Below are 136,030 nucleotides of genomic sequence, written 5' to 3'. Positions count from 1 at the left end.
CCAAAGAAGATCATCTAGAGATTCTAGAAAAGGGGTGGTCCAACCCAGCATATGCCAAAGCCATTCCCAATAATATTGTGTATATGGAAAATTATATAAGAGATTATCAATATCTTCATTGTCATGCTTACATAGCACACAACTTGAAGGGCTCTCAATGCCCATCTTTCTAAGTCTATCAGTAGTTAGAATCCTATTCTGGGAGGTAGTCCATAGAAAGAAGCTTGTCTTTGGCAAGCAGGAAGAGTCCCAACAAAGTTTAAGGGGGCTATTAACTTTTTCCCACCTTTGGGAATGAGTGATTACTCTATATCCATTTTTAATGTTATACATACCATCTTTTGATGTTGCCCATATGAGTTTGTCATTTCTCACTAATTTCTTTATTTTCCTATTATGAACAATATTTTCATAAACATTTTTTTACTATTGGTTCCAAGTCGATATTATCCAAAGTTTTCCATTTCAAACTTATACTATCATTAATATCTTTTTTAGTTTTATAATTGTTGACCTTACACCCCCAGAGTTTGACTAATTGATCTTTAAGAATAGATGGGATACCCATCTTATCTACTAGGGGGATGGCCATCCCAAGAGTCCTCCCAGAAGAGAGCTTCATCACCATTACCAGCATCCCAAGTAAGCTATTTTATGATCAGGAGTCTTCTTTTTACTATAAAATTGCAGCTTTTGGATCATTTAGGAAGGATCCTCATTCTAAACAAGGAGTAGGGATTGGCTACATTTAGGTATTATTTATACAAATTTTTTGCCCAATTATTATTTATTTCTATGAATAGTCACCAAGCTAGTTTGGCCCCTAATGCTTCATTTTGACAACTTAAGTTTTTGATACCTAGAGCTCCTAATTCCTTTGGTTTACATAAATTCTCCCATTTTATAAGAGCTAGTTTTTTTTTCTATTCTTTAGTGTCATTTTAAAGGAGGCTTCTGAGTTTTGCCTCAAGCTTCTTATTAATTCTTTTAGATAGAGGTAAGCAAGAAAGGGGGTAGGTTGGTGTTGGTAAATAGATTTTTATTTCCCAATTTAACTCTCAAATGCCCAAATCTGAAAGAATGACTAGATACCAACAATTGGAAAATCTATCATCAAGTTGATAGATATCCTCTAAATTGAAAGGTATAGCTCCCTTATCAAATGATATTCAATGAATTTACTTCCTCTTAAACTAGTTGGGTACATTCTTAACCTAAGAAAGGAAGAGGGAAAACCAAGCTAGCCCTAGACAGAATTAACTCAGGTAGATTTTATCTCATAAACCCAGCCAACTCTAAGAACCCACACTTCATATGACTTCCTAGCATTGGTAATGTATAAATTAATACTATAAATGTAAGTGCAATGAAACTGAAATGAAATGAAGAGTAAACATCCTAATCTTTGCAATAGGAATAGTTGAAAATACTCTAATCTACAACCCATTCGCCATTTGACTCAAGATGCGAGAAATTGCTCAAAACTAAATACAACCATGCTTCGATTGATTATAATTAGAAAAGTAATAGCCAAATTCTTTGATTTAAAATAAAACCTCTTTTTTATTGAACACAACAAATAAGAATACTCAAACTTTATTTTCACACAATCCCTTTGTCAAATCAATTATAAAAATTAGAATACAAATCCCCTAAGTACATGAAATGAAATTCATGAAAGAAGCTACTATCTTCCCTCTACTCCAACAATACCTACTCTCGTAGAAAAGAAGAAGCACCCTTCTGTACTTCCATCAAATTCCTATTTAACATCTTATTTTCTGACTATGACCCTTCAGTCACCAAAATAACTGATCCTTTCTAATCAAAGTCTTTAATCATTTCTTAATGATGATCTATTTTCAATCTTTCTAAATCCTATTCCTTTATCTTTAATACCTTGACCATTTTAATGGTATCACTCTTTATGGGTTTAATGCAAAAGATTCTTCAAAATTTGTAACAGTCTTCAAAACATTGGCACTATCCAAAATACAACTGACCTAGAACACTCTACCATTTGTTCTTAGTAATATTTGTGTATAAACCTCTTCAAATTCTTATCTACATTGATGAATCAAAAATAATGGCACACCAAAATACATTTGGACCATATTTGATTCCTTTGCATTCAATGGTGAGCTACATTTCAACACTTAGCAACTATGACATGAACACTCTGTGTGTGTTTCTTTCATTACGTGGACATCTTGTCATATGGTTTGTTCTTATTATCTACCATATGTATCTGAATATATAATTCCATTGGTATAATGGTCTAGCAATACAACTTTGAGCTCGAGTTCTCCATTGGTGCTTGTATTGCTCTATAGAAACCTACAGGCATTATCATAGAATTCATCCACTAGCGACTTCCATGCATCTTTGTAATAGACATGTTCATTCTTATCACATTGCAGATAGGCCATGGTATATGGGCCATGGGTCTTTTCTATTTCATTATCGGCATTTGGTCAAACATTTCAATCATATCCAATTTTTCGTAGTCTTCATGATTTGTCTTCATTCTCCAAATAGAACCTGGTGTCGATTTGTATGTGAAATGGCTTTTGAGACTTCTTACCTCTTTCTTCATGGCATCCAAGTCTTCACTAACCATGGGTATATTTTCTTAGACATTAGCATAACAAAAAATAAACTCCATATAGGAATGCTCCCCTCATCTCATCATCGAGATCCTCCTTTATATCAGTTTGCTAAGACATATGTCCCTAAAAGATCCTCGAGCACTCTTTTTCCCCCACATTGAATAACTAAGTCATTGTTCCTATGTTCACAGTAGTTGAAAATGTTAAATGAATCATCATTACAACATGATACAATGGGTTATTTAGCAATGCCCCAAGATAAGATGCTCCTTTAACTACAAATATTCCAATCACTAAAAGTAGTACATATCCCACACAAACAATCAATACACTGATTATAGTTCTTATACTCGAAGACTTTAAACCTTTAACTAGATTTCCTCTAAGTATAAGGATAATGGTTGGAATGGCCCCCATCCCAACAAAGAGTCACCAATCACTTGAAGAGGATATTTTTTCACCAATAAATAATTTTTTTACTTACAGGTTTGCTCCAACAATAAATCTTGCTCTTGATTCAAATCTCTAGGAAGTGATGAAACCCTTATCATACTGCATGCACTCTAAGAATGAGAAAGGGGATTTCCATAAGGATTTTGCACCTTTGGTTCTATTTGGACCATCTTCACAAGACCAAATATTTCCCTTACATTTAAATAATCAATGTTTTGAACCTTCTCCTCACATCCAGGTTCTATTTCATATTCTTCATGAATTTGACTTGATGATTAGACAAGAATGTATGCATAAGTCCATATGAAGATACTCCCAAGTGCCATTGAGAATGATGCATATGTTATTCCATATGTTCTACAAATGTTGGGTTCTCTTAAAGGGGCCCTTACAATTTTTAAAGATACGATCATTGCCATTACATGCATAGAGAAATCTTATCTATGAGATGCTACCCTCAAGTCATTGCCCTTTGAAAGTGGTTCATGAATAAGGAAATACTCATCCCACAAAGCACACTTGCCCATGACATTCTTGTTCTTCCACTCAGCCCAACAAACATAGCAAAATTCAAAGTCACACCTGCAACTCACATGATTATAACCTTCAGCTAATTCAATCATGTGTTTATATTGTATACACCGCTTCCACCTATTGTCTGTTCACAAGAAAATGTAGCTTAGCATCTACACCATGTAATTATGGAATACATTTTTTATAGTCCTAACATGACATATTCTGATACCAAAAAACTTGAGCTCCTATGTTTGGTGCTGATTTCCCACATGTGCCATAGCTATTGGCGGGTTTTCACAGAATTGCTTTGACAAAGCACCACAGTATACATTTTCTACCTTGACTTCATTAGAGAGTTTTTACTCTATTATGGAGGATTCATGGGATCACTTTTAGTGAGATGAAGCATATAAATTGATCTCTTTTGATAGCCATGCTCCTTGCTATTAATTTGATGTTTGGTAGAAAATCAGACTTCTACTTCTCCACTAGCGAGATTTCAAGAATGGACTACAAAAGGTGCATTAAGACATGAATTTCCTGTGTTTTTCATTTCTCATGTAGTGGCTTCAAAATCTAAGCTTATGTATGATAGTAAATGCATATTGAATACATATTTCTAGTTTAGAATCTATGGAATTATCTAATTCTATATTTCTTCACTTGGCAAAAAATGGCCATTTGGCTTCTTTTGCAAAAATTATCAAAATGGCTTCTCCTGCGGTGAGAAAATTGGAAATCTAGTTCTACATACCAATTCTCATTCTGCATTTCAATTCTATTTTCTTTGAAAAATTCTAATTCCAATTCTACATCTTTTTGTATATTCAATCAAACAATTTGAAGACTAACTCAATTGTTTCTTTCTCTAAGTCAGAGTATGAACATGGAAGTTGAAGAAGCATAATAAATCATATCAAACTAAATCTATAATTTTGAAACAAGGCAATGAACTCTAAATTGTGGCATAGGAGGATTCACATATGCATTAGAACTTTGATCTTTATCCTTCATAGAAACATTGTTAAGCAAACTAGAAACAATTTTTAAGAATTCTTCACGGGAGGTGACTTTAACTTTTTTTTTTTTTTTAAATGGTGTACTGAAAGTGCCCCTATAGCTAGCTCTGAATGGGTATTGTATGCTGAAAAGTACATAAAGAATCTAGTATCTCTTGGCAAAAGGCGAGTGCCTTATACATTGGGCTATAGGGTCTAGGAAAAAAGAGGGTAATATAGAACTGCTTGCCAAGAGGGTGGAGTAGAGCAAGGAAAAACCAGACTGAGAAAGTGGGAAAGGCTAAGCTAACGCCAAAACTAAGAAAGAAAACAACAACACAACAACACAAGGAAAAGCTATACTAGACAAGAAAAAATTTGGAAAGAAAAACATATTTACAAATAGGTGAGGAAACCTCAAAAAAAGGAGGGAGGGCATAATGAAACTCATACATGACCATTGATCAGTTGTAAAAAGAAAGAGCCATTCCGAAATAATGCATGGTATCCTAATGAAATAATTCATCTCAACTCTAGTTCAAGGACCCCCTCAATACTGAAAATCAATTCAATAAACTAAAGAAATATTGTAAGAAAAATATTATACCCAAAGAGCCATATTTCATCATAGAATTTTTGCTTCTCTTTATCCTTCTACATGGAAGATTTGAGACCATTCTCAAATTCAAATTGAAATGAACATTCTTCAAATATCTCCAAAGAAAACACCTCATTATCTTTATCGTTTAAACACTTGGGACTATCATAATTTGGAGGACTTTCAACACACATGACAGCCTCACATTTTGGATATGCATCTATAATTTTAGGATAAACCTTGACTGAGATAACTTCCTTATCCTTATCCCAAATTAAATCTAAAAATCTCCTATCCAAAATAGAGACATAGGATGATGAATCAATACCTAAAGCTATTGGAGGAGCATCCCTTTCTTCAATAATCAGTAAGGGCTGAGAGAAAACATTTTCCTTAAAAGATAATGTGTTTTTTGAAATCATGGATGGTATCGACTATTGTAACTTTTTAACTTCTTCAATATCAGCCATACTTTAATCTTGAAACTCAAACAAAGAATTAGAAAACAATGATCCTTCATCTTTTTAACATGATGGAATTTTATCATAGCATACTACTAAAACAGATACATCTTGAACATTGCTTTCTATTAACATAGGATCAAACTTCAAACTAAAACTTTCTTTATTTTCAAAACAATTGAAATTTTCCTCATTCAAACAATCAAGCTGAAAATATAAATTATGAGAATATTCATCATCACTTACTTGAAGTTCATCTTGTATATGTTGTTTTTCTTCCTGTTCATGTGACACATGTGATGAGGTGATGTTAGGCTCTTTGTTCTCAACTTCCTAAAGATCTTCACATGCATACTCTTGTTCCTTGGGTTCTTTCACCAGAGGTTTCTTCTTGATGAGGAAAGAGCCATAGGCAACCTTCAACCAATTCACATTTGTTGCCATTGTTAGAATAAATAATTATTATTTACCCTTTTACTTAAGTTTACTTAGTTAAATGCATTTATTTATTAGTTGTAGTCTAGGATTTGTTGACAACACGGGAGTTTGTTCCTATCTAAGTCATACTTATCTTCTCACCTTGATCAAGGATATCTCACATTTTGTGGATGTATGCTTAGTTATCATACTTATCTCCTCGAACTTTCTAGCTTGTTCTACAAGCTTCCTAGATGACTTTATAAATAGGCTCTCCTATTGTATTTTCATATCATCTCATAGTGTACAACAATTTGCATTTTATCTTAGAGTACAATTTTCTTATTTTTAGACCAAACCCTTGCCTCTTCTTGTCTTTTTCTTCTTTGTGACAGGTTTTCTATGTGCATGTGATTCAAGGTCTTGTGGATTTGATTTGTGTATTTGCTCAAATCCAACATGGTATCAGAGCCAGATCTATTGTACCTTGTTCAGTATTTGGAGAAAAAGGAGAAAGAGGGTTTGACATAATAGATCTGACATTTTTTGGGAATTTTTTCTATATTTTTTGGAGGTGCAATGGTGGTGATTCAAAAAAAAAACTACAGAGGTGATTTTCAAACAGCGACATCTCCCTCATAGACACTTGTTTTTTCAAGCAATTTTTTTGTTTTAGGGTAGAATTTTGTGATCTACACATTGCTATAGGAAGTTTGACATCTCTATTCTTGAATTTTTCTACAAATCAAAAATCTCATTTTTTGCACCTTCAAAGGCTTCATTCAGGCTCATATGGACACATATTTCAATGCTATTTTTTTTAAAGGACATGATTTATTGTCTACTTTCTAGATTTGGGATCAGTTTAGCGTAATATCGAGCTCCTATTTTTGGTGTTGAAGTAGAGGCTTCAGTTTCCTTCCTCTCTACATCTAGAATCTAGGTTCTTTTCCAAGTTTTTGTATTTTATATAGTTGCTTCTTTGGTATTTGAGTGATATCTTTATACGTTTTGGGGGGAGAATTTTCTTTTTTGTAATTTACTTCAGAATAGACCCTTTTTCTTCTGTCTTCTTCTCTCAATGTCGGATCCTTCTGTGACCCAACTCATGCCACACAACTATCAAACTTGGAAAGCACAAATGACTAGGCTTCTCATGTCACAAGGCCTATGCTCATGTCTGGATGAGAACCAACCTATTCTATAGCACCCCTTTGAGGTTCTTTAGCATAGAAACAAAAAGGATGCGGCCATGGGATTGATTGCACTGAACATTTTAGATAGTCTACTATTTCAGTTGGATGGTTTGACCACTCCATTGGCTAGTTGGACTAAATTCCATACTTTGTTTGGCATAGTGAATGAATTTTGGGCATTGTAGCTTGATGTAGAGTTGACTTCTTTGACACCTAACAGCTTTCCCAACATTGAAGACTTCCTGATGAAGTTTAAATCTCTGTGCACAATTTTGCAAGGATGTGGAAAAAACAAAATAGATGATGAGTGTATCTTTTTGATACTCTCAAAGTTATAAGGACAATATCAGATCTTTTCTTCCACTTTCTACTCCACTATGGATGCCTTGGGTACCAAACATCAGATTCCTTCTTTTGAGACATTTTGTGATCGGTTGACATGGGAATAGTCCAAGATCACTTAGATGGATTCACTCATAGGTTCACCATCATGGGCATTGCTTGCCAAGGATACACAGGAGCATAAGCCAAAGAAAATATTTGATTCCTCATCTCAACACTCTACTAGTTCATCCTCTTCTTCTAAGAAGAAGGAGAAAAAGAAGACTGAGACTCCTACCTATTCCTATTGTTAGAAATGATCTAATGATGAGTCACATTTTTTTAGAAGAGATTTGATGGCTATGAAAAATAGATTGTTGATTTGCAAGCTCTCCTTTAGAAGAGCATGATTTCCTCTCCATCCTCTTCTACCTCACAAGGGTCTTCTTTTCAGGCTTCTTCCACCTCTTCAACATTTACACTAGATCTTGGAAAGGATCATGCATTATGGGCTTCTAGTGCATCCCCTTCACAGGTCCCTTGGATACTGGATTTAGGTGCTTCTCACCATATGATGTCTTCTCAAGGTGTCTTCTCCACTATTGAGGCTTCTACCATTCCTCATATTCTCATGGGGAATAACAATACCCTACCAATCTATGGGAAAGGTTTAGTTTTCATCTAGGATGTTATATTCAATGATGTATTGTATGTTCCATCTCTATCTACAAACCTTCTCTCAATTTCTTAGATTACATGCAGTGAATCAGGGAAGACAATTGAGTTCGCTAGAGATTCAATCTTCATTTAGGATCATGCAATAGGAGGTCTTATTTCTATAGGGGCAATTGATCCTTCCACTCATCTCTACACCTTCTCACACTTTGGTCCACCATATCCATTGTTAGAGCGCACTTCTTCTCTTTCGTAGGAGCATCATGTGGTGCAATCAAGATACTTGAACCTTTGTATTATTCCTAAGATCCCTATTTTGACTTCTACACCACATCTACTTGAGGTCTTTTCTCTTTAGTAGGATTCTTATTCTACTTTGCCTGATCCTCCAACTCTATTCATTGAGCTTCTAGGTGTACCTATTTTAGATTCTACACTGGACATTCATGACAGTGTCATCACACCTGCCTTAGGGATTCCTTTTCAAGATCCTCATATTTTCTCCTTTGAGCATTAGCTAGGCCTTCCAGTTTTCCCTCTTATTTAAGGGTTCCCTTATTTTTTTCCCTTGTTTCCTCCACATTGGAGTTTCATTGGTTCAATTCTTTCTCCAAGGGCTCTATTATTCCGAGGGGGCTTTGCTATCTTTTCTATCTCTCATGGGGGGCGGGATGCTGTACTTATGGTTTTGAGAGAGTCTCTTGAAACACTTTTAGTGGAAGTTGTCCTTGGGGGATCTTGTTGAGGCCTTCCTTCCTTCATTCATTCTTTTTTTAGCATGTTTTTATTTATGTCTTTTTAGGGGAGGGTTTTTCCCATGAGGTTTTCCCTCTTTCCCCATTTTTAGAGGTTGCATTTCTTTGCATTTGTACATGGGTACCTAACATGGCCTAGTTGTTGGGACCCATTTTGCATTTCATCTTATCTTTTGTAAGCTTAAGTGCATTCCCCTAAGTTTCACTTAAGGGGGGGCTGCTAAAGTAAATAATTATTGTTTACCCTTTTACTTAAGTTTACTTAGTTAAATGCATTTATTTATTAGTTATAATCTAAGATTTGTTGACAACATGAGAGTTTGTTCCTATCTAAGTCATACTTATCTGCTCACCTTGATTGAGGATATCCCACCTTTTTTGGATGTATGCTTGGTTGTCATACTTATCTCCTAGCACTTTCTAACTTGTTCTACAAGCTTCCTAGAATCCTTTTTAAATAGGCTCTCCTATTGTATTTTTATATCATCTCATATTGTACAACGATTTACATTTTATCTGAGAATACAATTTTCTTATTTATAGACCAATCCCTTGCCTCTTCTTGTTTTTTTCTTCTTTATGATAGGTTTTGTACATGTAGGTGATTCAAGGGCTTGTGGATTTCATTTGCGTATTTTCTCAAATCTAATAGCCATGTCTTCTATAACTTCTTCAATTGGATCTTTGAATCGTGGGATAAAGATAAAGATGTCTAAAACATCTTCATTCTTGCAGGCATCCAATCTTTTAAAATTTATGAATATCACAAGAAAAATTCTTCAACAGAGCCACCAACCTCCATCTTAGGGAAGGCACCTCAAATTCAAAAAAAGAAAGCACTAAACTACTTGGCCACAAATTCTGAGAATTTAAAAAAGAAAGAAAAATAGAGTCACCAATATCTAGATAGTAGAGATAATAATAAACCAAAGAAGTAAAACTTAACACTAATCTTCTCTTTCACTTTCCTAGTAGAGTCACCAAAAATCTATTAGTAAATCGATTTTTATTTCCCAATTTAACTCTTAAATGCCCAAATATGAAAGAATGAATAGATACCAAGAGTTGAATAATCTATCATCAAGTTGATAGATTTCTTCTAAATTTAAAGGTATAGCTCCCTTATCAAATGATATTCAATGAATTTACTTGCTCCTAAACTAATTGGGTATGTTCTTAACCTGAGAACAAAAGAGGGAAAACCAAGCAAGCCCTAGACATAACTAACTCAGGTAGATTTTAGCTCCCAAACCTAGCCAACTCCAAGAACCCACACTTCATATGACTTCCCAGCATTGGTAATGCAAAAATGAATACTGTAAATATAACTGCAATGAAACTAAAATGAAAAAAGATTAAACATCCTAATCTTTACAACAAGAACAATTGAAAATACTCTAATCTAAAACCCATTTTCCATTTGACTCAAGATGCAAGAAAGTGTTCAAAACTGAATTCAATCATGCTTTGATTGATTATAATTAGAAAAGTAATAACCAAATGCTTTGATTCAAAATAAAACCTCTTTTTTATTGAACACAACAAATAAGAATGCTTAGAATTTATTTGCTCACAATCCCTTTGTCAAATCAATTACAAAAATCAAAATACAAATCCCTTAAGTACATGAAATGAAATGCATGAAAGAAACTAATATCTTCCCTCTACTGCAGCAATACCTACTCTCACAAAAAAGAATAAGCACCCCTCTATACTTCCATCAAATTCCTATTTAACATCTTCTTTTTTTATTGTGACCCTTCAGTCACCTAATTAATCGATCCTTTCTAATTGAATTCTTTAATCATTTCTTAATGATAATATATTTTTAATCTTTTCAAATCCCATTCTTTTAACTTTAATACCTTGAGCATTTTAATGGTATCGCTCTTTATGGGTTTAATGCAAAAGATTCTTCAAAGTTTGTAATAGTCTTCTGAATAATGGCACTGATCAAAATATGATTGACCTGGAATACTCTACCATTTGGTCTTAGTAACATTTGTGTTCAAACCTCTTCACATTTTATTTGCATTGATGAACCAAAAATAATGGCACACCAGAAGACATTTGGCCTATATTTGACTCCTTTGCATTCGATGGTGAGCTACATTTTAACACTTAGCAACTATAACATAACCCTCTATGTCTATTCATTTCATTGCATGGACATTTTATCATATGGTTTTCTCTCATTATTTTCTATATGTATTTGAATATATAATTCCATTGGTATAATGCTCTAGCAATACAACTTCAGGCTTGGGTTCTCCATTCACACACATACTGCTCTTTAGCAACCTGGAGGCATTATTATAGAATTCATTCATTGGTAGCTTCCATGTTAGAAATACTTTTAGAAAAACTAAGAGGGGGGTGAATGAGTTATTCAATGTCAAAATGTCTTAATAAAACTTTTTCACTAAGTATAGTGAACAAATTTAAAGTAATCATGCATCTAAGCTAAACTTTCTTCTTAACGAGTTACTGATAAATCAACATGCAAGAATAAGACATGAAAAATCAACACATAACATAGTGATTTATGTGGAAACCCAATTTGGGAAAAACCACTAGTAACATGCCACTCAATTCTCACTCTTCTGAAGTGAGCCCTATGAAAGGCTTGCCCTGCTAAAGGCTACAACACACTGTTAAATGTAACCTGGTTAAAGGATTTCAACCACCCTATTAGAAGTGGGCCTAGTTAAAGGACTTTAGAACATTCACTTGGAATGTCACCCTGTTAAAGGATTTACAAATGGTTGTTAAACCAACCTAAGTCCATAGGATTTTTTCCTAACTGATACAATTGCTAGAGAATAAAAATAAGGGCTTTGATCTGATACAACTCACAACATAACTTGAAGATTTCAAATCTCAATTTAGTTCACAAATTCACTTGGTTTTTAGTCTCTATAGCTCTGATAGCTTGTCTTCCTTTCAATCTTTGACTTTCTAAGTCTCCATGCTTTTTATGCCAATGCAATCACCTCTGTAGTCAAATATTGAAGCAAAGTCTCTATACTCTGTTCCTCCCTCTCGATGTCTTCTCCTTAACACCACATACTTTCTCCAATCAACCACTCAAAAAATCTTGCTACTTGACCTATAACTTCTTAAATAGATGTCTAAAATACTTTTCTCGCTCTAATCTTCCCACTCTTATTTTTGTTTCAAATGGATTAAGTACTTTAGATCCAATGAATCTACCCCTTAACTTTTTTTTTCTAGAAACATCATGTAAAATCCTCATGTATTCACCCAAAAATGATTTATCTAGAAATTTGTGCCACCAGCTCATCATCCTTATGTTCCATCTGGTTCACAAACTTCAAGATAACAAACTTTGTCATCTCGGATCTGGAAAATCTTTGACTTTTCAAATAATGTAGCAACTTGGCACTATTGAATTTTTGATGCTTGACACATACTAGGTTACTAAACACCAGCTATTTTTTATTGATGTTTGGAACTTACTGTGGATTCACTCTACATAAACTAAACTTTACTGATGCTTGACACCTATTCCTTGCCCAGCTCCTTCTATTTCACTTGGTACACACTAGATTTTTCATTTGCTTGACACTTACTGAAAATTTGCTCGGCATGAACTAGCTTGCTCAGCACCCACTGATGAATTTAGTCAAATTTTGCAGACAGCTTTGTTACAACTTATTCTTCTAGAGTTTCTAAGTGTGGCCCACCTTTGTATCTTCAAGTGTATTGTCAATACATCATTTTACCATTGTCTTAATTGATCCTTTTACTTCATTACAAAACCATAACTCGACCTTTCCCTTAGGTTCTTTTGTTACATCTTATTGATCAAATCCTCTTCATTAATCAACTAAGTGATAGTACTTAGATCTTATAAGCATTTTTCATTCTAGGAAATAGTATGTTTGACATCAGTGACAAAACAATGATTGAAAACATTCTTTATCAACAATCTCCCTTCTTCTCAACAATCTCCCTCTTTGATAATGATCTTTTCAATCAGATTTCAACAATCTCCCTCTTTGACATTAATGGGAAACCAAACTGATCAACCAAGTTATCAAAATACTAACTAGGTTAAAATAGTAAGTCAAATGCCAAAAGGAAAAATTTGTATCCAAAACTATTCATTTTATTAGCAACTTTGAATTTCTTATGACTCCCTCTGAATTCTATAAGTAACTCCCTCTTTCAAAGTATTAGGGATATCTCTTTTGCTGATACAATATCTTCTCTTTTTTGTTCTGCTCCCTCTTAACTTTTGTTTCCACCCTCTTTCCTTTCTATTTTTTTCTACTATTTCTCCCTTTACACGTCTGATCAGTTTTTGCTATTTCTCCCTCTTTACTACAACATACCACTTTGATTAGCTTTTCTATTTCTCCCTCTTTGACAAAAATGCCAAAGACATATTACTTTAGCATCTTATTTGTCAAGTGTATCATTTGTAGGAACTCTAGTTTCTCCCTATGTCACCTTGCTTGTGACTTGTTTGAAATTTTAGTACTTTAATTACTTCAGGAAAAAACCTAAAGTAAGTATCCTCTACATCAATTTATAACATTTCAACAATCAACTCATTTGATGCAGGGCAATCTTGTTGTTACTCAAGTAGCCTTGGATAGGGGTATCACCCCTAACTTACCTCTAATATATTCAAATGCATCTTTAGGTAATGGTTTTGTGAAGATGTAAATAATTTGTTTCATTGAGTTGACATATTCCATCTTCACTTGTTTGTCTTCCACCAATTCTCTTACATAGTGATACTTAATTGCAATGTGCTTTATTTTGGCATGCATCACATGATTCTTTGATATGTTGATGGCACTTGTGTTATCACAATAGAGTATCATAGGTTCAGTCATCTCTTCCTTCATACCTTGCAACAGATGTTTGATCCATACAATATTGGTGCAGTTGATAGTAGCAGCAACATACTCAGCTTTAGCTATGGACTGTGAGGTACAACTTTTCTTTTTGCTAGTCCAAGTGACTAATATTTTACCTAATAAGAGTGCTCCATTGGTACTTTTTGTTTCATCAATATTACGTCACCAATCTATATCAATATAGGCATTCAACTCAAACTTTTCACTCCTCTTGTACTATAAGCCAAAGTCATATGTTCCTTTTAGGTACCTTATTATTCTTTTTACTACCATGAGATGATTTTCTCTTGGATTTGCAAAAAATCTTGCCACTATTCCAATGGATAATGCAATGTCTGGTCTACTATGCACAACATATTGCAACTTTCCAATCATTGATCTGTACATTGTCTAATTTACTTCAGCTAACTCATCATTCTTGGACAACTTATGTCCTGTTACCATTGGTGTACTAACTAGTTTTGAATTCTCTAAACCAAATGTTTTGAGTATCTCTTTGATATATTTTGATTGAGTCACAAATATGCCATGTTTTAGTTTATGTACTTGCAATCCAAAAAAGAATTTGATTTCTCCAAACATTGACATTTCAAACTCATGTTTCATCTGATCAGCAAAATCTTTGCATAGTGCATCTTTGATGCAGGCAAGGGATGAATAACTAGGGCCAAAGGTACACCTAGCTATCTAAACCACCCTACAAGAGTTAACACAACAGAAGTAAACATGAGCAACAACACCAAGGAAAGACAGAACAAGGATATATTTATTGATTCATCAAATATTCAGCATACATGCCATATTGTAAGGCCTTCTGGGTTACGGCCAATTACAAATGTACAACTTCCAGATCTCCAAATTAGCTTTTTAAATCCACATATCTCTTTTCTTTTGAACTCTCCCCCAAAAATCTGCCCTAACCCTAAACCTAAACACCCTACTTATTATTGCCAAAATAGCTTACGAATAATTCTAGAACATAGAGAAACCACAAGTCGGCCCCCATCAAATATAATTAACTATACCAAAATTAAATGTGAGCAAAATCAGCCCAATTGGAACTAGGTAGAATGAACTAATGTGTAGGATTACAAAGAAACTCAGGATGCTCCTACATCAGACAACCAAGGTTGGGAAAAAAAAATGATTCTCCTGAATCATGCAAGTGTCACACCCTGAGCTAAATCCAAATCAGACTGAGAAATCCATGTAGCATCTTCAACTGGTCTACTCTTCCACTTCACCAAATATTCATAGTAATCTTTTCCTCCTATGCTCTTACCAACTCTTTGACCCAATATCTGTTCAACCTCTTCAATTTTCTTCTTAGGATAATCATCAGGTACATGAATTTCATCCTTTGACTCATGATACTTATACAAATCAGAAATATTGAATATAGGAGATATATCCATGTCATCAGGTAACTCAACTTCATAAGCATTACCACTATCAAACTTCTTCAAGATCTTACAAGGTCCAAATTTCTTCATCTTTAGCTTACTGTATGTTCTAGTTGGGAATTTTCCCATCTTTAGATGAACCATCACCTCATCACCAACCTAAAAATCATGGTGTCTTCTAGACTGATCAGCATTCTCTTTATACTTCTGATTACTTTGTTCCAATCTCAACTTCACTTCCTTATGCAAAGACTCCATAAAATCAGCAAATTCTTCTCCTGCAGCATTTTTATTTTCTTCACCAACAACATCTCTCAAATTTGATATGCCTCTAGGATGCATTCCAATAACAATCTCAAAAGGTTTCTTCCCTGTACTCCTATTCACAGAATTGTTATATGCAAATTTAGCTTGTGCCAATACCATCTCCCAATTACTTGGCTTATTCCCAACCAAACATCTTAGCAAATTACCCAAGCTTCTATTCACAACCTCTTTCTGTCCATCTATTTGTGGATGGAATGTAGAACTAAACTTCAACTCAGTACCTATCTTCTTCCACAAAGTCTTCCAAAAATATCCAACAAACTTACTATCTTTGTTAGAAATAATACTTCTTGGTAATCCATGCAATCTCACAATCTCTTTAAAAAAAAGTTCAGCAACATTCTCAGCATCTGATGTCTTCTTACATGGTATAAAATGAGCCATCTTAGAAAATCTATCCACTACCACAAATATGGAATCATACCCTTTCATTGTCTTAGACAATCCAAGAACAAAATCCATACTAATGTCAGTCCAAGGTTTCTCAAGAACAATAATAGGTGTATACAGACTAGTATTTTGACTCACTCCTTTTGCAACTTGACAAGCTCCACAACTCTTTACAAATTTTTGAAGATCCTTATACATTTGTGGCCAATAATATTTTTCTTTCAACAAACCCAATATCTTATCAATTCCAAAATGTCCAGCTAATCCACCACTATGCTTTTCCTTAATTAGATTCAACCTCATAGAACTTCTAGGAATACAGAACTAAATGCCTTTGAACAACATACCTTCTTGAATGAAATACTCATCATACTTACTTATGTGATCTATTAGATTTGGTGCTCTGCACTCTCTCCATGCCTCATAAAAATCAAGATCAGCATCGTATAACTCTTTCATCTTATCAAAACCAAGAACTTCAACCTTCATTTCAGTCAACAAAGAACGTCTTCCACTCAATGCATCAACAACTTTTTTAGTAACTCCACTCTTATGCTTAATCACAAATGTAAAACTATGCAAATATTCAACCCACTTCATATGTCTTTGATTCAATTTATGTTGAGTTCCCAAGTATTGTAAAGCCTTATGATTAGTATACAACACAAACTCCTTAGGCATCAAATAATGTCTCCACTTCTTCAATGCTTGAACAATAACATAAATCTCTTGATCATACATAGAATATTTCCTTATAGCATCATTCAACTTTTCACTAAAGAAAGCAACAGGCTTACCTTCTTGACTTAATACAGCTCCTATTGCATTACCACTTGCATCACATTCAACTTGAAATACTTTGTTGAAATCAGGCAAAGCCAATACTGGTAATTCTGCAACTTTTTGTTTCACAATCTCAAAACTCTTATCAGCTCCATGTGTCCACTTGAATTCCTTTTTATCTCCCCTCATTGTCTCAGTCATAACATTGCAAATAGCACTAAAATTCTTTATAAACTTTCTATAAAAACTAGCTAAACCATGAAATGATCTTACCTCACTCACATTCTCAGGTGTAGGCCATTTCAAAATTGCTTTAACCTCTCAGGATCCATCTTCAAACCATCAGCTAAAATCACAAATCCCAAATACAAAATCTCCTCTTCCATAAAAGAACACTTTTTTAGATTAATCAACAACTTTTCCTCTTTCAACCTCTGCAATACTTGTCTAATATGCTCAAGATGTTCTTCCTTAGGCTTAGTGAATATTAGAATATCATCCAAATAAACAATCATAAATTTACCCAAAAATCTTTTCAAAACTTCATTCATTAACCTCATGAAAGTACTAGGTGCATTATTCAAACCAAAAGGCATAACCAACCATTCATACAAACCATCTTTTGTCTTGAAAGCAGTCTTCCATTCATCATCTTCTCTAATTCTAATCTGATGATAGCCACTCTTCAAATCAATCTTGATAAAATACTTTGCTCCACTTAAAAAATCCATTATGTCATCCATCCTTGGCATAGGAAACCTATATTTCACTATTATCTTGTTAATGGCTCTGGAATCAGTACACATTCTCCATTCTCCATTCTTTTTAGGTGCTAATACAGTAGGTACATCACATGGACTCAAGCTTTCTCTGATCAAACCTTTCTACAACAACTCATGCACTTGTCTATTAAGTTCTTCATTCTTTGTAGGTGTCAATCTATATGGTGCTTTGTTTGGCAAACTTGCTCCAAGAATCAAATCCATACAATGACTTATACTTCTTACTAGAGGCAATCCATCATGAAGATCATCAACAATAATATCTTTATATTCATTGACCAATTCTACAATTTCTTCTGGCACTTGGTCAATACTACCATCTATCACTCGGTCGCCACTATCTGGCACTCGGTTGCCACTATCTGGCACTCGGTTAGCATTATTCTCTTGCACTTGGCCTTCATTGACAAAACTTGGTTTTCTTGAAATTATGACAAAACAAACCTGATTCTTCTTTACTTCATTTTCAAATTGTTTCCCATTAACCATACAAATCTTTACAGTAGTACAATTAACCTCATCTGGAACTTCAATCAAAGGAAACAATGTTTGTTTCTTCCCATTCACCCAAAGAGTATATTGATTCAATCTTCCATCATGTACAACATGTCTATCATATTGCCAAGGTCTACCCAACAAAATATGACAACAATCCATGGGCATAATATCACACAAAACTTCATCAACATAATGTCCAATTTTAAATTTCACAAGGCATTGCTCACTTACCAATATCTTATGCTCATCTTTGATCCATGAAACATGATAAGGTTTGGGATGTTTTGGCCTCTCTAACTACAACTTGGTAACCAACTCTTATGATGCCAGATTTGTAGAACTCCCACTTTCAATGATCACTTTGCAGCATTTTCTAGCCATCTTACATCTTGTCTTGAATAGACTTCTCCTTAAAACAGGTTCTTCATCACTTCTTTTATTACATAAGGTTCTTCTCACCATCAAATTTTCTCCAACCTCAAGTCCACTTGGTGAACTTTCAATGTCTTCTTGAATCACAACATTTCTATTATTCTGTCCACTTTCAGAGGATCTTCATTCAAAAGATCTATGCCCTTCTTTGCCACATCTAAAACAATTACCATGAAATCCACTTCTAGAATAGGAATTACCTCTTCCTCAGTAAGAATTAGTGCCTCCTTGGTAAGAATTAGCACCTTTCCATTCAATCTTGCCTTTATCATCACTCTTCCATTCAGATTTTCCTTTATCTTGCATAGAATTGTCAGATCTACTACTTTCTCCATAAGATCTACCTCTACCTCTTTGGAATCTACCACCTCTACCTCTTTGTCTGTGTTCATGCTTCTTTGTCAAGATCTCCTTAGCCTTCAAGGTATACTAGTATGCTTCTTCCACACTTTCCAACTTCACAAAACTTATCTCATCTTGAATTCCAGATCTCAATCCATTAATGTACCTTGCAATTTTCTCAACATCATCATCCACATGTCCAGATCTGATGTCCAATCTATAGAATTCCTCGGTAAATTCTTTCATAGTCATGTGCCTTTGTTTCAAATTTTGCATTTTTTTCTCAATAAGCTAACTTGGCAATCAGTAGGAAGGAATTTGTTCTTTACCTTGTTCACCATCTTTGGCCAAGTTCTTATCTTCTCCTTTCCTCTCCTTTGTCTATCAGTTTGCAAGTGCTCCAACCATAATGATGCATGACTTTTCAGCCTAGTGATTACAATCTTCACCTTTATGTTATCAGGAGTGTTTTCATACTCAAAGAACTTCTCCACATTAGAGATCCAATCCAGCACAGTTTTTGTATCCAATTTCCCATCACAAGGAACAACTTCTACAGTAGGCTTTGAATTTTCCCTAGACAATAATCACAACAATCTTTCCTCATCTTGATCTTCTTCAAGTTTTGGATTATGGTTTGGTGCTGCTACTTCATCATCACTTACATCTTCAAGATGTGCTCCTCTCCTCTGGGCTATCTCCGCAGCATCTAATTTGGCTGCAATTTTTCTTAACTGATCCAATATAGCATTATCAACATTATTTCCTCTCCCACAAACCATCTTTACAAATCAGGTTCCTACAAGATCATAACCCTCTGCAAGTTATAGGTCAAATCCATAGATCTACCACCCTACAACCAAATCCAAATTAGGGTTCTACATGATCCAATCTCCACAAAGATGAACTAGGCTCTGATACCAACTGATGCAAGCAAGAGATGAATAACTAGGGCCAAAGGCACACTCAGCTATCCAAACCACCCTGCAAGAGTTAACACAATGGAAGAAAACACGAGGAACAACACCAAGGAAAGAGTGAACAAGGATATATTTATTGATTCATCAAATATTCAGCATACATGCCCAACTGTAAGGCCTTTTGGGTTACGGCCAATTACAAATGTACAACTTCCAAATCTCCAAATCAGCTTTTTAAATCCACATATCTCTTTTCTTTTGAACTCTCCCCCAAAAATCTGTCCTAACCCTAAACCTAAACACCCTACTTATACTTGCCAAAATGGCTTATGGATAATTCTAGAACATAGAGAAACCACAATTCGGCCCTCATCAAATATAACTAACTATACCAAAATTAAATGTGAGCAAAGTCGATCCAATTGGAACTAGGCAGAATGAACTAATGTGTAGGATTACAAAGAAACCTAGGATGCTCCTGCATCAATCCTTTCCTCCAAATATTATATCATCAACAAATAATTCATATATTAAAATATCTTTACCTTTTTTTGCCTTGATATATAGGTTGTTGTTGTCATACGTCCTTTCAAATCCTATCTTCACAAGATATTTGTGAAGTCTCTCATACCATGTTTTAAGCGCTTCTTTCAAACCATAGAGTGCTTTATGCAGTTTGCAAACCATATCCTTGTTGTTGTCATCAACAAATCCCTCTAGTTTTTCTATGTAGACTTCCTCTTCCAATATACCATTTAGAAAAGAAGACTTTACATCCATTTGGTAGACTTTAAAACCTTTGTAAGTAGCATATGCAAGTGGAGTTCTTACTTCTTCCATCCTTGCAATAGGGGCAAATGTTTCCCCATAATCTAGTCCTTCTTCTTGTGCACAACCTTTATAGACTAGTCTAGCCTTATTTCTTTTGATCTCACCATTCCCATATAGCTTATTCCTAAATACACACTTGGTACCAATCACATTCTTATCAGCTAGTCTTGGAACTAAGATCCAAGTTTTGTTTTTCTCTATATGTTCAATCTCCTCTTCCATAGTTGTACACCAATTATCATCTTGTAATGTGTCCTTCACTATTTTTCATTCAATCTTGCTTAGCAGACATGATTCATTCCTAATCTATTTCTTGTCATTGGTCTAGCTTCCTTGTCACCAATAATTTGTTCAGCAGGGTAATGTCTTATCACATACTTGGATAATCTTGGTTATGTCCTTTCCATTTTTGGTCTATCAAGTTCAGTGTCAGTGTGCACATCTCTTTCTGGTAATTCAGCATCTCTTCCATGTGTACTGATTTCAAAATCAGAATGTGCATTTTCTTCATTCTAAAATTCAGCTTCTGAATGCAATTCAGCATTCATTGGTTGACTTGGTTGATATTGAAACTTTTTGTTGATTCCCAACTTTATTAATAGCTTCTTCTTCAGCAGGCATTCTTTCATAAAAGTACACAAAGGATCTGGACTCTTCTGGTTTATTGGTTTTATCAGCTTGAACTTTTTTATACTCATCAAACTTTACATTTGCACTCTCCACAATTTTGTTAGTGTTAGTATTCAAACACTTATATGCTTTACTTCTAGTAGAGTATCCAAAGAATATATGTCTCCATCACTCTTTCCATCAAACTTTCCATTTCTAGAATCTTTAAGAATATAGCATCTACAACCAAACACTTTGAAATGTTTTACATTAGGTGAGTGACCATATCATAATTCAAAAGGTGTTGCATTTGTACCTTTCTTAACTTGTACTCGCTTCATGGTGTAGAAAGCTATCCTAACAGCTTCATTCCAATACTTTAGAGTAACATTCTTCTACATCATTAATGTTCTACCATAGTCCATCACTAATCTATTCCTCCTTTGTGTAATACCATTCTATGGGGGAGTTCTAGGTGCTGATGTTTATCTTTTAATTCCTCTTTCATTGCAAAATGTCTCAAATTCTTTTGATGTGTACTCTCCTCCTCTGTTTGATCTTAGACACTTCAAATTATTTCCTGTTTCTTTCTCAACTCCAGCCAAATACCATGTAAACATGAAATGCATCAAATTTTTTCTTTAAGAACATGACAGTCATCATCCTAGAGTAGTCATACACAAACAACATTATATATATGTCTCCTTTGTAGCTTTGCACTTCTATTGGGCCACATAAATCTATATGGACTAAATCTAATACTTCTTTGGAAGTGTAGGTTTTTCATTTGAAACTTGACTTGGTCATCTTTCCTAGCTAACACTATTTGTACATTGTATTGTCAGGCTTCTTTAGTTTAGACAAACCTCTAACTTTCTTCATTTTGTTGATGCTAATCAAATTATCAAAATTTACATGACATAGCCTTTTATGCCATAGCCACACATCATCAAATCTTACAATAAAGAGGTTGCATCTTCCATATCTAGGTAAAATAGATTACTTCTAGTTTGGTCTCCTTTTCCTATCACATTTCCATCAATGTCATAGATTTTGGCAATTTTGTTTCCAAATTTGCAACCTACATCACTTAACTATGACTGACTCAGTAGATTGTAGTTCAATCCTTCAACATAATATGCATTATCACGTGAAATTTTATCTATAAGCTTAATGGAATCTTTTCCTTTGATTAAACATGCAGCATCATTTCCAAATCTAACATTATTTCCATCATACTGAGTTAAAGTAGCAAACTTACTTTTGTCTCATGTCATGTGATGTGAGCATTCATTGTCTATGATCCACCTATCATTTTTATTTCCATAGGTTTCTAGTATTTTTGCCACATCTTCATTTAACTCATCCTTCATGGCTACATAGACTACCTCATCATCATTTTCATTAGAATCCTCTTCTTCAACAATATAGCATTTTTTTCCTTTTTCTCTGTAATCTCTACTATCATCTTCTCTTATGTTCTTGTTCTTGTTGCCTTCTCTGTAATTCCTTTTCTATGTGCATCTTGTAGCAATATGTCCTACTACATTGCAATTAAAATAAATGATAGGCAGCTTACCTTTGAATTTACCTTTGCTTCTATAAAATCTTCTAGCCAACAATGCTTCCAATTGTTTCACATCTTCTTCATCTCTGCTACTGTCACTGGATGCACATTTTGTGTTTCTTTTATTCTTCTTTGGTTTCACCTCCTTAGTATCTTTCAACAACAACTTGGCCTTGAAAGTAGATTCAAGATTCTCAGGTCTGTAGTTATCAAAGCTGGATAACTCAAATGCAATAAGTTTTCCCACTATATCTTTAAGAGTTAGCTTGTTTCCTAGTACACATCTTAACTCCTGGATGGCTGAAACTCTAATAGCATAGATGGGGAGCAAGGTTCTTAAAAAATTTCTATTAATAGTTTCATCATCTAGATGACCACCCAAATTGCACTTACTACTTCATTTATTCTAGAGGCATATTGAGCAATTTTCTCACCTTCCTCCATTCTCATGTCATTAAACTTTCCTCTAAGACTTTTTACTCTTTGGACATTCTAACCTCCTCCTTAAATATATGCCAATACTTTCCACATATTGAATGTAGAGTCACATCCCTTAATGTCATCAAATTCAACATAGTTGAGGGTAGAGGTAATCTCCAACATTGCCTAATTATGCTCCTTCTTTTTCTTTATATCTTCTATAGAGGGGATAGCTAGATCAGCATGTTCCACTTCAACTGAGGTTTGTGCATGATGACTTATTGATCCAAGGTGCAACTTCATTAAACTTTTCCATGCAGTGAATTTATCTCTGTTGAACGTGGGAACTTCTCTCTTGGACATCTTGATCTTATAACTAAGAGGGGGCGTGAATCAATTATTCAAGGTCCAAATGTCCTAATAAAACTTTTTCACTAAGTATAGTGAACCCATTTAAACTAATCATGCATCCAAGCTAAACTTTTTTCTTAGCAAGTTATTGATAAATCAACATGCAAGAATAAAACGTGAAAAATCAACACATAACACAGTGACTTATGTGGAAACCCAATTTGGGGAAAAATTTCAATAACATGCTACTCAATTCTCACTCTTCTAAAGTGATGCCCTATAAAAGGCATTCCCTGTTAAAGGCAACACACTGTTAAATGTGACCTGGTTAAAGGATTTCAACTAGCCTATTAGAAGTGGGCCTGGTTAAAGGACTTTACAACATTCACTTGGAATTTCACCTTGTTAAAGGATTTACAAATGGCTATTAAACCAACCTAAATCCATTGGATTTTTCCCTAATTGATACAGTTGCTAGAGAGTAACAATAAGGGCTTTGATCTAATAAAACTCACAACATAACTTATAGATTTCAGATCTCAATTTAGTTCACAAATTTGCCTAGCTTTCAGTCTCTATAGCTCTGATAGCTTGTCTTCCTTTCAAGCTTTGTCTTCCTAAGTCTCCATGCTCATTGTGCCAATACAATCACCTATGTGGTCAGTTATCAAAGCAGAGTCTATGTACTCTATTCCTCTCTCTCAATGTCTTCTCCTTAACACCACATACTTTCTCCAACCAACCACTCAATAACTCTTTCTTCTTGATCTGTAACTCCTTAAATAGAAGTTTGGAATAATTTTCCTGCTCTAATCTTCTCTCTCTTATTTTTGGTTCGAATGGATTAGGTAAGATTCAATGAATCTACCCCTTATCTTGTTTCTTCTAGAAACATCATGTAGAATCCTCTTGTATTTGCCCAAAAATGGTTTATCTAGAATTTTGTGCCACTAGCTCATCATCCTTATCTTCCATCTGGTTCACAAACTTCAAGGTAACAAACTTTGTTGGCTCAAATCTAGCGAATCATTGACTTTACAAATAATGTAGCAGCTTGGCCCTATTGAATTTATGATGCTCAACACATATTGTGTTACTCAGCACCAACTTATTTTACTGATGCTCGGCACATAATGTGGATTCTTGGCATCAACTAAGTTTTATTGATGCTTGGCACCTATTACTTGCTTAGCACTTGAACTTGCTCGACTCCTTCTATTTCACTCGAAACACACTAGATTTTTCATTTGCTCGGCACTTACTGAAAATCTACTCAGCATGAACTAGCTTGCTTAGCACCAACTAATGAATTTAGTCAAACTTTGTAGACATCTTTGTTACAACTTATTCATCTAGAGTTTCTAGGTGTGGCCAACCTCTATATCTTCAAGTGTATTGTCAATATATCATTTTACCATTGTCTTAACTAATCCTTGTACTTCATTACAAAACCATAACTCAACCTTTCCCTTAGGTGCTTTTGTTACATCTTATTGATCAAATCCTCTTCATTAATCAACTAAGTGATAGTACTTGGATCTTATAAGCATTTGTCATTACAACAAAATTAGGTTTGACATCAGTGATAAAACAATGATTGAAAACATTCTTTATCAACAATCTCCCTTCTTCTCAAGAATCTCCCTCTTTGATAATGATCTTTTCAATCAGATTTCAACATTCCATGCATCTTCACAATAGACATGTCTATTCTTATCGCATTGCAGATTGGTCGTGGCATATTGGCCATGGGTCTTCTCCATTTTGTTATCAGCATTTGCTCAAACATTTCAACCATATGCACTTTTTCGCAGTCTTCATGATTTTTCTTCATTCTCCAAATAGAACTTGGTGTTGATTCATATGTGAAATGGCTTTTGAGACTTCTTACCTCTTTCTTCATGGTATCCAAGACTTCACTAACCATGGGTATATTTCTATAGACATTAGCATAACAAAACATAAGCTCCATATAGGAATGCTCCCCTTATCTCATCAGTGAGATCCTCCTTTATATCGAGTTGCTAAGACATATGTCCATAAAAGATCCTTGAGCACTCTTCTTCCCCCATATTGAAAAATTGAGTCATTGTTCCTATATTCATAGTAGGCAAAACTATAAAATGAATCATCATTACAATGTGATACGATGGGTTATTTGGCAATGCCCCAAGATAAGATGCTCCTTTAACTACAAATATTCCAATCACTAGAAGTAGTACATATCTCACACAGACAATTAATACACTGATTATAGTTCATAGACTTGAAGACTTTAAACCTTTGACTAGATTTCCTCCGAGTATAAGGATAATGGCTAGAATGGCTCCCTATCCCAACAAAGATATGGAGTCATTGATCACTCAAAGAGGAGAGTTTTTCACCAATAAATAAATTCTTTAATTGCAGGATTGCTCCAACAATAAATCCTACTCTTGATTGAAATCTCTAGGAAGTGATGAAACCCTTATCATACTACATGCACTCTGAGAACAAGAAAAGGGATTTCCACAAGGATTCTGCACCTCTAGTGCTATTTGAACCATCTTCAAAAGATCAAATTTTCCCTTACACTCAAATAATCAATATTTAGAACCTTCTCCTCATGTCTAGGTTCTATTTCTTGTTCTTCATGAATGTGACTTGATGATCAGACAAGAATGTATGCATAAGCCCATATGAAGATACTCCCAAGCACCATTGAGAATGATGGATATGTTATTCCATATTTTTTGCAAATGTTGGGTTCTCTTAAAAGGGCCCTCACAAGTTTTAAGGATCTGATCATTGTCATTACATGCATAGAGAAATCTTATCCATGAGATGTTGCACTCAAGTCATCACCCTCTAAAAGTGGTTGAAGAATAAGGAAATGCTCATCCTAAAAAGAACGCTTTCCCATGAAATTCTTGTTCTTCCACCTAGCCCCACAAACATAACAAAATTCAAAGCCACACCTACAAGTTACACGATTGCAACATTCAGCTAGTTCAATCATATGTTTATATTTTATATACCATTTCCACCTATTGTCTATTTACAAGAAAATGCAGCTTAGCATCTATACCATATAATTGTGGAATACATTTTTGATAGTCCTAACATGACATATTCTAGTGCCAGAGAACCTAGGCTCCTATGTTTGGCATTGATTTCCCACATGCACCATAGCTACTAGCCAATTTTCACAGAATTGCTTTGACGGAGTAACATAGTATACATTTTTTTGCCTTGGCTTCATTAGAGAGTTTTCACTCTATTATGGAGGATTCATGGGATCACTTTTAGTGAGATGAAGCATATAAATAGATCTCTTTTGATAGCCACACTCATTGCTATGAATTTGATGTTTGGTGGAAAATCAAACTTCTACTTCTCCACTAGCAGGATTTCATGAATGGACTACGAAAGGTGCATTAAGACATGAATTTCCTATGTCTTTCATTTCTCATATAGTGGCTTCAAAATTTAAGCTTTTGTATGATAGTAAATGCATATTAAATACATATTTCAAGTTTAGAATCTATGGAATTATCAAATTCTAATTTTCTTCACTTGGTGGATAATGGCCATTTGGCTTCTTCTGCGAAAAATATCAAAATGGCTTCTCCCGCTGTGGGAAAATTGGAAATTGAGTTCTACATCACAATTCTCATTTTGCATTCCAATTCAAATTCTACATTCAAATTCCATTTTCTTTGGAAAATGCCAATTCCAATTCTACTTCTTTTTGTATATTCAATCAACCAATTTGAAGACTGACTAAATTATTTCATTCTCTAAGTTAGATTATGAACATGAAGCTAAAGAAGCATAATAAACCATATCAAACTAAATCTATAATTCTGAACCAAGGCAATGAACTCTAAATTGTGGCATAGGAACTTTCACATCTGCATTAGAACTTTCATCTTTATTCTTCATAGAAACATTTTTAAGCAAACTGGAAACAATTTTGGGGAATTCTTCACGGGAGGCGACTTTAAAAGTTTTTAAAAATAAATAAAAATGGTGTACTAAAAGTGTGCCTACAGTTGGGAGGGTAGATAAGACTACTTCAATCTTTGTAACTTTACCATCTTTTGTGAGCCACTTATCTTTCCAACCTCCTATCTTTTTATCCATTCTATCAAGGATACTATGTCATCCCTTGTTAGTTTTACTACCTTTCTCTAGCTCTATTCCTAAGTATTTACATGAGAATGTACCTCTTTTATATCCCATAATATTACAGATCTATTTTCAATTTCAGGTTTGGTGTAAATGGAAAAAAATTCTGATTTTTTAGCATTCACTCTTTGACTTGAAGCTTCCATATACCATTGAATGATTGACTTGAGGTTTAGGGATTCTTTTATTGTACTTTCTCCTGGAAGAATGGTATCATCTGCATATTGTTGGTGGGTTATATTAGGAACATTCTCAGTTACAGTAATTCCACTTAATTTTTTGTCAGTGTGAGTTTTGGAAATTGCCCTATCAAAGGATTCTGCCATGATAATGTGTAGGAAAGGAGATAGGGGATCTCCTTATCTTTTACCTCTTGATGTGTCAAAGAAGCCTTCAGGAGTTCCATTAATAAAAACTGAAATTTTAGTTGTGTAGATGCATTGATAGATAAGATTAATGGACATTGGTGTGAGAATTTGAAGGCTTCTAAGTTTTTGCATTGAAACCTCCAATCAACCATGTCATATACTTTTTGAATATCTTGTTTCATGAACATGCTTTCCATTATTCTTATTAGTTGAGTGTAATATTTCTTGTATAATGAGTATCCCATATAGAATCAATCTTCCTAGTACAAAACCTATTTTTTCTTCTGATATAAGCTTAGGGAGAATTGGTTTCATTCGATTCACTAAAATTTTGGATACAATTTTATAAGTGATGTTGCAGAGAGCTATAGGTATAAAATCCCCTAGCTTTTTAGGATCATCTTTTAGTGTATCAAGGTGAGAAAGGTATTATTAATTTCTAATAGTAATGGTCCACTATTTCTTGATGCTTCAATCACTTCCAAAGATCAATTTCGATAATATCCCGACATTTTTTGTAGAAGAAATCTTGGAATTCATCTAGACCTAGAGAACTATCAGGATTCATGTTGAATAACATAGATCAGACTTTTTTCCAGAGATATGGGTGTATTTAATGCTTTATTATCTTCTATAGACACCACTTTTGGTATGGCTTCAAGCATTTTTTCTTGAGGTATCATATTTGAAGTATCAAAATTATTTAATAGATTATTGAAATGATCTACAAAAATCTTTGCTCTACTGTCAAGATTTTCAGTGATATAGCCTGATGAGTCTTTATAATTTTTCTTTTAGTTCTATTGTATAGAGTGCTATTATGGAAAAAAATTGTATTACGATCTCCCTCTTCTAGCCATTTTTCTCTTGATTTTTGCCTCCAAAAGACTTCTTCCTTTGCTAGAATATTTTCCTTCTTGGCAAGTAGTTCTTTTTCTAGAAAAAAATTCTCATTATTCATACCTTTTTTAATTGCTTTTGTGTTTAATTTTTTAAAGCTTTCTTTGTTATTCATTTTTTCTTTAAATATATTGTTGAATTTTTCTTTATTCCATTTAATTATATTTTCTTTAATCATTTTCATCTTAGACACTAATATGTACATTTTGGAGCCTTTGAAATTGCCTTGATTCCACCATTCTCTTATGAGTTCCATAAAAAAATTGTCTAAAACCCACATTTTTTCACATTTAAAAGGATTTCTAAAAGGTTTAGTAGGTTCAATAAATTCAACTCTAACAGGATAGTGATCCGATCTTGCTATAGGTAGAATTGAGGCTTGAATATCTAAATCTAATTCACTTAGTTCACCTTTGAGAAAGAATCTGTCCAATTTTTCAGTGATAAAAGAAAAGTCTTTCCTTCTATTATTCCATGTGTACTTACCATTATTAATAGGAATATCAAATGGGTTATTAAGGTCTATCCATTTTTTAAAATTCCATAGATGCTTGGGAAATTTGCTAGATGCCTCCAACTTTTTTACTTATATTCATGATAGTATTAAAATCTCCACCTATAAGAATGTGTCCATTGTTGTGATTGTTATAAATAGACATATTTCTTCCCATAGAAGTTTTTATCTGTGTTATGGATCGGTTCATATATGTTTATTAAAATTAGTTGTAAGTTAGTCTTTATGCTTTTAATTTTTCTACTCATCCATGAATTATTTGAATTTAGTATAGTTAGAGTTACTTTCATGGGATTCCAAATCATTCCTAATCCACCTAAGGCTCCTCTCGATTCATGTAAGTTAATACTCCAACTACCTAATATATTTTCTAGCTTAATTCCTTCTTCCTTATTCAGTTTTGTTTCTTGTAACATAATAATTTCATAATCAAATTGTTTTAAATTCTGTTTTAGTAAGAGTTTCTTGCTAGGTGTATTTGTGTGAGGCCTCACCTGATCTGTCATTATGATACTTCTAATTTGATTTTTTGATATACTTTCAAGACCATAGGGTTATGTTATTTTAATATCTGCATTTTGATGATCCACACTTATATCTGCACATTAAGACCTAAATGGTATAATTAATGATTTCATTCATGTACTAACCTTTTTCAATTGCTTTGATAGAAGTTGAATCTTAGAAATGCTTGTAATGTATAAGTGGGGGTATATTACTTTATTTTTTATATTCAAGATTTGGATATTTTGACATTACTCAAGACTTAGTAGGACAATGGCTTATTTTAACTATTGATTTTGATAGTTACAATAGTGTTTTGCATCTATGATATGAACTATGAACCTGATATTTGTAATAGGATGATCGAACACATATGGATGCAAATTATGACATGATAGAATTAGATTATGATATGATGTGATATGCAGATAAATGTTAATATGATCATGGTGGTTTATGATTTAATGAGATATGTAGATAAATGTTAATTTGATAATGATGATTATGATTTAATGTGATATGCAGATAAATGTTAATTTGATTATGATGGTTTATGATATGCAGATCTTGATATCTTAACATTTTGAATGACTTATTTGAAATGATTAAGAAAGGAAAATTAATTGAATTATGTTAATAAGATTTTGTAACATTTGAAATTATATGCATTTATGATATATATTATCTGACCTTCTTGGACTACTAATGCTCGAGCTTAATGTGCAGGAAGTGGAACCATGGAAATTTTGGGGGGAACCAAGATCTAAAATATATGTAAATACAATTTAACCAAGGCGAATCTTTGGAAGATTCAAAAGCCTTGTTGTGCAAGTATTTTGCTTCATAAATGTAAGTTTTCTTGTATGTGGAAATGTTTAATCATAAAGATGCATTAGGAAAATGTTGTGGTGATGTGAAGAGTACTTTTATGTGTCACTTAATGCTTGTGGGTTTTGTGTATAATGACATGTCATTTAGGGTTTTGGTCATGGTGGAATTTTACCCTAAACCTAATTACCTTGTTAATGAGTAAGTAAACCCACTTACCAAGGGATGGGATGGGTCAAAATCAAAGAAAATTCGAATTTGGACTTGACTAGGATTTTGAGGAGCCATTAGGTGGTCCCAAATTGTCTTTTATGTGAAAATGAGCTTCCCATGTGATAGTATAATATGTTAGGGACCTATTTTTGACCATGATAGTGACTAGACAGCCTAGGTGGCCCCTTTACCCATGCATTCTACCACCAATTCGAAAATGGACTTGTCACATGTGTTCTCTTTCATGTTTCCACTCAGTCAAATATAGAAAATTTAGAGGGAGGCAAGTTGTAAGAGGGGGTGGCTTAGTGTCTTTGCTAAAAAAAGATAGTGGGGAGAACTTATTAGAGAGTCTTGGACAAATCATTGGGGTGTTCACCCACTCTTTATGTTTAGAGATAGTTAGGGTTTGGAGAAGGACTAAGGGAGCTCTACAACAAATAGCATTGCCTTAGCTTGGACAAGGGTTGGTGTTTCAATCCATGTACATTTTCTTCCTTTTAGAATTGTGTAGTGAATCTGCAAGCATGGAGCTTTTTTTATGGGATCTTGCATTATATTGTGAATCTTTGGGTGGTAGATTTTGGTATTGTGTTGAGCCATTTTGAATCCTTGTATTGTGTTGTGGTGGTATGAATGTGCATTGTGTTTCATGAAATTTCTTGGTTTTTTCTTTCTTGATCATTTTTTTGTTGATTTGAATGTCTAGTGTTTTTATGGGTATGAGGGCTTCACTCACCCTTTGGGAAGGGAAGAGAAGTCCAGGGTGAAGGGCCTAGTTGGGCTTGAAATATAGTTGAGAACCTTGGAGTACATGCTTCATTGTATGCAATATTCATTCATATCTTGCTTTAGGAATGATAAGGGAAATGATGATGTAGAAAGGAAGATTAGGGAGTATGGGTATTCAAGGATGCTACGGTTAATGGTAGTATGTTGGAGGATTTTGTGAAAGCCCTGAAAGGGCATGAAATTGTTGAATTATGAAAGCTCTAAAATGGCATGAAAATTTTTTATTGCAGATATGTGATGGTATGGCAAGTCTCCTTTTTGAAAGCACACCTTCAGCCTATGTTCAATGGTTCCAATGTTGAATCATAGTGTAAACCTTGGAAGGGAGTATTTTGTGTTATCTTGTAAGTTTTTCATGCATTATCATATATTTTATGTGTGTATCTCATTTGGGTCTTGTTTCCCCTGCTCGGTGGGTGGCTTCATAGAAGCCTAGGATGGGAGGTGAGCCTCCATGGTTCCTAGTTTATGTGTGTGTCTAGGTATGTTAACTTGAATTCCTTGAAGATATTAGGGTTTTGCACTTGATAAAGTTGAAACATCAATTGCATAAAGAGAGACCAATGTCCCATGTCATTTCAAAAGTGTTGTGATATCAAGCCTCTAATGTTCTTTCATTGTGATGTAAAAGAGATTTGTTTATCATTGTATGTTGTTGAAAATTATTATAGAAAGGTTGAAAAGTTGTATATAGTTATTTGCAAAGAATTATTTATTGTATGTTTTCCACATTATGTGACTGGATGTAATATGGAGAAAATTATGAAATAAAATCATCTTTCTTTGTTGATCTATAAATGATTTGATAGGTACATTGCATAGTTGTTGTGGACAATATTTCTTCTGATATAGTTGATTTAATATGGATGATTGCAATGTAAAATTATTGGTTATGCTTTTAATATAATGGAAGAAAATTATTAGTTCATGGTACATACAAGAATATTAGTTCATTGGATTGCAAGTCTAATAAACCCTTAGACTAGATAACATCATCACATCATCAACATAATCACTAAAGTTCCATGGTAGGTGTTGGCTTCTGATTTAACAGTTTTACGAATAACCAAGAAACCAGACAAATGCATCTAAGGCTAGCAACTTCCTATGACTGATACACTTGACTGCAGTCTTGGGCCAACTATAAGGCTTATCCCTTCTTTTACTTCAGGCTCTGCTAAACCTAGGCGGGTAGACCTCATATTCAAATGATACTGTACTAGTGTAAAAACATATCCTTGAATCTATTAAGTAGATTCTACCCTTATTTCTCCTAATGACTCATGAAATGACACAGATCTACAGTAGCTAAATGCAAATCTATGAATCACAAGCTGAGTGAGGGTTAATCCTTTTGGTCTAAATTTTTGCATAATAAATTTTTGTTGTCCAAGTAAAAAAAAATTCAGATTGAGATCCATTAATGGTGAATAGGATTTCTAGCTAATTCATATTTTTGTTAGCCTTTGAAAATTTTGTTAAAACCCTGTATCTCATTCCATTTAAATTTTCCCTAGCATGAAATTTTTTTAAAATAGGAGGATAAGCATTTTTTCTTTTCCTTCCTGTGTTGAGTTTGTTGTCCAATCTTTGTGAAAGAAGTTTCACCCCATCGTCAGATCCTTTTGAATCTATGGTCATTGTTAACTCACTATGAAAAAATGCTCGATTGTTACATATAGCAAGTTAGCAAGATTGATGACACGTGTTTGTGATACTGAAAAGAGAAATCTGATGCCAAGAATTGTGTTAACATGAGGTAAATTTTGGCACGTGTTGTATCTCAGGCTTGTCAGTTTTAAGAATAAATGCACGTGAAGAAAATTGTGAATGGTGTCACCAGCATCCAAGTTTTCTGACAATTCGCTAAGTCGCTATCGAAAAAATCCACGCGACTTGTCGGTGGCAACATAGCGAATGCCTAGATTTTGCAAAAAGGCACTATTCTTTCAATAAGTTGATATGACCGCGGAAGTTCCCACGCAGTATTATAAATGAGCATGTCCACCTTCTCTGACACTAGCATTAACTAGTAGGGTTTTCAATCAATGTGTGTTTTGTTTTCTATCATCGAAATTGAGAATCTGTCAAAGGTCGCTATATCGCTAGCCGGAATAACACCACTTTTTCGGTAGCGACATAGTGAGGGCCCAATCATTGCAAAACATGGCATTCTTTTATAACTAGAAGTGATTTTGAGGATCCCAAAGAAAATCTTGTGCAGACTTTGCATTTATTTCTACGCAAGTGGAGCTTTATTTCTCGGTGTCTGTTTACCGGGAGGTCGCTAGCTAGATATTTAATGTTTTGCCGGAAAGGATATTGAATGATGAATTCTAATAAGAACTACTGATAAAAAAAATTTGTAAGGCAACAAATTAGATCTAAGAATTTTTTGTAGACTCTAAACCCCAATGGATTAGGCACTGATCAAATTTTATCCATCTGAAAGAGAAATATGTCACAAATGGTTGTCAAAAATGCAGAATTAAATCAATTTTACTTTTATTTCCTGTAGATCTTAAAAGTTGGCAAGTAATGTTTGCATGGAATGTTTTAGCTTTAGTTAGCCACCATTGCTGAGAACACCTGCAGATCTATAGAAGAATTTTTGGTCATATCTGCTATATGGGATGTGTTTATCAAGTTATCAAGAATTGTGTATGTATTTGAAGATTTGAGACGAGAATCAAAATGAAACTAAAATAATTCTCATACAATTTTCCTAGTCTTGTATCATCCCTGGGTATACCCACCCTGGTTTTGCAGAGCCAGAAGAGTAGAAAACCACCCGTGGTTTTGTTGAAGTTGGGTCCAAATGCTTTGCACATACAATTGTTAATAAGAATTGGTTGGTCTTTAGATTATGTGAGTAATGTCATCTTGGTATTAAGCATTTTGTTGCTTAGTAATTTTTAAAACACCAACAAATCCATTAAGTCCTTCAACATGAAAGGGAAAGAACATTTGATTATTGATGTTGATTTTCAACAAATCCTCAAATATGTAGCAATAAGAACGAATTGATCCTACAAATGATCAGTGCCTAATCCATTGGGCAATTTTATGAATTGAATACATACATCTATGATATTCCAGACATATTTCATACACCAAGATCCTCGATCTATCTTTCACCTTGTGAATAGACATCTGCATCAAAATGAATCCCATACTTTGACTATCCTATCATGAAATCTGTAAACCCTGTGATAAACATCAAACAATTACATGGTTCTTTGTTCCATCAGCAAGACATTTTAACCACATACATTCCAAAATGAAATGCAACCTAATTTATGCTCTTGGTTCACAAATTAAAAAAGATTACATATCCATGAGTAGGAGACAAGATTCAGACTAAATTTAAAACCTTTGCTGCACTTTATTTGTTTTCCTTGAAACCAAATACATGAAAGACGTACAAAAATATTTCACAAAACACCTAACAAATCTGAACTATCTACATAAAACATAAATGTTGCTCATACAAGAAGAAGTGTTGAAGAATGGTGTCTTAGTACTGAGTGATTTTCTTCTCAAAACTAGAACCCTAAATGGTCTAATAGTGAAACTAGAACCCTACTGGTTTTACCCAGAGAAAATTGCCAACCCCCTCAAATGAAAGAGAGAAAGAATGATATAGCAAAGAAAGAATTCTCGAATTTGATCTCAGAGTGACTTGTGTCCACTTAGAATTCCATCTCCTGCAACTAAATAACCTCTCTCTACCTTCACCCCATTTATATATGGTTTGGTTTCATCATCATCCTATAACTGATTTGCCAAATATCTCTGCTCAATGATGAACATCATTCTACTTGCCAAAATATCTAAAAACCTCGTGAAAATGTTGGTGAAATCCCCATCTAACTGACTTAGATGTGATCAAGATCGACCCCAACTGCATTTTCACCATATTTTACCCACATTCAAGTCATTATCTCACTAGAAATCACAACTGAATTTCAATACTTGAATTTGGTTGGAATTTGGAATTCTGGGAGAAAACCTCCTATATCTTGAACAGGGTGCTTCCTGTGCAAAAACTAATTGCATAATTAGAAAATTCATTCTCTCCCAATTTTGGCGATATATAACATCGCTATATTTGCATCTCAGGAACCTCCAAAATATCAGTTTGAAAAATAGTCCCTCTACTAGAAATGTTTGACTTGCAACTCATTGTTTTTTAAATTTTTGAAAAAATTAAAATTTTCTAAAGTTAAAACTTTAGAAAAATCCCCTTTTGAAATTAAAAAACCTAATGTGAACCTTCAAAAAATATTCTTATTATTTTTTCAAATTTCTTCCTACCCCTCAAATTCGAGGTCAAACCCCCATTGACTGAGCGCCACATGGCAGCTCCTGATTCGTTGGCCTCTGCACACTGCCACATCATCACCGAAGTGAGGCCTGCTAACATCCCGCTTATCCGCTTTCCTTAACCGGTGAGCATCTTTGGAATGCGAGCGTGCGCTGGCCATTGGATCATGACACGTGTCAAATTCTGATCAATTCACGCCTGAACTTGCTTTGATTTCCACGTCAATGTTGACTGGGACCCATCGCCACTTGTCCAAATTCCACATTCCCGCATTGCTTAAACAGCTCACACCTTCATTTTGTGGGCTTGTGCCATTCGTTGGATCTGCCACATGGTAGCATCCTATGCCTCACATTTGAACTGCACATCTTACCACCTCATCGCACGCGAGACTCGCTGCCATGTGGCAGCTTCTCACATTCCCACAATATTTAAACTTTGAGAAATTTGTTTATGTGGGTGTGCGCCATTCACCCGATGTGGACACGTGGCATGATCCGGTGCTTTGAGAAATTTGTTTATGTGGGTGTGCACCATTCACCCGATGTGGACACGTGGCATGATCCGGTGCCACCACCGCCATGTGATCATTCTTGCATGTTTGTTTAAAATTTCTCTCAAATGACCTACCATCTATCCTCCTTTTCCAAGCTGGCCACAAGGCCCCACGTGCAAGTAGCCGTTCAAAAGACTTTTGTCTTCAAGACACAATGCATGCGGAGTGCAACCATATTTAAAGACTTAAAAATTCTTGCCCACAATGAATGTGAGATAATAGCTTTTGCCTCTACTCTATTTTAATGCATGGGGTCTTCTCTTTGCAAAGACGTGGGCAACTCTTCTCACTGCGAGTGGCTTCACTTTGTGCGCAAGGTGCCCTTTATCTTTTAATGTCGTGCTCTATGCGTAGGTGGCTTGTTTTTTTTAATTCTGAATCCATGATTCTTGTGTTGGAATCACCTGACTTCAAAATGACGTGCCACAAGGAATTCATCTGATGGAAATGGCATGAAAAACCTTCTTGCTTGGTCTACTCTTACCTTCCTTTGAGCAACTTTCCCTTTGATATGTTGCATTGGATTCTTCATACATGTGAGCTCCTTTTGATTTAGTTTTGCTCACACATGGCATTTTTTAAAATGGCATAGCATGGGGACTGGTATCCACCTCCTTGACTGTGTGGACATCCTGTAACAAGGCGTGGAGTCTTCCTCTTACTTGGTGTAGACCTCCTTTATAGTCAGCCTTTGCTATTTTACGTGGACTACCTCTACCTTTTCCTACAAATTTCCTTTTTCATTGCTTGTGGAGAGCTACCTTTGATTTGGCATGTTCTTATATGGTGTCCTCAGTCCAACAAACCGCATGCTCTGTTCTTTTATTACGTGGGGCTTCTTTGTTTGCTCCAGCGTGATGCTTGTCTTGCATGTTCAGCTTGTTAATGTGTGGGCTGCCTTTGAATAGGTTGCTTGTGTTGTCTCCTAAGCTGACTCGTTGTCCTTTACTTTGACTGGCAACATTCTCATGCTATGTTTCTTGTTCACAAGTTCTTGCTCCCTGCTCTACCGTGGGCTCTCATACTCCCCTGTTCAATGGCGTCTCACCATGTAGCAGATGTAATGAATGGTGAAGGAACAGTTTCTCATCTAGTTGAACAATTCAAGAACCCTGACAATCTTCTTTATGTAGCAGTTTCAGCATAAGAATTCGTATGGACAGAGTAATAGAAAGAATACAATGCCGCTTTCAATCTAAGCCTCTTGGGACTCCTTTAGTTTACAAAAGGATACTTCCAACATAGCAATATGATGTTACTTTCTAGATGAGGCAATTGAAGAATGCAAGAAAGGGCAAGTGTGGAGAGGAAATGAAATAGTGACGTACAACAAGTAGCCAGCTATTCTTATTTAGAACTTAGAACTGATTTAGGCCTCCAATATGTCTTTCCACAGCAGCATTAGGAGGATAGGACACAACAGAGGATTGACTTATCCTCTTGGAGATCTCTTTATAGACTTCTTTAATCAAGAGAAGAAAATGATAGTGTACAATTTAAACTTAGTTAGGATTCCCTATCTTTATGTCGTGATGCCTTGTCACACATCTCTTTACTAAACAAACTCGTACCATTGTTGACATCAATTGAAACTAATGCCTCCATTTGTTCAATGACCCAGTAGCCTTCATTAGAAATATTCACTCTTTTGTATAGAAGATTGTCAATTGTCAATTTCAATTTCTACACCAAATTCATCAAGTATCAAATTCTTTCCTGAGTGTAGCTCAATTCTGCTAACAAAATTAGGAGCAAACTCTTGCAAGTAACTAGTTACCTTATGGTAGGTATTTGAAGAATCAACCACCATTCTTCAGACTTCTTTATCAAAAGATGCATTTCACCAAAATACAGATATGCAAATGAATTTGGATTGAGCTTTATCCAATTGGTGAATATCTCAAAGCATCTTTTCCTATCGGGCAGAAAAGAGAAGGATCAATCAGAGAAAAATTATCCCTTTGTTGACCACTGGACATTACTTCAATAGGCTATTCTTCTGCAATGGTTTGGAAAATATTCTCCTCAAAATGCAATTATTTTATCCTAGCATCAAATCAGATATTTCTTATAACCCTACAAAATGCCACTTTAAATTTATCCTTTTTTGCAACCTGTCATTTTGATGCCAAGAGGTCTTTTGACTAGCCTTAAAAACTAATCCAAATACCTGACCAAGCTCAGAAAACTGGGGCACTAATTCTCTATTCTGCACACTTCTACCCCATCAAATCTTGTCTCATGATGAATTCGAGGTCAAAAGATATTCGCTGTCAAAGTTACCTTTTCAGAATCACCTGCACAAAAACATGTCAGAAAACACTAAATTGGGTTCAAAATCGGCTTCAAAAACTAGGTAGACGGGCACTTGGGAAGACAAAAATTGGGACATTGATTCTTTGTCATGAGGTGAGTATAAATCTAGGATTTGGGCTCATGGAAAATAACAAGACGCATTTGGCAGGCGGTCAAAGTGAGCTACTTGGATTTGCTGACTGGAAAATATGACAAGAAATCAATTTTTGCAAATGGAATTGACCTGAAAAAGTGTGCAAATGGATTTGTCATGACTTGAAAACTGACACACTTAAATTATTTTCAGAGAACAGTACAATGGTACAATCCATTCGATCTCACCAATCATGGATCTCAACTTATAACGTCACGAATAGGGGTTCCATTCAATCTGTATTTTATGACACCAATGAAAAGATAGAAATTGCATTTGGAATCACATTTGAAAACTGATCAAACGGATTCATCATGAGCTAAAACTTGAAACATAACAAGTCTCTGACGTCTACAATGCAACACAAAAGAATTTTAACATTTCGATCAATTGGGTCAAATTTATGACTCATCTAACAGGGCCTCCCAAAATTATGTGCAATTTGCAAAAGCATGAAAATAGTAAACTACCAACTTTGAGGGATTCAAAACCTAGTCAAACGATTTCAAAATGACTCAAAATCTGAAACATAGGATCTCAGGTATGGACACTAGACACTTCCAAAGCGGTGAATCACAAAACATTTCTAGGTGCGAGATATTCAATGACAAACATAACCTCCTGTCTCTGTTTGACACTTAGGGTAAAATTATAGATTTGACAATTGCTTAAAACAAGACTTCACGAGATGGCTCAGAATGATAATTTAACTTCATGGAACATGCAAACGCACTGAGTGAAAGGTGCTAGATGCATTAAACACCTCTTAGGCCTTAGACTGATGGCCAGTTACAAACTCATTAGAAAGCATTTATAGGGCTCAATTTCTTCAACGATGCTCAAAATTTGGGCTACAATTTTGAGCGCCATAAATAGGATAAAAGAAAATTTGCTTGAGAAAAGAAAATGCATAGTTCAATTCTAGAAGAAGACTTGCTATAGGTATACATTTCTTCTCTAGAAAATGTACGAGAAAAGAAAATAAATCCTTCCCCATAACACAGAGCAATAAAATAATATATAGAATATACCCTAGAATCTTGTACATCAAATATTAATAGAATAACATATATCCTAATGGAAATACTTTAACATAACAAATACCTACTCTATAAGCATTGCAAATGGAGACTCAAGTGAGTCACATTAGTTTTATGTCACCAGCATGCCAATCAAAAGGAAAAAAGAAAAAATATATATATAATTAAAACATAATGGGATATGTCAAATCCTTGAAAGCATCCCCTTACATATGCAAAATTTAAATACCAAAGGAAACAATATAAAACAAAGAAAATAAACAAAACCAAAATTTTCATTAAAAAGAGGGTCATGTGTTAAGATGGTGTCAAGTCCTAAAGTGAAAGTCTTATCACTAAATACCTAGGCGTCACCTTTTAAGAAGGAATGACACAATGTTTTAAGAACACAAAAAAAAACTTGCTATGGAGGAAGACCATTGTTGACCCCACTAGGTGGCCATGGTCTATCACCCCTTGGCTTAAGAAAAGATAATAATGTTGACTTCCCATGTCTGACATAGGACATCCACTCTCACTAGGCACCTACCCTTAAGAGATGTGAATTGGTGTAAGAATTGAGCTACACCCATTAAACCACACCTAGGAAGAAGTAGGAAAACTTGGGAAATGGTCCTAGTTGTTTTAAATTACCTTAAGTCAATTTGCATTGGGGAACATGCTGCAAACTTGTTTTCATTATTCCCTAGGTGTTTTTAGAAGGATGTGACTTTTGACATCCCACTTTGAAAAATGTGGAAAGGGGAGTACGTAGGTTCAGGTCCTAGGGAATTTTTGCTTGGGAAGGAAGTAGAGGTTTTAAATAAATAAGTTAGGATGGGTTAATATAGAACATAGGAATTTGTTGATATCATGGATTTTTAGCAATTTAGAGTTATGACTAGGGGATTCCTAACTAATAATGTATGTTATTAAAAACAAAATATTTAGGAATATATGTTAATTTTTATTTAATAATTAATTATATTTAAATTAGTAAATTTAAAAGAATAATTAATTAATTAATTAATTAAATTAATTAAAATAAAATTGATAAATTAATTAATTAATAATAAAGACCATTAAGATAACAATTCCTTCTTTTAAGATTTAAATATTGATATTGTTTAGGACAACACAATTATATTGATCCTAAGACAAGTTATAACAATCCATTTAAATAATTGGTATAGAATAACCTTATTCCATTTTGTATAGTGGAGGTTGGTTGGGAAATTCTTTTAAGGAGTTAGGCTTCTTATATTTTGATTTACACAGTTAAACAATTTCTTAGTATATTACTTAAGTGAACAATTAGTAATGAAGAAATCAAGTATATGAATGTACATATACATTCAAATTAGTTAGGAATAGTGGATTAATGGTTTAATAATTATAGGTGATATGTTGTAGTGATCGTTAACATTCTAGCTTATAAATTTAACCACTTATTCTATTTATCATCATAATTGTAAATTTTGATTGACAAGTAAAATTTGATTTATTATTATACTATAGAACATGTACAACCATTAAGAAGTTTTATAAGGAAAATGGTATACCTATATGTAGTACATCATATGAAGTGATGAAGGCAATGATGTAGGAGTTACTCACCTAGATGCCTTGTAATAAGGTTGTTAGCAGTAGGTACCTAGGGGTATGGCTTGTGTGATGTAGATATAATATATAGTATAATGTTAGAAAAAAAAATTTGGAACTAGGCATTTAGTTAAAAATAGGTGACAGTTAAATTAATAAGGTATGTTAGTAAATGGAATTAGTATGATGATTAGGGAATGCATGATATTAATCTGGGGTTATTAAGATAATTAGGAAAGCTCTTAGTATATAGGATTAATAGAATGTTAGGGTGGTAAGACCTATTGATAGTAGGTAATAGGATAAAGGCAATTGGTAGCCATTGAGTGTTTTAGACCAAACATAGCTTATTTGGTTTGTAGTGAATAGACTTCAAACTATAGGATATATTTAGTAATTATAAAGTAACTATCTTATATATAGGTATTAGTGGAGTGATAGGCATATGCATTAGTAATGGTTAAGTAATTGGTAATTAAGTAATGTTTTTTAGTTAGAACACATCAATTTATTAATTGGAGGAATAAGCTATGAGTCAAATTTCTTAATCAAATCTTCATATTACCTTATTTATTTTTATTAAATGGCATGTTTCTTGATAATAAGAAAGAATAGGTAAATCATAACACATCATCAAATTTGGAAAAATAATTAAGGATAAATAGTTTAAATACCTAATTATAAAACATCTTCACAGAAACAACTATGGAATCATCATAACCACACCGACACAGAAGTTGTGTTTCATAATCACATAAGTAATGACTCACTTCGAAGATAGGATGTGAATTTTGATACAATAACATTACCTAGCCAGTTTGATAGAACATTCAAACAAGTAAAAATCAATACACATTACTTTAGTTCACCTTAAAAAAAAAAAAATTAAAAAAATTGTGGTTGTGTTTTGCCTTGTAATTTAGGGCATGACAATTTGAGACCCTAGCATTCTCAATAGTGATCTTCATGTTGCCTTTGGAAGCTTCTTTCCCTTTTGACTAATATTCTTTTGTTCCTTTCCCTACCCATCTACTTCTTTGAGTTCTTTAAGAGACTTCCTTCCTCTTTTAGCGTTCAATCTGCCATACTTAGGGGTATTTATCCCTTCTTGATTCATTAGAATACCCAATTTCTTTATGTTCTCCTATGCATTTAAAGAACTTTCAGATTGTTTTCCTTCTTTCTCTACTTTTTATTTGTTTTCTAATTCTTTCATTATATATTTTGTGAGGCTTATTTGATTATCTATATGTATCTTATCTGCTAAATCTGTTATACTCCATGTTCTGCCCAAATCAGTACCATCTCCTTGACCTGTTATTGTTCTAGATTTGATTGTCTATAAAGCTTTACTTCTCTTATCTTCATCCTCAATGATTAAAATATCTCTTCTAAAATATTCAAAGGTGTAATTATCTCAGCGTATTTTTAGAACTCATTGTATTAATTCCTCTTTATGTGAGTCATTGCTTTTATCAATATTGTTGAAGTCAAAAACTTGGATCAATTCATCAGTTAATAGTTCCAAATTCTCTTTCTTTGCCTCATCTAAAATTACCATTTCTAGAAATTCATTCTTTGATGAATCATTATTCAAAAAATCGTGAAAATCTTGTGTTATAATTCCTTTTATCTTACTTTGATCCTTCTCCCTTACATTGTGCTCATTGATGTTATAAATAGGTGATTCTTGTGTTGTGGTTGGTGTTTGCCAAAATTTGGTGAATAGATTTGTTACCTCTTTTTTGGAGTCTATGATCTCCTTCACAGGGTCTTCCATCTTTTGCAATGGAGTTTCCATTATTTCTTTTATGCATTTAGCATTTCTTCACTCTGGAGATTCATTAGAGAAAAGACATTTGTTTTCTATTTCTTCAAGAGTGCTATTGATGTTAACCAAGAGCTTTTTGTCTTGAGAGTTGAATCCCTTTTTTGATAGTTTTTCCTTCCCACTTGTTGCTTTTATATTCTTGGCTTTCTGTGTTTTCTTTTGTTTCTTGTTTAGTTTTCTGCTACTCTTGATTGTCCTTAGCATCCTTATATTAGACATATTATATTCTGTCATTCCTTCTTCTCTTCTATTGATTTCTTTGTAGCTTTGATCTTCACAAGTAAGACCTAAATTCATTTGTAGGCTAGTGCCTTTACACTCTTTCAAATTTAATAATTGAATAATTTCTTTTACTAGTGTCTCTATTTCTCTCTTCTGGTATTCCTTGGAGATATGTATGAAAATGTTTCTAATCCCTGTAGTTGTAGTTGGAGATGTTGTTTTTCTATTCTAATTTCACCATCCTCCAATTTTGAAACTACTTTTCTAGTTGTAACCTGAATAGGCTCCAAAAGAGCTATCTCATTTATGATCTTCCCCTCATTTTCATTTTTGTTTCTTATGTTCATCATAGGGAAGGTATCTTTAAGATCTGAAGTAGGTTGAAAAGTTTTAAATGTGATCTTTCTCTCATTATTTAATCTAATTATTTAAGAGATTTTTCCTTCAAATCTATAATAGTTCAATTTATAGATAGAGTTGTTTGATATTAACTTAATAGATTTGAGTTTTGGATTTTGATTTTCAAAGTTGATCAAAAATTTAACAGTATTGCAATATTTACAAGAAGCATCTATTCCTATCAAATTACCAATTGAAAAGCCAATTTTCCTAAGAATCTCTACATGCATAAGTTTAGGAGGGAGGGATTGAATGGAAATCCAGGTTGGCATAGGGAAGTTTAATTGTTCTTCCTTACAATATGGAATCCATTCAAAGAATTTAATAGCATAACCTTTAAAATAACAATTAGAGACAAAGAGGAAATCTTTTTTAACATACTCATCACTGCAATGTATATATATCAATCTATCAGAATGGTGAGATACACTTACCTGGTTTTTACATAATTCCTTTAACTGGTTAATGAGATTGATCATCTCTTGTTTTGGTCCATTCCAAAATGAAAATACACTGACATTCTAACATTCTTACCAGAAATCTTCATGGTCTTGATTGCTGATAATCAGCATTTGTTCTTTATTTTTATTATTAAAGTGGCGAGGAGCTGTGTGGGGTTGACTAGAGGAATGTATAGGAAACTTGAGGATACCATTCCTATGATGGGGGGGTGGGGGGGTGGGTGGGGTATATGTATTAGAAGGGTTATGTGGTGATTTGGGATTTGAATTTTCTATCTTTTGAAGATTTGCTTCATGAATATTGAGGGAAATCTAATCGAGTTCAGATAGAAATCCTATCTGTTGGGCTGCATATTTAGTATGATTAAAGAAAAGAATTTGTTTGTTTAAGCTTGCAGTAGAGCAAATGATATTAGGGAAAAAGCCTTTCTAGGTAGAGGTGTTGCCTGATTTGGGGAAATCATCTCTTTTAATCATTTGAGGAATTAACAGAACCTTACTTGCCTTATTATGATCCGATGAGACCTAGAGTATAGTGGCCTAATTCATTTTCAATTTGGCTCTAACTCTATTGTTCTCATTGAATTTTGCCACTGGCCAAAACCCTAACCTCTTAAAGTAGATTTCGCTTATATCTCTTGAATGGTAGCACCTGACTTTTTATTACTAATTTGATGATTGTAATTTTCCTATGGTGTAATAGGATGCTTGAATTCACTATGCCCAATTAGGGCTGAAAAGGGATTCGATGTCTTCACCACAAACTGTAAATCTATAGAATGAGTAAGATTGAAGGAAGGAGCATCGATGCAGTGACTCCCAAACTTATCTACTTCTTTGTTATGGCCTTGTGGTGATGATCATGGTTGAGGCACTAGATGTTTACAAAGCGTGTGAGAACTAGGGTTTGGACTAGTCACCAAAAATGCCAGTTTCTTGGAAGGTCGGGAGTGTCTACTTTGTTGCTTGTTTTTATTCAAAAAAATTGCATGCTTCATATTTTTAAAATCTATTCTAATTTCCATTTTTATAGAGGATTCAAAAAATAATAATTTATTACTCTATTAATGAAAATAAATATTATTTTACAAATACATTGCTATTAAATAATAATCTAGCAAACTAACAAGAAAAACATATAAAGAAAGTTTGGAAAAGATATTGTAAATGATTAATATAAGTTTTAATTTTCTATTTAAACTCCGAGTTTGAAAAAGATATACTCTTCCACACACACACACACATATGTATATGTTTTAATTGGGGATGAGTAATTTGTTAGTAATTATTGACCTAACTATGTAGTACTTACATACCTTACATAAAGGCACTCATATTGTTCATGCCCATGTGAATGGTAAAGGTTATCGGTGCAAATATGTTGCACTATAACGAATGTTAATTAATAGGCCCTAGATAATCTATTTACTCTGGCACAGAGGATATGTTCATTTGTATAGCTATGGGATGAATATAAAGGATGTGGCTATCCTCCCTACAAATTGCACCATTGACTAAATTTCAAAAAAAAATAAAAATACAATGATTTTTTTTGAAATTTTGAGCATTTGATCTTCATGATCTTTATATTTTGTGATCGAAAACAACAAAAATTTTGAGAAAATTTAGCTCTATTTTTGTGAATCTAAAAAAGAGTCATGTTTAACTTTTTTTTTTTGTCTTTGGTGCATTCTATCTAGAGATTATCCATTGTCAAATATATATATGAAATGTACATAATGTTAGAAGTAGGAACATTTTGTTACAAACAAAGAGCTAATAGAAGTAATGATGTTGGCTAATATGTCAGTGCAAATATTTAGCTATTTAGCCAATGCCCTATAAATCTATCGAGTTGCCCTTTAAAAGCTCACATAGCCTCCACATTTTCTTCAAGTATGATGGAATTGGTCAAATAAATTAAGGTTTGTCACTAATGCTTTCAAATTTTTATATTGACTTTGTAGCACACATAAGCTTAAAATATGAATTATATTATTTTTAAAATATATTGTAAATGATAACAAAAAAAAATATCAAAATTTAAAAATTGGTATTTAATATCGGTAATTGTATGTTTTACAATTCATAAAGTAATAAAATATATTTTGAATCCAAAATGTTTCTTTATTTACAATATTTTTATTAAAAGAATTATGTTTGTAATATATGAAAACAAAAAATTTATAATAAAAATATTAAATTAAAAATAATCTTAATATATCCCTTTTAATAAAGAATGATTATTAAATCTAAAGAATTACTTCATATATACACACACATACATATACATAATTTAACAATATTAAAATTAATTCTTTATATAATAATGTATTATTTTGAATATATTTAAATATAAGATTTTATTTTTTTAAAATAAAATGTAAGAGTCAAATTTACATGTCATAATTACTAAGGTACCTAACATTATATACCATTTATTCCATTTGTCATAAACATAGAATTAAAAAACCCTCCATACCTACTAGCCACAATCCTTATCAAGACATCCTCTACCCATATCCAGTCAAGTTCTATTACTTTTCACAAGACCATACCAGAAATAATATATTTGTTATTAGAATGCTATTATTGAAATATAAAGTCTAATATAGAGACAAGTAGGTTATTGAGATAAAAACCCTATTTTCATTAAATTGTAAAAATGTACTTAAACTTTACATACAATTACTTTGTTATTAAATTTATAAATTAAAGTTTTAAATTTTAAATTCTTAACTAGAGAACAAATTTATATTTCAAGATATCAAATTTCCACAATCCATCATAATTATAATGGAGATTTCTAGATTGGAGTGAGTGTTTTATAACATTAATGTTTTGAAACACACTCCATCAGAATGAAACAAAACAAAAGATGTATAATAGAAACAACTGCCACAAAGTGGCTAAGTACTTGCCTTTAGCAGTATATAGTAAAAATAATAATTTTAATTTTTTTCTTCAATATAGTTTTAGCACTAACATGGTGCCTAGCTACTTACATTAGTTTACATTAGTTATAAGTAGAAATAATAATATTAAAAAAATTATAGTTATTTAAAATAACCAAAATTCATATTTTTATAGTAATAATAATTTAAATAAGTTTAATAGATTATTGATAATTAAATTAAATAGTGATCATTTGGATTAAATTTATTTATTAATATCTAAATAAATCATATAGTTTTATTTAAATATTATGTTGATTTTTTTATAAAATATTATATTTTAGTTCATTAAAATTATAACTTTAAAATAGTTTAAAATATCTATAACTATTATGCTAAGAGAGGATTTAAAAAAATAAAAATTATATACCAACATTCATAAGAGTTTGATTGAACCAACCAATTAAAACAAAGAAAAAAAATTTAGAAAAATTATAAAGTTAAAAATTTGTCATCTATTTTTTTTAAAAATATAATACTTACATAAAAAGAAAAGAGGAAAAAGAAATTATAATTATTATATTAAAGATTTATTCTTTATTCGATTTGTTTTACATTAAACTTCATTCTAAATTTAATATTTTTTATTATAAAATTAAATTAGAAATACATCTATTTCATTGAATTTTATCAGGTTTCCATAAACCATTTTTGACTAATTATCTTTCTGGATTTGATTGTGTGTGTAATTTTTAACATCAACATTTCAGATGTGATCCATCATTAAATTATTATAGAAAATACTAATAATAGAATTTTTTATGTAAATTAATTATTGTAACATAAATTGAAAAGTTTAAAAATATAATTTCACTGTTTAAAAAACAAAACATCATATGTTTTATATTTTCAATTTTTTTAAAAAGTCCTCTTCTTATAAATATTTATTGTGCAATCTCTTTATTCTGACACATGCATTCACTTGTAATCAGGATGAACATAAATTTAAAATAGATAATGTTTGAGGTCAAATGTTTGTAATGTTTTATTACAGAAGTAACAGAACTGGCTAATACGTTAGTTCTAATATTTGGTTGTTTAGCCAGTCTCGGTAGTGTGGCCCCTGCCAACATGTTTGTTCATCATTTCCCTTCTGTTACTGTAAGGACTAGAATCCTACTAGACACTCCACATCATCCATTTCAGTAAAGCTTGGAAAGGTCAAAGAAATTCAAGGTCAAATAGGCATTTGACTAGTCAACAAAAAATTAATTTCACAAAAGAATGAATATTTATGAATTTCACCCATATTTATCAAGTAATTTTAAACCATCATGTGTCATAAAACTTTAATACTTATTCATGTACAATGATATCAACATCCTTGTCGAACACTTCCAACATCATAATAAATTATAATTACATAAAATTGAAATGCATCATGGAGAATTTACATTAAGATAAAAATAATACACAATAGTGCCCTCGAATGAGTCCATCAAGAAGTCGCAGTCTCATAGCCCTTGATGATGAGTCCATTTGCGTCTCAAGATGAGAGTGTGGCCTAATCACTTTTACCACCCAACCACGGAGTGGTTAGATCCCCTGGGGCTCATCATGACACGAAGAGCTTCCCAACCCTGCTTGAGAAGCCTAGCAACCCAAAACAATAGGATCGGATGGATCTAGTGCAGCCGTGAAACTACTTACAATAGCACACATGCCTAACATGTAAAACATAATCATGGATGTGGTAGGAAGATGAAACAATAACCAAACATAATCACAGATGCACAATGTGGCTTTGGCCAAAGCACTTAAACCCAGAATTTAAAACTGGTAGATAGAATGAAATGTTCATCACTTCCAATTCTACCCTTCCCTATTACTCCACATTCAACACCCCTCCCATATTACTACCTTACAGGAAAATCATTAGATATATGCTAACATAGTAACTCATGGACATGAAGTCAAGGTCATAGGAACACACATGACACTTTGCCTTAAATAGAAATATTGGAAGTCAATTCTAATTCAATTTAAATTAAAATTACTTCACACTATTCATGGTCAACATTACTTTATAATTTATTTTCCAATAAAACAATAATCAAAGAAAAATATGAAACTCTCACTACCCACAACAATTAAATTATAGTTATGAGATTTATATTTGTAATTCTAATTAACTTCACCATTAGATTTCACCAAAATAAATAATTTAATAAAATAAAGAAAATAATTTACATTTAACTTTATTTTTACATAAAGAAATGATTTAAATTTATCACCATTAACAAAATAATAAAATGAAGGTAACTCTCTCTTTACTATCTAATATCTCAAAATAGTACAAATTTTACTCTAAAAATGACGCTTTCCAACAATATCATGGTAAATTGGAAAGGAGCCATTCTTAGCCAAGCTAGAAAATGTCAACTAGTTAAATCCATCCTCCAAAACTTCCCAATATATGCCCTGAGCCTTTTCACCATACCGGTGAAATACGCCAAGAGGATGGAGAAAATCCAAAGGGATTTTTTATGGACAGGAACTGAAAGGAATAAAAGGTACCCCCTTGTTGCTTAGGACAAAGTTTGCCTCCCTAAGAAGAATGGAGGTCTGGGAATCAAGAAGCTCACTCACATCAATAAGGCCCTCCTGGCAAAGAAAATCTGGCGCATCTTTAGTAGCACAGGGGAATGGAGAGACACTATGGTAAATAAGTATATAAAAAGGCCCTCTATTTAGTTCACTCTATTCAGTGAGGATATCCCAAGAGGCTCAGTTGTTTGGAATGGTTTCTTAAAAGACATGGACTTTGCTAATTCTAAAGTCTCTTGAAAGCTGGATAATGGGGAGAATATTTTGTTCTAGTCTGACTGCTAGCTTTCTTAAGGCCCCCTCATAAATAACCCCAGCTATGGAGTATGGGCTAATGATTGCATCAACCTTTTTGGGCACAAAGTCAGCAATTACAAGACTGAACAGGGATGGAAGGACCTTTCCATTATCTCAGAGGACCTCAAACCAATCATGATCATGCTTAATTCCTTATCCCTCAGCAACAATAAGGATGAACTGGTTTGGAGGGATAATGCCAATGGGCTCTATTTGGTTGCCTCTGGGTACTCTGCTTTATGGAGCTTAAAAGAGTCTCCCCCTTGGTCGAGGGCCTAGCTCCCAGGCCTAATGCCAAAAATCAACATGTTTTTTTGGTTGGCTCTTCAAGACAAAACTCTCACCCAGGAAAATCTCATTAAAAGAGGTTATATCATGCCTAGCAGATGTGTTTTGTGCAAAGAAGAGTTAGAGACAGGTAACGATTTGTTCATTCTATGCTCTTACTCTAGGACAGTTTGGGGCTTCCTCACCCAGGACCTTGGCCACAGCTGGTGCTTTCCTTCCAACCTTCTAGACTTTTTCTGTCAATGGCACAACATATTCAATGAGTCTGCCTTGCAGGAAATTAGCTCCTGGCTCCTGCCCCATTTTTGTTGGAGCATATGGAAGGAGAGAAATAATCAAATTTTCAAACATAGGGAGGAGCCAACTTTAGTTGTTGGAAGGAATATCTTCAGTAACATAAAGGATAATTTTTCCATGAGGAAGGGGGGAGTTTTTGAGATAGGAGGTAGGAAAAAGGAGAAGGTAAAAGACAAAGTGAGGAAAAGACAGGAAGCCAAGTGGCTCCTCCCCCCTAAAGGTTGGCATAAAGCCAACTTCGACGGAGCCTCCAAGGGCAACCCTGGATCCTCGGGTAGTGGAGGTGTGGTAAGGAATGAAAATGGAGACAGTATTGTGGCTTTTGCTCTCCTGTTGGGTTTCCAAACAAATCATTTTGCGAAAGCCAACGCAGCGTGCAATGTTGTAAAACTGGGTTTTGAAATAGGAGTCACCAATTTATGGCTTGAAGGGGACTCGAATAACATTATAAAGTGCATCAATGGCAATTCATATCCATCTTGGACGATTGCAAATCTTATTGATGAGACTAGAGAGACCCTTGCTAAATTTCCACGTCAGTGATACTTTTTGGGAAGCAAACTCGGTTTCCAACAAGTTTGCGAATATAGGGGTCGGCACAGACCAAAAAATGACTTGGCTTCCCACAACTTGTTTGCTGGTGAATGTTAAAAGTCTAACCGACTTGGATAAAATCCAAGGAAGTATGGAGGAAATCAAGTTTTAATTATGAATATGAAAGGGTTAAGAAATAAGGGTACTTTTCATAATAGAAGCATGGGAAATAGTAAATGCAATAATCCTTTATTGATTAATCGCCATGATTTGTGGGTTGTTTATCGCAATCATTTTAGGGGCAACAACAGGATTATTTTTCTCTATTCTTTGCTTACTCTCGGTGGTCCATTTTAGTCACAGAATGAAGAGCACATGAGTAAAGTGGGTGTGCAGTGTGCAAAAATGGTGGGCGAGAGATGTAGAAAGGAGCCGGTGGGGTACTTTGAGAAATGGAGAAGTAGGCCGAAAGTGTGGGAAAAGCTTGAAGAGGGTGGGGTTACCAAGTATATCATGAAGCTACATGGTTTCGATCAGGAGGTGACCAAAAGTATGGTGGGGTCCTAATGGGATTGCAAGGTTAAGGAGAATGGTATCTACTTTCAAATTATGGAGGAATTGATTGCGACTGTCACTAAAATCCCTATCGAGGGTTTTAAATTCTTTAGGGATAAGAAGCTCTCTACCAATGTGGTTAGGGACTTTGTGGAGAGTGAAAAGGAATTGAAGGCGTTGAAAAAGATTGACACCTATTATGTCCCTGACTCCATGAAGAAGCGGTGGAGGTATGTTCTGAAAGCTATTATTGAGTACATTACATTGGACCCTAGGTTTGATAGAGCCCGAACCCACCACTTTGTCATTTTGAATCATTTCCAGAAGAAAGCCAAAATTTCCTTCCCTTTTTATCTGTTAACCTCAATGAGCAAGGCGGTGGACAGCTTCAAAAAGAAGCCCATTGCAAACTCGGCTCTGCACGAGGGATTACTGCTGCTTATCCACGAGCACTTCAAAGCTCAGACTATAAGCATCGTCCCCCCTGAGAAAGAGAATGTGGAGTCTGGAAGTTCCAGCTACTCCTCTGACTCAGATGAAATTCAGAGCCTTAGCTTTGAGAAAGGTGGGATCTCTTCTTCAAGGAAAGTAGCGACTTACCATGCTAAAAAATCCCCCTCCCCCATAACCCCAAGCAGAAAAAACCCTAGGGATCTCAGGCAGAAGCCTACTAAGAAGGCTAAGGAGGGAGATAGCGATGATGAGGAGGAACCAGAGTTTGAGGAGGTGGTTAAGGAGACGTAGGAGGAAATAAAGGAGGAACTTGTGGAAGGAAAAAATGCAAGAGGGAGAGTTTGGAGGAAGTGCACTCTTAATTTGAGGAGGTGTTTGTGCTGCCCCTTTCTCCTATCCATCTCCATCCTGAGGAGCAAAGAGAGGAGAAAGTTAGGTATGTGGAAGGGGAAGTGCAGACCAATCATAGGAGGAAAGCGTGGATCAAATTCAATGTCAAGACTTCCAAGATGGGCATCTTTAGGGAGGCCATGAATCCCCAAATCCTCGTGGACAATCAAGAAGAGCAGCGGCTGGAAGAACTAATTGATCCGACGATTGTGGCTATTTCGGATAGAGCCAGGGAGATAGGGATGAACCTCTTAAATAATGCTCGCAACAGTATGATTGACAATTTTAGATCAATCAAATGGCTTTTCCATGAGCTTGAGGAGGTTACAGATCAAGTGAAACATATTGACGCAACAAGGAAATAGATGGATGCCAACAGGAGGATGGATTCAGCTGACAGGCTCAGTCTAGCAGAAAAAAAGGATACACAACCTAGAAAACTACAATCACAACCTTGCGAATCAGATGTTCTCCTTTTTAAGCTCCATTAACAACAACATCATCTCTCTCATGGGCTGGATCAAAGACAGAGAAATTCACGAAGATGAGGATGGAAAAGACAGCTATGAGGCTAGAACAGAGGATGACTCTACAAAGGACAACTTCATTCCTGATTAGGACTAGGGGAATCAAAGGGTGCAACAGATGGAAATGGAGGAGAATCAACTAGCCTTTGAGGAAGCTTAGGTTATGCATGATCTGGAGCGAAAGAATGAGGAATAACTCTTGCCTGTTCTTTTGTTTATCATTGTCTTTTGGCTTTTTGTTCTGGCTTTAGGCCATGGCTTTGCTTGTTTTTTTTCCTAGTCTTTTCTTAGAACTCTTTCCTTTGGCTAGGCTTAATGCTTATTATCAACCTATGAACTTAAAATTTTTTGGTTGGGCTTTCACGCTTATTATAAGCCTTTTTTTGTTTTAACTGTTGGGTTTTAGGTTCCCTGTAAAACTTGTTTATCTAATCAAAAACAATATCATGGTAAATAAATCTATCATTTTTATTTATCAACATTTTATATAATATTTTCTTTTTCTAATTCACATATCAAGAATCTATTCATTTCCACTAACCATTTAAATGAAGGAATGAGCTTCATCTATTAAAACCATTCTATATATATAAATTTTTAAATAATGAGTTTACCAATTTATTTATTTTTATCTTTTATTTTTGGAAGAGTTGTTGATCATACCACAAATTCCATTACAGTAAACAAATAAAAAGAGAATTTGATTGTTTCACATAACAGACATTCATAATTTGGAAAGAAACATCTATTAGTTTACTGCAGAATGATAGAACTTCCACAACTATGCTACTTTAGTGTTGAAAACAGCTACTAATATGATATTAAAAAAATGTGTTTGCATGGTAGAAGAGTTGCACAAATAGAAAGCAATCAGCTTAAAGAAATAATAGAAATCATACTCTCTAGTAGGCATTGAGCTAATTATGGAGTGCACAGGGAAGGGCTTTGAGGGCAAGCGTAAGGGTTTCAATGGCAAGGGCAAGGGCCACGAGCAGAAATTCCATGGGAATGAGGGGGATTTCCATGGCATTATGGTTCATCATCAAAAGCCTCTGGGTTTGGATCAATTTAAATATAGTGAATTGCCTATTCAACATAGCGCCTTCGGCATGAGGGAAAATTGGGTAGCCTGGATCAGCTTCAACATAGGTGTGAGGGAAAATCTAATGGCAACATGCAACAAGAACAGATAATCATTCTGCCTCTGATCATATCTTTCATGATTTTTCTTCCATATTCTCATCTACCCCTATTGTCCACCCAGCTGGGGATCATGACCACAATTTTAGATAGATTTTTTCTTCTACACCAGTGGTACAACCAATTGGTTCCATGTCAAACTCCTTTCCATTTGAGAAATATCCTTTCAGAGATATAAATTCTAATACCACTGATAAGTCTATTTTCAAAGGGACAGCAATTGTTCAACCTGCCAAACCATTTTTCCTTAACCCTCATTTTCATGATTGAAGGTTGCAATAGGGATCTAAAGGTTCCGAACAAGTAAACCATGACATCTCACCTTATTTTGAAAAGGGTGAATCTTCTCACCGTATACAATAGCCTCAACCACCAAAATGTTTTGGGTGGGAAAATATCTCTCATTCTAATCCTTCAATGAATGGTTCATCCTGGAGATTCATTTTAGATAAAAATAGGAAACATAAATTTGATTAGAGAAGTCAAAAGTGACGGATCTTCCAAAAATAACTGCATTTGATAAATTTGAAGGTGCTCGTCATGGTTTACCTATGCAGCACAATCTGAATCAAGAGAAGCTAGACTTGAATACTGTTAGAGCCACCTTCATGCCAAAAAAGATCTGGAGGAAAAAAGTTCATGGTAAGATAGATCAAGGTCTTCCACACCTTGCATCCGATCTAAAGCTGCAAGACAATATCAAGTGAAATCCCAAAATCATGTGGATCAAGGTCCTTTGAATCCATCTCAACAACAGCTGAATGTTACTTTTTCTAATCACATGTTGCAAAGCTCGGTCTCTACCCTTCAACAGTTAGCTCTCATAGGTAAGTTTTCTATGGCTTCTTTATCTTTTATGGATATCAAGAATTGGGCTTTCAAGATTTGGTCTAGACTTAAAGATATTTTTTATCATGATTCAGACTCCAATTTCTTTAATGTTGTTTTTAATTCCAAAGATGAAAGAGATGTTGTTAATAAGTAGAAAGGGTGGTTTTGTCAAGGAGTGGGTTTATATACCATGTTGTGGATCACAAATTTTAATCCACAAAATATTAATATCAAATTCTTTCCTCATTGGATTTCTTTTCCTTCTCTGCCATTGGAGTATCATGATCCTAAGATTGTGGAAATTATAGCCAACAAGTTGGGTATTTTTTTGAAACATGATTTGATTCCATATGAGTGTCCCCAATTCGAAGTTAGGGTTTGTTTATTGAGTAACATGCACAAACCATTTCCTAAAACTGTTGCTCGCATATCCAAATGGGGAAAATGGATGCAATCAGTTATGGTGCATGATTCCTCTGTGATTCATAAATTTCAAGATAAACTTGGTCAATTCAATTTTATGTGTCATTCTGGTCAAAAGGATGGTTTACAAGTTTGTCCCGATTATTGTTCAGATCCCAACATTTTCTCTCAAAAAATTTCCTTCATGGACTGTGACATTTCTGAGGACAATACAACTCTTTCCAAGTCAGGGGACCAAGATGATACAACAAATAGTTCCTACAATTTGCATGCAGTGAATAGGCATATGCCAAATTCATTCTTGGTTTTTCTTCAACAATTTCTTTGGATTATGGCTTTTTTCTAGCATGCGTATTTCACTAGTAATTTTTTTTGGCTAAAGTTTGACCCTTCATCTCCAAGGGATTCCTTTATAGATCTGAGCTCCAAGTTACTCCCTCAGATAGACTATCAACATTGTGTATCTCCGAAGTCACTCCATTTGATCACTTTTCATAATAGAAGATTCTTAGTTTCATTGCTAGGGCGGCCTATCTAGAGCCTCTCTTTCCATCCTTCTCCTATAATATTGAATTTTATTTGTGATAAAATTTTATCTAAAATTACCACCTCTATTATTTTTGATATTGCAAAAGAAGAAGGTTTGCAAGCTAGAGATTATATTTCACCTATAATTGACACCCTTCTTCGAGAATTTCAATTTTGGAATAAATTGATCCCTAATCAGGCATTCGACTCTAAGATAGTTTTTAACCAATTTCCTCAGGACCCTAGCACAGTTAGTGTACATCTAATGGAAAAAGATTCCTTGGGATTAGAGGCTAACCTCTATCAGCTTGTGCAAAAGTCTATGGTTTCGTTACCACAAGAATCTCAATTTCCAGATCTACACAATTAGGATAATTTGAAAGTTCAGCCTCTATCAATATTGCAAACTCTATCTATTAAAACTCCAATTTGTTAAAACACCCAAGGTGCGAGCTAGACCAAAGGGTTCCAAGATTAGAACAAAAATTGTTGTCGGCATCCAAACAACATTAGACAATAGCTTCACTGTTATTACAAGATTGAAAAGGAGAACTAGGTGTTCTCCTTGTCTCCAATGAAGATCATCTCTTGGAATGTCAAAGGTTTAAATGCCTCTGACAAGAGGCAAAGAATCAAACAAGTCATTGATTCTTTACAATCAGATATTATTTTATTGCAGGAAACTAAAATGTCCCAACATAACTTTGATAAAATAGTTGCTACATGGAAAAAATGGAAGTCTCATCATATGCAAGGATTGGGTGCTTCTGGAGGTATAGCAGTACTTTGGAATCCTCTTTCAGTTAATTCAAAGATCATCCAATAAGAGAACAATTGGTAGATGCTAAACATATCAGCATTTGACATATCTTTTATTCTGATTAATGTATATGGTCCTGCTTCGTCTTTGGATAAGGCATGTTTATGGAATTCTATCACATGCTCTCTTCGAATGCAAGAGCAATAGCAAATGGTTATTGGTGGTGATTTTAATGCACTATTATCTCAATCTGAGAAAACTAGAGGCATCATCCCTCCCCATAAAACAATACTAGATTTTAATGTCTTTGTGGATAATAACAATCTAATGGATGTTCATCCAATTAATGGATCTTTTACCTGGACTAATAATAGATCTAGATTTCCTAATATTGCTGCCCACCTAGACAGATTTTTCTTATCTAATGACTGGAAATTGAGCTGTTCAGATATCTCTTTAGAAATTCTAACTTTACTAGGTTCTGATCATTTTCCTATATCTTTAAGCCTCATTTGCAATAAAAAATCTTTAGAACAACATTTTCATTCCCCATTCAAATTTGAAAGTATGTGGGTTACACATCCCACATTTCTCCTTAGCATCCAACAGTGGTGGAATGAAGTTCCAAGGGAAGATCTTAAAATGCACCAGTTTACCATGAAGCTTAAATATGTCAAATCTCAAATTAAAATTTGGAATCAACAGGTGTTCAAAAATGTGTTTCTTCAAAAGGCAGAAGTCAAGGCATAGTTAGAAGAAGTATATAATCAAATCATCCAACAAGGAATGAATGAAGAAATGTTCTCTTCTCAAAATAATCTACAATCCTAATGGGAGGATCTGTGTGCTAGAGAAGAGATGTACTGGAGACAAAAATCTTGAGAATTATGGCTCCAGGATGGGGATAGAAATACAAAGTTTTTCCACAATTCAGCTAAGCAAAAGAGAATTAATAGCACAATCTTTTATATCAAAGATGCTTCATCTGGTGATCTTCTGACCAATGAAGAGCTTATTAGAAATGAAGGTGCTAAATTTTTTTAAAGCCTACTTGCACCTGATGTTTTGCTTAATCCTTATGTGTCACAAGTTGAAGAACTTCTTGAATCTATTCCAAAACTGATTTCAAATCAAGATAATGATATTTTAATGGCTCCTATCACCATTCAAGAAATTTGAAAGGTTGTGTTTTCCTTTCTGCCTGAAAAAGCCCTAGGTCCAAATGGCTTTTCTGCATTATTCTGCCAAAGTTGCTGGAATATTATTGGGTGGGATTTATTGGCAACTGTTGAAGAATCTCGACGATCTAAACATATGTTGAAATATTTTAATACTAAAAATATTTCCATTATTCCAAAGAATAAGGATCCCCAAACCTTTGCAGATTTTCAACCAATCTCTTTATGTAATTTATCTTATAAGATTATCACTAAAGCCATATATCTGAGGATTCAGCATCTTATTCCATGTATCATCTCTCTAGAACAAGGTGGATTTGTCCCGGGAAGGGAAACCATGGAAGGGGCTCTTGTGGCTCATGAAGTTCTCCACTCTATTAATTCAAGTAATTCTCCAAATTTTATTATTAAATTAGATATGATGAAAGCTTATGATAGAGTTTGCTAGAAAGTTTTACTTCAAGTACTTGATAAAATGGGTTTTTCCAAAAATTGGTGTAAATGGATTAAGGCATGCATTTAGGGAGCTTGGTTTTCATTGATTATTAATGGTAAGCTCGTGGATTTTTTTCTCTCTACACGAGGGATTAGACAGGGGGATCCTTTATCCCCAATCTTTTTTATTATTATGGCTGAAGCATTTAGTAGGGCAATCTCACACCAGCATGTGTTACAGAAATGGAAAGGAGCTCTTATTTCAAGAACAAACATATCTATCACACATTCTCTTTTTGTGGATGATACTTTATTGTTTGGATTGTCAAGTGTCCAGGAAGCTTGCCAAATTCTTTATACCCTTGATCTCTACTAAGTTGTGTCTGGCCAAGTTATTAATGGTCAGAAATCCAAGATTTACTTTTTCAATACTAAGAAGTTGGTTTCAGATAAAGTTAAACAGATCTTGGGTTTCTCAGAAGATTTTCTTCCCTCAGTATACTTGGGTATTCCTTTCTTCATGGGTTCAAATAGATCTTCATATTGGTCTTCGGTTATTTAGCATATTCAGAGTAGAATTGCTTCTTGGAAAGTTTGATGGTTGTCATTAGTGGGAAAAATATTGCTGATCAAATCAATTCTAGCTGCAATTCCTAATTACTTCATTGCTGTTCTTAAGATCCCTTCCAAAGTGTTACTAACAAAATTCAAAAATTGATTAAGGGTTTTCTTTGGTCGAGTAATTTGAATGAATCTGATAAGATCCCACTCATTTCGTTGCAAGATATGTCACAGATTCCTAGTGCTGGAGGGGCAGGTATTCATGATCTATCCTTTAGAAATGAAGCTTTTGGTGGGAAATTTATTTGGCACATGTATTGTAAATCTCAGTCCAAGCGGTGCAAAATTATGTAGCAAAAATATATTGATAATAATGATCCCTCTAGAATCCTCACTATCTCAAATCCTCCAAAATACTCGGTTATTTGGGACTTTATGATAGCTTTGCGCAAAATCATAGTTGACTTCATCTCTTGGAAAGTAAATAATGGTTTTAGTATTAATTTTTGGAATGATTCTTGGAATGGTCAAATTCCACTCTCTAAGAGTGGAATCTCAGTGAATGTTATCCAAGTTGTTGAGCTTCACTGGGGGTCTCAATTTTTTCATTATGTGGATCATGTCTGTGAATTTTCTAAGAAAATAGTTTGGAAGGATCCCATGAAGTTACCTCTATCACCTCAGGAAATCAGTCAATTTCAATATATTTTGTCTTCTAGACAAGTTTTTTTCTCTGAAGCCCAAGATTGGATTTTTTGGGCTCCAGCTAAGGATGGAAATTATTCAGTGAAAGAGGGGTATAAAATTCTGCAACAGAATGGTCTACAAAATCCTATTTCAAGAGCTTTTTTATTTTGTTGGAATCTAGTTGTTCTTCCTAATGCAGGTTGTTTCTCATGGTTAGCTTTTAAAAAAAGGATTTTAACTAGTGATAGATTGACCAGATTAAATATTACTCCTCCTTTTAAATGTGTTCTTTGTGAGGAGCATGAAGAATCCATGGATCGCCTATTTGTTACATGTTCCTTTTCTTTTCAATGTTGGTGCTTTATTTTGAGTAAACTCAATTATTATACTCCTTTGCCAAACAATCTTTGGGATCTCTTTCAAGCTTGGCCAGTTCTTTATCAAAAATCTTTGTTTGTAAATCTCTGGAAATGCATACCAGCATTGGTTATCTGGGCTATTTGGTGGGAATGTAACAAGCGTATTTTCAAAAAGGAATCACTCCCTCTAGACATTGTTTTGAATGGTATTGAAAAATCAATCTCGGAAGTGACTAATTCTAGTCTAAAAATGGTCAAAATCAACCTGATTGTGACCCAATGGGATTCTCAAATTGTCCAAAAATGGAAACATTTGTTCATACCATATGGTTGGAAAATTAACTATTCCCCATCTTCTCTCATACCTAGAAAGAATTTTTGGAGACCTCTAGCATATGATTTTTGGAAGCTGAACTTTAATGGAGCTTCAAAAGGAAATCCTCGCCCATCAGGTTTTGGAGCATGTATTAGAAATCCCTTTGTCCAGGTTGTGGCTATCACAGTTTCTCCTTTGCCTATTAACACTAATAATATTGTAGAGGCTCATGCACTATTGGCTGGACTTATTCTAGCTAAACAGGGTTGTTTCCATAGGCTACATATAGAAGGGGATTTGTCAATTATTATTGATGCATGTATCTATAGGCACATCATTTCTTGGAAACTAAAATTTGTTCTTAATCAGATTTGGAGACTTCTCGATGAATGTTTGGATATTAGCATTTCACATATTTATCGAGAAGGGAATCAAGTTGCAGATTTTTTATCAAATTTGGGTTGTGTGGGGATTACCACTTCTACTCTTCACCCTTTTCCTTTTATTGAGAAATACAAGGTCCTTCAAAATCTTATTCAAGAAGACTTGGATGCATCTACATCTACCCACTCGGCATCTGAAGTTCATATTTCAGGTGTTGAGTAGATGCCATGGCTGTCGAGTTTTGTGAACTAAATTCAGATGCCCCTTTGTGCCAAGCAGAACAAGCTTTATCAGGTGCCGAGTATGTTGTTTAGGTGCCAAGTAATCTAGATTTGCATTAAGTGCCGAGTTGTTCGGAGTTGTATCAAGTGCCGACCTATCCAGAATTGTATCAGGATGCCGAGTAATCTAGATTTGCATTATGTGTCGAGTTGTCTAGAGTAGTATCAAGTGTCAATTTGTCTAGAATTGTATTAGGAGCTGAGTTGTTGAGATTTGTTTTAGGTGCCGAACTAGTCAGTTAGATGGTGTAGTGCTAGTTTGAGTTGTTCAAAATTGTATTAGGTGTCGAGATGGTTAGTTAGAGGTGTCGAGTGATGCAGAGTTGTATGTCAGTTAGTTGGTGAAGTGCTTGTTTGACAATATTTGTATTAGGTGCCGAGTTGTCCAGATTGGTATCAGGTGCCGAGTTGCTCAGAATTGTATCAGGTGCCAATTAGTTTCAGATGATGAGTTCAATAAGATGGTATTTGATGCTGAGTAATGTTGTTTGATATCATAGACCTATGTTCAGGTGCCGAGTTGATGCAGGAGCATCCAGAGTGTTCTAGGATAGAGTATTTGAACACCTTGGGATACGTGTAAATGTCAAAAAAATAGAAGTATGTAATTGAGCCATCATTTTGGTAAACTAGGAGGTGTGGCTAGATAAATGTAATTACAATTTAGAGTATTCCAGAAAAAGAATCAGGTCAAAAGGCCCCACGGTTTGAAAGTTGTCGCAGTTTTTCAATTTTTGGAGACCTCCTAAGAATGCTTCAAAGTCAGGTTAGGGGCATTAAATGACCTTGAAAAGGGTCAAAAAGTGGGGGATGAGCGAAGCTGGTCCATAAGGCTATAGAGTGCTTTGAGAGCTTTTCGAAAATGTAAATGGTTCATCAATCGGAGCTACGGTTCAAAAGTTATGCCTCCCGAAAGTTCAGTTACCATTTTTGGATTCTTCTAGATTTGCACCAACTTCTAACGTGGCTTTTGGAGCCTTCTACTTGGTCAGTGGATGCCTACTAGCACTTTCTAGAATGTACTTCTAGTCCTTAACCCTCCGGGGTCTATTTAAGGACATTTTTGGCATTGTAAAAGGCAGTTCGGAGTGAAAATTAAAAGGAGGTACCAAAAGGAGAAATTATCTCCAGTTTTGTGCTATTGTAAGCCCTTAGGGAATGTTTTGAAGTCTATTTTCTCTATACTGAATGTACTAGCTTATTTTCACAATTAATACAATTTCCTTTTTCTTGTTGTGGCCATTCTGTGCTTGGGTTGTGTCCCCATCAAGTGGTACTAGAGCTAGTTTTCCTAAGTGTGTAGACAGAGCGCCGACTGTGAGGCAGTTTGCACCAGGACTGTGTGGTTGTGGGTTTGAGTTAAGATGATGCCTCCACGAAGAGAGCGTGGTGGAAGGGCCAGAGATGTTAATCCTGAGGAGGTTAGAGCCCTCCAAAGGCAGGTACAAGCATTGCAAAAGGAGCTTCATAGAGGAACAAATGTTGCCACAGGTGACAATAGTGAGGATGACAATGAAGAAGAAGAAATTGGACCAAAAGGGGAATTTGATGGGGAAGTTCTGAATCAGGCAGAGGAAAGGCTTTTTAGGGCCATTACTAAATTTGGGAAAAGACCTACAATTGATGTGGGTGTATTTTCAAGAAATTTGAAACTAGATGAGTTGATCGACTGGATCAATGAACTGGAAGAATACTTTGAGTATGAGGATATCAAGGACCCAGATAGGGTTAATTTTGCAAAGGCCAAACTGAAAGGGCATGCCAAAATTTGGTGGCAAGAGGTTCAATTGGAAAGAAACAGAAGAGGAAAGGAGAAGATCACAAGGTGGGATTGCATGGTGGACAAATTAAAGAAGCAGTTCATTCCTGTGGACTACGAGCTTGATTTGTTTAAGAAGATGCATGGGCTAAAGCAAGCAGGAAGATTAGTCCAAGAATATATAGAGGAGTTTTATCGACTTTTGATTAGAGAAGGGCATACAGAATAAAATAAGGAGAAGGTTGCTCGTTGTATCAGTCGGTTGCGACCTAGCATCTAGGAGGAATTAAGTCTGGTAAGAATGACCAGTGTTGAAGAGGCATACTAGTTTGCCCTACAAGTTGAAGAGAAGCTAAATAAGAGGTTTGAAGGGAGATAAAGAGGGCATGGTCAAGGAGGAAGGGGAAGCGATAGGTCATCTGGAGGTCGAAATGAAATCCAAAAGAAAAATGAAGATGTGGGTACTAGCAGGAACCAGAGGAATGAGGGTTTCAACCACTCTTGTGATCAAGACTTTGGAAATCAAAGAGGAAGAGGTAGAGGACGTGGACAAGGAAGAGGAGGCTTTTGTGGTACCTATTTCCATTGTAATGAAGAAGGTCATCGTGCCTTTGAATGCCCTCAACGACAAGGAAGGATAGATAGGAGAGCTAAGGGTCAAGCTAGGGTTTCTCATGTGGATGAGGATGCATAGTCATCACATTCAGAGGATGCAGAAAGAGGAGACACCTTGGTAAATGAAAGGGTCCTATTAAGTGGTGAGATTGAACCAGGAAAAAGGAGGAGTTTGTTTCGTACCAGGTGCAAATGTGAGGAAAAATGTTGTGATGTGATCATTGATGGTGGTAGCACTGACAACTTGGTGTCAGAGGAGATGATCTCTAAGCTGACGCTCAAGAGGGAGAAACATCCCCAGCCCTATCAGATTGCTTGGGTGAAAGATGATCATAAGGTCCTAGTAAGTGAACAATGTCTCGTGAAATTCAATATTGGGAGTTACCATGATGAAGTTCTCTATGATGTTATTCCAATGGATTTTTTCCATCTATTGTTGGGTAGACCATGGCAGTTTGATAGACATGCAGTACATGATGGTCATGCAAACACATACTCTCTAACAAAGGATGGAGTTTGCCACAAACTAAAGCCCATGAAAAAGGAAGGTGAAAACATATGTAGCAGTGCTAGGATTTGCCTTGTTGATGGAAGAAAGTTTTTAGATGGAATGAAACATCAGTGTATGTGCTATGCTTTGATTCCTAGGAAAGATAAAGAAAGTAGTAGTGAAATACCACTTGAAGTTTCAGATTTACTAGGTGAATTTGGAGATATTATCTCAGATAATGTTCTAGAAAGATTGCCACCAGTAAGGAAAATCAGTCATCAAATAGATCTAATTCCAGGAGCTAGTTTTCCTAACAAGGCTGCTCACAGGATGACTCCTACTAAAATAGAGGAGCTAAATAGACAAGTTCAGGAGCTATTGAGGAAGGGCTTGATTCAGGAGAGCCTGAGTCCATGTGTAGTACCTGCAGTATTGGCACCAAAGAAGGATGGAGAGCGGAGGATGTGTATAGACTCTCGAGCTATAAATAGGATAACCATCAAATATCAGTTTCCTTTGCCAAGAATGGATGATCTTATGGACTGCTTGAGTGGAGCTCAGTACTTCACAAAGATAGATCTCAATAGTGGTTATCACCAGATACGGATTCGAGAAGGAGATGAGTGTAAAATGGCCTTCAAGACCAAGGAGGGTCTTTATGAGTGGTTAGTCATGCCCTTTGGATTGACGAATGCCCCAAGCACCTTCATGCGGCTTATGAATGAGGTACTTAAGAAGTTCTTGGGAAAATTTGTTATTGTCTATTTGGATGATATTTTAAATTTCAGCAAGACTTTGGAAGAAAATTTATTGCATATTCGTAGTGTCCTTGAAAGGTTAAGGGAAGAGAAACTGTTAATTAATTTGAAGAAGTGTATCTTTGCAAAAAGGGAGTTAGTTTATTTGGGGTTTGTTATATCACCTGAAGGTCTCAAAATGGATCCAGATTAGGTAAAAGCCATCTTGTAATGGCCTACTCCAAGGTCTGCTACTGAGGTAAGATCATTTCATGGTCTGGTTATTTTTTACAAGAAGTTTATTAAGAATTTTAGTGGCATATGTGCACCCCTAACTGACACAATAAGAGAGGATAGAAAAGAGTTCAAATGGACTACAGCAGCTACGAGAAGTTTTGAATTGCTGAAGAAGAAGGTGACAGAACAACCTATGTTGGCACTTCCAAATTTTAGAAAGGTGTTCCAGGTGAATTGTGATGCTAGTGGCAGTGCTATTGGGGTTGTATTGAGCCAAGAAGGTAAGCCTATTGCATATTTTAGTGAAAATTTGAATGATGCAAAGAAGAAGTATTCTGTTTATGATCAAGAGTTTTATGCAATAGTTCAGGCCTTAAAGAAATGGAGGCATTATTTATTGCCAAAGGAATTTGTTTTGTATACTGATCACCAAGCATTACAATACCTAAATAGCTAAGGTAAATTGAATCAAAGGCATATGAAGTGGGTAGAGTTCTTGCAGAGCTATACATTTGTGTTGAAACATAGAAGTGGAAAGTCTAACAGGGTTGCAGATGCACTAAGCAGGAGACAGTTGTTGCTTACAGTAATGCAAGTTGAAGTAGTTGGGTTTGATGAACTCAAGAATTTGTACCTTGAAGATCTTGATTTTGCTGAAGCGTGGAAAGCTTGTAAAGAGCCTGTTGCTGTAGATAGAACTAGGTGGTTAGACTATCTGATTCAGGATGGTATGTTATTCAAGGGCAGCCAATTGTGCATTCCAAGGAGTTTCATGAGGGAAAATCTGATTAAAGAGAAAAATAGTGGAGGGATGGCAGGACATTTTGGTCGAGATAAGACCATTGCCATTCTTAGAGAACATTATTTTTGGCCTTAGATTTCATAAGATGTGAAGAAGTTTGTACAGAGTTACCAGGTTTGTCAAGTTGCCAAGGGATTTAGCCACAATACTAGACTATATTAGCCATTGCCTGTTCCATCAAAGCCATGGGAGGACATAAGTATGGATTTTGTTCTTGGATTGTCGAGAACACCAAGGGGTAATGACTCAATATTTGTGGTGGTTGATAGGTTCTCCAAAATGGCACATTTCATTCCATGCCACAAAACTCATGATGTTGTCCATATTGTAGACTTGTTTTTCAGAGAAGTGGTAAGACTACATAGTCTTCCAAGGAGTATAGTTTCTGACAGAGACACTAAATTTGTGGGGTATTTCTGGAGAACATTGTGGAAAAAGTTGAAAATAGACTTAAAATTCAATTCCACACATCACCCACAGACTGACGGCCAAACAAAAGTGGTAAACAGAAGTCTGGGCAATTTGCTTAGATGTTTAGTTGGGGATAAGCCCAAGGGGTGGGATTTGATTCTACCACAAACTGAGTTTGCTTACAATAACTCTGTAAATAGGAGTACTAGTAGATCACCATTCCACATTGTATATGGAAGTAGCCCAAGGACTATGCCAGAATTGAGGAAGATAGAGCAAGGGGAAAGGACAAGTGCTGAAGCTGAAGAATTTGTTGAACATATCAAGCATCTACATGAGGAGGTTCAAGCACACATTACCAAGATGAATCAAGAGTATAAAGCTAGGGCTGATCAAAGGAGAAGACATAAGGAATTCCAAGTAGGGGATTTAGTCATGGTACACTTATGAAAAGAAAGATTTCCAGTCGGTGCTTACAACAAGTTGAAAATGAAGAAATTTGGCCCCTGCAAAATTCTAAAGAAATATGACTCAGAAAATGCATATGAGGTGGAGTTGCCAGATGGTATTCACATTTCTCCTATTTTCAACATTGCAGACTTAACAGAGTATCATGATGATGGTGCAGATGAGGAACTGATGTTAGAGCCATGTCCAATTCCTACTTCTAAGAAGGAGGATATAGAAGACATTCTAGATCATCGTGTGGGTAGGAGCACCAGAAATAGGCAGTATGAAGAGTATTTGGCCAAGTGGAAAGGACGACCGATAGAGGACTCAACCTGGATTTCAGCAGCTGAGGTTTCCAATTTGGGATTTCCTCTACCATTCATAAAGTGACAGGGTCACTTTTCAATCTACCCTGGGTGTCTGATGCAGGAGCATCCAAAGTGTTCTAGGATAGAGTATTTGAACACCTTGGGATATGTGTAAATGTCAAAAAAATAGGATTATGTAATTAAGCCATCATTTTGGTGAATTAGGAGGTGTAAATTGGCCAGATGAATGTAATTGGAATTTAGACCATTCCAGAAAAAGAAACAGGTCAAAAGGCCCCACGGTTTGAAAGTTATCATAGTTTTTTGGTTTTTGGAGACCTCCTAAGAATGCTTCAAAGTCAGGTTAGGGGCATTAAATGACCTCGAAAAGGGCCAAAAAATAGGGGATGACCAAAGCTGGTCCATAGGGCTATAGAGCGCTCCGAGAGCTTTCCAAAAATGTAAATGGTTCATCAATCAGAGCTACGGTTCAAAAGTTATGCCTCCCAGAAGTTCAGTTACACCATTTTTGGATTCTTCTAGATTTGCACCAACTTCTAAAGCGGCTTCTGGAGCCTTCTACTTGGTCGGTGGATGCCTACTAGTACTTTCTAAAATGTACTCCTAGTCCTTAACCCTCTGGGGTCTATTTAAGGACATTTTTGTCATTGTAAAAGGCAGTTCGGAGTGAAAATTGAGAGGAGGTACCACAAGGAGAAATTATCTCCAGTTTTGTGCTATTGTAAGCCCTTAGGGCATGTTTTGAAGTCTATTTTCTCTGTACTGAATGTAATAGCTTATTTTCACAGTTAATACAATTTCCCTTTTCCTGTTGTGGTCATTTTGTGCTTGGGTTGTGTCCCCATCACGAGTGATGCAGAGCTGTATGTTTTTTGCTGAGTGAAAACTTGTACGTGCCGAGTTTTGGTGCTGAGTTTAAGGTTTTTAGTTGCTGAATAAGTGCCGAGTTTCCCTGGTAACAGAGTACACGTTAATAAATGTCGCATGATTTACTAAGAAATATTTATGATGACATGACTTGCACAATATATTTTAAGTGCTTCAATTCTAATTATTCCCTGACAACATTGAATTTTTTGATACTAGGATTTGATTTTCTCATGTGGCTAAATTTGAGTCATTAAAATACACTGTTTCCAGTACTTTTTTTGGCTCTTTCAAGGACGTTCTCTTGTGCGAAATGTTTCTTTTTATAATTTATTACATGAGGATTGCAATCTTTATTTACCTCAGTGTTCAGTTACATTCTTTGCAAGAATACAATTTTGTGATCTAGTTACAAGATGAATTATGGGTGGGATATCGCTCAAGCTTGTGATATGTGTCACAAACAGCACCATGCCATCATGCCAAAGAATTTTTGTATTTTCTTATCATCATCTTTGGAGGAAAAGGTGTTACCAAACATTATTATGGATGAAGTGATGGATCAAATGTTTTTAATTTACTCATCCACAGTTCAAAGAGGTATTCAACATATTATTAGTGAAGAGTTCTTTTGCTCTTCGACACTTATGTTTCTATATCCATCTCAGTTTATTTCAATTTTCCTTTCTAATGTAATGGATTTAATACAGTCACCTAATTTGCTTCAAACATTGGCCCATAAGGTAATCCATCCTCATTATCTAGTTGATAATAAATTGATTTTGGCTATGAAAAAGTACAACTTATGGAATGGAGCGGTACTAGTTGGTGGTTTGTTCTCACATTATCAACTTCTACATAAACATGAGTTTTTTGATATTTTTGAAGCAATTAAAAAAGCTGTAGTGATGGGGACACAACCCAACAACAGAATGGACATAATAGAAAAGGGGAATTATATTAACTGAGAAAATAAGCTAGTACAAACAGTGCAGAGAAAATAAACTTCAAAACATGCCCTACGGGCTTACAATAGCATAAATCTGGAGAATATTTCTCCTTTTAGCACCTCCTCTCAAGCTCCAATCCGAACTGCCTTTTACAATGCCAGAAATCTCCTTAAATAGACCCCAGAGGGTTAAGGACTAGGAGTACATTCTAGAAAGTGCTAGTAGGCATCCACCGACAAAATAGAAGGTTCCAGAAGCTGCGTTAGAAGTCGATGCAAATCTAGAAGAATCCAGAAACGGTAGCCAAACTTTCGGGAGGCATAACTTTTGAACTGTAGCTCCGATTGACGAACCGTTTACATTTTTGAAAAGCGCTCTATAGCCCTATGGACGAGCTTTGCTCGTCCCCCATTTTTTGACCCTTTTTGAGGTCATTTAATGCCCCAAACCTGACTTTGAAGCATTCTTAGGATGTCTCCAAAACTCAAAAAACTGCAATAACTTTCAAATCGTGGGGCCTATTGACCTGATTCTTTTTCTGGAATGCTCTAAATCATGATTACATTCATCTGGCCAATTCACACCTTCTAGTTTACCGAAATGATGGCCCAAATACATGCTCCTATTTTTTCAAGATTTTCAAACGCACTGATAGTTGAACTATGAGAGTTGGAACCTTTATTTGAGCCAAATGGGTATCCAAAAATGTAAAGACATAAAACAGAAACTAAGTTTAAGTACATTTTTTTTGGGTTACACAGGATTGCCCTTATACCTCTGGATGCTCCTGCATCATGTAGACACTGGCAGCTTTAATTATTTGAAATATGTTTTGCCCTCTGCACCAAATTTAATGGATGTTCAATTGGTGGAGCGCATTAAGTTAGTAGGTCAGGCTTTGTTTGATTTATAGAGGGATTCTACTACTTCAGCTTCTAGGGGTATGAATGTAGCTTCAATGTTGTTGATTGAACAGAATTTTTGGGAATTAATTGATCAGGTTTACTTGGATTTGGACTGGATTCAAACCTCCTCAGAGTTTTGTACTGGCTTGGGCCCTCTTCCTAGTGAGCTAGGGTCATTTGAAGGTGGTTTTGGATCTGATTGGGTAGATTTGTAAGATTTGTGTTTTTTGCTAGGTCATTGTCATGAAGATAGTACTTGGAGACTGCCAAAATGCCATGACACTTTTTTTTTTGCGATGGGCAGTAGTTGAAATACCTCTTTTATTTATTTGTTTAAACTATCTATACTTTTGTATATATTAGGGACGATGCTGGGTTTTCTTTTCTGATTCTTTTCCAGTTGACCTCGTTGAATCAGAATTAACAAAATAATAAAATAATACAGTGGCTTGCCACTTTAGCCTAAAAATTGAAACAAAATTTAAGAGAGTTGTTGGCAATTTAAATATGAATAAGATGGAGGCATCTTATTTGGGTAAAGTAAAACTAAGAAATTATCATAATTACATGAGCATTGGAGTCATAAAAACAAATGATAAGAAATAAGTTCATATTAAGATAGGCTTAGGCGAGACATAGGAAGAAGAAGAGCAAAAAAAAACTACAACTAAAAATTTGGGTGAATGGGAAATGAACTAAATTTCCAGCCATAAGATAAGATATGTAAAAATAAAAGTAAGCATGTTGAATACATTAAGAACTTGGACTCAATTTTGTTTGTTGTTCAACATCTGTTGCTTCCCCGACTTCACTGCTTACTCTCCTATTTTCCCCAAATCTTGTGCCTTTTTCCTTCTCCATTTTATTTTTCCTCCCCCTCCTTTATACCTTGCTCAAAACTTTATATTTCTCCACCCAATTAAATGCACTAGCACTCTCATTAGAAGTTAGATAAGCAATTTAATATAGTGGTTGAGATAGCTAGCTTGGATGACTGAAGGAAACGACTGACATATCTTAGTAAATCCAAGAAAAAGAAGGAGGTCCATACTCAATAAATAGAAAGAGTCGTCCATACTTAATAAATGGATATTGTTGCCCCATTCATTGATATTGTTGCCCATTCTTGTTAAATGACTATGTAATAAATTTATTTCTGGGGTAACATTTTATTTATTTTAACTTGGTTTTTGTAATATTTACTTTCACTTGATTTTAGTAATATTTACATGTTTTGTTACATTGTAAAGGAAATAATTAATGGAACTATCTATTTTATTTCATCATTTTATACATTCATTCTATGTTTTTTTTTTTTTTAAATTAGAAATGAAATGAATAAGCTATGTATTCTATCTTCACATTCTCATTTGAAAATTTCTAACATTTCCTTTACTCAAGAATAATATATTTTGTTTAATATAAGGAGCAAAGTGGAGATAAAATGCAAGGCAAGAGTAGACTGAAATCAATATTTTAGCATGTAATAATGTCTACATGGCGTGTGTGGCTATCAAACCATCCCCACCTACCCTTTCGAGGAGCTAATCTCCTCTACCTAGGCCACACTCTCGCCTTCTTCCTGCAACCACTCGACACACTTAAAGACACATCAGTGGATCAATGTCCAATAATCCATAATCAATATTAACTCATAACTCATAAAGTAAATTTCATACATTACATAAGTCATTTAAAATACTTGATATTAAAATTAACATAACAATATGGAACATAGTATCAGATTAAACATCATCATCAACTAAAACGAATTTAAAACACTCCATAATATTATTTAACTATTGTCATATAATCTATCCAAAATAGCATACTAATGTCAAAGTCCAACGAACCAATCAAGAGTCATATAGTCGTAGAAATCTACTAGAAAACACGTGTATCTAAGGACGAGTTGTGACATCCTTCCCCTTTCAAACTTAAATTATTTCCGCTTAAAATTATTTTTTGAAAAACTATTATTCCCTCCTGTCAAATGTGCAACTACTCCTGGCCTGCGCCGAAATAGAACTTTTGGAAGAGGGCATTGACATGTTTTGATGGAATTATAGAATAGTCCACTTTTTGAATAGGGTATTTCTGTTATTGTATTTGGAAAATATGAAAGTCAAACAAGCCACACGAACTATTTCATAGGATGCCTCAAAGTAGTGTTGTCCGCTGAACCCAGGTAATGCCCAATATCCATCTTTTAAACAAATAAGAACATTCACTGTGATTCTTTAAAGGACTCTGTAGCATTTTGTCTTTTGGGAGGATCGTCTAGGATGTCTCAAAATGGAAAGATTTGGAAGCAACCACAGCCACAAGATAAAGACACCTTTTTTCAGATGTAAGCATGTATGCAAAATATTGAATCTTAGCCTCAATATCCATTATCAATTTAAATTTAATACAATTAAATTATTTTATAGTCTTTATAATTAAAACTTATGGAAACTATTAGTAAGGAAGAATAATGAGCCTGGATGGAAAAACATAAAAAATCATTAAAGATATTTCATTGGTTAAACAAGTAGTTTTTAAATTATAATAAAAAGAAATAACATATAAAAAAAGTAATGTCAAATTATAATAGAGTAAATAATAATTAAAAAATTAGGCACTAAAATTATTTAAACGTAGTATAAATAAAATATGAACAATCAATTTCAACGAGATAAAGGAAATCATAAAACTTTATAAGAAACTATACAAATTCAACAATGTGGTGGTGAATTTTAATTTATTTTCAAAATACAAAGAATTTGTCTAATTAGAGTATTTTAGCCCCTCCATAGCCATTTGCTACAAGTTCAACCATGCACACATAAACATTTAATTAATATTGAAACCTATTCCACTAGAGGCAAATTAAAATATTGAAATGCTTCAAACATCTACAATACTTATCATTTGATTACTATGCAACAAATTCTTGTACATAAGGAAGACTCCATTATGATAAGGAAACCTACTTGTGTGTTTCCTTACAACATCATGTGATGTATACTAAAATATGACCAATTCATTAAAGTATCCAAGAGAGAGAGCTCTAAAAAAAATGAATGATTTTTAAAAATGTAAATGCTCCAAAAAATGACAAAATAACCAAGGAAAATGCTAATTATGTCCAATGATATCAAATAAAAGACAAGCATAGTTTAAAAACATAAAATTGAATGAATGACATAAGATCTTATAATTGAAAATAATAAGGGAATGTTTGGATGCCTATAACAAATACTCCCTATAAAAACACAAACTAAAATCCTCTCTATAATGTTGAAATTAGGCTAACCAAATATAAGTTAAACATTAAAGATTTGACTAAAAGAAATGATTTGCAACTAAAAGTTGTGCACCTACTTGAGTATAAGTACTACTTAAGCTTTGTTTGGAAAGATCCTAACAAATTGAACCTATTGTGAGACTTAGAGGATTGGTTAAGAGTTATCTTATGGGAGAGGAGGCTTTTTATGTTATATATTCTGGATTGTCTCATTTGTTAGGGAAAATAATAGACACTAGACTGTCAAAGCAGTTCATACAAACTTTTATAAGTAGAATTTTAAGATCAAGGTTGGCCTCTTAAGCCATTTTGGAGTAGGAAATTGCCCCAAAAGTGAGTACCATTTCTTGGATAACCATTTGTGCTCATGTCCCTACAAGAGGACAAATGAAAAAGATAGGCTTTGTTGGTCCTTCCAGATGCCCCTTTTGAAAGAATCATGAAGAGATGATCAGTTATCTACTTTTACATTATGACCTTGCATAGACTAGTTGGTTCTTTCTTTGCAAAAAAGTTGAACTGAAATATTGCTTTCCTAACAACAACCAAAGAGATGTTTCAAAGTTGTAGACTAGTGCTACATAACCCCCTTTTCTCTAGCATTTGGTAGATTTAAGAAATTCAACCCTCATTTGGAATGGAAAGAACAAAACATACATATTTTATCGAGTTTTGAAAATCTTAAACAATCAAATACAACATGATCGAAACCACAATCTTGGAATATGTGTCAGCACATTGAATTTACATAAAAACCCCTACAACATGGTGGCTATCTTCATCCAATTCAATTGATCTTCTCATTAATTTTAGGCCAATTAATGGGCCTAGATGGATTAATCCATTCACGCCAAAGAAATGAAATTAAAGTGGAAGGAACTTGAAGAACAATGAATGAAAGATAACGTTGATGATGCCTCTAAAGTTCAAATTTGGGTCCCTCAAGATGTATTTGCAAAGATTCGAGGGGTCATGTTTTGGCCTAGTGTATTGGAAAAATGCCTATCGATACTAATACCATTGTTGAAGTTAGAATACATCTATTTGTGACATTGATGGAAAAGTGTTTGGATATTCCTCATATGCAACTAGAAGGTGACTCTTTCATTATTACTGATGCTATCATTTAGTGAAAGTGGACCATTGGTACATAAAAGAATTAATTAAGTTGATATAAAATCCACTTGCAATTTTTAAAAAAAATCTGTCACATTAAAGATCAAATCCACTGGGCAACAAAGAGGAAGTTCTACTTTATCCAACATGGAAGTGTCATCAAAGAGTAAGGCGGAGTCAATTTTCTTTACCAGTTGTGGACATGAATTGGATAGAAGATTAATTTTAAGCAATTCGAGTAGCGAATCAAGTATAAGATTAAACGTATATTCATTTCTCTCAATGATTGATGGTTGATACATGTAAGGTGGAAGGTATTTAAGGATCATATTTATGCTTTTAATCAAATGTTCAACTTTCTTCTTGGATTGTTTTCACTTGATAATCTAGTTTTTTTTTTACTTTAACTAGACAATTTTGAGCTCTTTAATATGGTATTAGAAATCTTAGGGTAAATTAGTATAGATCATAACTTAAAGCCTTATATACCTTCTCAATTATAAGAGCTCACTATACACTTGATTAAGAAATATAATGACACTTGTAGCCAACCTTGTTTTATTAATAAACTATGTCTAGAAAATAAATCAAATTTGATTTTTAAGTTGAAAAATAAGTACTAGATATAGGAGTTCCCTTATACCTTTATCTTCTAAGCTAATCCCTTCAAAATTTCAAGGATCTATTGTATTCTTGGATACGATCTATTCTCTTCACCAAAAACATACACCATATTATTTTCTTCAATTGTTCCTATTGTTGAAGATTGTACATGTGATAGAGATCTTTATCTCTAATTTTTCTATTTGTTGAAATTAAGAAAAGGTTTATGATTAAAATTTCACATGATCATGATGTGGGATTTGATGTGTTCTATGTATAACACTCTAAATATTTGACAATATATGAAGAGATATATGACATTAGAAGAGTCGTGCTTTTGGAAATATGAAGAGAATTATTTTTAGAAATTGAAAAGACCTTCTATTGTACTATGAAGAGCCTGTCAATTCAATGTGTGTGTGTGTGTGTGTGTGTGTGTGTGTGTGTGTGTGTGTGTGTGTGTGTGTGTGTGTGTGTGTGTGTGTGTGATTTCTTTGTTTGATAATACATGACATTAGGTTGAGAGGATTCCACCCAAAAATTTATTTAATATAGGAGATATTTTTCTAGTGTGGTTGGGTTTTCCGTCGGGTTGGAGGGTTTTCCTAGGATAAAGTTGTGGTGTCTTTATGTGTTTAACTTTTTCTACGTTTTTCTATTGTTTCTTATCGTTATTTCTAGGAAAAACATTAACACCTATTCTATACATAACTATTTTTAATTACTTTATAATTTGTCAACTCCCTTACCATTTGAACCTCATAACACCTACCCACATTCACATAGAGATAAAAATATAGCTCATAAAAAATTTAGAATCTAAATATATAAGTAATTTGATCTATGTTCCATGATGTTTTATGAACCTAGATGGGGGCATAATAGGGGACACATTTATAGAACATTTATTAAAGATCCAAAAATGCAAGATGACAAATGACAAATGACAACAAAATAAAAGATTCTAAAATGCAAATTGTTTAAAATATATTAAGATATTATAGGTAAAGATGGAAAGAGAGGTATGTCAATAATTGATAACAAGAAGACAATATACAAATAAATCACCAATTCACAAGTTACAAAAATTGTATATAACTTGATGCAAATAATAATAACAACACTATAAATATAATTATAACTACATTACAACAATAGTCTTAAATATCAAAGCAACAAATATCAAAATTGATTGTGAAAAATTTATCAAAAAGTTTCAAAAATCAAAATATAGTAGGATTCGGGCACAACATGTGAATCTAAGCCTCATTCTAGCTATCAATATTCAAAGGCTTAGAATCTTCTCAGTTGTTATCTCCCTTCAATAGAAGTGGATCATTCAATGGTAGTGGGGACACAAATTCAAACTTTGTGGTCCCCCACATTGTTGCTTTGGCAAAAGAATTTTAAGAATTTTTATTTATTTATTTATTAATGCAAAAATGATTAAAATGCATAGGGGCCCTTTATCATTTAGGGGACAAATTGAGGATGTTTGAAGTGTTGTTTTATAAATTTCAAGGATCACTAGTTGTCCCAAAATTTCAAGAGACATTTCTTGTCATTTATTGCAGTTTTTCTAATTGGAGGATGACTAGGTTACATGCCCTTTTTGTCCCACAATCCCTAAAAAAAAAAAAGGATGAAAATGAGTTTCCTTGAGACATGGAATGTATACCCATGTAACATAGTATTTGACTTGTACAAAAATAAATTCTTATCACTCAGGAAACCATTTCATGAATATAAAAAAGAACCTCCATTTAAATAATAAATAGACATATTAAGGTGGGCATAAAAAATGTTACTCGAATGACTCCTCATTTCCTCCTTCATACGAATGTGTATAAAAACTATTGCCAGATTCTTAGGGGATATTTAAGTATATACACTATTTTTTAATATATCTTAAGCATCCAAAGGTACTAGAAGAATTAGAGATATGAAAAATACATCTAGGATTGCAAGGTAAGCATCATCTTAACTCTTAGAAAATAGCTTGAGTTAATAATTTGAACCTGTGAACCATCCCTTCGTTCCTATCAATTGTTTCAAGGTGTTGGAGATATATTGCCATGTCTGTGAGGGCAGGAGTAGTTGCATATTTTTCAAGCGGGGATAATAGTTTTTCCAAAACATAATCTAGGCGAGAATAATTGAAATTCGAATGGGGTAATGGAAGGGAAACAGCGAATACATATGCTGGAAAGGGCCCACACTAACTCCCCAAGCGGTCAAACGCTCAACTGTGCTGGTTAAGCCCGGTCGTCGTCAGGAGGTTTGCCTAGACTTCACTTTAATATAAAAGGATTTTTAATTGCTTTATAAATAAGTTATGTTCAAACGAAAAATTGATCTCCCATTCATCAGTATTTGGTGCAATCAGCTGTTGGTTGGCCATTACTTGAAGTGGATTTGAAAATACATAGTTCAAGTTTATAGTTGAATAAATTGAAATTTTGTGTAATATTTTATTTTCAAATTCAAAACTATTGCTATATTGATTTGTCTTATCGGAGACTTTCAGGCTGAAGCTATTTTGTAATGAAATCACAACCTTAGCTAACATCACTTTTATAGAAATGTATATAGAGAGTAATTGAATGTTTATTTATTAATGTATTTTAGTTATATGTAAACGAGTTAGGTTGGCAGAAAATTTGTATTTTTCTCTTTATTTATTATTTGTATCAATTTGAAGCGGTATTATTTGTAATTTGTAGTTAGATTACTTATAATTATATTATATGTCTAAGAAGTCTTCCATGTGTGTTCTATTCATGGACATTATTGTTTATTGTGATGTCTTCTCCAAACTAATATCTAGATTTCGATCGAAGATTATGTCTTTAGGGGGCATGCTTTGTAAATAAGATATGCCTAAATAAAAAATGAACTTGCATTTAGACTATTTTATACATCTATTTGGTGGTCCACTATATTTTTTATAATGGAAATCAATAATAGTGTAATCGAACTTTTAGTTCAAAACCAGTTTTGTTAATAAATTGATACTTTATGTTAATTTTTCCTATTTTATTGAATACTATTTTATTCTAGATTTTGAGTCCAAAACACAATTGATCTACTTCACAATGAAAATTTTGACCAAGAATGCTTAGTAATGAAGTTTCAACCTTAAACTGCTTCATATTGAGGCTTTGATTCAGATCTCTTTAAAAAGGGTTCAAATATTGCTTCATAAATAGATCTTATAATTGAAATGTTGATCTAAGATTAGTTTATTGATAGATACCAATTTTATGGACAAGAGTAAGCTTGATTTAAAATTTCATTTCAATGTAAAATTTGTTTAAATGAATTTTGATTCAACACCATACTATAAAACTTGGGATTATATGTGTTATACATCTCAACTCTTAATGCTCAATTTATTTAGTTTTTTACATCACATTGAAATGAGATTAGTTGCAATTCGTAATTTGACAATTTATAATTATTTTTTAGTTGTAATAAGAGTTTCAAAATACATCTAAAATAATCTAAATAGTATGCAATAGTTTCACATAAAAAAATATGAATGAGATAAAATTATAGGGTAGTATTACTTGTAACTTGTATTTTGTCATTTGACAATATAAAATTATTAGTCCTTGTCTATATATACGTAGGGAACTAATGTTTCCATTGAGGTAAGTGAATTAATTTTTCCAATAGAAATTATTTAACTTCTAAAATTTAAATTGTATTAGGCTAAGAGTACAAACTTGGGTCGCAATTCTATGGAAGTCAATTCCACGGAACAAGACCTTTCTAGAAATGGGTTCGGGCACCTGATCCATATTCAAAGAATTGGGTACCCAATTCTTTGAATATGGATCAAGTGCCCAAAACACATTTTAAAAATTAGGTACCTGATTTTAGAAATCAGGTACCCAATTCTGAAAAATTGCAAAACCCACTTTTTGGGAGTATTTTTGGCCATTTTTATTGAGTGCAAAATGGGAGCCTAATTTTAGCATAGAAATAGGAGCCCATTTTCAATTTTCTACTAATCCCATATTACTCTTTTTCGACATACCAGGTATTTTACTTTGTTTTCTACTATATAATTTTATTATTTTCAGTTTTACACTATATTTCTGCCAATTTATTATTAATTTTTCACTTTTAATATGTAAAATTGTAATTTTCCATTGTTAATAGTTTTATCTTTAGATGTTTCAATGTATTTAATAAAAATTACAATGGTGAATGATTAGATAGATGTAAATTAGATTTTTTAAACATGTAATTACATCGATATTTTATATTTATTTCAACTAAATAGTAATTAATTATAAATTAATTTGTAAACCATGTAACAAAGAAAGTAAAACTAACCATATTTCTAAGTCTAACCTCAACCTAATCATAACTATACAATAATTTAATCTAAACCCTAAACACAAAACTAAGTGCTTAATGTGCTCCCTTACCTTAAAACCATAATTTTAACTCTAAACCCTAAATTTAGATAACTCTAATTGTAAGCTGAACTCTTTAATCCTAATATTAACTAAATCTCTAATCCTAAACAACATACATAACCATTTATTATTAACACAACCTTAGCCCTAATTATGACATTTAAATGTAGATGAGCTCTTAAGTTTTATTTGTGATTTTAAATAAACTTAATGTTTTAGGGTTGAAATCAAATATAATTTTTAATCCCCTACTCTAAATTATTTGGATCATCATATCCATGATTTATCATTTCATTATTTAGTTAGATAAATTTTACAACAAAATTTTCACTAATTTGATGACCATATATTTTTAATAAACTACACACTAACTGTAAACATAGTATTAACCTTGATGTAAAATCTCACTTTCACCATAATTCTAAGCCTAACCCTAACATTGATTAAAATTTTAACCAAATTATATAATTAAAATTCAGAAGCCTAACCCTAATCATTAATAAACTTAATCCTAAATGTTAAACCCTAATTCTAATTGTAACTTCAAATCTTAAACATAACACTTGATCCCTAGCTAGGTAACCATAACAATAGTTAGGTCCATAATGGAAAGTAATCTTAATCCTAGGTTTGAAAACATTATTTAACGATTTTAAATCAGGTTGAAGAAATATTAAAATCTTAAATGATAAACTATAAAATAGTACTTCAAGAAAAACTTATTTTGTACACTTATAATTGAATTATATTAATTTGTTAATATTTCTCTTGATAATGATATTTTATGATTTATATTATGTTAATCTCTCCACATAATATGTAGGAATTAACATTTCATCATGTAATTTATGTAGATAATACATTTCAATCGATATGGATTTTATCTCTAGATGTGTGTTTGATTCTTTTAGCATGAGGTTTGTTTGAACATTGGACATGTTTTTTTACTATTTAATACATAATTGACTAAAACTATATTTAGAATGGTTTTTATACTTAAACATTGGTGTAAATAATTTCATGTCTATATCTAAGTTAAATTTGGATTTTTTTCTTGAAGCATTATTCGGTCAAGAGTTTTATTTTTTGGGAAATATAACTATCTATTGTAATAGCTAGAGTGTCATAAAATTTGACAAAGAATTCAATCTTCCATAAGAAAGTAAAACACATGGACATCCAATACCATTTTTCTCACACATGACATGGTAGAGATAGAAATGTAAAATTGGAGAAAGTTGACACTTAGGTGAATATTGTAACTACCTTGAAAAAACCTTTGAGCATATACAAGTTTAGGTGACATTTAAAGTTGATAGGCCTCATGGACCCTAATAATTGATATCTTGAACTATTTTAGTTGACTCTTAAAAGATATTCAATGAGTGAGAGATTCTTCGAAATAACTATCTCAATCTTTGATCATTCTTGTTATGATTATTTATTTATCTTCTTATGCAATTATTTATGTGCATTTGATTAATGGTATTTTCTGGACCTCTTTAGTTGATATTAAGAATTAATTCAATGATGTGGTAAAATGTAGAAAGGCTCTATGAAAAGTGTAGGTTGTGCATGTGCTTTACATGTTGAGTTTTTGATGTGCATGTTTTTTTTCCATATTAAGTTTTGCATGGACACTAAATCTTACTACCATGGACACCTCTATTCAATTCTTAAAACATCACCTAGTAGAGAAGGGGAAAAACATTCACCTCCTTTTTCTTTCTACATATCACTTGATAGTTCTTTAACATATAAACCTCTTGAGAAACCCTTTTGAATAGTTTAATTCATAGAGCACATGCCATTTCCTTTAGTTTACTAAGATCCAATAGGACTACAAAAAATGAGGCAATGATAGTGTTCACAAGCATTGTATGTATTACTAGGTCATGTCCAAAAATCAACCTTTTTAATACTATTCTCCAAAATCACCCCTAAGAAAAGCATTTTTTTTTGTTTTATATGAGTAATCCTAATAAACATATCCATATGATGGCACCTTAAGTGTAGAGTGTCACTACTAGAATGGAGAGGAAATCTTTTTTTTATTTATAAAGCCATATTTTCCATAACAATAAACAAAATGAAATTGTGATTTCCATCTTTACATTACCAATGCATACTACCCTTCCACTTTTGGATATGGCCACTAACAGAAATAAAATGTCATAATACTTCCCTCTTCCATTTAGTGTATCACCATATTAACTCCACTTTTGAGTAATGATATCGATCACCATCTAGATTTATAAGATGGTATGTCATGCTTTCTTAGTCCATGTTGTTCCTTATGACTCTTTTTGCCACCCTTTTTCTAGGACATTTCAACTCCCATTACCTTTTGGTATATATGGAAAATGCAAATATCTTTACATTTTATTATTATCTATGTGATTGGTCTTAACCATTTTCTAAAACAATCATAATGCTAATCCTAAATCTTATATTTTGTGCCTCAATCATAATGGCAATTACTATACGCTAATTGTAAATGGATAACCCTAAATCCTAACCCAAATCACAATCTTGTTTATATGTTCAATCCCAATTTTTTTAATATTGAACCTTAATTGTACAAATCTGCTAAGGTGTACTCAGAAACATATTTATATAAGATAGTTTTAGAATTCACATTTAAGTTGATTTATTAATATAGATTTTTGGAGTATTATTTTATGATTAGGCTTAAATTTGGTATAATGTTCAATTAGCCTTAACATTAAAGTTTACTTAAGTGTTTAACTTTATTTATTTAATTGATATGGTTTTAAAGATATGTGCATTCATATAATTGATATTTTAGATTTATTTTATTAAATAGTAATTTTGTGATTTTTTATGTTGCTTAAACATACATGTAGATTATATTTGATGGACCCACCCCCATCCCCTCCCTCTCCCGCACCCCCACCTCTACCCCCTCCATCTCTACCTCCACCTCTACCCCCACCTCTAGCACTACCACAAAGGGTCTAATGGAGAGCATGAGGCATAACCTTCGTGACCTCATGCATGATATTGAGACCATTAAGTGCCCCCCCCTCACCGTGCCCTCTCCCCCCCCCCCCCCCCCCCCCACCTACCTTTCCTTGTAGACAGTATGCAAGGCATTTTTCACTCTATCAAGCATTTAGATTGTGATATCAATAGCTTTAGATTATGGAGGCAAAACATGCATGCCTTTTATTCCGATGGTCTATCCTATAGAGAGGTCCATAACCCTAAAATAATTAAATGACATTTTACAAGATATTTTATAAACCCTAAAATGGGTCTTGAGATTAGCGAGAAGAAGCCTCGCATTTCTATTAGATGGTGCACGCATCCACAAATATTAGCATACTTGTGGGAGCAGTGGTTGATGGTATTTGACCATCCACCACACACAAATCAAGAGGTGCCCATGTACTTCTTCCTTAGGAAGCTATGGGTTGAATTTGAATTGGGTTTGAAATCTAATTATTTTGATATTAGATCATTTTAGGGGGTTGGTGGAGGGATGCCTTAGGATAGGCCTAGAGAAAAGCTGAGCGATAATACGAGGAATCACATATAGTCCACTAGTACATTCAACTCCATTTTTGGACCAAAATTTTTGACCATCTATTAAAATGGGGTCAAATTGGTCAGAACAGGCAAGGAAAAATGTCTTTTTTTTAAATCCATGCCCGTGTTGGTCAAAATTTCAACCAACATGGGCTTCACAATGTCAAAATAAAAAAGTTAATTTCCTATTTCATTGTGCAATTTTACCACACGCAAGAGCTACATGTTGGTTGAATACACAAATCGAGAATTGTGGGTTACTACGGGAGTGGACAGGTTGAATGCGAATCAATGGAAAGAAATTGGTAGTGTTCCTAATAGTCATTCCTAGTAGTGTTCTAGGATGAGATTTTCTATTCTATTTTTAGGCCATGGTGGCCGTAGTGAATTCTCTAGGATTTGTTGCTTTAAATTGGTTTTTTTAGGTGACCAGAGATAAAGTTGAGCTTGAGGAGGAGTTAGTTAGGAGGAGAGCTATTATTCGAAGGCTACATGATCATATTCACAATCTGTAAAAATAGATATTTGATATTCAAGAATGATACGTTAGGACCACCCAAGTTTTAATTTTTAATTTTTTCACATCTTTTCCTTAAGCATTGTTAATCAGATGCAAAATAATTTTTTAATTTGATGAATCTTTATTTACATGGTACTAAGATTTAGATGTTCACAAACTCTCATTCATGATAGCATTCTGGACTGAGTAGTTCCTGCATGGTGATTTTTTTATTTCCTAAATTATTGTATAGTGTTAATTTGAATTACTTATCTATTATTTTGAATGATATTCATATTTGTCAGATCACAACTCTGTCTATAAAAAGCATTCTGCATAGTGATAATATTAATTATTTTAACCATTGTATCTCTTATTTGACAAATGCTTGAGTTTTTTGTAATATTGTTTCTCTTATTTATCTATTAGCTTAGAAATAGTTGAAGTGTTACTAGGTTTGTTAGCATCTGAATGTTAATACCCTTGCAACTATTCTTATTCTGCTCTCTAAGTTGTATTGACTGTGTAGTTAATTATTGTAGGCAGAAAAAATTGAAAGAGAAAGGAGATTCAAAAAGGTCCAGGAAGATGTGGATGAAGCAAATTTAAAGATTGGAAGGTTAATTTTACTTGATCTTCATTAATCTATTGGTTATATGATAGAAATAGAAAGGACATAATAAAATCGCAATCTTGTTTTTATCTAGTTTGGCCTTAAAGAATTGACTCTAGCTTTTCAGGCTACCCAATGAGGAACATTTTTTAGATGGAAGAGTACCATCAGCCATGGAAAATGCCAAGACTATTGCTTCACAGGTAGACAAGGCCCTATCTTTCAATATTACATTTTAATGATTCATGGTGTCTAAATCTACGAGAGTAAAGAAAGTTATCTAAAAGAGTGTATACATTATACTAGAGGGTGTAATATTATGATTTATTGAATGGGCCATGTACTCAAGTGATCAATTTTACCTTCTTATTATAGAGATCTAAAACATTTTGGAGAATAGGAGGCATTGTATATTTTCAACAATTTGTCACTGGTTAAAACTTAAGGCATGGACATCTACTGATATGTGGTTTTTAAGTGAATTGGTTTTGAGAGTTTGCATTCCCATGTCAATAAAGTAAATATAGGTCAAAGTTCCCTTCTTAGATAGTCAGCTAAAACCCAGAACTGATACCCAGAACTACATTGATAGAATGCAAAGGATCAGTTCTAACATTTAAGTGTGAGCTTTAGATGCATGAGTTTTGTTTTTGATACCCTTGCAAATATTATATTTTTTTCATTGGCCAGTTCCTTAAATCTTTAGCCATGACTCATGTATGAATATGCTAAATAACTGAGGCCAATGTTATGGGATATTACCAAGTTAAAAAGAAAAGTTTTGAAGGATTACAATGCTCACCATTTTGTTTTTTGTTAACAGTTGAGTGAAAAATTATTTTCTTTTCATATTGAGCTTGGTCATTGAAAAGTGTGGTCCATGTCTTATTGAACATATGGTTTTGTATTTTCCTTTTCTTCTTTTAACTTACAAATATTGTTCAAATTATTTGTCCATAGATTTTTTTTTCATGACCCTAGCCAAGGAAGAAACCGTGCTTTGAGATTTCATCTCCATCAGGTTTCTTTGTTGGAAAGGAGTCAAGACAAACATTGCTAGTCCTTTTCTTATGCATTAGATTTAAATAATTTTACTTTTTTGGACCTTCTGCTCTAAAGGTGTGTTTATGGACCCAAGATATCATCAACCTTAGATGCCTGAAGAAACATTTTGTAAACTATTGTGGAATGACATTGCGAGAACAACTAATGTGTTTTTTGTTTTTCTTGCATTGATCTTTCCAGTGATCATTGTTATTTATTATGCATTGTAATTTTTTTTTTTTTCATTCATTGCAATTCATACCTCCTTCTTATGTCCATTTTTTGCATCCTTCCAATGATGTCCCGAATTGATATGGCAGGAATGACATTGCGAGAACAACTAATGTGTTTTGTGTTTTTCTTGCATTGATCTTTCCAATGATCATTGTTATTTATTATGCATTGTATTTATTTTTTCATTCATTGCAATTCATACCTCCTTCTTATGTCCATTTTTGCATCCATCCAATGATGTCCCGAATCGATATGGCATGCCATTTGTATTTTCTCTTACTGGTATTATATGGGCATCGGTGGTAGGTTTTCCTCTTATCCATTTGCTAAAAATCAATTAGAAAATTTTGTTTGCACTGTTAGGAAATGGTTTTCTTTTTTACTTTTATGATTTGGCCTAATCCAAATATAACTAAGATGGTACATTGTGAGTACAACATTTCTTTTTATGTTTTACTAGTGAATGATGGTTTAGCTATTTTTTCTTACTAAAATCTTTGTGTTAGCTTCATGTATAGCATTCTTTGCTGACAAGGTGTAACTTGGAAGAAAAGATAATGGTTCCTGGTTGCCTCCTATCAAGGCAGTGAAAATTCTAATGCATGTAGATCACTTTTGCCTTGCCTATAAAATTTGGAGTTGTAGGATAGACTAGGTGTCAAAGAATGCCATGTGGGGTGCCTTCAAATAAGCATAACATGGAAGCAAGAATCTTGGTTTTCTTTTCAAAGATGTTGCTATCTTTGGCTGGAAAAAGAATATCATGAAAATATAATTAGGATAGGCATCTCTTGGAATGTTAGTCATTCTAAGAAATCAATAATTTGGGATCACTCTAGCTAAACAATCTAACTCCATAATAAAATATGACAACTCAAATTCAGATAGATTGGTAATATTCAGATCTAACAAGAATATCAATGCTAGAGTTGTGTTTATCTTGAACAAGGAAACCATAAATCAATCATTAAATTCATAAACCTCATTTCAAGAGGTAGGTCCATCTCAAACAATGAAGCATAACCAGTCCTTGTCTCTCTCTCAAAAAGATTGAATAGTACTGGAGCTTGGCTCTGTTGGGCCTAGGAATATATTAGAGATTCCAATTGTGTACTATCTGATCTTATCAAAGCTGGCCTATCTATTGGGATAGGGAACACAGTAGAAATGTGTCCCTAATTAAGAATTAGCTAACTAATAGTAGTTTTTAATTAGCTAATGGAATGTGATGGGATAAATGGTACATTTAGTTAATTAATCAACATGGTGATGTTAGAGTGAATTACTGAGGATGAAATTAAGTGTAGGATTAATGATAAAAGGTGGTAGAATTAGGGTGGAAAAATCTAGGTTTGTAGATATAAGAATAAGCCATTTTCTTTTTTGTCCATTCCCCAAGCCTATAACATTGAGCATAGGTTTTAGTGGCTGAGAGTTGAGATAAATGTATTTTCCATTAAATCAATGAATACTAGCAACAAATAAAAACACTTGAAAACACATAATGGAGTCAATTACTCTGCAAGTTATTAAATAGTCTGTCCATAGTTACCTTGATGGTTTTGTTTGTTCTCTTAACAAACATATCATCAGAAACAATCTTCACAACATGTTCCCCTTAGGGCTTTCTTGAGTACTGGTGGAATGTTTACCTCTACAATGTGATGAAGTTGGTAGAAAATTACGTGGCTCCTGATTGCAGAAGCTTCTTTACTTTAGCATGCTTTCGCACTAGGTTAAGAACTCAAAGGTGGTTATAGATATGCTATTACTTCACATTGACTAGTGACAATAATAATTGTTATCCAAAATTAGTAGTCTGGGGGTCCCATGTGAAAGGATCACATCTTTCATGTATGTTTATTTCTAGGCCACCACAATTAAAAGGCATATTAATGCTCTAACAATAGACGGACTGAGTTAGAAACAATGTTTCTAGGCCCCATTTAGGTTCATCTACCAAAAAGGTTGCTAAGTAGGTAAACCATTGTCTAGTTTAAATTTTATTAACTTCCACTTAATTGATTACTAGCTGGCCCCAAATGAAATTGACTCTTCAGAAGTGGCTCATGAGTGAAGATACTAGTTTTGTTGCTTTTATGGGTAGATGGAGTCTCAAATGTGATTTCCCTGATGTAACTTGTTTTGTTCTTGTTGGTATGATATGAGATGCTTAATTTCTATAAGATTGTCTTTTCTTGTTTTTCTTGGTATACTAATGGAATCTCAAATGTGATTTCCATCCTATAACTTGTTTTGCTCTAGTTGGTATAATATGAGATGCTTAGTTTTGATTAAAAAAAGTCCTTTGTGCATGTGTTATTTGGAAAAATTGTAATTATATTTACTCTAATATGGTCTTTTCCCCTATGTGGGTGATGTGGAACATTGCACGTGTAGGCTTATGATATGCCTTATCTAGTATACTTGAATAATAAAAGTGAAAGTGATAATGAATCTAAACTAACTCTCTTACAAGTTAGTTAGATATACTAGAGGGCATCCTTTTTTTTCCCTAGTCCTTTGCAATTGTACGTATTTTGTGTTCTAGTCCTATTGATACATTTTTGGTCATTTGTGGACATTAATTTATTTTATTTCTTTTTTTCTTCAAGACGTTTTCTCTAAAATGCCAAAAAGACAAAGGTCATAAGGTACTTAGAAACTAAGAATTCAAAAATTCATGTGGTCAGAGTTTTGCCTTACGAATAAACATATATGAATGTTTGAATGTTTAGTTTCTAGGTACTATATACACACATACACATAGAGACCTTGTCGGCCATGGTCACAAATGTTGATTCTATCTATTATAATCAACATCTATATAGGACCATTGAAAGGAGTTTTTCATTATATAAAGCAAGGTCAAGGTTAAAAATTAGATAAAATGCAAAGAAAAAGATAGTCTCTGAGCTGAAAGTGATTATCAAGACTCATGGATGAGAAAGGAAATGCCAAAAAAAGGAGTTTTCCATTGCATTAACCAAGGTTAAGTGGAAACTTTGGGCAAGGAAGAAAAGGCATTAGAGGTCTTAGGTATGAAATTGATCACTTTGAGACCCTTAGACAATGGTGAAGAAGAAAACTTGGACAAGGAAAGGCAAAGATAGTGTCCAACAAGAAAATGATCATCAATACTCATGGACAAGGGAGGATATGCCAAGAAGAAGAGGAGCCTATTGCATACCCCCAAAAAGTTGACCTATGTAAGTTGAGAGCATATGGAAAAAGAGTTAGTCTAATGTCATAATAAAAGTTGTATGAGTTTAAAAATTGTCACTATTACTGAAAAATAATGTGTAATTTAGACTAAATCATACTAACCATGTATTCTCTAGATGGCATCACCTAATTGCTTTGCATCAATCTCCTTGACAAGAACAAGAATATTACTCAAAGCCAAAGTAGTTGCTATTCCTAACCCCATAAGAGCACCTCCAATTACAGCTGCCTTTCGAATAGGGCGAGGGATCAGTCCTTGATTTGTAATTCCTAGAATCTGCTAACACCAATTTCACTCATTTCAAAAAGAATATATTATATTTAAAATTTAATGTCAATCAACTCCTCAAATCACAACCCACCTTAGAAGAAGAGTGTTGAGCAAAGAAAACATGCATCAATGCTTTAGCCACAATATTTTTAATCAACTCTTGGCATGCCTTCCCTTCCTTCAAAATAAAACTATTTAAAAAATATATACATGAAGTTAGCATTAAGTGTGAAAAATTGTTGTGGCTATGGAGATAATTATGAGTTGATATGGTGGTTTTCTTATAATTGTCTCTGAAAAGATCATTTACATGCAACATGTAATGCCCCGCCAAGGGATCCAAAAGAATTAACCTAAAGTTTCACTAAGTTTGCTAAACATTTTTTTTTCTCATTCAAACACGTTTATAGCCCGTCGGCTTGGCCGCAGGCTTGCGGTCGCAGGGCCTGCGGTGGCAGGTACTCTGTACCTGTCGTCGTAGTACCTGCGACGCAGGTACTGTCGGCCTGCGACAGTGGGGGGCGGGTACGGGGTGATTCCCTCCCCCCCCACTATAAATATATATGTTTTTTTTTATATATTATTTTTTTTCTTTCTTTTTTTTATTTTATATATATATAATATCTGATATATATATATATATATATATTTTTTTTTTAAAACAAAAGAATACCATTTTGTTATTAATAAAACTCTTATTAATAAAAAAATTAATTAAGAATATATAAGCATTGAAAAATTGGTCCCCTTTTTAAATTGATATAGAAAATATATAGTCAACCAATCGATCTACTAATTTAGAATTTCGGTATTAGATTCAACCCTTCCCATTTAAATCTTATGTATATAGAAGTTTATTGGCAAGCATCTGATAAATTCCAATATTGTAATGTTTTAACATTCATCACAGAAAATTTAGATATACAATCCACAGGCGCGAAGTAGACAAGGAATAGAGAGATTGCATAAATAATCAACGATCAACACACAAGACCCTACCTGATCCTGATGCTAACATACAATCTCCAAGAACTATATAAGAATTCGCTCCTCTCAATCACCTTCCTCTGGAACACTTTCTTGGTATCAGCTTTCTGAAATTCGCTTCCAAAAATTGTCTCCCCAAAAATTCCCATCCAGATTCCTCTCTCTCAAAAAATGAACCCCCAAAGTTGTGATAAGCAATTTCTCCTCAATCCGGGGCACTAATTGTGCATTTACCCGAGAAGACTCTTTGCACAACTCAGTTAACTCCAATTTAACTTTTATTATCTTTTCTTATTCTTTTGCATTCAACTTTCATGCACATTAAGTTGAATTATTAAATAACTTTATTTAAAATTTCACTGGACTTCAATTCTTAATTAATTTATTACTTTAAATCTTATGTGCACTTTTAAGAAATTAAAATAACATTATTAATTTTTATAATTTAATCTTTTAATTTAATTCTTAAATTTAACTTATGTTTAGATCATGCAATCTAGAATTCTTAATAAATTAATATCTTTCAACTTTTAATTTATTTTAGAACTCAATTGATAACATATTTAATTAATTTAAATAACAATAATATTTAGCATTTATTTAAAAATGAACTCCAAATATATTATTATTAAATTAAATAAATATTATCCTGTTCTAAATATATCTTGAACTTTAATCTCCAACTTTAATTCTTTTATTTAATTAATTAATTAATTAAATATAAAGATATCGTAATAATTCTTTATTAAATTAAATCATTAATTAGTCTTTTTAATTAGACTTAATTAATAGAAAAATACACCAAGGACTCATAAAGCAACATACGGAAACCCATCATAGAAAAAAACATACCAAATCAAACAAAAGGGTTATAATCACAAAATTACATCATTTGATGCGTTCAGAGGGTACTTAACTTAGATACTTGTCCTAATTATTAATTAGGACAATTGGCTAAAGGGTTTAGGATTTGGACTTAAGAGCTTATCTCCCCTCTCTTACCATTGAGACAGTGCGATAGGGTATGCTCATCCTGACAATTCAGGGAAGTCGATACCTGGTACCTGCAACCTGCATAAAATCCACGCATGTACAAACACAATATTCTAAGCTAAACAGACAATGGCAGGAAGTGGTGCATCGTGTAGATCCTGACTAGCAGGTGACTACGACTCCCTCCCTTAACCATATCAGAAACACCATACATAAATAAAACAACACGCACACCATACACATGCAGTATGGGGTAAGTATCCATAAGAAGCACATGAAATAATAAACCATCTAACTAATCATCATTGATAACTGAGACCATTGAATAATCATCATACATGCATGAAATATAGAGTACCAAGTAATCTCATCATTTAATAAACTGAGTGTAAACATCATCTGATAATCTCTAAAATAATAATACTAATCATCAAACATAAATTGGCCTAAAAGAGTTTGGCAATGATATCAGAAATGTAGCTCAAAAATGTAAACTAGGGGCAGGCACTACACAACAGGAATTTACAAATACTAGCAATCATATCCATAAGGATACCTGATCATAAGTGATTAGAACGTGGGAAATAGGGTAAACTTTAAGAAAGCCACCTCCAAATAAAGAAATAAAATATTGGCGAATCTTTCATTATTTTGAAAAAACAAAATTATTTTTATTGGCGGATCTCTCAATTTTTTATTCTAAATATGATTAATATTGGCGATTATTTTTGAATCATAATTTTTTTTGTATAAAATATTGATGAATCTCAATAATAATAGGAAGTTCATTAATCACCATGGAGTATTACAAATCAAAATTGAAGATTTTTTTACCTCGTGGAATATTATGAGAATCATTACAAATACTTTAAATCAATAGTGAAAAATAAATATTGGTGATATTTCCCTAAAGTAACTAATAATTATGATAATTATTGGTTAGTTCAATTTAATTTCTCCAATAACATATTATATTTAGGTAACTCAAATCTATTCATGTAACGAATATTGTGGAGAATATTTGAGTTTAAATTTTTTAATAAAATAAATTATTGAGTGATTTTAAGTATTCCATAACTAAATTTTATATAACTATGGCAATTTAGGTTGTATCAAATCTTAAATTATTAGCCAAATTACTAGCCAAAAATTCTAAAATTAGCCAATTTACGAATATTAGCCACTAAATTATACCCTAGTGGGAAAAGCTTATATTGAAGTTATGAGCCAAATTTAAGATTTCAAACTTCTTACTAAATTGACTAGCACGCATTTAAGGACCAAAAAGAGAACATTTAAGCTCACCAGTATCCAAACCCATCCCTGATAAACATAGATTTTGTTAGTGCAAAGAATGATGAGCCTAACAACTTTGCACCTAGACTGAACAATCAATTGTTGAGGTTAAATATTCTCAAAATAAGAATTAGTTTGCACAACCTACAATTTAGAATGTAAAAAATATTGAATTATTGCTAACATGCCTTAGGAAAATTAGATAATTTCCTTGAAGATAAAATTAAATATTATCCATGTGATGAACATAAAGTTGAAGACCAACAATGCACACTTATGTATCTTCCTATTTATGAGCATATATAGTCCAACTATTAGAAATTGTTACCATAAATGCTTTAGAAAATCAATGTAATAAGGAAGATGATTACATAAGATCCTCAATTTTAAATTATCCAAGTTTTCTGGTTCAATTGCTACATTTTCTATGCCATTAACATTCTTTAAATTTTCTTCTTTTTAAGCCAGAATGCAAGGTGGAAGAAAGCCAAAAGCTTCATTCTTTCCAAAATTCCATTTTTTCCCCTTATAACCAGAACTTAATATTATGTGCAGAGACAACACAATATTGTTCATTGGTTTCTCTTATTGAATACTTTTGGCACAATAAGTCTATAAATTATACTGCACTTTTATGATTCTTTGGGCTCGTGAGCTTTTCTCATCACATGCATCCCTTACAATATTAGAATTATTTCTTATAAGCATTTGTCTTATTATTTGTAAGCTATGGCTAGCTTCATGGAGGCACTGAGAGGAAATAGAGTGAAATTTGAAGCAGAAAGAATAGTAAATATAGCTAGGGCAACTGCAGTTAACGAGTTGTTAATGTTCTGCCTTGCTGATCTAAGAGATGTCTTCCTAGTGCCCACTCCATACTATGCATGTTAAGTTGTCTTTTCTTTTAACAAAACACTTAGAAACATCTCTATTAATCAAAACACTTGAAACATCTCTATTAATCTATTTGTTAGAAGATAGGTTGTCCACAAATAGACTTATAAAGCCAATGTCTGATATCACTTGTTATAATATAGGATTGTCATTTTACTATTTATTAACTTCTTAATGTGTCATTTTAATATAAGATTAAACTTGTTAATGTCCCATACAATGACTAGAAAATACTATTATGTTAGTCCATTATCAGCATCAATAAATTTTTTATAATCCTGACCCTTTATGGATGGTATTTTCTATGTAAAAAGATGAAATTTCTTTGTTGGGTATTTTCAATAGCAACTTTTCAAAACTTGCTAAAGTTGCAAAACAATGTAACCATTGATTCTTGCAATTCTGTGATTGTGTCTTGACGAGTAGCCATTAATCCAAGACTTCAAGTACTAAAACTAACTCATTCATCAAATTAAATTAACAAAAAAACAAGGAACAACAACAAAAACCTTTGGATGAACATGTTGAAACCCATTGATGTACATGCCTATAGTTTAGCTTTCATCGCCTTCCAACTAGTTTTTGTTGATAAGTAGGAGATATTTTCCACAACATGATATTGCTGATGAATAACCACTCACATGTCTGTGTATGCAATCTAAATTCGTCTTTTAAATCACTAATCTCTTATTTGTCCACTCCATGATGTTTCAAGCTCACTTTTTTATATCCCCTTAGAGATACCTCTTTTTGGATAGTCACAATCTTTCAATTAAGTTAGATCTTCTCCTCTTTAGTTACCATACCCCTTTGGAGACTAATTAGTATGCATCATTTGGGATATAACATGGCAATCACACTCTTTGTGGCTGATAGTGTTAATTGCATGATTAAGTTATAAACTTCTTCTTGTATGGGAATGCATCACAATAAGCTGATGAACGTTTTTTATTAAGAATAGGTAATGTCTATACATAATTCCTCTTATATATGAAGATACCTGTAGTTGTTTTCTTTTGTTATGATAATAGATGTAATCCAATGCTTTCAGGGATATGAGGATTGTGTGTACGATATGTTATTTGTTGTACCATCGCATTCCTCCAATTGATACAATCATGCTTGTTGTTTATTTGATTATGTGCATCATCTTAATTGATGCTTAACTACCCATGTTAACATTAGTTTGTTGATTGATTTATACACAATTTTTTTGATTTATACATAATCATTAATATATCATTGATGTTTTTTATTATATATTGCTTCTTGTTTTACTCTGCCAGTTATTATTACATAACTCATGGGACAATTGCTACTTATAATGTGCTCTTTCAATATTGAGCCCCACTGGACATTAATTATACAGAGATATGTTTAAATATTGTAAAAGTTTTGGTATTAGTTACAATAATATTTGGTGATTGAGCCCACACATCAAAATATTCATAGGCTTAATTTCTATCTTATTTTCCAAATGTGATAGTAATAAATTTAAATTGTTGTATGGATGTCCACTTGTTGATGAAGGAGCATGTATGGGATGAGTTGACGTATGGGATGGGAGCATTTATAGCAATAGCATAGCAAAACCAAGGGAAGGCTTTGCAACATGGAATGGAGAATGATTGCATGTCTCAGAGGTTCCCCACTCAGCGACCCTTCCTATTGAGTGCCACAAGAGAACACACTTAAACTAAAAACTTGATACAACCTTCAAACTTGAAAGCTTTCTAAATTTTGGTACCCCAAATTAGTCTCCTTTTGTAAATTTTTATAGATAGATGGCACATGTTTTTAGTCGAGGAAGGTTTGAATTTTACCATGTTAATGTGTTTATAGTAACAAGTATGGGTAGAGATGGATACTTTGCATGGGCAGGTTAACGTGTTTAATCACATCTTTCCTTCATTAATTGTTATTTAAGATTTCCAATGTATGTTAATCGCTGCCCTCTTTGTTCACAAGAGCTATTATTCAAGATTGTCATTAACCATTATTTAAGATTGTCATTAGCCCTCTTTTTTCACAAGAGTTGTTATTCAAATGATTAAATGCTGATTATAACAAGCCTAAATTGCTATCAACCCATTTAAATGATTTCTTTTGCAATGGAGATAGACATATACAGGAAATGTCTTAATTGTTGTCAACCCATTTACAAAGCTTCAACATCTATATGATGCTCACATGATGGAGCAGTATAGAGATACCCCCTTTGGAGAATTGAGCCCCCATGTTTTTCTAATTACTGATGCTTCATATCGGTAAACTTTTCAATCATGGAATGGCATCAGATACTATGTTTTGTTGGTTGATTACTGATGACAGAAAAGTTTACTTTTCTTTTTTCTCATTTTGACATTGTCATTATAGGGTAGTGATCAATGAACAATGCAGCAGATCAATCCTGGTTAGTGGAGAAAGTGGAGCAAGACAATTCTCAATTTTTGAATGTAAATACAAACAAGGTATGAGACAGGGCAATCTTGCTTGTTTGAACAACTGCCATTTCTTTCACCCAGTGATCCATAGTTATAGATAATTTTATCATTTAATTCTCCATAAAATGTTTCACTAGCATTCTCAAAACTCTAGAGGAATATCTATGCCCTTAAGAGTCATCTAGAGTATATGTTTAATAGCACTTCAAGCGTAGAAAGTAGCTAAGGAAATGATAAATTGTAAGCTTTATTTTGAATTAGGCCCCTCCTTAACTCGATCGGCTTAGTACTCATTTAAGGTACTAATTTTCTTTTCTATATTTACACCATAAGTTTTTGATGTCTAATTATCAGAATGTTCTTATTTGTCTCAAAGTTTAGAGATGGAATGATTAGATTCTAGGGAACCTTGTGTAACTTCCCATTTAAATAGAAAATTGATAAATGTTTACTATTTTTATTGGCCAGACTTGGAAATATATGGATAGTAAATCAAGTTTTACTTGAGATCTTCATGATCCTCCATTTCTTTAAGTTTATTTGAATCTTACAAACAAGAAGACAATATTGAGAAACCATGTTGAATTGCATGATTTTATTTATGTTAACACTTCCATATGTTGAAGTCAGATTAAGTCTCATGTTCATTTTATAATTTTATTTGCAGGTGGCTAAACGTATAGAGATTCATAGTTAACCCAAGCATATATAAAACATAATGAAGCCTAAGAACATAACCTTAAGGCATACAAAAAAAAATAGTTCTAGCTACTCTTTTAGGACATGTAGCATTATCTAATCCTTGTATTTAAATTCAAAAACTAGCTATAATGGCTGAAATATTTTCCTTTTTCATGTCATCAAACAAGTTTGTATTCCTACTTGAAATGATATATTTGCTTCCCTTGTAGTATTGATCATGTGAAGTATTTTCTACAGCATCTGCACTAGGCATCAAAGAAGCAGTTCCAACATATATGAATGATAGTCTCACCTTGGATGATTTGCTTATGGGAGTAAGCTTCACTTCAGCTAGCTCTGGCTATGATAATTTTACTGCAGAGAGCGGCGTAGGCATAAATAAGTCTTTTTAAAGCATTTCCATTTAAGCATTAAAATGGTTACATTACCAGTGCATGTAATTTGGGTAATTTGTTATTTGGGCTGAGAGCTTTTATATTTTGTGGGGCTTGTGCAAAATGTGATAGCATTGTGGAAGTAAGTACAGTATTTTAGGGAATATACATCTTGAATAACAACCGTTGTTGGGGCAGAGCATGCTTTGAGTATTGTAAGAAATGCGCTTTACTACTTGGCTGCAGGGAATGTTGATTGGGGTGTTAGTTATTTCTTCAATATAGGAAATGTTAAAAATAACCGTGCTAGGATCTATACAATGCTAGAGCTAGAAAGTTCATAGTAGTAGGGTTTTCCATCTTGGGATGTTCACCTTTAGAAAGAACATTTCTTGTTGTGGTAGGGAGGCCATGCAATGTAAGAATAAATGATACTTCACCCTACTTCAATAGAAACTGGGTACCTACTCTCTCTGACTTGGAGAGCTCACTGCTACGATCAACTATTGTTTACTCAAACATCTATGACATTGTAGTGGATGTTGTTGCTTATCCCTTCAGATATGGTAAGTTTGAATGACATTGTAATTTGATTTTAAAATTCAATTGTGTAAATATTTTTAGCTTAATCATTATGGATCAAATGAATTTGTGGTTTAGCATCAATGTTTTGGATCAAATGAATGTGTGGTTTAACATCAATGAATTTATGGTAAGCATAATCTTGTAGCTACATCAACATTAATCTATTTGAGAAGTAATTTTTTTGTTTTTCAATTTAATTGTGTATGGAATTTTTAGAATCAATGTTTTGAATCACACTACAAGATCCATCATCAAGAGACAAGAATGCAAGAGTGAAGTGTAATAGATGATTTGGTGTAGGACGTGGCATTTACCATATCAAGGTTCACATCAACCAATTGCATACCCGCCCTAGCTTTTACACTTTCAAGAAAGAATTCAATGGTTTACTTATAAGTGATTTATGCCTTGGGTACCCAGAAGTTCTTGTAGCATGTCTAATTGTTTCGAGCTTATGATGCTACTTGATATATATCACAATTATTCATGGTTCCATTGTTAGTTCCTTTATGTACTTTGATATTTGTATCTCTTTGATCAGGCCTTAGGTTATTCCTTGTATAATGATTCTTACAGGGATAATATGCATATCCTGCAATATTGGCTTGCCATTAGACAACATTTCATGGTGGCAGTCAATAAAATAGTTCAACCACCTTACCTATGATTTCACATTTTCCATGCATGTCTACCAGGGCAGTTGCAACTTAAACAAATATATTCTCTCAATATATCTATTTTGTGCATATCCATCAACCATGGCTTTTGATGACCACATTACGTTCAGGCATCTTGTCATAGTTCACATGACCTATCTATTCTTCCATTTTGCAAGCATGTCTCCCAAGGAAAATGCTACTACTTCATCTACACCATCTGACAAAATCCTTTATGCTTTGATGGATGCCTATAGCTTATCCCAAAGCTCTCATTCAATAGTTATGAGATGATCAATCAAGAGGAAACAGTTAAGAGCTTAGAGTGAAACAATTTTCAAATGATCATATGAAGTGAAATAGGCATGCAAGTAGAAAGAAACTAAAAAGACATTGTGTAAAAATGAAGGCATGAAATGGATGATTTTGGAGCACTCAACATAGACACTCAATATTTAGTACATATCATCATTGGAGATCAAATGGGTGTGTGGGATTATATGCATAGTGAATAATAAAAGAGGGAATTGAACCCTCCTTGAGGCTCACACTTGTTGAGGTCCACTTCAGCAATGGCCCTTCCTGTGAAATTGTTGTCTAAAACCTTTCTAATGAGATAATGTGTTATGAGCTCTTCATCAGTGGGATGGAACGTGAATCCAAGAGGAAGTTGTGCATCACCCATATCATGACTGTAACTAAAGTTAAGAGCCTTTATTATTGAATTCTCTTCCCTATTTCCCATTGCAAAGGAAATGAATATGGGTGATAGGGAAGAGAATTCAATAATAGAGGCTCTTAATTTTAGTTACATTCGTGATATGGGTGATGCACAACTACCTCCTGGATTCACTTTCCATCCCACTGATGAAGAGCTCATAACACATTATCTCATTAGAAAGTTTTTCGATAGCAATTTCACAGGAAGGGCCATTGCTAAAGTAGACCTCAACAAGTGTGAGCCTCAAAAAAAATTCAACCAAGCATTGGTCAAAATTTAGACCAACGCCGAGCAGTTTTCTACCAAGCATTGGTCAAAATTTTGACCAATTCTTGTCAAATTTCAACCAAGCATTGGTCAAAATTTTGACCAATGCCTGGCAGATTTTGACCAAGCATTGGTTAAAATTTTGACCAATGCTTGGTCAAAATATGTCAGGCATTGGTTGAAATTTTGACTAATGTTTGGTAGAACTTGGGCTAGCATGTTTGAAAGTTTTCAACCAACTTATTAGTCAAAATTATTGACCAAAAAAATTTTGACCAATGCATTGGTTGAGTTTGGTCAAAATTTGGTCAAAATTTGGGTTCAAATTTTGACCAGTATTGGTTGAAAAATGGCCTCAAATGTACTAGTGGCCTCATCCTCTTGTACCTCTTCCTACACTAATTGCCCCAGTGCACACCATCATCAAGCAATGTCATTAACTCTTACCTCTAGTTGTAGCTACATCCTCTCTAGTTGAGATCACTACATCAACTATTGCTCTTGATGATGCTTGTATTCACATGATTCAGTTCAGCAAGATATTCATTATCTTCTAGACTCAGTTCCTTGGGATGACTTCTTGATAGACATTGTAGGTTTTCTTGTGGAGTCCTACATTGAGGATATGGGAGACAATATTGATGATATACATCTTCTCTTTATTAAGGATGATCCTTCTTTAGTTGTTGTGAGGGAACACTCTAACCCTCATGATTATCCACTTGATCTTTCTTTCAAGTTTGACATGATTGTGGATACTTTCTTACAACATTTACAGGAGGTCCCTTTCACTTTACAGAAGACATTTGAGTCTTTGGACATTATTTTACATGAATCTCAAACTTCACTTGAGATGTTAGATTGCATGGTTGATCATACTCATGTGTTGCAAATGCCTATGCAGTTTCCTAAGATAGATTACATTATGAGAGTTCTTCCTATTGATTTGGGAGGATTCTTTTGTACACCCATGCCACCATTTCTTCCTCTAGGGGGAAATATCATTCAGTTTTCATGGTGCAGCTTCTACATTGATCCAAGAACATATTTCATGGGTGCAAATTCTACATTGAGGGGGGGCTTCTTTGTTTCTCTTCCTACTTTTGTTGAGGAGGCATCTTGGTCATTGGAGTTTGATCCACATTTCTAGACGAAGTAGTTACCATTGGTTCCTTGTCTGTCACCATCCTCTATTGGACTTGATCTTGATTGGTTCATGGCATCCTCATTATTCAAGGACACAATGACACTTTTTTAGACTTCAAAGACAACATACTTCATATGGATTCCCCTTCCATCTTCCTATCCACAATGGGAAGCCTTCTTGTATTTGTATTTGGTGTATCTTATTCCTAAAGGGAGAAATGTTGTTTGTAGGCATTGGATTCTCTTTTGTCTTCAAGCACTCATAATTAGGAGATCATTCACTAAGGGGGGTATTTCATTTCTCTGTATTTCCTTCTTATGAAGTGATTCTCTATTGTATATGCATGATGTATGTCATAACAGGGGGGTCTTGATTACTCCATCCATACATGCATCTTACTTTATTTTTCTTCTCTCTTTTTGGAGGGGGGTTTTTCCCATGTGGTTTTCGCTCTTTCTCCACTTTATGAGAGATTGCATTGCATATCATTTGCACTTGTAGTTTGTACATGGGTACCTAACATGGCCTAGTTGCTAGGACCCATCTTGCATTATTATCTAGCTTTTGTGAGCTTAAGTGCATTCCCCTAAGTTGCACTTAAGGGGGGGTGTTGGTGTAATTAAGTATTTACTAATTAAACTTTACTTAATTTTACTTAGGTTAATGCATTAGCATATTAGTTTTCATATAGACACCTAGGAGTTTGTAGATTCATATGAGTTGTCATGTAGACAACACAGTAAATTGCAATCCAATTGGGCACATATTGTCTACTACATCTCTTTATGAGAAACACCTTTGCATTTGTATCCTCTCATTGTTGCACATACATTCATAAAAAATGGAGGATAATCCACTCTTGGTGGACATGTGCTTAGTTATTATGCTTTTCTCTTTGTTGACTCCTAGTCATATCAGTTGCCTTTATATAAAAGGCACTTCTATAATGTATTTATCCAATTATCTGATATCCATTATCATTTTGATCATTATTGAGATTGTCATTTAATCACTATTTGTCTCTCTTGTGCTATCTATTGAGCTTCTTGATCTTGGCATTGAATTATTGCCTTAAGCGAATTGCTACATGGCATCAGAGCTATACCAAATTCTTACATCATTATTTATTAATCAAGAGTATCTTTTAAATGTTAAATAGTGACATTCACTTAAAGTTTTAAAAAAATTTAAATTTTTAATATTTTGTAAATTAATTTGCATGTCATCAATCCTCACACAATCTTTTAATGTTTAAAAATAAATAAATAAATTTATTTTTATTAAATTATGGTGTTTGTACATGAGAAACTTTAGAAATTAGCTTAATCGTCAATTAAAAACTAATTTAAAAATATATAGTAAAAAATTCAACAAAAATATTCTCATCAATCTTTGGTATGTCAGGTAGCTTTGTTTAAAAGGATTCCCAAAAATTCATTTAGTTGTGTCAAATTATGGTGTGCATACATGAGTGTGGTATCATCTTGAAACAGGCATTTTGAAAAAGTGGTTTTTAAAGATCCATACCAAAAAAATAATCTATCATATGGGTATACAAATAAATTATATATTCAAAAAGAAGATCCAAGGCACTAAAATTTTTATTTCTGAAATTTTTTATATTTAATCTCTAAATGGATCAAATTTTAGCATCAATTGACAATATATTTTGAAAACAGGAAAAACACTTCCAATTTTTGGCCAAAAGTGAGACCCAACTTCTTGCACTAACCCATTATTTTTAAAGTAATATCATAATCATTATTTTTATTTTTCTATTCATTACTCTCAATTTAGCTAGAAGTTGTATTATTTTTTTAATTAAAAAAATAACAAAAAACATCAAACAAATACTCTTCTAAAAGTTTCTAGTGGTTCTTCTACAACCTCTATTTGGTAATTTTCCCTTAGAGAGCTTTGTGCTGCTAATAGTGCATTCAAATAAAAGTATACAAGGAAGCCTCCACATATAACAAACATTTTCTTCTTTTTATGTATTCCACATAGTTTCATTCATGTCATCTATTGTTTGCCTTTAATTTAGGCTTTCTACTAGAAGGTGTACTTTTTTTGTCAATATAAAGTTCTCCAGTGTATTTTACTACATAGTGAACTCACAACTAGTGTTTGTAAAAAGTTCCCATTTTTTTTTTTTGAAGGCCAAGTGTGTTTGAGTGCAAAATTTTCCTAAATTTGGGAAGTGAGTTTGGATTTCAAGAAATCTGTCCTTTTTCAAGTATTTCTTTTTACCTAATGGACATGGTGGATAGGGTTTTGTCTAAGTTGTGGTGAACTGGGCTCTTGCTGGTTTTGTGAAAAATACATCTTACAAAGCCCATTACAATCAAATTTGTAGTATGTTATTGGAAGTCTCCTAATCAGATGCACTAGTACATCGGACCTCTATTTTTGACTCTCTTTTTTTGAGCAAATGCCATTTTGGCCTGTTAATTCCTTTTTTTTGTTTTTCTTCCTGAAAAGGTCAAAATTTTGACCAAACTAAATTTTCTCATCAAAAGTTCAAAGATATAAACAAAAAAAAGAAATGAAACTCATTTCATTTTAACACTTGGGTAGATTGTATACACGCAGGCAAGAGAAGGGTTTGTCTACGTGTGTAATGGAAAAGAGACTCAACATAGGAGGAAAGGAGGTTAATCCCATCTATTTTGCTACATACACCAAGTTTGACCCATTTGTTTTCACTTATTTGTGTGCACGTTCTTCATTTTCAATAGTTAATCCTTCTTGTAATGTTTAATACGTAAATGATTTTGGCATCTATTGTTCATAGTGTGTCATATATTATGCTTGGATTAAGGTCTTTCCAATGTAGTTGGGTTTCATTTTCCAATTTCAAAAAAATGGAAAATGAAACCCAAATGTACATAAAACCCAAGCACAAAAAGTGGCCCAAATATAGATGCACCCTCATTCTACTTCTCCTCCTCCACCTCCTCATTCTTCTTCAATTCCTAATACCCACAAGCATGTAACCAATTTGACCTCTTTGGGGTCCAAAATAAATCACCCACAATATATATATCTCCACTTTCTTGATTTCAATTGACTAAAAATGTTGTAAAACCCAATAAACTAGTACGACATAATGTAGTGCAATGTTTTGATGCAAAAAAACAACAAAAGATTGTTGCCTGGTTTCCAACCTTTGTCTCATCTAGATGTCTCGTGCCTGAGAAATCCGTATTACTCCAGATTTTTAATATTGTAACTTCTTCATTCTTCTCCCTCATCATCTCTCTGGCAACAACCACTACCATGGGTATCTACAATTTGTATGAGAAACTCCACCAAAGGTGAGAAACCATTGTGGATTGAGGTAAATCTTGAAATAGGACAACTACTAGTATATCATAACATATCTAGTAACTACTTTATTATAAGTTGTAAACAATGGATGAAAATCTTGTTTACTTCTGCAATTATAATTGATTTTATTTATAAAGTATTTAGTGTAGAGACTTTTAAATTATATTGCATAGAGAAGTTTTTACATCAATGTTTTAATTTGATCCATCTTTATGATGCTTTTTTCTCTCCTTGACCTGTGTGATCGAAAACATTAGTGTAAAAACTTGTACACAATTTGATTTAGAAGATTCTAAATATATGTGTGGATTGTGGAAAAATTATAGCACTTACAAAAAAAATTGATGTATTGAGGGAAAGAATACATTATTTTTCATGTTCAAATTATTATTTATTAGATTTCTTTAGTTAAAAACTCAATAAAAATTTATCTAATATGCGTTTAGTTTCTCATTTTTGGAAAAAGAATGGTTGCAAACTAGATCAATTATAAAACTTTATTGGTACTAAGAGTACACAATTATTAGGACATTTGTGCATAGATTGGATCAATTGTACATTTTTTTCTTTCCTAAAGAGAGACGATAATGGGGCAATAGGGAATATGTTTTGGATGGCACTTTGATATGACCATACATGTTACCCTTTCTAATATAATGGATCCTACAATTATCATCTTTAATACTTCAAAGAATGTGTCATTAAGTGATGGAAACATTAGTTTCACTTATAGATAATAAAGAGATAGTTATTTCTAAATAGATGGTAACTCCTCATGTTGAACATTGAAAGAGAGAAATAATATCTTGATGTGTATGAAGAATAAATAAAGTTGAAATTACACACACACACACACACACACACACACACTTATATATATATACACTATTTTAAAAAGTGTAGATTGCAATATATATTTAACACTCATCTATGACTAATCTCCCAAAGTAGTAAAGCCAATATAAAGGTACACTTTTTACATCATCAAAAGTACCTTCAAAAGTTACATGACTTCTAAAATCAATGTAATATTTCATACACCATAGAAAAAATAAATAGTGATATTTTTAATAGTCAAAGGGCAACTTAAAATTATATTGAACCCCATCTTTCTATGGAACAAATTTTGTAAAAGATAATTATAAAGGTTAAATATTTTATAATGAAAAACTATGTTACAAACATATTTGTTAAAAATTATGTAGAAGTATTGGGTCTAGACTTTATTTAATATTACGCTGCTAGCTTTTTAGTAAAAACTTTTGGGTTTCAGTATCCCTATAAAACCTATTTTTCTTAATCAAAAACATGTTTTCCAAAGCTCTCTCTTTTGAATTTTTTTTGGAAATATGTATGTCATAAATGGACTTGAACATTAGCAAGGATGTTGAAAATAGTGATCCAAACACATCATGCTACTAACTATATCACTGATTTTTGTTTTGATCAAAACAAATGAAAGAGTTAAAAAGGTATGTTTCAAGGATGTATGAGCTTTTGCCAATGACTGAAAGTTAATTAGAAAATCAACTATAAATTTAAACAATAGAAATTTTCCAATGTGAGAGGAATAGGGATGTGGTTTTGTGATTTGTTGTTTCTTTATATGTTTTTATTATGTCACTCTATATTTTTTTTCTCTTTAGCATGCTAAAGTTCAAGACAATCTCATTAATTTGTTCATGGTGTTAGAATGAAGGATTTTTAGGTTTTTGGAATCTATAGACATCATGCATTCTTTTTATGTTCTAATATTTTTATGGCTAGACAAAGCTTCCACTCTTAAATTTTGCACCCCATGTCCCCTTTCCTTTTTAGCCTATAAATGTCATAAACAATTTTCATCACAATAAACACTTCCAAAGCTAGTTGTTTCAATTCCCACTTCAATGTTATTTAAATTTAAAACTGAGAAGATAACTTTTCTTCATAAAGTCTACACGATGTTTATATTGTTAGACATGTTCTCTTCATAATTTCTTTGAGAATTTTATTATTTTTGTAAGTTAATTAGAATCTACTACCTTAATTTTTGTTAACCTTATGTTATATAATAAATTAATTAAATAAATATGTATTTTTTATTATTTTCTGTTTAAAAGAAATATGATAAACAAAAGACCAATTCTAAGTAATCGTCATTAAATAAAATAAAAATTTAAATGTAGAACTTCAATTTAATTCCAAATTAATAATTGAAGTTAACTGTATATGTGTGTGTGTAAAATTTTATGTTTAATTATTTATAATAAAATAAAATTATATACATTCATAAATATAAATAAAGTAGGATTGAACTTGGAGTTGCCAATTTATTTTCATAAGATACATTGAAAGAGAAAGGTCTCTTACAGAAAAGAAGATTAAAAAATAATAATAATAAAATCTCTTACTCATTTTAGTTTCTCTTACATCATAATTCACTTCAATATGCAGAATTTATACTAACCTACTTAATCAAAGGCTGAAACCTATTGAAAATAAGAGTTTACTACAGTACAAAAGAAATATTTAAAACTAAAAGGCTAATTAGAGACAACATAAGGTAGTGCAAACTGGCTGATACACATCAGTTGTGGGAGATCATACTCATATCTAGGCCAGACTGTATTACCTTTGTGTTAAACGATTGATTGAAACAGGAATTTTTTAATATATTCTTCCATCTCCTGGGCAGACATCCCGAAACCATCTTTGTTTCTATAAAACAGTTGGGCTGCGCTAGCAGTGTCAACAGGAAGCCTTCTGTGGCATTTTGGGACTATCCCGGGCTTCAGAATTTCGTAATTCAGCTGTACAAAGCTGTCTTGGTTGCAACGAAAGAGATAAGTAAGCGCTTCTTCCTCTGTGCATCCAGGATGCTCTCCTCTGTAGCACTCCAGAGTCTACACACGATGCTACTTTACCGCGATCTCTCTCATCCTGCACCATTATATCATTTCTAAATTAGGCGAATTAAGGCGAAGTGTTTTTTTTTAAGGTAATATTCAGACGTCTTATACATTATACAGTTTGATTTTTTGATTAAAAATGTCAAATAGTTAAAAGTGACTTATATTTCTAAGCTTAATTCTGATGTACTTCAAGTCCTTACCGTCGAAGTTGTAGCATCATTCATTAAACGCGCTGTTGAACACACGAGATGGAGAAAGGGAGCTCAAAAATCTAGCTGACAGAGGAGGCTCTCGTGAAAAATATGGAGTTGAGAATGAGAGTTGCTAGTGCGACTAATACTTTCCCGTTCTCCAGATATTCTTTCAATGATGGCACATACTTTGCATCGCCCCATTCTGCTTCCTTTGCTGTAGCTGAAGAAGCTCCTCCCACTAGAGTGCATAGCATACGAATTATTCTCAAGCTACTATATATCATAAAATAAAGTATGATAGGAATATTAATTTGGCTACTTACAACTGAGCGAAGGTAGGGATGCACATCACGTCCTTGGGCCTCTAGTGCTTGTTGCCCTAATTCATTTACAGTTTTATACAAACCCAAATAACATGTTTTTGTTGGTGCATAATTCCAACTCCAGCGGCAGAATAGACATGGCCAACACAAATGTTGATTCACTGTTTTTAACTGCCAGCACTGTTTTTAACTCCGAGTTTAGATTGTCATGCATCTTTGACTGATGCATATGTAGGGAAAGGTTTCCTATTCAGTTTATATAATTATAATAACTGTTGTAAATGAATATAGATTTTTGTTTCAATAGCTCTGTCTTTTTCTTTTATCTGTACAATTTGTCTTTTTCTTTCTATTAAATTCTTCTTTTTATTTTCAGACTTAATTGAAAATCTTACATGGTATCAGAGCATAAAGAACTGGAAGAAGTATTATTTTTGTTGCAGGTATTGCAGATTAGAGCTTGTTTACAATAAAAAAAAATTTATTACATTAGGGGTTGTTAATGTGTTTCTATTTATAATCACAAACTTTTAAAAAATTCATTTTGAAGGAGATCAATGATGTCTAGTATGTATTTTCATCCATCTTTGACAAGCTAACCTCAGAAAATTATCTGTCTTGGAAAAAAGGGATAAAGGATCATTGCATTGAGCAAGATCTAATGCCCTATCTCCTTGGACACATTTCTGAGCCAAGCGAGTATGAATGGAAAATTGCATGGTTTAATAGTAATGATATTGTCTATGGACTAATATGTCTTACTATTTCTGAGGATATTTTATATCATATAGAACACACAGAGTGCCCTTTCATTGCTTGGACCATCATCCAACAGTTGTATGGAGACGTTGATTCTTCATTTAAAAGTGATGATTCCTTCGATAACCAGACTTCAATAGGTGATACTAAGATTTCAGTTGCTTCATCTTGTGTGAACACATCTTTTGTGGATGATCAGTTTATTGATGACCTTGGTGCTTATGTTGTTTCTTTAGAGATTAGAGTTGCTTCATCAAAAGCTTCCAATGTTTCTTTGCAACAGGATCATTTGTGTCTTCTAGATCTAGTTCATTGGGATAGATTTCTACCAGACATATCATTTTTGTTTGTAGAATCCCTCATTTTGGATTTAGATGACAACATTGATTTTATTTATCTTCTTTTTAATGAAGGTGACTCTTCTTTAGTTGTTGTAAGGGAGCCTCCTGGTCCTCTTCTTCCTTCTCTGCATAGTCATTCTTCACATATTGATATGAGTTTGGATACATTTGCACAACATTCTGAGGAGATCTATTTGCCTTTTGAGGTGAAAAATGTGTCTTTTGATTATGTTCTACAATAGTTTCTAAAAGAATATAGCCATTTCAAGATCTATAGAGAGACCACGGAGCAATTGTCAAAGGCATCATACATCTTGAGATTTCTTCTTACATATTCCTTTCAAGATTGGAGAGACTTCATTCATACATCTTCGGTTATGTTTCTTCCTAAAGGGAAGAATGTTGTTTGAAGATAATGGACCACCTTTTGCACTCAATTTCGAGTATCTACCATTCACTACACATTGCGGAGGGATCTATCTTCTCTTCCATTTCACTTTCTTGGAGATCTTCTCGGAGTGAAAGAAATTGTAGCATGGTAGTTGTATTACTTTATTAGCAACTATTTTGAAGGGGGGGTTTATTCCCACTAGGTTTTCCTTCTTTCCTCTTTATTTTCCTCAAAATTTTATGTTCTCCAAAGTTAGAATTAAAAGGGGCTGTTGGTGTATAATTCCAACTCTAGTGGCAAAAATAGACATGGCCAACACGAATGCTAATTCATTGTTTTTAACTGCCAGCACCGTTTTTAACTCTGAGTTTAGATTTTCATGCATCTTTGACTATTGTGTATGTAGGGGAAGGTTTGCTATTCAGTTTATATAATTGTGATAACTATTGTAAATGAATATAGATTTTTGTTTCAATAGCTCTGTTTTTCTCTTTTATCTGTGCAATTTGTCTTCTTTCTTTTATTAATGTTCTTCTTTTTATTTTCAGACATGCAAAAGAGATAAATCCCATCTGTAGCAGCAATAAGAGGAACTGTTAAAAGTAGCAATTTTGTACTCTGAGATGTACAGTAAAATATTTATTGTAATACACACACATGCTATACATATATATATATGCATGGCACACGGCTTACCTTTTGACGAGCTCAGTAAATAGATTTACTTGGATCAAGGAAGAATGAGAGTCAAAGAGGTCATCCAGAATGACTGCAATGCAGGCGGCTTTAGTGTAGGCAATTCTACAAGCCGAGTGTTTTGGTTCAAACATCACCACTGCAGTGGTGAAGAATATTTCTACTAGTCTATGACAATTGAAAGTGAGCTTGTTGAAACCACAATCCTTATACCACCTTTTCCATTCTCGCACATCCAGACTCATGTTAGTAATTGAACTTCTTAAATTAAAGAATTATATACTTATCTTCTTTAATGCACACAACATATTTTGACTGTACCTGTTAATCTCTACAATTTCCATTTGGTGTAAAGCCCGCACTCTATTGAAATCCAGTTTGGCTAGTTGTAAGAATCTCTCATTGCTCACATTCCGTAGTCTGAGTTAAAATGAGTTAAAATCAATAAAAATGGAAAATAGCAAACGTATTTCAAATTTTCTATTTTTATTCTATCAACCAAATGAACCCTAAAATGTAAACTAATATATGAATCTTATTGCTCTCCTATGTTTACCAATATCACTACTTGACATTAGACTAGTGTCAAGTGGTAAGTGTTATAAAATAGCTTCCACATTTTTTCTATCTTAAATATCACACGTAGAACCTCTCACATAAGACAACTGAAGTGGTACAAATCCCTTTTTCAATTTAAAGAAAATTGATATCCAACAACATATTTTCAAGGTTATTTCTCATCTGCCTCAATAATCACCTCTACCAATTTAAAAAAATTAACATTTCTGCCATTAGACAAAAAAATATAAACTATGGGAAAGGTACCACTAATGGAACTTATATCTAAGGTGTCACTACTAGCTATAGCTAACAACACAGGCTTAAAATAACATAGAAGGATAGATTGGATTGCAATGATCTTTTAGTTATTTTTGTATGTGACTTAACTACTTAAAGTTAAGGTTTTAACTTTTGAATAATAATAATGCACATTGTATAAGTCGTTATGTTTCGAATGGGTAAAAAAGTAGTCATCTCAAAGTGTTGATTGATAGATGACCCCCATTGCACCAATAAGCATTCACTCAAAATCACTACTACTTGTGGATAAATATCACAGTAATGCTATACAAATGAGTCAATCATGAATAAAAAAAAATTAAAATAATTTTAAAAATGATCAACTATTGTAACATAAATGATCCACTATCGGTATATGTGAGATTATTTAAGTAAATGGTTATTGGGGGGACATGGTGACAAACTATGAATGGTTATTTGACCTGAAGCCACTATTATCCCTTTTACCTTATGTAGTTCATTGTTAAAGTAGAATTCCCCACTGACCAAATGATTTTCTTCAATTAATAAAACCTAACTCTAACATTCATCTTATTTACAATAGTCATTCATTTTTGGTTTGATGGGAGTGTTTCATTTCTCTTTCAAACTTCTATTTTAATACATACATACATACATATATATACAATGTCTACATTTACACACACACACACACACACACACACACACACACACACACACACACACACACGTGTGTGTGTGTGTGTGTGTGTGTCTCTATGTATGTATGTATACATATATACGCACACATGTATATGTATCTGTATGTATGTGTAAAGATCTAATAGTTGAGAAAGTCATAATAGTTGTGATAATATTTGTTAATTTGATATTTTGTAATTTATTAATAAAATATTAGTAGCATGATGATCTTAATTTATTTTTTAATTAGCATAAACAATAAAGGAAACATTTAAATGAACATCAATAGTTAAACATCAACTAAACAAAAAAAATCCTAAATAAGGTACACATTCCACAAGACAATGTATAGAAAGAAAAATCACACAATCTAAACTATAAGATTATTAACCATTACAGCATGGATAGTGGAAATTTTATAGCATTAACATAGAAGAAATAGGGATTCTTGAGATTATTCAGAATGTTTGCAATCACCTGACCTTTGGTGTGATTGAGGGTTCTTGCATGGAACTGAACCTAAATTATGATGATCACTAAAATTAATTTCCAACTATCGATCTTTCATGTAATGCCCACCTGGAAATCCTTGTATATAAATATAAAGAATGCACTCAAATTATGATGATCACTAACATTACCTTTGGTGTGGTTGAGGGTACTTGTAGACCTCCGAGCAATGTTCATTGAAATGGGTCTCGACCCTGCTAATTTTGAAGAAAAAATTACAAATGTAGTAGAACAACAAAAATGGAACTTCAATACATTTGAGATGTTTTGAAAGATAAAAAGAAATGTTACATGAAGAATTGTTAGTTTAGTTAGGGTTTATTTTCTAAAACATATTATCAAAAAACATATGAATTTGAAATGTAACGGTTTGAAGCTTGTCGCTTCCCTTTTTAGGGAAACCATATACTTAATAGAGGTGTGTGTGTGTGTGTGTGTGTGTGTGTGTGTGTGTGTGTGTGTGTGTGTGTGTGTGTGTGTGTGTGTGAAGATGAAATGTAAAGCAAATATAGATAATATAATGCAAATTAAACCCCTTTTGTTGATATTTGATATTTTTGTGGCATAGTGTTTTCTTTTGGGCTCTAATTATTTTACAGTAATCAAATGATGTATTTAATTATTACTTTCCAAATTTGTGTGAATTGCAATTTCATTTTCTAGTAAGTATTTACTGGTTGTAGTGCCTACCCCTAGTTTACTTTTCATATCTTATTGTTGAACTCTTTTAGGTCAGTTTTATGGTTATGTTTTATTATTAGTGGTACTTGTTTACTTGATTTGATTGGGTGTTATTTCATACTTAGTATATATTTGATAAGCTACTTGATACTTCGTTATTTCATGTGGTTATGGTTATTCCTTCAATAATGATGATTTATTTGTTCATATGGTGATTTCAGTATTTTCGTAATAATAGTTAGATGGATGATTTATATACAGTTTTCTATAGTTACTTACCCCATACTTGCATGTGTATGGTGTACATATATGTTTTACTTTATGTTTGACGTTTATGATGTAGTCCAGGGAGGGAGTCATAGTCACCTACCAGTCAGGATATACACAATGCACCACTCCCTGCCATTGCATGTTTAGTTTAGATTTATATGTATATGTACACACTCATCTTTTATGCATATTTCAGGTATCATGCATCGACTTTCCTGAATTGCGAGGATGAGTGTACCCTATTGCAATATCTCAATGGTAAAGAGGTGATATAGTTCTTTAGTCCAAATTTTGAACCTAAGCCAATTATTGTAGAAAATAAGACAAGTATCTAAGTTATTTACCCTATTAAATTTGTCAACTAATGTGAATTCAAAATTTTGACCCTTGAGTTTGATTTAATACTTTGTCTTTAAAATGGGTTTTTTGTTTTAGATTTGTGAGTTTGTTGTAATTTTTAGTTATAATTAAATCAAATTAAAAGATTATTTAATTAATTAAATTTAATAAAAAAATTATAAAGAAAATTCAATTTTTAATTATATTTAATTAATTAAGAAATTAATTAAATAGAAGAATTAAATTTTAAAAATATAATTAAAGTTTCTAATTTTGGTGTAATTATATTTATTTAATTTAATAATAATTTATTTAGGAGTTTCATTTTTAATAATGAACTCAAAATACTATTATTAGTTAAATTAATAAATATACTTTTGAATTACATCTAGTGATTTAATGTGTGTGTGTGTGTGTGTGTGTGTGTGTGTGTGTGTGTGTGTGTGTGTGTGTGTGAGAGAGAGAGAGAGAGAGAGAGAGAGAGAGAGAGAGAGAAGTAATTTAATAAAGGTTATTTTAATTAAAACATAAAATGTTTGCAAATGTAATGAAAATAAATTTTAAAAATAAAGAAAAGGGTTTGCATGATTGTAAAACCAAAATCCTAAAGGGAGAAAGCTCTTTATTAAGAAATTAGAGCTCATTTCTCCACACACAGGTTTGGAGGACCAAATTTTAAAAAAGAGAGTTTTTGAGAAGATAAGAATTTCTTACGAGCTTCGAGCATTAATCTGGTTAGCATTAGATCAAGGTAGAATCTTGTTGAGATTTACACAGTAATTTTCCTTCAAAATTTCTCTGTCTTCTCTGTGTTTGTTATGAACTTGTTTTTAGAAATAGTTCTAGTTGAAACCCTTCTTAAAATTTACTATTCTTTGTTATTGAAAACGTCTTTGAATGAAATCAAATTAGAAACCCTTGTTTGAGCAATCTTGTTATTCATAATTAGATTATTTTAGAAAAATTATGAAATCAAGATGGGGGTTTGGAAAAGAAAACCATACATAAATTATTATTTTTTACTGTTTAATTTTGGTTGCTATATCAAATCTATATTGAAATTTTATCAATATAAATATATATATATATATATATATATATATATATAATAACATATTTACCAAAGTAATTAATAATTAATATGGTAATTATATTATAAAGTAATGCAATTTTTTGTGGAAGCATTTATTTTACTTATTTTATAAATAATTAAAAATTTAAAAAAGAGGGGAATAGGGTCATCACCTCCCTATCCCTGAGCTACATTACAGCTTGGCTACGAAAGTAGCCAAGGTAGCCGAGGTTGCCTAAGCAGCCAAGGCTACTTAAAGCAGTGGCTTATGGGCCTTAACATAACATACAATATATTTTTTTATAATATTTTTTATTAAATAAAATTTTAATAAATATATAATAATAATTAATAATATTATTAAAATAATATTAATAATTTAATGACTATATTATTTAATTTGATATTTATTATTATTAATAATTTAATGTATAAATATTATTCTATTAATAAGTTAATAAATATTAGAATTAATAATTATTATTAAATTATGGTAATAATATTTAATTTATGAATTTGTTTAATAATTTTGTAATTTTATTTTTTTTACATAAATAATTATATATTAAAATAAATAAATAGATGAATTTCGATCAACTAAATATTATTATTTTTATGTAGAATGTTATTCTATAAATGGTTTAGTTATTATGAAATATTTGTATACTAAGGATATCTTATTATATTTGTGAATTCAAGAAAACTTTGTAGGATAGGACACTTGAAGAAATGAAAACTTGAGCCTATTTGTAAATTGAACTTTTGTGATTTCAAAACTGAATGAACTCTGAATCTATGTGTAGTGTGATGTATGGTTTACTTTGAGCTAGGGTTGGGTTTGACTTAGTACGTTGACCAATCAAGATGTCTACCAAAGGCTTGAGAGATTTTGTTCTATGATGGTGTTATGTGGGTAAAAGTATAAAGTTGTGTTACCTTTCAGGTTGACATATTAGAATGACTGAATTTGAGTATTTATATCTAAAAATTGATTTTGTTCAAACATATGATCTAAATAAATTCATTCTAGCCATGTTATATATGGTATTACACTTTCAATTGGAAATGTCTATTAAATGCATGTTTTATACTAGTTTATATCCAATTACTAAAGAAATAAAATCATTTCAGAAAAGTGATGTTCCAATAACTCAAACTATTTTTTAAGATAGTTTTTTAACAACATATAAACACCATTTTATAGAGCTCGGAGTTAAGAATATTCTCATGTAGATTTTATAGTGTTCTAATTAGATATAGTATATTGTAATTTAAAAATTCTACAAGAACATATTTTAACACTCAAAAACATGTCAAGTTTGAGAGAGAAAAAAATATTAAATCATATCCAAAAAAAAAAAAAAATTATATGACATTCTAGACGAGAAAGTCCTCTTCTAGAATGTATAACTTTTCTCCAAGTTAGAATAGACTTGTTTTGAAAAATGTGGTGGGACATGAAAACTATCAATTTCAAGTGAGTTGAATTTAAATCATTATAAAACAGAAAATATAAGTCTAAACCTGATTTTTATTTTTGATAGTTCTAGCTATATCTGTTATCTATAACATAGTCTGAGATCAAAGGGAAATAATTTTACTTCCATATAGTTTTATGGTGGGAACTAGACCCCTAATTTTCAGCATGTTTTAGCAGCTAAAAAATTGTCTATAAAAATTAGGAACACATATCAATTATTATTTGAAATAATTATTAAAAATTATAATCGTAAACTTCATCCATTTCTACACATTTCATTAGTTTATTTCGCTTTAAAATTGAAAATAAAAATACCAATTTTATGTCATTGAAGGTGAACACTTATACTTTTGTTAGCTTTTTCCTTTACAAAATGGTGACATAGGTTTGTGCTTTTACCCATGTATATTTGGTCACGGTCTTTTATTCCCAACCATTGTGATGTATTCATATATTACCGTGATGAGTTTTGATTAGTTGCTTACTAGTGCTTTCTAGTTGCTTGTTTAGGACTGGGGTGAATGGTGTTTTTTTTCCTAGTATAACCTTTGAGTTTCAATCAATTATCTTTTGATGCTTTCTAATTTCTTGTATAGGACTAAGGTGAAAATTCTGATTTTATGAGTTGTGCTTTTCTATGAGCTTAGAGTAGGTTATCTATGTGTATGTTGGGAAGTGGCTTGCAATGGAGGTCAAAGCCCTAAAGAGGTTTCCTAGGTAACCCATTGTAGGTTATTTTAATAAGTGATAACATTTCATTAAATGGGTTTTTAAATGAATTAATAAGAGTTGGTGTTTTGCCTCGCTTATGCCTCGAGTGATAGTACAGGCTAGGAGGGAGTAGAGAGGATGCTTGGTTGTGACCTTGCTTCATTAGTATGCCTTGTCTATACAAAAGGATATTGACGTCGCATAGAGTCACTAGGGGGTTGGATTCTAGAGAGGCTACAAGGGTAAACTTAGAGTTGGCTCATGTGATGACACTTGCCCACTTACATAGTAGATTTCCTATATGTCTTTGTTGCCTCTAGGTTTAGATGTTATTTGTGTCTGGGTACCCTTGAGATAGATTTCTATAAGGATTTCCTTGACCTAGATTATGGTTATGACTTGTGGATTGATATCCATATGGGATTCATATTATCTCTTCAATAGGGTGAGAATGGGTCATTTAGGTTCCACGAGGTCGAGTGCTAGTGTTTCTTATACCATTGAGATCTGATAGCTAAATGTCATTGCTAGATCTACTTGTGCAATTGTTCCTTTCTTTTCGATCTTGTGTTTCTATTGTATGGTTGTATTTTTGTGTACTATACTTGATTATCTAGAGATCTTATGAGATGTCATATTTATTCATGACATATATTCTTTGAGCTTTTTATACCCTATGACTTGTACAGAAGATGATTATGCATTTTGGTTATGTCATGTGGTATCTTATGTAATTGTATATTATTTCATTGTATTTGTACTTGTGATTATTCTGTGACATGTATTTTGTTATGTATCAGATTTAGTATTAATAAAACTTATATATGTGATCCAACATCATGGAACCCTCAAGAGATGTAATTTGTTTTATGGATTATTTGTATGTATGTGAGTTATTGCTTCCTCTATATTATCTCTTGTTGTTATAATCTTTCAAAAAAAAAATATTGGTAAACTTAGTGAAACTTTAGGTTAATCTCTTTTGGGTTCCCTGGTGGGACGTCACACTAGTTGGTAGTAGTACATAATGTATACTACACATTGCACATGCAAGAAGGAATTGATATCTAAAGTGATGGATTTTTGGGAAATGTTTCAAATAACATGTCATATCTCTAACATATGTGCCTAACCGGTAACATCCATCTACAGACTATCGTTTGATGATAATATATCAATAGTTGAAGGTTTATTTCAGGCCAAATGTGTCAAACGAAGCCTCACCCTTGGTCAAGTCTTTGGAATGGTGACATGTTTCCTTCCACCCTATACCACTTGTAGTGGACATTAAATAGATGCCTTGTCAATGTTAATGGCATTCCCTCTTCCATCATCTCTACATGCATTATAGCTTTTTCAACACAAACTTGCATTAATATTGAAGATTTGGAAGATTTAATCATCTAAAATTTCAAACTAGAAGTCAGAGGGACAAATGTGTAGGGACCATCACTCAGCCACTTAGCTTATTTATAGGTAATTAAGTTTCTTCTTTTTTCATTGCTCATCTCATTTTTTGTAGTCAACAGTCTGGTATACTTGTAATTCTCATTAAATTTTAGTTTGGTTTACTTGGTGTGGTAGACTAGTAGTCATTTATCTATAGTCACTAGTCCGTAGTCATTTTTCTCTAGTTAATTATTTCATAAATTGTGAATCAAGATGGACACTCTAATTCACATAACATGCAAAGTGGAAGAGGAACAGAAAGCCCTTTTAGGCAATGCCCCTAATGAAAACCTATTGACAATTTGTAATGAGGTTGTTCCCTAGAATATCCCCAAATGGATATTTTCTTGAATTTTCCTTAGAATAACATTTAGATGATAAATATATGAAATTGTATCATAAATAAACCAACATTTTAAACCATAATAAATAACCCAACTAATATTTGGCACTTGAATATAGGCAGATGTATTATGAAACACAATAGAGAACCAATAGATTTACCATAAGATATTTAACCCATTCTTTAATAGTATTCAAGATTCAAGTATATAAAATGCATTACAAACCAACAATATTAAACCACTAAACTCTCATACAATCTCCTTAAAACATGTTATTGCATTATACAACATCAATACAATAACCAACATTAAAAATCCAATCCTAAATATAGCTTTATAGTCAGGTTGGAAAACTTAAGAAAAAAAAATTTGTGTGTGTGAAATGTGGGCCTCAGTTCCTCACAAACACTTCAACATGGTCATTACCTATGAGATCATCCCAAAATAAACATTGGATTATTTATCTAAAAAATCTAGCAAAGAAACCTATTGCCTTCTAACTAGAAGGATTATGTCTTTGCTCTTAGAACGAGAAGCGGGAAACCAAACCTCTAGAATGAAGGATTTATGTAGCTAAATGAAAGTGCAATTAATCTAGATGAGAGATGCAATTGTTAATCTAAGAAATGAAGAAACATTATATGCTAAATGAATGCATTTTTAAGCTAATATGAGATTGCAATGTAAAAATTAAACTAAGAATGCAAGAATAAATTGAGTCAATATTGATGCATAAATTCAATGCAAATTCCCAATTTTCAACCTCTATAATGAGGAATGGAGAGCTTATTTCATAGAATCCAAGAGGTGATCGACGGTTGAGATTAATTGGAATGGATGATCAAGATTGAAGAGGAGAGCCAATCATAAAGGAAACTTCCTCATGAAAAGGGAGTTAACTGGTTGCCTTTGAGTGATAAAAGGAGCTAACTGACTACCTTTCTAGTGATAAAAGGGGCTGACTGACTACCTTTTGAGTGATAGAAGGAAATAACTAGTTCCTTTTTTAGTGATAAAAGGAGTTGATTGATTGCCTTTTGAGTGATAAAAGGAACTAACTAGTTGCTTTTTGAGTGATAAAAGGAGTTAATTGATTGCCTTTTGAGTGATAAAAGGAATTAATCCCTTTTCAAGAATATTTAATTTAATAAAATAGAATGTCTTCATAAATGGATAACTTTAATTAATTGAATAATTAAATTAAATAATTAAAAAGAGGAGTTATCTTATTAAATTAAATGTATTTAATCCCTTTGTACATTAGCTAAAGGGGTAATTTTAATTTAATTAAAGTAGAACACTTATAATTAAATTAAATTAAATCAATAGGTTTATGTAGCTAATTTGAGTTGATACTTAGGAATTAAATAAATAATGTGATTAATTCAAATTAGGGTTTCTGCATTTGACACCAAGGTCAAGTAGTGATTATTAGAATTAGAATTACCTAGTAAAATAGGACTTAGGAATAATTGAATAAATCAAAGTTGGTTAATATGGAAATGCACCAATTTTGGGGTATTACAGTAAGCACATGAGAGACACTTCATGTGACATCTCCAAGTAAAAATGGATTTGCATCCACTATTTTTTGGCACAAGGGGATATGTCCTCATACTAATTGAAAGCTAAAGATTTCTAAATAACTCTCACAAGAGAGAAAACTTAAACTAAGTCATAAATCAAGCATGCCCAAATGAAAGAGTATCTTTTCCTTTTATTTTCATAATTGTGACTCTCCCTTCTGGGTCTTTCATCTTATCTCTCTTTTTCCTATTTAGACCACTTTATCATATTAAATTGACCCTTTTATAATTTGAGTCCATGCTCTCCAAGTCAATTTTAATTTATTATACAATATATATTTAATTTATCTAATGTCCCAAAAAGGGGACACTACAAATCTCCCCTCCTTAAAATTTGTTGTACTCAAGAAATTATTATGGATCCCATACGAGTCTATAGCTATCCCTGTAGCCCAATCTAAAAACTAATCTAGCCACACTACGAAGAAAAGTGTCACTATGCAACCCATCCATCAACCAAATCCCTAGATCCCTTATAAAATTATGAAGTATCACTGCACCTATAGACTATACAACTTTGATTATCTTTGCATTCAATCTCAAACTGATTAGAATTGTAACAATATCCTCAATAAGCCATAGATACATATTGTCAACACCTGAGTCCCAAACCCTATTATCATAATGAGCTAATATGATAAAGTAGAAATGTATCAATGAACTATACAAACCTAGTAGATGGTGAAAACCCAACCTAAATAGATGGTGTAAGAAATGAGCTGCACAAAAGCTAAAAACAACACCCTAGGCACATCAAATACCAAATTGTCATCATCAATCTAGAGTAACCTCTTGGTACATACCTGTACTATGAATAAGAATGAAGCTGATAACCCATTCCCTATGATCAATACATAACCCTCCTCAATCCTTGACTAGGACTTTTTAAACTTTTTTAATAAAAAAATCCATCCAACCTATATATAAGTTAGAATTTAGAACCATGTAAAAGTTGTATGAAAGAGGGACAACAATAGTCACTTCACCACACCAATCCTGTGACCAAGGTTCATTGTTAAGAACTATAACTTGATCTGAATCTCTAATGTCAAGGTCATCCTCTTCCTAGAAATCAAGAGGAACTCTCTTCTCTACCTAAAAAAGTGGGTTATCAAAATCCAAAACAACATCTACCTGAAAAAAAGGGTTTTCTATAAGTTGAATGTGATCTAAAGTTTTAGAACTTGGTTTCTTGGGGAAACTATCCAAATCATATATCTATTGAATGTTATCAAGTTCATCAATTACCTCTAAGAAAAATTCGTACCTCTCTTTATCCTCATGTTCCCTAAAATGATTTGTGCTCTTAATCTAATTTACCACTTCCTAAAGAGAAAATTGAGTACCAAACAACACCTCACAAACATACTTAAGCTATTTTTTGAGCTCCTTAATCTCATTCCTTTCTTTATTCAATTGGTTGATATAGGATCCAACAACCTTGAGAGTATAATCCCTATCACAAAGAAAACACATGTAATCTAACTTCATAGATTTGAGGGTTGTTTTGACCACCTACAGATCAGCAATAGACCAATCTCCTTTTTCTTCCCTTTGTACCTTCTTGTAGAGATCCTCAAACATCTTTTGAGTGTTTTCATAATGTACTAGAGATAACACAACTCTATCTTCATTGACCTTCAACTAGTTCTTTAAGGTATGGATTTCATGATTGTCATTTTGAAGCAGATCATCATTTTACAATGTTATCTTGGTATGTTCATCTAATTTTATGTCATGGGCATAAGAAATACATGGTTCATCATACAAGCATTCCAATCTGCTATTACTTCGTGTGTCACCAACTTCATGAACCTACTTGTCAAAGCTAACCTCCAAATCACAAACGTAGAAACTTGCATCCTATGTAACATCTTCTACGTGATCATGAGAAGGTTTCAAATCAATGGTAGTTGCTTGTTCTTCTTTTTCAAGACCCTTTATTGGATGATTTTGATATGTTAGACATTCTTCATACACATCTTTGCGTTGGTCTTTTGCAAGGAGATATTGAACCAATTCCAATAATTTCTTTGTGCCATATCTATCTTATTTTGTCGCTCTAGATCAAAATCCAAGTAATTAAGGTAAGTCTTTCTGAACTCGGGTTGAAAGTTTTTTATACTCTCTATAAATGTTGAGTATTTCTACCCTTATTTCATATTGATCATCAAAATTTCTTCTCTCAAGCTAACAATTATCATTATCTTCCCTTTCCACCTTCAAATCCTTGTACATAACATTTTTATCAGCTAAAAGAAAGTCCACATCCATTTTTTGATTTTCTGTCACATAATTCTCCATTTTTACAGCTGTAATGTCCCCATTTTGGAGGTAATTTGATTTAATTAATTAAGTTGTCCAAAATAATGAATATTTTATGAGGATGACTAATTAATTATTTTAATTAAATAAATAAGTGGTATTAAGTTAATTATTTATAAAATTATCAAATAAATAAATATTAAAAGGTAACTTTATATTTAATTAATTTAATAAAGTGACTTGAATTATAAAATATTGTAGAAGTTTTTGGAGAAAGTGGAGAAAAAAGAATAAATAGGCATCATGGGCTTCATTCTCACCATCCAAATTTGTTGTTATTGATGTTGATGTTTGATGGTTATGGAGCCTAGGGTTTCTAGAGTTGTCTTTGGCCATTGAGAATGAAAACTCTTAATTGGTGAGCAATTTTGAGGGTTTGAAATATCACTTGAATTATTGCAGCTTGGAGAAGGTTACTTTAGACTTTCTATTTGAGCTTCATTGTAAAAACTTTGTGGCCATTGGCCAAGTTTTTGTATGACTTGATTTGATGAATTGTTGGAGATATTTTGGTAATCAAAGTCTTCATCTTTTGGCCATATTAGGGTTTGATTTGTAGGATTCTTCATTTCCAAATTGTTGATATATTTGTTTTAGTTATCTTTAAGTCTGCATAAAGTCATGATTTTGTTTACTGAAGCTATGATATTCATCAATTATGATCTTGAGTTAGAGCGCTAGAATTCCAAAGTGCTGGAGACTATCATTGGAGCTTCATGAGATCTTTAGAGGCAGATCCATAATTAATTTTCTGAAGTCTACAATATAGGGGTCATTTGGGCATGAGAGCACAAATAAATTCATAGAAATTCATTCACACATCTTTGGCACATGGGTATTTGGGAAAATCCCTTCTTGAAGCTTGGCAATGAAGATTGATGATAGTAATTGAAGGTTGCAGCCATGATATATTTATTTTGAAGGTTTAAAAGTTTCAGCAGGGGCGGCTCAGCTTTGGGTCACTATTCATCACATATAAGGTGTTCATTTATTGATATATGTTGGCTACTTCATCGTCCAAACAAGGTGACTCAACTAGGTTCTTTATGTTGTCTTGTATTTTATTTCATGCATATATGAACATGTGCAAGAGGCTACAATTTGTACTCAAAAATTGTTAAGTTGCATGAGTATGATGTCGAGAGTCTTGGCTATTTTGAAATCAACATTGTATTTGAAAGACATTTGTAATTAAGGAGTAATGAGTGGTTATTGTTGTGCACTCAAATATATTAGTAATCAGCATTAGAGTTTGCAAACCAACTATTTGTCAAAATTACCAAGTTGGTTGTAGGTGATCATTTATCATGATTAGAACTCATTTATGCATTCAATATTGCCAAATTAGGTTGCACATTCATGTTAGAATATTGTTTAGTCAATTTATAGTCGTTTGTAAGCATTCTCATTGATGCTAATTGAAGAAAAGAGTCATTGTAGCAAACTAAAATGTTATATTAGTCATATGACCCGTCCATGTGAGTTGTTTGACAAAATTCATTGAGCCTCCGATCAGCATTTTGAGATCAGATTTGTGCAAGGTCATTACAATGGTATTAGAACTAAATTCCTGCCATCCTAAGGGTTTAGCAATCACATGTAGACACCTAGGGTTGACTCTCATAGATTTTACACTCAGGTGAGCTTGGTTTAATAGGGAACAAGATTTTGATAGGGAGCCAGACACCATGGGTGATAGGAAAGAGCGTAGCCCACCAAGAGACAATAGAAATGAGGATTGGAAAATAAAGGAATTTTATAGAGCAATGGTTACAGGACAAGAATGGATCGCTAAGGATTTGCAGGCACTCACCACCTTGGTTGAGCACATGAACACACAGGACAAATAGAATCAAGAGCAAGAAGATAATAGGAGTGTTGTGGGATCACCTAGAGTTCATAGAACTCTTTAAAGAATAGTAGATAGACCTACACAACCCACCTTCTTGAGAGAAGAATGTGTAGTAGAAGAGAATGATGAAGATGTTGAGGAGCCTACCTTTGTTGATGTATATATGGCTACTCATGATGAATGGAAATGATTGGAACTAGGAGATTGAGAGCTCATGCATTTTGATCATTTTGTACAAATAAGGATGGACTACTATAGGTCCCAATAGGAGAGGAGACCTCAAAATTAGAATAAGGATCTCAAAAAAGCTACTAATAATCTTACAATACCTATGTTTGATGGAAGTGGAAAATCTACTGCATAGTCATGGATTCATAAGTTGGATACTTTCTTGGCTCTTCAACCTATGATTGAAGAGGAAGCCATCAAGTTTGCCACTTTACACCTAGAAGGAGTAGCACATGAATGTTGGTATCATGGATTGATTACATTGCAGCATAATCAAATTACATCTTATCAGGAGTTTGTGGATACATTGGTGGAATGCTTTGACAAGAAAGACCTAGAATCATACTTCAGAGATATGGCTCAACTCAAGCAAGTTGGGAGTTTGGATAACGACATTGGGGACTTTCAAAGAGTAATGGTTCATAATATCTCAAAGAGATGACTGGTGGTGTTATTCATGGAACGCTTATTGGAGCCTATGAGAGGATGGATAAAATCCTTTGATCCTCCTACTCTTTAGGAGGCAATGAAGAAGGCTAGGAGCATGGAGTTTGCAGCAACAAAGAGCAAGAGCTTGCATAAGGAAATTCCTTCAACAAGCAATGAGACTCCCCAACAATCAAACAATAAAAAGAAATCAGCACCTATGATGGATGAGGAGACACGAGAAGAGTTGAGGAAGAATAAATTATGCTATTGGTGCAAGGAGCCTTAAAACAAGGATCATGATTTCCCTTTGCGGCCTAAGGGCAAGACAAACCATTCCATGTGGGAATATTTTGAGGGCTCTAATTTTGATGAAGTTGATCAGCAAGTTGCTTTAGAACTTAATCAGGGTGAGGAGACTTCTACTTCCATGGCATATATCGCCAATGTTCAAGATGAGACTTCATTCAGGTTCAAAGGGACAGTTGATGGACAGCATTGCATTGCTATGCTTGATACTAGTGTGATACATAACTTTATTAATGGAGATTTTGTAGCTCGGTGCAGACTTTAGGTTGAGGATTTTTATGGATTCAGAGTTTGATTAGTAGATGGATATACTCTCACATGCACCAAAAAGGTTGCTAATTAAACCTTGAGATTGAACAACTATGAGTTACATTCAAATTTTTATGTGGTCAACATGGGAGAGATGGACATAGTTTTCGGAATGAAGTGGCTCCAGGACTTGGGAATATTTACCCTCAATGTACCTAATATGGAAATATCTTTTGAGGTTGATGGTAGGAGGCATGTATTGAGGGGTATTACGGAGGGAGGATTGCATTCTATTAGAGGGTTGGATAGTAAGAGGAAGAAGAAAGTGATTTAGGAGAAGCCTGAGATGATTCTCAATCCATTGTTCAAAGTGGAAGTTGCTTGGTCATATGAAAATCCACTCTATGGCTTGGATGATGATAGCTCTCTTGATTCCAGTCTTCAGATAAGCATTGTTGATAGTATTTTTTATACTACTAGTGCATTGGGATTGCAAACAGAGGTCACATAGGAGATTTCAGAGGTGTACATGGTGAGGAATGCTCACAACTTCATTTTTTATTCTCATGTACATGACCTATTCATGATGCTCAATTCAGGAGCGCATGTGTTGAATTAGCTTGTACAAAGTTTGGAGGCAAGGTTGATCAGTCTCTTGGCTTGCTTCCACTTGAGGCTTATACTTCTGTAGCACTTGATGATAATATTGAGTTGGTATGATAGTTTAAGTTTAGATAAATGTTGCAGAGATTGTTCGGTGATGATAGGGACATTATGAAATTCTTCTTGTGGGATCTAGGTGGTGAATTGCTTGAGGACAAGCAATTTTAGGAGGGGCATTTTAGTGCCTACCCCTAGTTCGCATTTCTGTTATCATTGTCAAATTCTTTTAGGCTGATTTTGTGCATTGATTAGTTTTAGAGATACTAGATTTACATTATTATGATATTATTTCATGTCTTGGATTAGAAATATATTTGTTATAATTGCTTAGTTGATTTCATTTCACATGTTGTTAATGAAGTCTTGATGATTCCTAATTAGTAAATGAGGTTTCTTTCATAACAATGTTAACATGATGTCTTTAATGATTATTGTGTCGTATTGATAGAGATGCATTATTATACTTGAGCATTTGATGTTAGATTTGTGATTTTTATGATACTTACCCCATACTTGCATGTGTATGGTGTGCGTGTTTGCTTTATCTTTTTGTTTGACATGTTTGATGTGGTTAAGGGAGGGATTCATAGCCACTTGCTAGTTGGGATCTACACGATGCACCACTCTCTACCATTGCTTGTTTAGTTTAGATATATTATATACATGTACATGCTCATCTTTTATGCAAGATGCAAGTACCGAGCATCGACTTCCCTGAATTGCCAAGATGAGCATGCCCAATTAAAAATACTCAAATGGTGAGAATGGGAAGATGATGATTACATCCAATCCCAACCATAGCCTAAAATACTTGTCCTGCAAGGAGGACTCGTAATCGATTGTCTACCCTTTTTAAAACCCGTGAGTCTTTTGTGTGTATATTGTTTTATGAGTCTTTGATGAAATTTCTATTAATTAAGTCTAATTAAAGGATTAAATTAATGATTTAATTTAATGGAAAATTATTATGACATCTTAATATTTAATTATATTTAATTAATTGAGAAATTAATTAAATATAAAGAATTGAATTTGAAGATAGAAGTTTTAAGAATAAATTTAGAACGTGATAATATTTATTTAATTTAATAATAATATATTTAGAGTTCATTTTTAAATAAATGATAAATATTATTGTTATTTAAGTTAATAAATATTTATCAAATTAAACATTCAAAAATAAATTAAGAAATAAAAGATATTAAATTATGAAAAAGTTTTAAGTTCGCATGATGCGTGTATGAGTTTAAAATATAGGAAATTAATTAAAAGATAAAATATGTGAACTTAATAATGATATTTTAAAGTGCGCATGAGATTTAAAAAGATAATAAATTAAATAAAGCAAAGTCAAGTGGAAAGTTAAATAAAGTAATTTAATAATTCATTTGTCTTAATTAAAAAACAAATTGATTGTGTGTGAAATAATTAATTAAATTAAATAATTGTAATTTTAGAATTGGTGGTGATAGAAACGCTAAAAGGTAGTTAGATTCTATATTAGAGGGTTTTTGGGTCATTATTACACACACAGGTTTCAGGGAACACACTTTTGGAAGGGGAATAAAGAAATCTTTAAAAGCTTTGAAGGGTTTGGATTAGCAAGGGTTTCACCAAATTGTTAGCATCAGATCAAGGTAGGGTTTGTGAACCATTGCAGAAATATTTTTGGATCTCTGTCTTCGTTGTGCTTGTTGAAAATTGTTTAACAAATTTTGTTGTATGAATCTTGCCACCCTTCGTTCTGGATCTTTTCCTATTCGATTTCATTTGTGAATCCAGAATAAAACAACTATTTAGAAAAACCTTATTCTACATTTGAAAGAATTAGTATTAAATCGAGATTTGGGTTTGCATTAAAATGGAAGTGAGAAATTTAAATTTGAAAGGGTTTAATTTTTGGAAATGAAAAGCCTAGATTGAAAATTCGATTGGTTCAACTTATTTTTCCTTTTAGACAAAAATTTCAATCATTTGTAAAAAAATATATATATCTAAAAATATTGTTTAAGGTCTTGTTTATTTAAAAATTATGTAAAACTTAAATTATTAAAATAAAAAAATTATTACTATTCATTGTTGAAAAGTTGTTTTAAAAAAAAATACATTATAAATAAGTTCTTTTTAAAAATTAAATCTAATTGGAAAGTGGGGACCACGACCTCCCCCACCCCCCCTGGCATACAATCCACCGACAATCCTGCTGATGCAAGTACTGTGCAGGCGAGCTATCGCAGGCCCTACGTTAGCAGGCCTATCATCGGCAATAGCCTTATTTAAAACTTACGATTCTGTAAAGCAAATTGCATTAGAATTAAATTGTTTTAACTTATTTTTGTTAAGTAATAAATTTTAGTATATTTATATTATTAATTAAATTAAATCATTTTTGTTAATTTTTATTAAGTTTGAATTAAATTAAATTTATATTATTGATTATTAATAATTTATTAAATTTTTATTATGAAATTATATTTATAATTAGATAAATTATTAATGAGTGAGATATAGTAAATGATTATTAATTAAACTAATTAAATTTTGATTTAATTAGGAATGATTAATATGAAAATTATATAACTATGTATAATTTTATTAAATGTGTAAATTTAATAAGATTGTAATGATTTTATTAAATTTAGTAATTGTTACTTTTATAACTTAAATAAATAATCAATTATCCTCAGATAATTCTTTTAGGAAAAATGATTTTTTTTAAGAGGGTGATTTCACATATTTAAGTCGAATATATGAATGGGTTATTAGATGGGATAAACTGAGAATCTTCTACACCTAAAATGTACATTGAATCGTAAACTAAAACTTTACCTTTGACTCTATTGTGTATTCTCAAAACAAACCCAAACTATGAAACTGTGATGTTGCTTGTACTATCTATGCTATTGGATTTTGGAGTCGATTAGGTGTTGATCAGTTTAGAATGTACACTAGAGGTTTTGTGAGATTTCTTTTATACCATTTATGTGGCTAGATGTCATGGTGTGTTTTGTGATTCAAATAGAGATTATATTTATGAGATTTACTTGTGGAGTATTTATGTGTGCTTGGATGGGAGAACCATCTTATTATTAGGTTGCTTGTTAAGGAACCGAGTTTGATCTTTATGGGTGTTGTGGTATGGGACACAACTGTGTTTTTTTATGTGCTTAGGAGAGGTTGTCTAGGTACATGTCTTTGGGAGTGGCTTGCAATAGGGGTTCGGGACCCAAAGTGTTCAGTACCAAGGTAACCTAATGCAAGTTATGTAATAAGTGATAATCTAGTAATTAAAACTTTTGGGGGGAAAAACACACTTAAAAAAGATAAGTTAGAGATATTTGACCCAGCCATGCCTTGAGTGCTTGTATAGACTAAGGATGGGAATGGGATGAGTGCCTCGTCTTCTTGAGAGGGCTTTCTGGTTTCCACATGTGTGATGTTGAGGGTCTGGGGTTCAGAGTAACTAGTCCAGGGTAACTCAACGCTTGAGGATCTAAGGTTCAGAGTAACTAGTCCAAGGTAACTCAAGTAGCCCTGTGATGACACTCCCTAGTATGTAGCCTGAGTCTCCTCTATAGATTATGTGTACCTCTAGTGGTGGACTTATTGTTGGATGTGTTTATTATGGTATTTACTTTCGTTGGTGATGATTGGTGATTCATGGATGATGTACTTTTGGCATGTGGTTATTTACTTGAGGAGGATATCTTTCATTGACTTTATCTTATGATCTTGATATTTGGTTTATACTTGGTTTGTGTATGATAGTTGGTTGTGTGGTGTTGGTATTGGATTGAGTGTTCTTACTTTTGGATTATTTTATCTTCTTGAGTAGCATGTGTTACTTTTGAGGTATTTTTGGCTATTAGGAATTCCATGCCTAGGAATTTTTTATGTTTGATAGTCATATGTGGATCGTTCATTATCTTCCTTGCATGGTGGGAGTGGAAGCCTGACTAGGTAACCACGCGATCGGGAGGTAATGTCTTCTTACCATTTGGGTTCCCCTCACATTGCCAGCTGTTGGATGTTCGTTGCAAGAGATGTACCTTTATCATTCTTATTTCTTATCTTAGAGACTTCTTTTTAGTTGATGTATATATGTTATCATGTATTTTGATGTACTCTATTTATCCTAACATACCCTGCAACATGTGCAGTGGATGCTATCTATTGGATGTACTTTCATTGTACTGTTTATACTTATGCATTTGCTTATGTGATTATGTATCTATTATTTCTTTATGATCATGAGACATTGTACTTGAAACTTAAACTAATTAATTTAAAATTATTAAATGTGACTCAACATAAAGGAACCCTTGAGGAATTGAAAACTGTATCTATAATTGCTAATGTGTATTTGATGTATATGTTCATATTGCTTCTGCATTAATGTTATCTTGATGTTGTGTAACTTTTTTTTTTTTTAAATAATTCAGTAAACATTGTAACATGTTAGGTTTATTTCTCTTGGGTTCCTAAGCAAGGTGATACAGGCAGACTATAATGTCCCCATTTTGGAGGTAATTTGGTTTAATTAATTTAATTAATTAAGTTGTCCAAAATAATGAATATTTTATGAGGATGACTAATTAATTATTTTAATTAAATAAATAAGTGGTATTACATTAATTATTTATAAAGTTATCAAATAAATGAATATTAAAAGGTAAATTTATATTTAATTAATTTAATAAAGTGACTTGACTTATAAAATATTCTAGAAATTTTTGGAGAGAGTGGAGAAAAAAAAAAAAATAGGCATCTTGGGCTTCATTCTCACCATCCAGATTTGTTGTTGTTGATGTTGATGTTTGATGGTTGTGGACCCTAGGGTTTTTGCAGTTGTCTTTGGCCATTGAGAATGAAAACTCTCAATTGGTGAGCAATTTTGAGGGTGTGAAATATCACTTGAATTATTGCAGCTAGGAGAAAGTTACTTTAGACTTTCTATTTGAGCTTCATTGTAAAAACTTTGTGGCCATTGGCCAAGTTTTTGTATGACTTGATTTGATGAATTGTTGGAGATATTTTGGTGATCAAAGTTTTCATCTTTTGGCCATATTAGGGTTTGATTTGCAGCATTCTTCATTTCTAGATTTTTGATATATTTGTTTCAGTTATCTTTAAGTCTGCATAAAGCCATGATTTTGTTTATTGAAGCTTCAATATTCATCAATTATGATCTTGAGTTAGAGCACTAGAATTTCAAAGAGCTGGAGACTATCATTGGAGTTTCATGAGATCTTTAGAGGCTGATCCATAATTAATTTTCTGAGGTCTACAATATAGGGGTGATTTGGGCATGAGAGCACAAATAAATTCATAGAAATTCATTCACACATCTTTAGCACATGGGTATTTGGGAAAATCCCTTCTTGAAGCTTGGAAATGAAGATTGATGATAGTAATTGAAGGTTGCAACTGTGATATATTTATTTTGAAGGTCTGAAAGTTTCAGCAAGGGTCGCTCAGCTTTGGGTCATTATTCATCACATACAAGGTGTTCATTTATTGATATATGTCGGCTACTTCATCTTCGAAACAAGGTGACTCAACTAGGTTCTTTATGTTGTCTTGTATTTTATTTTATGCATATATGAACATGTGCAAGAGGCTGCAATTTGTACTCAAAAATTGTTAAGTTGCATAAGTATGATGCCAAGAGTCTTGGCTATTTTGAAATCAGCAGTGTATTTGAAAGACATTTTTAATTAAGGAGTAATAAGTAGTTATTGTTGTGCACTCAAATATATTAGTAATCAACATTAGAGTTTGCAAACCATCTATTTGTCAAAATTACCAGTTGGTTGTAGGTGCTCATTTCTCATGATTAGAACTCATTTATGCATTCATATTGCCAAATTAGGTTGCACATTTATGTTAGAATATTTTTTAGTCAATTTAGAGTCATTTGTAAGAATTCTCATTGATGCTAATTGAAGAAAAGAGTCATTGCAGCAAACTAAAATGTTATATCAGTCATATGACCCTTGCATGTGAGTTGTTTGATGAAATTCCTTGAGCCTCCAATCAACATTTTGAGATCAGATTTGAGTAGTGTCATTACAACAGGTATTAGAGTAATGCATTTTTTAGAAATCTTAGGTACTTTGGATACTAGATTCACATCTCCCTATTTTTTTTGACAAGTAGATTATTTCCCATTGATTGGATAATCATTTCCAGAAGCTACTGAGACCAAATTGTCTTCTTTATCTATCATTTCTTCACACTTCCCTAGTCATTTTGATGTGATAGTTTATGCACCTTCCTCTGTTTCAACTTATACACCCTTCTTATAGCTTTTTCATCTCTGACAAGCGTATCCACATCTATATCTGAAAATCCCAAAGAGAGTAGAATGTTCTTGTAAACCAGAAGCAATAGAGCTACTACTTTAATATGCAAAGAATTCTCATTAGTGTAAAAATTCTGGTACTCATGTGCAACTATAGAACATCACCCAATATCTCTTCTTTGTTGACAGAGATACAATGTTATTGAATATTTCAAGATTTCTTCTAGAAGCATAACTTTATGGTCAACAACTTATCAACCTAAATGAAACATGCATGTATATGGGAAAATGGAACCTCATTAGAGCCTTTGACCATGTAACAGCTTTTGCATACTATATACAAGTATGAAATTCTATGGTTGTAATTCCCCATGGTACAAATTATTGTCTAAGAATTTAGACCATCAAAATTTCTTGTTCTTATAGAGCCACCAAAGCTTAGGAAACCCATACTTTATGCAAGCAATAGTTTGACTCCAGACCAGAACAAATTCTCAAAATTGTGAGAGCAAATGGACGTAACAAATATTTCATCACAAATTTTCTCTAAAGCATCTAGGACTTTCCTCTATGCATTTTCCATAGTGGTATCTAGTAAGTATAACAAGATTTGATTTATCTGCATGCTATCCAGCTTTATTTTGATGAGGGGTAAACATGAAATTTGATTATTTTCTTGAAGGGTTGAGTCTAGACTTCTCAAGATCTACCAAATCCCTTATTGCAAGTGATTTTATTATCTTCTTTTTCTCATCTTTATCTTTCTCAGCTTCAACTAGCTTGATATTCTCCTCCTTATCTTCATGTTTTTGTGTCACAATTCTCCCTATGTTAGCTAATATTTGCTATATGTTCAGTTCAGATATTGTCAATTTTTGCAACTCACAACTGTTAACCCTTGCAAGAAACTCACAAATGATTAGTACAAAATATGTTCACTACAAAAACAAATATTATTGATGTGCAATGAATTTTTTATGTCTAACTATAATCACCATTTCTTTACTGTAGAGAAAGATGAAATCTAATATCTTGGAATTAACATAAGATTCTTGTGTGTTTAAAATCACCAAGAGTTGCACTCGCTAGAACCAACTATTTGAATGATAACACTTCTCTAATATCAACCATCTCAAATACTTTGTTTACTATGTAGGATGGTCATCACCTCTCTATTTCCTGATAGGTGTCTTTAACTCCTTGCTTGGTGTCATCAACTTCTAGTTTGTTGGCACATAGTTGTTAGATACATGAGTTGCCCCACAATGCCATATAGGATTATTAATAATCCAAATCGTATATGACTAAACTCACCTTAGGTCCCATGCCATGTCATGTAATGGTTGAAGATGAGGTTTGTGTGACACAAAACATGTCCACAAGATACTATTGCTCAGGCAGAGATGCCCAAATGGCCTCTTCCAAGTTTCAAGCTCTTCATAGCCGGTATCATAGAACACAATACCAAAGAATTTTTTAACATCCTCCCTCATTTTGGCATTACCTTGTTTCAATATCAATGGAATCTTGAGGATGCATAGACCCAAGGTCAGAGAAGTGTATCCTCACTTCTTTGCACTTCTTTGTCTCTACAAATGTCATGTGGATAGATTTTATAGTATTGATGCCTCACATAAATTTTCCAAAGGCTATAAATTCCTTGACACAGTTTGAGTCCTTTTTAGCTACAAAGCTTTTGATGTAACATTTGAAGGATACAGAAAATGAGCCTCCTTTCGTCAGTTGTGACTTAATTCCTTCCAAGTTTGATAGGACATTCAAACTAGTCAACTATTTTCTGACACTCCCAACTATCGTTCAATGCTTTTCAAGGTAATGGAAATCACATGGTTGATTAATTGAAGAGAAGGATTTAAGTGGGTGCTTGACATACTATCTATAAGGGAAATCAATTCTAAAATCACCTATGACTCCCTACATTCACAGAACTATATATGAAATGAGGAAATATTTGAGAAACCATCACTATATCACTATAAAATATTCAGTGCCTCCTATTTCTAGAGCCTATAAATATTTCTCCCACCATCAACAATTTCTATAGTCCTTAAAATGGGCCCACCAATAATCAAAACTCAGGTTACCATCTTCCCAAAATAGAATACTCAGGTCATGACAGATACTATCTTCCCATCAATGCTAAATTAAGCCTCCAAAATAAGATTCTTTCAAGTTAAGGTCTTTTCCAAAATACTGGTGGAAATTAAGGTAATGACCAAGGATGATATCAAAATATCTGCTATTTTCAAAACTCAAATAAAGTACAAATATCTAGTATTTAAGTCCCAGAATTGAAGGATATTATCTTTTTCAAATCTATTTAGATTTCAAACTTATTTCCTGAATGAAACTTTGCCACTCTTAAAATTTCCAAAAGCTTCTGATAAACCCCTTTAACCCTCTTCTTATATCTAACAGGATGGCAAGTTTGAAACTCTGATAGCATTGAAATATGCCAAAATGGATATTTGCTTGATTTTTCCTCTACATAACATTTAGATCATAAACATATGAAATTGTATCACAAATAAACCAGCAATATAAATCATAGGAAATAACCCAACTAATATTTATCTGGTTGTTTCCTCAAACTAATATTCAACACTTGAATATAGGCTGATGTATTATGAACACAATAGAAAACTAGTAGATTTACCATAAGATATTAAGTTTTTCTTTCTCATAATAATATTCAAGATTCAAGCATATAAAATGTGTTTCAAACCAATAGTATTAAACCAGTAAACCATCATACAATCTCCTTAAAATATGTTATTACATTATATAACAACAATACAATAACTAGCATTAAAAATCCAATCCTAAATACAAATTTACATCAGATTGGAAAACTTAAGAAAAGAACCTATAACAACATGCAAGATACCTAATGTGACATCTCCAAGGACAATGGGTTTGCATCCACTATCTACTAGGACAAGGGGCTATGTCCTCATTCTAGCTAAAAGCTAAAGCTTTAAGAATAACTCTCACAAGAGAGAAAACTAAAACAGAATCATAAATCAAGCATGTCCAAATGAAAGTCTCTTCTTCTTTTATCCTCACAATTGTGAATCTCCCTTCCTGGTCTTTCCTGTTATCTCTCTTTGTCCTATTTAGCCCACTTTATAATATTAAATTGACCCTTTCATAATTTGAGTCCACGCTCTCCAAGTCAATTTTAATATTATACAATATATTTTTAACTTTTATGAAGTCCCAAAAAGGGGACATTACATTCTCGCTGTGCATTTGATTATTCATGTTATGGAAGTGGTCCTAGAGTGCAGGTTTTTGGAGAATGGGAATAGGTACTGCATCAACACAGACATTATGTCTCTTCTCAACCTAGAAGAAGAAAGGGTTAATATTTTTCTCCTCTTGGGGAAGACTTTTAAAGATGAGTACTTGCGCGATGAAATTGACATTGTTACTCATGTAGAATTAAGGGTGGGGATCCCTTGGGTGGGTGAAATCTACAAGCTTATAGAACCGAGCCAAAATGTGACCCTGAAACCATTTCTATTGGGCCTAATATTGATCAGTTCAAGCACCATAAGAAATGAACATGAATTGTCTTAGATTTTTGCCAAAAATGGTATAATCTAGATGAAATGGCACAGGACAACCCGTAGCTACAAGAATTCACAACCTTAGTTAGGTCTTGTGCTTTCTACAATAACTGGTATAGTAGTACTAGGGTTTTCCCTTGTATTCTGGTTTCACTTCCTATTTTGTTTTATCAAATTACAATCATTGTACATGTGTTGTCCTCAGATTAAAATTTTCAAGGAATATTAATGAAATTTTTGGAGTTCTATATAAATTATATTTTATTGTTATGCTTACTTATGCAATGTTTTTGAATTTTCAAATTTTTTCATTAAATTGTTAAGAAACAAAAAATAAAATTTAACACTGAATTAAAATTAACATATAGAGTTTTCATAGTTAACACTTAATTTAATTAGTAAATCACTTACTTTAGTGTTTGGTTTCGATAGTATAGAATAATAGAATATGTGGAAAAAGAATTGATGGCTACTTTTACAATCAAATTTAATTCTCCATTAGATGGACTCACTTTACAATCAAATTTAAAGTATCATTGATAAACTATTTAATTTTTAAAATTAGAAATATTATAATATATTTAAGAACTATGTTGGTAATATTATAAAGGTGATGTCGTGATTATTGTTGGATTAACAAAGATCAATGACTCCAAATGTTTTTCGATCCAAATTCGGCAATAGTCGACTAGCTTTTCCAAATGTCCAGAAAGAAGACATGTGGCAAACATGTATCAAATGTGAAATCACTATGCTGATAGTAGCACCCTTCGATCAAATTATATCAATGACTATAGATGAATTTTGGAAAAATATGGAGAACGCTCAACCATGTTTATAAATGCACCCAGAAAGAAGAGACATGTCAACTCTAATAACTCATAAATTAATAATGATGTGCCATTATTGAATTATTCATATTGTAATGACTTTTAAATTTTAATTAAAACTTTAAGTATGCTATATAAATTAGAATGATTTAACTATACTATATTAGGTCCTTAATTATAGTCTAATATTATAATATAATTATTGAAGTAGTTTTCTAAGTTCTAACACAATGGTCAATGTATTAAATCTTTATAAACTACTCTATTTTCATACAAACACATTGATTATAACATACCAACTTTTCAGTTTTTAATCATCATCAAAAGCGTGAAATAAGATAATTATTGTGTTAATGTAAATAATTCATTTGGAATTCAATGCACAAATACATAGATTC

General features: G+C 33.1%; 3 pseudogenes; 1 reads left to right on the top strand and 2 right to left on the bottom strand.

Annotated features, from left to right (window-relative positions):
- Positions 1 to 2,732: 2,732 nt before the first annotated feature.
- Positions 2,733 to 3,481, bottom strand: LOC149530499 (protein PIN-LIKES 7-like; annotated as a pseudogene).
- A 22,060-nt stretch (positions 3,482 to 25,541) lies between these two features.
- Positions 25,542 to 36,322, bottom strand: LOC149530498 (protein PIN-LIKES 7-like; annotated as a pseudogene).
- An 18,144-nt stretch (positions 36,323 to 54,466) lies between these two features.
- LOC149530497 (GDSL esterase/lipase At3g43550-like) lies at positions 54,467 to 97,184 on the top strand (annotated as a pseudogene).
- Positions 97,185 to 136,030: the final 38,846 nt, after the last annotated feature.

The sequence above is a fragment of the Cupressus sempervirens genome, chromosome 11, assembly GCF_028749045.1.
Source record: "Cupressus sempervirens isolate cs-2001-9-10 chromosome 11, ASM2874904v1, whole genome shotgun sequence".
Lineage (NCBI taxonomy): Eukaryota > Viridiplantae > Streptophyta > Pinopsida > Cupressales > Cupressaceae > Cupressus > Cupressus sempervirens.
Note: the sequence above shows the minus strand (reverse complement) of the source record. Positions and strands in the feature narration are given on the sequence as shown.